This window comes from Gavia stellata, chromosome 1, assembly GCF_030936135.1.
Source record: "Gavia stellata isolate bGavSte3 chromosome 1, bGavSte3.hap2, whole genome shotgun sequence".
In the NCBI taxonomy this organism is placed as follows: domain Eukaryota; kingdom Metazoa; phylum Chordata; class Aves; order Gaviiformes; family Gaviidae; genus Gavia; species Gavia stellata.
The window spans coordinates 97,042,440-97,185,063 of NC_082594.1; the positions used below are offsets into that span (position 1 = coordinate 97,042,440).

Genomic DNA, 142,624 nt, shown 5'->3' on the forward strand with positions numbered 1-142,624 from the left:
ATATGAATAATGACCTCCCATACTCTGCTAAACCTCTATGTATAAAACTGATACTAAAAACATCCACTTATGTACAAGCAAAGCTTATGGAGGAAAGGCTTTATTTGCACTGAATTACATAGTGACAGTATTTTAAATTCTTTCTTACCAACTTGATACTGAAAAATCTCCTTAAAGAATCTGATGCACAAGCAAAAAAGTTTCAGAATATATCCAAAATCCACTTTATGAACCATGCCTGCTACCTTGATGACTTGGTTTCTGTGTATGATTTCTTTGTACCCACACTGGAATTTGTGATCTGCACAAAAGATCTCTGTGAAATCCTCCAAGAAAACAGTGCCATCTTTGAAGTACAAATTCCGATCTTCTAAATCCTAATGTGATTTTTAGTGACAAAAAAATAAATCACATACTACAAGGCTCCAGAAGCACAAACGCTTATTCTGTGAACACTGACTGAGCAAGATGAGCATGCCCACCACTCATATTCAAGGTTCATTCCTCCTCTTTGCTCCCCCCCACAAAAAAAATTAATTCCACATCCCTAGCAAGTCTTCAGCCACAGACAGTATTTAGCATACTCCAACCCAAACAAAAGCTTGTGGATTTCATTTATGAAACACACAATTCTTCATTAAAAATATGGGTCTCCCTTCAGCATGTCTCTCTCGTAAAAGGAACTTTAATACAAGGTAAGAGGTGTCATTTTGTTCGTTTCTTTTAACTCAAGAAATGTTGCCTCCTGCTGAATAGAAAGGTGACAAATAACTTGGAAGAGGGGAAGGAGACTCTGCTGGATTCCTTACGGAAAAAATGTCTCACACGTGAAGAGAACTGAAAAGCAGAAAAACTGGTAGAATATATCAACCATTGTAAGTTATCAGAGGCAGCTGTCAAACAGAAGTGAAGGGACAAGGATGAGATAAAGGCAGAAATTTATTTATTTATACATCATTATTCTAGACATTCAATAATATTTATTTGGAGAAAGCTTTATTACCCTAAAGCAGGGAAAGTAAGGATAATTTGAGATTGTTTTTTCCATCCACTGCTAGGCATGCAACTACTTTAACATGGATATTATCTTTAAAAATTGTGCGTCACATCAGCAGGTATTTTCTCCTTCATTTCAAGACCTTTTTAGCTATTATGGGCCAATGGATGAATTTTTCAAAGTGCTAGTGTTGTGACAGTTAAGATGTATCCTGCTACTGATTGATATTCAGAATGGCTCCTTTGTGAAAACAGGATTCTTTGAAATGGAAAAACAAAACATTAATCTTTTAATTAATACCAAGCTAAAATTAAATGTGGAAGATGTCTATTCCCTTGACAGCTGATCCTGGCTTTTAGTTCACAGATAACAGGCCTGAGCACATAAACCTTGAGCCACGCACTAATTCCTCTCTACTCCCATTCTTTGTCCGCTAGATATACTGCCACTGCATCTGCTATATCCCTGCAACACATCTGCCCTCAGCTTCTGAAAGGGCCTTTATTCTCTTTTTGCCCCCATAGAAATGATTTGACACTGGTGCATCGGGAGGACTGGTTTCAGAATATGTCTGCACAGCTCTCTCCAGCTGAAAAAGCTCAAGAAAATGCTCTGTGTCTCAGGCCAGACTGCTTGTACTCTGTAAGCCCTTCTGCAGGCCCCTCTCTCAGAAGGGGCATGGAAAACCCTGCAGCTGAGAATCAATCAGCTTCGTATCAGCATTCACTAGAGTGTGAACAGGACAAGCAAGTGAAAATGTTTCCATTGGTCGGTATTATATTTGATACTACACCCTAAATTTAAACATTTCTGAAGGGATTTCTTTATTTGCCAATTAGTTTTAGCACATTCTTTACCATGGCCCCAATGCCATCAAAGATATTATGTAATTCTGTTTCACACATAAATGCTGGCGTAGTCACAACCTTGTTTTTTGTGTCCACATGAGCTTCGTAAAAGGGAGTTAAGGAAAACACAACCTATGTCTCACTTGCAGATGCTGTCTGCAAAATAAACCATCTTTGACAAAACTTTACAACTCTACTGCCCTGTAAAAAGCACCCACAAAGATACTATACTGTCCAGCTGTGAAGACAGCTGCAACCTATAATCCAAGATACTAAAAGCTATTTTTGCCAGAAATACAAAGACTGCAAGAGCAATCTGTGAGAATGCTGGCATTCAGAAACGCAAGAAAATCTACAAAACTTATTAACTGTAACACAAATGTTTCTGAGTAGTTTGATCACAGCATTAGCCTTCAGGAAAAGAAAAAAAAAATCTCAAAGAAAACTGACCCATTGCAATTCATGCCAGTTTAATGTGCAAATTCGCTCAGCATTTCCTGCATTACTGGGTGTTCAAGCAAGTTCTACGGCATAAGAACAACTTCTAACTACACAGCTGTGTACAGAAGACCACGTTTTCTAATAGTGCACTGTACTACACGCTATCTGCTATACACTGTATATTCCCACTAAACCGTAAGTGGAAAAGCATAGATCCTGCATGTATTCATTACTGTAACTACACATTACTAAACTGCCTCTCAACACGAGAATTAACAGGAAAGGATATAGTTACTTCTTTCACACAATGCTTTCCTCCCAGTTCTTTAATGGCTCCTGCAGTCCCAGCATAAGGCCACTTGCCACCTTCCTCTTCTTCATGGCCCACAGTTACTTCAGCACCAGAGAGAACCTTTGCTGCCAACACTGGTGAAATGCAGCAAAGACTACAACAGAAGGAATTATAAGAGCGATTCTACGACGGCACTCTTTCAAAACTTGGTCATAATTGAAAAGATTCAAATGGATATGGTCTTACAAATCTGAAAGGCATCACAAGGCAACTTCCACTCAGCATTTTCTTAGTCTCTTCTTTCACAAACACCTACACACACACACATCTTGAAAAACACATTTAAAAACGTAAGCTAGAACTGATGCAAAACTGAAGATGTTTCTTCTAGCTCCAACAGTAGCAGCTGCACATTTTCACAAAACATACTTTGTCTCCATGCTCACACTATCAAACAAATGCCCCTCCAACTAACATACGTACCCAATAGGTTTGCCTGCTTTGTGGAAGTCTTTCAAGACACGTTCAACTTCTCTGTTCACCTTGCAATCTTTCCCATCAACAGCAAAGGTAGATCTGCCACAACAAGAAACTTTATACGTACCTCAGTATAAACCTACATAGAGATGCCTATCTGCCCTGAGACTGGCTCTCAAGGGTCATCACAAACTTAATAGCTTCTAAAAGGTGGTTGAAAACGCCTATAGTTGACCATCAATGCTGTAGCCAAAATGACTCACTTTTAAGGCTTTGGTATGTCAGAAAGTTCCTTACTTGATGTAAAAATATAGAAATAAGAATTATCCAATCAGCTGTCTAGTGTTACTAAGAAGTGGAACAACAATGTTTTCAAAGAAGAAAAATACGTAAGAAGAAAAGGGAAATAACATTCAGGTTTCTCAAAGCCAACAAAATGGCAGGTCAGTAACAAGATAATAAGCATTCTACATGGCTAACACTTTTTTTTTTTTCTTTTTTATCTACGTGTTGTTTTTATCGTTACTAATACAAGAGGGGACTTTTTGGTAGACAGACATGAAGAAACTGAATAATAACACTAGGAACACCTGAAAATATTGAAGTTTTACCTTCACTTCCTTCAGTCCGGCCCAAAAAGAATCACTACAAGGGCGGGGGGGAAAAGGACTTCCTGTGCATTATCTAAACTCCAGAATTCTCACCAACATTGTTCAGAAAATTTAAAATGTGACAATGTCAGTAAGAATTATGACTGGAAACTATGATGAACAGCACAACTTAACTCCAACACTTTGAAAGGAGTTTTCCTTATTAAGTAGTGGTTACATATGTAGTAAATAAGGCCATTTATTGCCTCCTGATTTTATTGTGTGAATCATAGTTGATTATGGATAGTTGATCATGAATATTTAGTTGAGGAGTCTAATGCTTAGTTGGCACTCACAAGTTTTTAGCAGCTCCAAATCCACCAGGGAATATCACAGCATCATGGTCTTCTGTAGTAAGCTTAGCCAGGCTTGCAATTTTACCACGAGCAATCCTTGCAGATTCCACTAAAACGTTCCTTGAAGAACCAGAAATAAAACAATGAGATGAATTAAGCATTTGCACACAGAAAAGCATAAAGAAGGTTTTGGCAGAGGAAGAGGAGGGGCAGGGAGGAAGCAAGAAGAACAGTGGTACTCAATAACTGAAGCTATTGGTGCTTCTGAAATACTACTACTGGGAAACGCAGACATTAAGAGACTGTATATAATCAAGTCCAGAAAACTCATTCAATATTTTCTCTCCAATCAAAATACCAGCTAGCATAAAGCTACTAAAGTCAGTCACCAAAGTGCTACAAGTGCAGTTACAGGCTGCTATGTCTGAAGAATGCCTGAGAGACTGACACTCAGCAGTCATGGAAAACACATTAAACACAGACTTTACCTTGACTCAGCTTCAGCTGGTTGCCCTTTACTGTGGTCAATGACATGCATCTGAGGAACATCTGGAGCATACATCTGAACGTCAGCTCCCCCACGACTAAGGTGTACCAGTATGCTACAAAAACAGAGATAAAATGTGCTGAAAACCTTAGAAGACAGGCCCCTAAGTCTTGCTACAAATATTCCACCACCTGATTTTGAAAGAGGAGGAAAAACACACATCCTACTAAAGCATACTGAGCATGTAGCAGCAAAATCCCTGTATGTAACACCAAAGCGCAAAGCAGAACTGAAAGTCAGTTTGGAGGCAGGGTCAGGTAAGCTAGAGACAAGTTTCTTTGTTCAGTGCTCTTATGCAGGCAACCAGGGACAATAAAAACTTCCTTTCTCATTGCAAGTCCCCAAGTGTTATGGAAGAGTCCCACAATTAACATACCTATGTGTACAGCTAATCTAGGTCTAGGTAAAACATCTCGTACCAATGAATACTAAGAGTTAATAATTCAACTTGAGTATTAACAATTCTAGTGTTAGATTTAGCCCAAGGAACAGAAACTCAAAGTGATTATGAAATGAAGTCTCTACTTAACTCTCTTGAGATTGATTCTGGAACTCTGAATTTCTGTTTCTGAAGCAAAGACAGTCTCTCTCAAACTCAATGGTCTGGCATCGCGTGCATTGTGCTGCATCTTTGGACAATCACTAAGTACTGCAAGAACACAGCCTGAGTTCCCAATTATGCTGTGAGAAAACTGTGAAGCTTCATCATACATCTTTCAAGGCAATTTTGATGGCCAGAGAGAACAAAACTGAATTCAATAGACAGCTGTAATGTAAAGGAGACTTTTTTTGAGCCTACAGTTTCACAAAGCAACTTACGCTGAGGCCTCATGGATTTCTGTGCCGTCATAGACACCACAACCAGACAGGACCTGCAGTAAGAAAATCAAGAGATTATTTCAGGTGATACAAAACTTTCTACAGGATCTTTCACAAGGCTTCTAAGATTTAAAAAAGATCCCAAACAACAACAAATCTCCCTCCACCTCCAAAAAAACCAACTTAGCAACAAGCTCTTTACTAAGCCAGTCAACATCATGCTATTAGCACTGGTGTCGCCATTTGACATACTGCAGAACTGGCATTTCCTATTTATAGCTACCCATCATAGAGAGGTCTCTGAAATAACTAGTATTTATTTATCGGCTTGTGCATTTATTCCTCAGAGTTAATAAACCGACATGATATCCTTAGGTATGTTTTTATCGTGCACAAAATGGTTTATTCTGAGTGTCATACGTCTATTTATGAAGTGTTCATATCTGTGTGAAATACCTTCTCATCCAGATGCACATCAAACAAGTGGGAGAGAAGTGCATTTTGAGGTGGCACTTAGGATAAACTATTTTACCTGCTGCTGTATTTTGTCTGATGATCCGCATCAGAGATCAATAGCTAAATCACTTTTAATCCAATTATGCTATATTAGCCATGATAATGCTACTTTCAGTTTGTTTATGCACACTGGAGAATAAAAAGCACAAAGCAATCAGCTATACTTGTGTAGGTGGAGAGAGTCTTTCACAAAATAGAAGAAAGGAGAAAAAACATTTTAAACACCCCAGGGAAAAAAGCAATTATAAGAACAAAACAAAACAAAACAAAAAATCCAAAGGATTATCTAGTTCCTGAAAGTATATATATGAACTCTTGTGGGTTTTATTCGTTTGGTTGTTTGTTTTTAAAGAAAAAAATCCAGTTAAAGAGAGTCCACTTACTAACGTTACTCTCTTCCCTCCTGGTTTTATCTCAGTTTTTAGAAGCTTGAAAGTTTTTAATCGCTGACACGTGAACAGAAACTCACAACTGAAACTGTCTTAATTAGAAACGCTGGACTCAAAGGGGCTTTCAGATCACCACATCTAGCCCTGTGCTCTCGCAGGTATGACATCCTACCATCGCTTCACCAAACGAGTAAGATCCATGAATGGTTTTCTGTCCGTGTTAATCCTAACTACAATTTCGCTACTCTGATATTTAAAAGCCGCCTTCTACTTTCCAACTTTTTATCTATCATTTAATTTAGACTGAATAAACATACAAGCACATTAAAGTTATCTTCTGTAAACAACACTTTTAAAATGTTTTTGAAACTCACTGAAACCAAAGTACTAAAACACTATCCTCTTCTGTTATTTCAGTACCTACTTGGTGACAAATCTGTCTGCTACCATAGTCAGAAATTTATGTCACTAATGTCAACAGTAACATTTACTTTCCACTCTCTTTTAAAAAAGCTGTGGTTTGCTACAATAACACCATTCCTGGTAAGTTACCTTTTAGACATTTGGACTGGCATTCTGCCCATTCCCAAACCAGCTCTGCCCCAAACAGATTTCTTCATGCACGTAATGCCTTCTTATTTCTTTACATTTTATGCTGTCAAGACTATGCAAAGCTCGAGCTTCAAAGACTGTCCACCGAGCTCCAAAACTGTGTATCCATGTGGGACGCTATCTGCAGCCTAAATTTTGGCAACCTGTAGCTCCTCTATCTCCTCACTTTCTCTTGTATTTTTAATATGCTCCACCTCCTTCCTGCAGAAGAGCATAACCCAGTTTAAATATTTTCCCCTTCGCTGCCAGTACCTCCCCCAATTACAGCATAAATTATTTCAAGTTCAGCCCTTTATAACTCAACTCCAGGCCAGTAACAACTATACACAAGCCAATTTTTAGGTGTTTCCCACTCCTGGTCTGGCTTCCTCCAAGTTACTCGATTCCAAACAGCTTTATGTTCTCAATTTCAGCTTCTCCCAAGGCCGCCGCGGCCACCGGGCGCGTCTTTCCTAGGCCCGACGCCGCGCCAAAGCCTCCCACCGCCACCAGCCCCACGGCCGGAGCGAACCCAGCTGCAGCGGCGCCCTTCCGCGGCACGGGGCTGAGGGTGGAAGGGGAGAGCCAGGCAGTAAAAAACCCCTTCTCCTCAGAGCTGCTGCGCTGCCCCGGCCCGCCCCCAGCCCGCGGCCGCCAGGGCCTCCTCCCCGCGCGGCGCGGCGCGGCGCGGCGGCCCTCACTCACCACAGCGACGCGGGCCGCGCGGCGGCGCCGAGCGGAGCAGTGGAAGGAGGCGAGGCCGCCGGGCGCTGCCCGCCGCAGCGCGGTGCACAGGGCCGGCCCGCAGGAGGCCAGCATGGCCGCGGGCGGTGGGAGCGGGCGGAGGGGCGGCGGTGCGGGGCGCCGGGCGGGCCGCTGGGGGCGGGCTGCGCCGCGCCGGGAGGCCGCTGCGCCCTTGGCGGCGCCGGCGGGGGCGCCCCCTGGAGGCGGGGAGGGGCAGCGCCCGCCCGCGCTCCCTTCCCCAGCCTGTTAGTAATAATAGTAGTAAAGTAAGTAGTAAAGTAAGATGCACATGGAAGTAAATCCTTGGGACTCGTTTTGAACACAACACTAGCAGCACCTCATCTCACATGCAAGAAGGGGTGTGACTCTACCCCTCTCGCCTCCCCTCAAGGATCTTGTGCTTTGTAAAACATACTTCCTGGGAAGTTTTCATCTTCAGAAATGTTTGGAATGTGAAGAGTAAAATAGCAGGAAAACATGTTTTTAAGAGGTTGTTCTGGAAGGCCACATTTTCACCATATTCTGTGTTTTGTAATACTGTAAGCCCAAGAGGCAAATACAAATTTAGGGATCAAGTTAGCCGACTTCATAGAACAGCACAACTCCTATTTTACACAGCACAAAGATATGGCATTGCCGTGACAGTCCCAGAACGATTACAGCCTGTCTGCTACAGGTCATATAGTTCAGGAAAAGAATACAGTCCTTAAAAAAGCATGCAAAGACAACATGTATATGAAAAACAGTAAAATGCATTAAGTAGTAACAACTATGTCACAATCATGTTTTTCACATTAGCTTAAGCACTTCAGTTTTACAAGGATCCCAAGATGGATTTTTCTTTTTCCTGCGCTACTTCTTCCCTACTCACCTACGCCTCCCTTCTAGCTAGGGTAGAAAGCCTACTCTCCGCCGTGGTAGCAGGAGGTGGCAGAGGCGTGGAGAGTGACAAGCAACTCCAAACCCCAACACAATACCACACAGCACCTTCTGCAAGCATCGCTCCAGCCCACCCAGCTACTCCTTCACCATGGCATGACCATGGAAGTGTTAGGAGGCAAGGGGGCACCAGCAACTGAAGATATTTTTAAACATTTTACCATAAGAAAAAAAAAACAAATCACTTTGCTATGTTTTATTTAAGTAGTACGTGCATCTTTACTTCACATACTGAAATTCCACAGACTTGTGTCTGCTGTGTGTGTTGGACTTCGCTTTTTTTTTTCAGCAGTTTTTAATATTCATACCCCTCTTCTCTTCCAAGAGTGGAAGCAGACCACAAAACAAATCCAAGGAACAGAATACACTGAAAAAAATCAGTTCTGGCTCATTATTCATATTTGCAGTATCTTTGTTAACAAAGCCCTTTCAACATGTGGTTTGAAAGCATCACAAGCACAGATACAGTTCTTTTGTGTTCAGTACCTCACTGTTATTAGCCAATTCTCATGCCAATTCACAAAAGAAAAGGAAACCAAAAGTTTTGGATTTTCATATGCTAGTAAAAACATTTAAAAAAAAAGGACAAGAAAGGGCTTTCATGATAAAAAGAAACATTTGTAACACATTCTTTTACAGTTTAAGTTAGGTTATTGAGTTGGCCATTTCCAAACAAGTTTTTACGGCAGTATCTCAGATTAATTAATTAAACCTCTACAGAAACTACACAGCACAGTAAATTTTTTTTGCCATATTCATTGCTATGGCTATATCATTCATCCTCATTGAAATTTCATCAGGTATGGAAGCTATAGAACTAAGAAAAGTAGGTCCACTTATTCCTACCAGTGTTACAGTAATATGTATGTATTAAAACAACATTTAAAACAAGTTGAGAGCAGTATGTAGAACTCCAATTAAGAATGATTTAAAAGAGGATAAAAAAAGTCCATCACAAAGTATGATAAAACTGCATTACAAATAACTCACAATACTTAGCCTAGGTACAATGCATTTTTAATAAAGAATGCACTTCTTCCAGCCATATTTCTAACTTCACTGATATAAGAACACATTTTTGTCTTACTTGAAATCAGGAACAATAAAAAAAGAAATCAGCGAATTGAGAAATCGATGCTGTCAAGCTGTTACAGCCAAAGGGTACAGCAAATAGACCATGGATGGCACTTTGTCTATGCCGTATTTCCCCCACTTCTTTAACTCACATGTAACTCCATCCACACCATTAAAAAGAGTTAAAATATGCCACTATGAGGGCCACTCATTCTCAGTGAATACCACTGCATAAAATTACATTGTCTTAGCTTTTCTCCCTCCCACAAAGAGTAACTAGGAACTAAGATTGTCTTTATGGACTTCTTGCATAAGATAATCACTGTCAGAATCCAAGCCGTCTTCATCCACTGATGTTTCTTCTGCCAGACGTTTCATGCCCCGCTGTTGTGAAATGGCCAATGCGTATTTAATATTGTAGATATTCCATTCACAGCTGTAAAAATAAATAGCAACATGTTAGCAACAAGATTCCATTTTTCTCCTAAAATAAAAACATCTTTATAAGACCGCCTCGGAAGTTCTAATACCACGCTATCATCCCCCAAATTATTCCACACTTTTGTGCAGGGTTTTGATTTAAACTTTTAAATGTAACAATACATACAGTTTGGAAACATCTTCAAAATGACGTTGGATGCTTTTCTGAAGGAACTGAATCACAGGGAGCAGCTTCACTGACCTTGAATGGAGAAAACATGCAACCTGCAGTGCAATTTATATTTACATATGGAAATCTAGAACTTTTCTATAATCTCAAAATTTAACAAGCATACATGTTAACTTTTAAACATGAAGGTTTTAAGATAATACTAAATAAACAACAACTTTTTGCTTTTGATTCTGCCCTCAATGATTATACTCACTGCAAGTAATATTATTACCAGAATTTTTTTTTTTTTCCTAATGTCAAACTGCAGCTTGCAGAACTAATTCTGCGTGCTGTAATGATGACAGTTCCTTCCAGGTACTACAATACTTTCTGAACAAGGAAAAGTTTGTTTTAAATCATCCTCTGCTACTTTATCAGCAAAAAAGGAGAAAATTTGTTCCAGTCATTTCAGTAAATAGAACATTAATACCCATGTTGAAGCAAGGAAAGAATTACACAGTGCACTGTTTCTTTAAACTGCAGGACCCCTTCTCACATTACCTCTCACTTAGCCTATTTAAAAATTGTAAATTTGCCTATTTTTGTTCCCAGAAGCCTAAACTCAATACTATGGGTGGGCTGAATATAATTGATATGGCAGGCATGTGTAGTTGTAAAGAACTACGAAGGAAAGCAGAATATTAACAAGGTAAAAGTACATGCTGCAGTCACAAGCTAAGTCTACAAAATGCAGTCAGTACCTCCATGTTACCTTTCAGTTGTATTTAATATGCATAATTGTTTAAAACACAATTGCCAAAATCCTATCACTCGTGAAATCTTTATGCATTTATAGGGTAAACAAGCTATGCAGTTTTACCTGTAATATTTGAAAAAAATGTTTTTGCAATTTACCCTCACAAATGCTATTATGCATTCAAATTCTATCATATACACCTGTCAGTAAAGAAGTTGTATTAAAATGTAAATTTTATAAACGTAAAGATTTAAATATTATTTATTAAATATACATATAGTAAATGTAAATTAAGTAGTTTAGTTGTTGTATATGCATCTATCTAGAATGTCAGTAACTGTTATTCAAAAACCTCAAACCAACAGGTATTTTAAAATGCTTGTCAGCTTTTTGACTTTCACAAGATCTCACCTTGTTTTCAGTTTCTGTCCATGCAGCATGAGCAACTTATGAGCCCAAATAAGATAGAACTCTAAATGACAAGATATCTCAAATGCAGAGGCGAGGAACTCCAATACTTTCTCCACGTACAGGTCTGGGAGTGATGAGCAGACAACATCAACTGTGCAAAAAGGAAAAAAAAGCCCATAGACATTAGACTTGAACTACTATTTGGAATAACATGAAAGAGACCATAGGAGAGTATATAGGGAAGGAGAAGAAAGCCCTGTCTTGGCAACTATTTAAAATTTAGTATTCTATTTCAGCGTACAGTACCACAGTCTCTCAGGAGGCAAGTCTTTCCTCTTTGAGCCTTCCAATCGCTAATATATTTAAAAGCAAGAACTTAACTCCTCCCCTCCCCAAGTTCTTTCTCCTACCAGAATACTCTCCCCACCATCTCTCCTTCAGAACTTTTACTTCCACCCTTTCCTCCTCTTTCGGTGTAGCTAGACTTTATTGAGGTCTTGTTGCTTCTGACTTCATATGCATTTCCGTATTCAGTGGAACTAGTTAGGCATAATAAGAGGCAGTAAAAAAGATAGCAAAGTTGCCTGCTCACAGAGGAAGTGTCTGAATGCTGTTAGCAATTGCGCAGCACAAAGAAGCATGATTCATAAGCATTCAAAATAAACTCACATGTAACTATGATGACCTTGTTACATATAATCCTCTTTCAAAAATAACCAACTCCTATTCTCTGCAGCCACCCCAACTGGCCTATGCAACATTCAACTGTAAAAAAAGTTTTCCACTTTTAAAGAAACAGACACACATTCATTCTCTTAACAGTGGATTACAACACCTGAAATTTCCATGCCTCACCCTCTGATCCTGAGGTTTTGGCACCTGCCTGCTTACCCAGTCTTGCCTGTGTACATGGAGTTTTCGTTAACTTCAGTAAAAGAGAACTAAGTTTTCCCAGACAGAGGCAAACACCATTATGCCTGTGCAGGTATGCAAAAGATGATTTACCCTGACATGCATAATTATCAGGCTTGTTACCTAGGGAATAAGTTAAGAAAATCCTACAAAGCGGTTGGCTGGCAACGCATCCGATTTCAGACTAGAGCATGTTTTGACTACATAAAAGGAATTTTTATTTGTTACACATGAAACACTGGAAGGAAACAAATACCTTTCACTGGAGTAACAACAGTGAGGTAAAGCTAAGAAAATATACTTTAAAGTTACTATGACAGAACTGTTAGTGGAGTTATGAAGTTAAGTAGAATACACTACTGAAAGTTTATTTTTAAGGTTGTATCTACAATATATAGCTAATGAATGTGCACATTAGTTATCAAAATGATGAAAAGGGTGATAAAGAATGACTTCAGCAAATGTCCTCCGAAGCTAAGTGACATCTTACCGGTTCCTTTTGTTTCTGATGCCACAATTGTGAAAGCATCTGTCACTTGTTAGAAGGAGCTTGGCACTTAACTGATAATCTGGTTTGTGTGAACACAGCCCTCTATAAGGACCATATTTACATTTGTTTAGAGGGATGAATTTAACAAACACTGTAACTAAAGGAACAAAAATAATCAGAACTTCTAATGGCCGACCGTTGCAGAGTTGCTCCAAATTTTGGCAGTCTAAAGCAAGACTAATTCAGAGCAGCTGGTACACAGCTTTATCCAGTTGAGTGCTGATTGCTTCCAAGGATGAAGTCTCTACTATCTCCCCTGTCAACCTGCTGCAGTATTTGACTACTCTCAACATAATATTATTGGTTTTAATATCTAACTGTAATTTCCATGTTGCAACAGGTCTGTTGTCTCTTGTCATATCACTGTGCAACTGCAAGTCTGGTTCTGCCTTCTTTGTAACATCCCGCTAGACTCTTTAATAGAGTAAAAATATTCCCCTTTTCTTCTAAAAACTGAACAAACACAGCTCTCAAGCCTCTCCTCAGCTGTCATGCACTCTGGCCCTCCAATCCTTTTCCAAGCCCTCCACCAGATGCTCCAGAATATCAATGTCTGTCTTGTATCAGCAAGCCCAAAAGTAGGCACAGTACTCCTGATGTGGTCTCACAAGTGCTTGATAGAGAAGATAGAGAAAGAATCACTTTCCTCTAACTGCTGACTACATCCTTGATAGTACAGCCCAGTATCCAGTTGACTGCCTTCATCCCACATGCACACTGCTAACATGGTAAACTTGCTGTGCCCCTCTAACATCAGCTGCTTCTGAGAACTGACACCCAAAAATTTTACCTGCATATCCAGACCTGATCAAATTCCATGTTCAAAAGTCACTAGATGAGCATGCAGTAAAATTAAAAAACAAGTTAACACCAAAAAGTCTACTTTGTTTACAAAAGACCATCCCTTCCTCTTTAGTCTTCAGCTACAGCAGAAAGTCCTTAAATATCAATGTTATAACTCCCCCACCCCCGTCCCAGAGCTAAACTCTGCCCTTTAACACTTCAACTTATTTGGCTTACACATCTCTGCTTACAGCTAGCTCAGTTAGGTTTCATGGAAGATCCACTTACCTTCATTGCTAGGTACAGCCTCTATGACCTCCTGAATTAATTTCTTTTCATTCAGCTTGAAGGCCATAATGATAGCCATAGTGTATTCCTTCTGATGCAGTGTTTTGTGTATATTGCTGGGTGTGACATCAATATCCAGCTCAAAAGGATCAAAAATTAGCCCAGAGTCCAGTGAATAGATAAGAAGACCCTCTGTGGTGGTGGCTGCCCAGCTTCGTCCTAGAAAAGAAGTAACAATATTTAAGAACAAAGCTGGGTTTTCTAGTATGGAAACAGAAGAGTAATGATAAACACATGATTCTTTATTGCTTACAAGAAGTGGATAAGACTGAAAACCATGCATCACTGATGGACCTGTCAGCCCTGACAATGCTTGTGAAAAATACCAGTGAAAGTGATTTACACTTAAGTTTCCTAATTATGCACTGCACAGGAAACTAGACTACAAACATAGCAACGTTGTATGACATCTGGAGAGACCATCTCCAAGGCATCTGTACTTCATTATTACTCCTACAATGCTCTACTCTTTTGCTTGTTTTACATGGAATAAAAAAAATTCTACATTAATTGTCTATACTCACCTGTGGGACAGAATCGCAGGCAAGTCACTCTTATTTCTGGTTTAAAGTGTCGATAACTCATGTCACCTAGAAGAGAAGTTTAGAAGTGATTTAATATATATTCACCGAAAGTTCACGGTCTAGCTATCAACTCTAACTATGCTGTTATTATGCGGAAAAAATAATGCAGAACATGCCAAAACCTGGCAGAGTTAAAGACAGAGTAAGGAAGGGACAGTCCACATCCAAGAGATCTTACAGCTAAAATCAGTGGTGGGACTGAATTTTGCCCTTTGAAAATGAACTCATGACTGCTGGGTTCCACATCCAGGAGAACACAGTACCTCCTGTTTCCTGTTGCTTCCACTATGCAAAAGGAACCACCACGCATCAGCTGAACACCTGGGTAACAGACCCCTGTGGCTACAGAACATTCAGGTAATCCTAAATTTAAAACTGAGCTGAACAATTCAAACCCTTCTTATCTGGTATCAACTCTATGTCAAAGGTTTTGATCCATATAAAACTAGTAACAAGACAGCAAAGCCAAAAGCCGTACCTCTTTTTACTCCAGGAAGAGGAATAGCAACACCATCTTCATCTCCAGCCCCTTCATCAATCAGAGCCATGCTGCCAAATTCAGTCATTTTTCTCCGATCTAAGTACTCCTAGAAAAACATAGAAGTTCCATTCACTGCACTGAATCTCCCCTCAAACACCTGTATTAACTCCTGAATGTTAATGAGAATTTTCAGGTATCTAGTGGTTATTTCTTTGCACTTTCTTCCAAAAGTTCTCCAAAATCAGGGAGAAAACTGGTAATTTCACAACAGCGGGCAACAGTGTCCGACCACAGATGAGAATCAGGCTGCTTCATTCTTAAGGCTTCAGAACAGCACAACTCAGTTTAGATTGTGGTTTCATAGTATTATGATGTTGTTCTACTTAAGAGACGCACCATTTCCTCAGATGCAGCTCTACCTTTTCCTCCCCTTCAGGTTCCATAACTGCACTGTGCTAATAATGTAAGGGCTGTGTAGCCAGAAAGCTATACAAATAATGTTTTAGGGACCTCCCCACCCCCAATTTTTAAACACCCATTCTCTCCGGGATTCTTTTATAGCTGGCTCACTTCTTGTATTCTTTTAAGCCACATGTTGAGCTATGCTAGCACAATAGAGGGCAGCAGAGAAACAAAGGCTGCATCACAAACCACTGTTGTCAAAGACATATATTTGAAACCACAGCCAAACACAGCCTGACATGAACACTGGAACAGTCATCATTCTTCTAGGGACGTTAAGAAGGGTTACTGGCATTTTTTCTTTCTGATGCTTTTCATCGTTCACTTTACTTTTAAAGGAATTTAATTTTGCATGTGGCAATATTCAGAAACTGAGTTTGTAAAGGTCAGTGATGTTGTTCTGTGTGCACAGTAAAATCCTTCATTTCTTTGCTAACACAAGCAACTGACACCCAGAGAAAGTCAGCTTAGTACAAAATATTGATAATTTAAATTTGCATATTTTCTCTTCAGTTTTAAGTTAAGTCTCAACTGACTTAACTATGCTTAAGATATCTGCCCATTCTATGCAAACACACTGCAATCTGGGAAGCCTTTAGTTAGCTGAATATCAGGAATTAATTTTGTTTTCTGAGAAGTATTTCCTTACCTCTCTCCTGCACAAAGCCAAAAAAATGAATCCATGCTTAACAAAACACTAATGAATCCCACTTACATGAGACGTTATACCAAAAACAAAGTCTTGGGAGTGGGGAGGGGAAATGAAAAAACCTGACTCCTGTGGTCACATACCTCCATTGCATCTAAAGAAAAGTTGCAGGAGATTTCAAATTTTTTCATCAGAATCTGTTCCTTCACATTATATATACAGACAAATTTTGACAATCCACCTGCCAGAATAGACTGACCATCTGCAGAGTAACACAGAGTCGTAAAAGATCTAGTAAAGAAAAAGAGAAAGTAGTTAATTTCACTGCCACATCCAAGCTATAAGACATGAGTAGAGTGGGAAGAAAAAAAGTAACCATTCCATGGAAAAAGTGGAGATCTTCATTCACACAGTATGTACTTAACACAGAAAACTGTTTACCACAAACAAGCACTTGGTGCTTTACTATCAATCACAAACAATTTAGAACTTCAACAGCTTTTTGAAGTACTTCCATACTTCTGAGTCACAACTCAATGAATGAGCTCTCAACTACACCCTACACAACACTAAGGATGCTCAAAAGAGCTAGAGAAAAAACAGTGTCATGGCATGTTTTAAAGAGATGGTTGAGAGCTCATCACCAAAAAAAACCCACTTTTTTTTTCTAAAAAGTCATTGTTTCCTTTTTTCATTTTGTTTTGAGGGGGAGCAATATGGAAAAAAAAAAAGAGGGGCTCAAGGGAAAGAGAGAAGAATGAAACACGTGACTTGTATATTACACTTTTTGACAGCACACAAATTCAACTTGCCTTTAATCGTTACTTCACATGCATAGTAACGTGTAATAAAACCCACAGCATATTTACCTTTTTTAAAAAAACATAACAGTTTCTACAGACTAGTAGTTACATACTAGTACCTACATAACAAGATATCCACATTTAGCCAATGAGCAATTTGTCATGAGAAGCTTAATATTATGCTGGCAACCCAAGTTTATAACTAGTGAAAAAGAACAGATACTCAGAATGATGCTGATCAGTGGGCAAACACCGCAAAAGACAAAAAGGATCCATCCAGATGTCAAGTCAGGCAGTATTTTAAAATCCATCATCAGAATCAAAATATTTGAACAGGAGATGCACTCTGAAATCTTCATGTAAAAATCAAATGGAAAGAAACCATTCAAAAGCAAAAGGCAGTGTGGCACCCTCTTTTCACTGCAATCTCCTTTACTTACTTTCCCTTGGCTGCTTGTTTGGCAGTTATTTTATCAAGCTCCTTCCTTCCCATCTGAAGATCATGCCTTCCCTCAATTGAGCCAGTTTGCACTGCATTTTCATGATCCCAAAATGTTATCTGTCCATTCAAAGCAGCAACTGCAAGCTCCTTGCCATCAGGACGGAAAGCAACAACAAGAACTGCAAAGAATTTAATTAACAGTTAAAAATGCAGTCACACTTTTTTCTAAGAAAATTACCTATATTCTTCGAGGATCTTAGCTCAACTACCAGAAAAAGCTTAAGAGTAACAAGTATGACCATACTTTTTCTCTGGACAACATCACTAATTATAAAGCTAGGGTTAATATTAAATAAAAAAGATTTCTTGCACCATTAACTACTATAGAGAACTATCTCAACTTCTGGGTTTCATCACCAAGGATAAGCCTGTCCATATTTGCCATGTTCTATAGTTCATTCTTGAAACATTTTTGGTAATATTTTTATATCTGATGTAAGATGAAATAAAGGTTACCATCTGAGCTCAATATTAATGTCTCCTTAGTTCTCCAGCTGTCTAACATATCCCATAACTTGACAGTTTTATCCCAAGAGGCACTAGCTAGAACACACTTCATTGGGTTGAAGGACAAACTGCTGATGGGGCCCTCATGACCTGATAAGACCTAATAAAAGAAAAGATAAAATGGAATTAGGTGAAAGAAACTAAAATACATGTAGTCTGCATTCAGTAAGCTCTAAACATAACAATGAAACCATGCCTAACTTGTCCACACGTGCTTGAGGTCACTTTGGGACATGTGGCATGATACATACCAGTGATTCTCCTCTTTTTATTTTCAAAAGTTTTAAAAAAATTCACGGAAGTGCTAGCACTGCATAGGCATCCATAGCCACTCTTATGCACACATATAGTCTCTTTAAAGGCCAAAACTTAGGAATACGGTGCGCTTCCCCCCCGCCCCCTTACCAGAATAACCAGACCAACTGTGAAAAAACAAGTCATTGTTCTAAGAATTCAGTATGTCCTGCAGCTGAAAACATTTAAAAAAAACACTAATAAAAAACTGTGAATAAGACTAACACAGATTTTTATAGCATGGAGCTCCTACTCCTCTCAGAAGAAATCAAGGAAAGCAACTAAACTCAAAACTCTGGAGATCCACTCAAGTATATGTGGGGTTACTATAGTGATCTGTATTCAACAGCTACGCCAAATTAAACACATGAATCGCCGAGTTCATCTACTTGTACAAGATGTACAATAATGCTTAAGAATTGAAAATGGCAAATCAGTTTAATTTGCTCGGAAGTACTGTGTCCCTCCTTTATTACATCTACTCTCAAGAGAATGCATTTCAAACTAGCAGCAAGACTGGGGATTTAGCTTAATAGTTTTCTCACCCTACACAATAAAAACCTTCTACAAAAGAAACCGTGCCCCTGCTCTGCTCCAGCAAAACAGTCCACAAAATCTGTATCAATCTTAGGAGAGCACCTACAGTTTCTTCATTACCTGCAGAAAACATGTAGAAAAGAACATCTCTGAACAACTACTGGAGGAAAGACTCTCATGCCCACGCGTTAGCTAGCAATACTGGCGTTACTTCATCAGCTAGAAAGAGCTCATTACTCAAAAGTTCTAAAAACTGTTTCCCACACAAATCCAAGATAGCCTCCAGGAAATAAATCAAAAATTGCTGAGTGTAACATGGTGTAGCTCCAGTTCTAGAGTATAAATATAACAAAACACTTCATGTTGTATTAAAGACCTCTGACTAATCCCAAGTTACTAAGTATCATCGCGATCTATACTATGTGTTAAATTCAAGCCCTCCAACATTGTAGGTCCTTACATCTAGCAGCCTCCCACTCTGCATTGACCAGATGAATATTTCAAAGGAATCCTGGGAACCAGCTGACACAATCTCACCACTGGAGTCCACAGCTAAACAAGAGAACTGACTTGGTCGCGGAGAAGTAAATGTACGGAAATTGCGGTATCTGTTGTAAATGTGAAAATAAATTATGAAAACATTTTAAGTAGATTTAAACATACGTTTTACAAACATATTTAAAAAAGGATTTCATTTTACCTGTGAAGTCTTTTAAGCTATCTACAGAAAAAATATTCTTTGTATAAAATTAGATGCAATACCTCAGCCTGATTCACAGATTCAAAAAAGATATTAACAACTCTGCAGAAATAGCAGCCAAAAACACTCAAGCACAAGAGCTTTCTTACGTTACATAGCGTACGTCCATTCTTTAGAAAACATAGGCTTGTTTATGCACCCAGGTCTGTACACAGTTGTATTATAATGGCTCAACCACAAAAACTATGGCAAACATTCTCTTAGAAGGTGCCTTCTCCCCATTTGAGTAGTGGAGCCAGACAATGATCTTACTGGATTTCCAGATTCTCTGAGAAAAGTTCTTCCAGAATTTTCTTCACAGAAACTGGATGGAGTGACAGGATTCCTAATTACTATTTAAATTTGAATCAAAGGCTGAACTAAAAAATTAATAAAGCAGTACTCACATTTGTGCAACTTCAACTTGAAACAGGCAATCAGCAGTTCGGTCTATTTTGGGGGGTGAAAGCTGAAGACTAAATGACACACAAAAGCTTTATAAAAAGAGTTACCTGTGTAGATCAAAGGCACGCACTGTTCCATCTAGGGAAGCGCTCAAAATGACATAACCATTGGAAGTAAAAGTTACAGCCGTTACACCACTGGTATGTTCTGTAAAAGTGACAAAACAAAAGCTGCTTGAAGTGTTCCACACTTTCACCTGCAAGGGAGACAAGAAAAGCCTTCTTAGAATCTCCATCATCAGTTTAGAGACAAAGTAAGGGTAAGGCAGCCGAAGAGTAAAGAAAAGTTAGTCCTAGAACTCTGCAATAGCGTAAAGGACTTCCGGTACTATCAGTAAGGAATTCTGTGCAAGTAGGGCAAACAGGCCACAGCTTATCATTAAACCCCTAAAGACACATATACAAGATGAAACTCTAAGTGGAGATTAACAAAAAAAATTTTGAAACAAAGTTAATTTTCAAAGAAAGCTATAGCACTTGGTGAGCACCTCAGGCTCCCAAGCTTCGCACTGTCCACAGATAAGACAAGTGTCAAATTCAAAACCAACCGTGAAGCCATTCCAAAAGTTACAACTGAAATGATATTTCAATCTCTCTTTTTTCTGAACAAAAATGTTATGTGTTTAGCTATCTGCAGTTTGAGACTTCTGGGGTTTGGCCAATTTTCAATCTGAATGGCAGAAACCATGAAGTGTCAGGTCTTCTTACCGACATTCAAAAGTTTTGATATGAAATAAGATACTATCTTTGTCCCATTTACATGCCAAGAGATTGTGGGATTACTCTACAAAACATCTTTTAAAAATAAAAAAGTACCTGTACACATAGCCTACCATTTCAGTACATTACAGTACTCATCCATGAGAAGCTCATTTTTCTTTTAAATAACAAGCTTCTGCAATGGTTCATTACAGAAAAATCTGTTTAGGAAGTGCACTTTTATAAATAATGTGAAATTAATTTCACTTCAAAACCAATTATTAAAAGGGCATGAATTTGGGTGCATGAAGTTCATTCATCCCAAAATAACATGGAACCACCACAAGCATACATAAATCAACATTTGAAGAATTAGATCTTTTTGTGTTTATGGTGACTGCATCTATAATAATTAAAAAATCATCTGCTAAAAAGCCTAAGTGATGCAATTTGCAAAGGACACCAGTAATAAATCAAAATATATATGCTCTAGAGAGAAAAATCAAAACATTTAAGAAAAGTGAGGTCAAAAAATTATGACTTAATACTAAGAAAAATACTTATCAGTTACAGTAACAGAGCTTTCTACATGAAATGGAAATTCAAGCTGCTTACTATGTTACTCAGACTTAAGTTCATATTTCACTAATACTGCCTCACTTACTTTCCCATCCTCCCCTCCAGTTACTATGTATTGTCCATCTGGAGAATAGGCTAATGAAACCATGCTGTTGAAATGCCCCTGCTGCTTCAGCACATAGGACTCGCTTTGCCATTCCCACACCAGGAGCTGACCCAAACCTATAAACACATGAAAAGAATTAACCAGAATTATGGATACAATTATGAGACAACATAAGTTGAGTTTAACATCCTCAGTACTACAACAGCAATGCTATAAACCAGCTTTGGTAATAAACACATGCATGCTGATAAACAGAAATATTCTAGAACAAAACTGTATTTTCATGTTTATGTCAATTCATAAAAATTCCCCCTTTTTTTTTAATCTAAAGTAGGTAATGCAAACCAAAATTACGTTTCAAAAATAGTGACAGAAGAGCAATGTAAAGTCTGAACAGTGTGTTTTCATCTTGAGAACAGTCTAACTATGTGACTGGCAACTGGCCTGCCTTACTGTAGGTCACTACACTGAATACTCAAGGTAACCTTAGGCTTTCCAATACAAAGGAGATGGTAACTTCTTACTTTTTTTTTTTTAAATAAGTTAGCTGGAAAGAAAACCATGGCTGCACATAAGGTATAATCTTGGTTACCACGCAAACCATTATGGACTGGGTGGGAATGCTGGAACATCCATGCAGCTTTGTAAAAGGACATGCAATAAGCAGCAAAGGAAGAGAGACTGGGCCCAGAATGAAAGCATATTGTAAACTACATTAAGGATAAGTCATATTCAAGGGATGTGGGCTTTATCATAATTCTGCTAGAGTTTTCATATATGATTTAAATGTAATCACTTCCTTTTCCTTTTTTTCCTTTGTCAGCAAAGTATTTCCCTGAATCGTAAGAATTCTGTGAGGACTTGCTTTACTATATCTAGACGCTACACAGATTAGACTATAAATTAACAAAATTTTTAACATTTGGAGTCAAGAAGAGTAAGAGGAATTTGGGCTTCCACGTCCACAACATTCCTCATTTTTCCAAAAAAATTTACTAACCTGAACATCCAAAGGCAATCCAGTCACCAGTACAGTTGATAGAAATAGAAGCTATCCTTTGGTCTGAAATACTGAAGAGAATTACCCAATAAACAAACTTGCGCTTTCACTTTGTGTGATAAAACTTCAAATCTAGGGTTTATTTCCTTTGTTTAAGCAAGTTCTTTCATTACTTTACTGAATTTCTCTATCATTGTAACATCAAAAGCAGCATTCAAGTTCTTTCCTTTATCATACTCAAAAACATCAAACAGACAAATACTGCCTTATTCGGAATAAAGATGGAGTATCTACATCCTAACAAAGACGTACTTGCCAGCACAGAGTAAAGCTCTCCACATCCAAGAAAAAAAACCTATTTTTTTGTACAGCGAAGTCATACATTCTTTAGCTAGCATCACACAGCAATGGAAAATAATTACATTTTCATTTTTCAACTTAAGAGTCAATTTACAGACAGCTTTACATATGCAGAACTTTTTTTCCCGGATACTACCTTTATTTTCTACAAAGAAACTGACACATAAAGTTCAAAGCATTGAAGAAATCTATAGCCAACAACTAATCAGGAGTTCCTCATTCAGACCTCAGTTTTCCATAATAAGCTATGGAATGGAGTTGTACGGTATTTATTACATAAGCCTGTGATTCTGCCTTTCCAGAAATTACAATACTAAATAGATACTCACGTTTAAGATTTTTGTACTCTGATTATTCATCCTTCACTACTAAACATAGTGTGTTCTCAGTTAAATAAACACCACCATTCCTCCCCCTAAATGTACCCCCCACCACACCACCATACCTCACCTCAAGGAGTGGATCAGATTGAAATCTGGAAGCTCATGGAGGTGAAAGATTCCAGACGCAAAACCAGTGACTAAAAGGTGTGTTTTCTTGTGATAAGCTGCAGATGTTAGGTTATTAAAATCTCCCTCTTTATTGAAAAAATACCTGGCATCAAAGAAGTAAGAAAAAAGCAAACTGAATGTCAAAGAAAAGTATGCTGTTATACTTGCATTTCAATATAGGTCAAATATTTTGATAAATATTTTGATAGCCTACAATAAAACTAAAAGGCAGTAGTTTCAGAAATTGCTAAATATATGTACTTTACCTAGCTAGTGAAAGCTAATTCTTTTCTTTTCCTCAATGTTTACAGCTGCTACCGTAATCTGATTATCAGAAGCGACACCTGATCACATGCAACGAAAGGGTCTAAAAGTTAACCTCAGAGGAACTGCACTGTGCATTTCCTTTTGATCATCTAATGCCAATAGGAGTGACTCTCACGAATTCACTGGTTATCCTTCTAGATGCGAGTCCTCTTACACAGGAAGGAATTGAAGCAATAGTCATAAATATTATATGCCTGGTGAAGAATGTTTTCCCAGTTTCCTTGTAGCTGCATCTTTTACTGGAACTAAACAGATAACACCACACGATGATCAAGTAGAAGAGCATCTGAACATTATCATCAATAGTCATATACTCCAAATTCCTTCAGTCTGGAAGTGATGTTCCCTGAGGCCAATTCCAGCCTGGGTTGGGGTAGGGTACTTTCTTTATACTTCCCTTGCAGTCAGAGAGACTGAGAACAGAAGCCTGATGTCACGTGTTCCAAAGTAGCCCCTACATGCATCCCATCACTCCACTGACAAGAGATTGCCTACAAATATTATCCTTCTTCAAACAAAGCTCAATGCTGTGACTATCTTAAAATTGGATTATTCTTTGTAAGCCGCATTTCCTTTGATGTGGACAGATAGGGAGATCCTTCAGGAAGGCATCTCCAAGTAGTTTGCCAAAGAGGCTGATGAGCTATCTTTACCAAATGTTGCTGTCACCTCTTGAAGTCAACCAGTCTCTTCTTGCAAGAGCTCAAAACCTCTAGACTTAGCTAGAGGATACTGTACTGAAGATCTCATTACACCTTTTGAGCTTCAAATGCTAAAACATACACCATAAGTCAATATTTCTTATATTATTGAAATTATACTGACTTGTTTTTCTGAAGGTGAAAGGTATCGCCCTTCATATAGCCAAGGTACGACAAACAAGTGTTTACTGAAATGATTTAAAATGGGATTTACAGTAAATTACTAAATGCTGGGCAAAGTTTTATAGTGCTTTGAATGACTGGTAAAGGGTGAAAAAAGCCCAATATGGTAAATCCCAACAATAACTCTGTCTTCGGAAAATTGAAAATCACTTACTTTGCAACACGTGAATATTTAACCTTTTCTCTAGTCTCTTGTTCATTCGGATTGGCTTTTCCATGAATTTCTTCACCCTTTGGCTCTTCAAGAAACTCTTCATCATTTTCTGCTGCATTCTTTTCCCTAGCTGCATCTTTAGGGGGCATGGGCTTCAAACCATCAAGCTCTGTATCACACTGCCACACACAGAGAGCTGCATCCTGGCTAATTGTGTACAGCTAGAATACAAACACATACACATACAATTATCATGTAATACTTGTGTTTTGTACTCTGCTGTCTTGTTATGAATATAGAATTGCAGAAGGATTAGCAAGTCTGCACTCTTATCATCAGAATAATACATTACTTAGTCCTCTAGAATTCAAGATACTTCCATCTGGAAAACTCACTTCTCCTGAGAACTGGTGATTTACTTTACCTGCCCTCAGACAATTTTTGAAAAGACCAAAGGCAATTTGATTACCGGATGGCATTACAACTAATTAATTTTTTCATATTTAAAATTAGAACTTTTTTGTGGAACAATTTTAAATAACTTACTCTTCTTCTAAAGTTTAATTCTCAAAACATTCACAGAATTGTAAACTCCTGATCACACCAGAGGAGTTGAGAGACATACTACTTATGTATTTTCTAAATTCTGAGATATTATCAAAATAGTCAGTATCCTTACCTACAGACAAGATTCTGCTTCAACTATTTTAACATTAAGATTCAAGACTGTTATGTTATTATACATACATCCAGACTGTTCTCTTCAAAAAAGCAGGCTACTATTATATCCTTATGCCCTCCAAGCGAGTAGTAGATCAAGTTTGCCCATCGTTCTGCTCCAAACACCCATGTAGACATGTCCTTGCTCCCTACTGCAAAACATCTACAAAAGAAAAGGCAATGTGAATTAGAATACTGGTTAGCAAAACTCTTCACTAGGTGGAGAATGTTCTGAATGGGAAGACACCAGTCACCCCTTTAAAAGTAATTTACAGACAACAGAGTTGTAAACTGAGGTTGGCAACTCTAGCAAAGGTAGATGGGATTGAATATATTCAAAAGGTCAAACATGCTCACATTCCTAAGATATGTTCCTTTTATGGATAACTAGGCATTTTCAAGCAAAAATGCATTGTTGATCACTAATACATTCTTATTTTATATTTTCTAGTCCACCTAATTATGGGGTTTTTTTTTAATTCAAGATAGAATGAGAAACAAAAGAGCCAAAAAAAATTTTTAAAGGTAGTACAATAGTTTAGAGCAAACAAAATGGACTGCAACATGCATGCAAATATTAATAATGTGAGCAGGTAGACAGCGCTTTAGTTTAACAACTCACTTGGAATCATCAGTCCAGTCGATACAAGTTGTTTCATCATACGGACCATAGTAAGTTTTGTCCAGAACAAATGCATTAAATTCTCGTTTCCTCCCAGGAGCATGGTACATAAGAGCAACATTGTCTTTTGTAATCACAAACTTCCTGTCATATAGGGGGAAAAAGCAGAACTGCACACAAAGCTGCTAAAGCAAACAATTGTTCAGTACAGACTGCAATACAATGAAACAAAACATTTTAAAAGGGTTTCTCTATTACTGAAGTGATAAATGTGGATTGCTTTCAATTAAAAACAGAAGATTATTTGCAGATTGATATTATCCCCCAACTTCATGAATGCAGGTATACCTTACATGTAAGACAGAAAACCTTTAGTAAAAATCACTTAAGTTGAATAACAAAGTATTTATTCTCTAATTCTCATGAAGGAAAGAAAAGTTCAAACATTCAAACCAGGATTTTCTATTTCAACCTCTCTTCACCTCTATATATTGCCCATTTTCACAAATACAAAGCACCTGCATCCCTGTTACATGTATCCTCTAATCTGGTCCTGTTGCCAGTATAATTCCCTAACACAGAACTATGACTCCAACTTTCAAGCAAAAACTCATTCATGATCACTTTCAAGTCAATCCAACTGAGGAATGCCACCAAAAGGGGAACTCTGCACTTTTTCCTCTCACCCCTCTGATGCCTCCAACATTTATGTCACCACACTTTGGCTCAGTGACTATGCAGTCAAGGGTCGTGAAAAGAGGCACTTGATGCAGAGAACTGCCTCTTTCAGCAGCACAGTCATCTTAGACTAACCCAATTCAGCAGTGAAACTGCACCGCCACGAGCGCCATCATGCAACTCTGCAGCGCTGACTGTCCCCACCGTGAGGTCTTTCACCTTACCTATGACACATAAGAACAGTTAAGACTCACAGCAAATCATCTATGTTTTTAAGAGTTCCACCATTGACAGACAACATCTGTGGCAAGCAACTTCCCAGGTAGTATCTGTTTCCAAGGCTTTGCTTTTCCTCTTCTCTTCCCCTCTCAACTTTACAGATAAAGTGACTCTGATGAGCTCAAAATCTCCCTGAAGTTACTCAACAGGTGTCATCCCCAAATTGGTCAGAATGTCTTAATAATTACCACTAGTTTATGGGGTAATTTCTGTTGTTTTGTCTAAAGCATACATATTTTACTTACTTGCCATCAGGGGAAAAGCTGACACTGTGAACTGGCTTGTGAAAATAAAAGCGATGTATCACACATTTACCAATCAAACTGACAAGCAAGGCAGCTCCCTCTGTAAAGGCAGAAAAAAAAGGATCATGGAAATATTCCAGTTCCCAAAGAAACCATAACCCTAGGAAGCTTAGTTTCTTTCCTTAAAGAGGGGAAAGAAAAAGGTACCTCCTCAGAAACTTTTCAAGACAGTGTGCTTAATATTATTAAGAAGAAAAATACAATCAAAATTGTAAATCAGTTTCTAAATTCTGTAAGTTCTTTTTAAGTTCTGTAAATAAAGCTTCAGCAGAAATTCTAACAGTTTTTAAAACAGAGCACTTCTAATTTGTGTTAAGGTTGAGTACGTAGCAATACAGACTTTCCTCTTTAGGCTGTATTTTTATTGTGTTCTTTTATAAAACAAATGCCTCCTTTATGAAAGTACCTTCATCAATTAGAATGGCAAGACTTCCATCTGGAGAGAGCCCCACACACACAATATTAAGCCGTGTAGCCAATGGGAATGTCTCACACTTATTACTGCAAAAAGAAGATAAAACAGTAAATCGGGTACAAAGATGTAGAAATAACAGTCCTCTTTGGTATCAGTGAAGTATGGTTTGGTATCTATGTTGAAGCCACTGAATCAACTTAAACCTAAAAGCCCCACGACTTTCTTTAGCTGCCGCAATCCCATAAACACCAACTACGTAAGGGATGGGCTCCTGACCAGAATCCTGGTATAATGGGCATCAATCACAACTGTGGCCTATAGCGAAAGGCAGATGACAGTCTAGGCTTTGCTATGTAAGAGAGACAGTACAAGACAGAAGCACACAAAGAAACCATATGACTAAATCAAATAAAAACCATTTTTTCCCTCTTTGTTTCTAAACCACGTCTTTACATACTACTTATGCTATTCTTCCCACAGACTTACACACAGAAGATCTGCACCATGCAACACCTCAAGAGTTACTCTACTAGGCAGGCTTCCACCTTTTAACGCTAAGCCCGAAACTAAGCCATGGCTAAGCCACGCCAGCTGCACCCCCACACCCCGCTCGTCCTCTCATGTAGGGGTGCGACAGCCGGCGGTGCAGGGAGCACCGTTCTCCCCCCGCCCCCCGGACAACGCGGACTCGGCTGCCGCCCTCGAGTCGGGCTCCACAACCCCCCGTGAGCTCCACTCCCGCCACGAAACACGTGCTGGCAGTAGCAGGCCCTTCCCCCGCCGGCAGGCGGCCCGGGCAGGGGCTGGCGGAGCGCTCGGCCGCCGGGCCTGAGGGGGGACGGAGGAGGCAGACGCGGGGGCTCGCTCACTTCTTCAGGTCGAAGAGGGAGATCCTGTTCCCGACGGGGCTGATGAGGGCGCCGCCATCGCGGGTGAAGCTGAGGTTCCCGCGGCGGTACACGGTACCCAGCAGGCCGGAGAACTGCGAGGGGAGGAGGAGGGGGAAGGAGAACAGAAACGGGGCGGTTAAAGGAGCAGGGGAGAGGAAGGCAGGCGCCGCCGTCCCACGCGGGCGGCTGCCGCCGGGTACTCACCCGGTACGCGAACTTCATGGCGGCGGCGGCCCCACGTGCAGAGCGCACGCAGCCGCTGCCGGCACGCGCAGCCACGGAACAGCAGCAGCGCAGTGGTACACGCGCGGCGATCCCGCGCATGCGCACGGAGAGGACGAGGCGGTGGCGGCTTCCCGCCGGGGCGGGGCCAGGGCAGGGCGGGGCCGTTGACGGTGGGCGAAGCGGCTGCTGGTGCCGTGGGCAGGGGTGGGAGCGCGCTGCGGGGGGCGCCCCTCCCCTCCGGCGTTACTAGGTGGAGGAGGGGAATCGCTGCCGGAGAGGCGGGCCCCGCGGTTACACGGGTCTCCCCGTCTCCTCTCGCTGTCCGGGGCACAGGCCGCGCCGTCACCTGGCCTCTACAGCCAGGGCCGTGTTCGCTAATTCAGCCGTTCGCCTCTCCCCTCAGGGTAGCGCCGCTAGGCCCGCGGCTCCTGGCCCCGACGGGGCCCAGGCAGCCAACCGGGGGCACGCACAAGCGCCGAAGCCCAGGCGGCGGGACGTGCCTGTGCCTGTGCCTGTGCCTGTCCGTGTGCTCCCGCGGTGGCAGCGGGGCTGCTCGAAACCTGAGACGCAGCAGGCCCGAGGCGGCTCCCCGGCGGACGCTGGGCAGCTGTCTTCCAGCCGGGGCAGCCCCCGTCAGACACCCGACGAGCGTGCTTTAGCCCGCTATTCTAAATACGTCCTCTTGCTGAAGTGGAGACAACATTTTTCCGTTAAATTAGCTTTGGCTAAAATAGACGAAACAATCACTCCTTTAAACACCAGGAAAATGGAAGTCACGGCAGCAGAGAAAGTTGGATTTCTTTTTAAAACATGTATATTTAGAAGTGTAACGCTTACCATTTCATTAAACAGTCTTAGTACAATGTGTTTAATCTAACAGTATATTACAGAACAATGTGAAAAATGATTTAATAGCAAACCATGAAAATGGAATTAATTATAATACCTGCAGTGTCAAAGTCACTAACTTGTTACCTTTTCCAGTCAAAGAATCCCAGCAGTCATTCGCACTAAATGATGCTTTGGGTTTTATCCAGAATAAAATGGTATGATTTCCACAGAGAAAGGGCATTCCTTCACAGAAAGAAGATGCATAACAAGAACATTTTCAGCTAGCAGGTCTACTTTATACATCTATTTAGACAAATTGGGGGTTTTTTAAATAAAAAAAAATAATTCAAAAAATGTTTAGACCAGTGCAGGGTGCCTATTCGTTTTTCAACTTAATTGCAATTCTTTTTGGAACAAGGGTTTGGTTTTTTCTTCCCCTTTATAATTTAGCAGAACCTGAGTTTAGAAAAAAACAACAATGAACTTGTCTTAACAAGCAGTTCCTCCCTTTAGCTTTACTGACAAGTATTTGATATGGGACAGTTTTCCTCTGTGGAGTCTGTTGACAATGCACCATTATAGATCTGCAAGTAGAAAAGGTCATTCTCACATTAAATGCACAAGTTTCAATATCAGAAGCAGGACATCAGAAGGAGTTGTAATTTTTCCAGTCACAGGTGGATTTGCAACATTCACAAAAATTACACATTTTTTTTTTTTTTACATTTTTGTATTTACATTTCAGATATAAATAATGGAATTCTTTAAGTTACATGTTTTAACTTTGCTTCACAATTATTCTACATCTGCAAGCTTTCCTATATCAAACCAACCTCTTTCTTCCATCATGAATGTAGACGTCTGGCCTCTAAACCAGTAATAATTACACTAAGCCTTTATGATGAAAGGTTGACTGTTCAAGTATCACATCATACTGTAATTTTTGCCCCAATTTAAAAACTGGGGCAGCAAGCCAAGCCACTTCGAAATGGTAATAAAAGAAATTAATCTGGGAACTCAGTAAGTCAAATAATTTATTATTAAATTCTATCAGTATCTTTCTTTGGTAAGAACTATGTAAGAGGATGACCCAACCCCCACTCCCCAAAAATCATATAATATGTGACATCACAGTGTCTACTCTGTGAAGGAAAAAGCCTCAAAAAATTAAGGAATTTTGTTCAGTTAAGATTGTTTATAGCAGTAGCTCTTCCATGCATCTAAGTATGCAAACAATGGAAGTTTAATACAAAATTGCAATGGCAGGAATTAATGATGATAAAACAACAACAAAAAAAAAAAGCAGAAAAGCAACTATTACACCGGTGAATGTTCTGTTGTATGCTTTGTTGCGTTTCTGGCACACGTGTGGAAAAGCCTGTAAATTATTACACAAAAATCCAAGATTTGGATAATTATATCATCCAACTCTAAATTCTAAAATATGTAGGAAGCATGAAACAAATCTCTCAGCTGCCAGACAAAAATAAGTAAGTGGTCCAAATATTTGGATTTTTTGTTTTTGTTGCCCTGTGTTGTGATGCAGGATGTGACTGAAGGGAGAAAACCCAATAGCTTACACAAAACATACTGAAGTGGCAATATAAACTAGCTGACACAAGCTTCACTGTACATTTAAATTGATACAATTGTCTGGTGCTTCCATGGCCAGTACATGTTGAGTGCCATAGGTCTCCTTAGAGTTAGAATGTTACAACAAAGACTAATCAGGTCATAATCCTTTAAAGTGCTTTCATATCCAGTTTCTAATGGTTTTTGTCTTCCTTGTTTTCATACCGAGTTGTCACGTGATATTGACTTCCAGAACATGGTCGTCCTTGCTGGGAATGACAAGTACTTGCATACCCGTGCTGCAGTTGAAGACCTGACCAGATGAAAAGGATTGCAGACGGGGCATTGGCAAACCTTTGTGTTCCCCACTAGCTGCAGAATGCAAGCTGCCTCTGCTCCTTATGCTGCTGCTGTCAGCTTGATCATCCACATTCTTGTCGACAGATAGGTTATCATTTTCAATCCAGCTATCTGTGTAAAACAAAAGCCCACAGTTTCATTCTATGGAGTGATTAATGAATTATTTCAGAGCTCAGATGCACAGTCAACTTATCACATGTTAACAGCTACTGATCATCTCTGCTGAGGTAACAGTCTGTGCACATTTTTGGCCAGCAGCAGAGTGAATTATATTGGTTTTTAAGGAAAAGTTAAGTAGCATTACCTCACATTTGTCAAAGGCTAGAAGGGTGCACACTGGCAGTTCCTGGAGCTTGGCTGACAAATGGTAAACTGCTTGCATGAGTGAATTCTCACTACAGTGCTGGGACTACTCAACAGTACAGATAAATACTTTAGGTGGCTGTGGCAATTTAAACTCTTCATCTAATCTGGTTTATATGCCACAAATTTTCATCAGTTGTTTTATTTCATACTTAATCCTTTCAAAAACTGGGAAAAAATTTCAAAGCTAATGAAGACAAAGCAGACATGCAGTTTACAGATAATGAAACCGCAGGATTAGAGGGTTATCAAATAGTTTTCACTTGATTATAAATCCAGTGACAACTAATTTGCATAATAGTCTTTAAAGGAAATATAAGAAAACAATGCATTTATTATGCCTCCTCACAGATTAAGGCTGCAACCCAAATTCAAAGTTCTCGTTAGAGCAACATCTTGTAAGTTTCAAATCAGAACTGCGAGTGAAGTAACAAAGACACCTAGGAGTACTTGGCCAATACACTTCCTCGCCTTGCTTTTCTCTGTACACAACAACATCGGAGAAGCAGAATCATTTCTGTAAGTAGCCATGTAGTCAAGATAGCTTTACCAGCATCAAGTTGCATGGAGTGAGCAGAATGGTGAGGGAGGTATTTAAACAATCTGACATCAGGAAAAGGTAGATATCCAGCAAACAGTGGCATCACTTCCATGTGGACTTTGTGAGTTGCTCGAGCTGCTACAGGCATAGATATCACTCCAGAACTTTTTCCACAGACTGCCCAGTTACTACTGTTGTCAACAACTGCAAGAATAAAGAACAAACACTATAAAGATCTTTTCTGAAAAATGAAGAACCCTCAGTATAGTTTTAGAGCACTTTTAAAAGCAGTATTTTAGCAACATCTAAAAGACCACCAGCTTCTATGTGTGAAGAGCTGCACAAAGCAAGAAAACAGCCTTACACAAAAGGGACCACAGCTGGGCCTCATGCAAGCATCCATCCAGTCTGAAGAGCATTTATATTCCACTTGAAGACAGATGAGGAAAAAATAAAATATTCTCAGTCTAGCAAAATGAAAACTGTTTTACTGTGCAGCCGTACTCACAACACAAGAATATACACCATAGGAAGTCTGGCAGATGTCATTATCAAGACGAAACTGGGAAATTTTGTCAATATGCTTAAGAAAAATATTCTTACCTTCATACATAAGTTTTGTTGTGCAATATCCATCTGATTCTGTTAATGCTTCATCTCTGTCAACCTCTGAGAGGTCAACAAGTCGGGTGATTGACACCTCTAAAGAGCAGAGTGAGCCTGTTTTACAATACTCTGCCCCCAGTGGCGGAAAAATTTCCGTTTTCACATGATACAATGTCTGTCAGGAAGAAAACAGTGCTGTTATCAAGAAAAAAAGGGGTGTTTTACTTGTGTTTAAACTGAACTGAACAATCGATACAGTACAAACTTAACTTTATGTTTAACATCCATTAAATCTTTTTAATGCAAGATTCATTTATAAGTAATGGTCACTTCATTATCTTGCTCAGTTTGAGAAAATAAGCAAACCAAATTTGATTCAATCTATTTTTGATACCAGCAGCAATCACACTATTTTTCCCTCCACTTCTGTGCTTTAACTCAGCCTTTCAGTGCTCCTCAATGGATACAAATCTTCATACTATTTAAACAAACTTTTACTAGTTTCTTGGCTTCTCACTTTTCAGGCACATCCCTCAAATTCTGAGTGATACATGAAAACTACTTCATCACTCTTACCATCATAGTCTCCAGAATAATGGTGCTCACATTATCAAAGAGCTAATTTTTTAATTACTACAAAATTAAATTTCTACTAAAAAACCCCACTGTTTAACACAGTTAGTTCTCTTTAAAAACTCCAGAAAGATGCTTATAGAGGTGCCAACAAATGTGTGTTACATGCCCGTAGGTAAACAAAAACCTAAAATATTACTCAATACCAGTTTGTAATAAGCAGGTGGAAAACACAGCAACACTGAAAAAAGAAAAAAGGATTTAATCAAATGAGAGTCTTCTCATGTTGCTACTTTTTACCCAAGCATCAAAAAGGGTAACACAAGATTGAATTTAGAGATGAGATTAAATAATGTTGACAGAATTCCTTTAACAGGAAGTTACATCTAGCCTGTAAGTTTCCTAGCTAATCAAAGGAATAAGAAGTTTGTCCACAAAGGGAAAGAAAAAACATTTAAGATAATGGCCTAGAAAACCCTAAATATTTCATTAGATGAGCTCATCTCAAGCACTACAAAAACCAACTCAAATGGTTTCAATAGCAAAGATTTTTTGGAAATTGCAATTTGCTTTAGAGAGCGCAGTCTTAAACCAGCAGGGAAAAAGCAGCTCAGTAATCTAAGGACAGTCTCCATGGCACAAGCCCAGGAACACAAAAACACAGAAAAAAAAAGAAACAAGATCAAGGACACTTGTGCAATTGTTATGGTGTCCCCATACACACACCCCCCCCCCCCCCCCCCCCCCCGCCCCCATTCCAGTGGCAAGTATGATTCCATCGTATCATACCAGGCTTCAGTTCTATCATTCAACAAACTGGCCTTCCAATGATTCTAAGTAGGTATCAATCTAATTATGTAAACAGAAGTTTTCTAACATATTTCTTGACTTTTCCTTTCCATATATTAGGAAGCCATATTCAGTTAACGTATGCTATACTTAGAAGAGTACTTACAAAAAAATTTTCCACTTGGAATTCATAAGTGAACGGCTTCAGAGTAAAAGACTGTTCTTCAGAGGTAGCTGGACAAAAGCTGACTGAAAACAGGCACTGCAAGGAGAGAGGAAGCTCTTTTGTCCACTTCAATTCCCATACAAAGAATATTGATTGCTTACTGTATATGACCTGAAAGAGAATGTTTACAGCATTAGTTCCTTCCTTCCTCTGAGAAAGAAGTGGAAATGCACATACATACATTTGGCTGTTATGGCATTAATATAGTTTATAAAAAACAAACTACCTGTTTAGTGTTAAATAAATCATTAGGGAAAATACGCAACCGAAATAACTAATAGTGAGGTTTTTTAACAATGCACATCTGATAAAAAGGAGGGATACATTTCACTGTCAGAATCAACGTTTCAGAAGGGAACACTTCACATTCAAGTATGTATGAAAAATATTTTATTCAAAAGTCAAATTTAATGAAGATAATAATGTTTGCATACCCTTTTCCTAGCACCAAGAATGTCCAATTTAATATCATGTTCAGACAAGGCTGAAACAAACTTCAAGGGGACTGTTCTGCAACATAACTAGTTTACAGCTGTATTTAATTGGAAAACACTCTCTACCTGATTATTTTTCCTAAAACCTGAAAGACAAACTGCAGCTAAAAAATTAACAAATTAAATGTTAACAGTGATATTAGTGATATTACATTTATATAGCTGTTGTTCAAGCAGGTATATACTGCTTTGCATGAGGCAAGCGGACAAGTTTGAACACTTACCTAATAATCTTTGCAAGTTTTAGAATTTAATCTGAGATCTACAGGTGTAAATACCTTCTAAAGCATCTTCCAAGAATTCAGGTTACTCAGAGGACTACAAAGGTCTGACCTAGCTTCAGCTATCAGCCTTACTTACTACAAAATCTGTGTGCAGAAGTGCTAATAATTTCACTAACAAGAACTTTCATCTAGCTGTCCTGCCAACGAGCTCATAAACCACCAAGTGAATCTTTACCTGTTGAGATTCAGGGTTCAGAGGTACCAGCTGCAAATCTGTACAGTCAGCAGAATTTTTTAGGCTGTTGTCTGAAAGCTGGAAACAGAGTTCTGACAAATTCTGTACACAGACTTGCACATATTTCCTGAAAAACATGACACCGTTTGTTCAACAAAACTTGGATAGTTACACTGAAAGAGTACATGTCTGTAAGTTTGTTTTCAAAGTGCACAGCTCAAGCAAAAACAGAACGGCAGGTATATTTATTTCTTTCAATCTTTTCCTCAATACTTATGAATCTGTAGAAACAAGGCTGTAAAACATCCTCTTTCATATTAAATGAAAGCAAATAACTACACAGAAATAGGCTAGCTTGGTTTATCTTGTGGTCTTATTTCCAAAATAGCTGAAACCACAAATTTGTTTTATTGTTATGAAAGAACACTAGACGAAATGCACAAGCTTCCAATGGGAAGCTGTGTAAGATAACAAAGCCCAACTTAAAAAAAAAAAAAAGGCTGCTATAAATATTACTTATGAAACTCCAGCTCCATATTTTGTAAGAAGAAAGAAACCATAAATACTTAATGAGTACATTACCGTTTGCCAGCTGACAACAAGGAATGCTTGGCATTAAAAGGTATGCAGAATGTTAATGCAATAATAGTGGAGTAAATTGACCAAGGGCAATCAATGGTTACCTAAAGGAAAAAGGGAACAAAGTTCTTACTCATAATGGTCTTTGGCATAATGATTTTGCTTTTCTTCTCATTTCTAAGCAAAACTTTTCTCAGCAAGTGTCTATAGCTAATGCATCCAGAAGCAGAAGAAAAAAAAAATTTAAAAAAATCGGTATGTCAAAAACTAATCTGACAACATGGTAGCTTTTTGTTTTCCTGTGAGTGGGATATGACATCTCGAAAAAGCTTTTCCTGTGGAAACTGACATACCCAGTTCTGAAGACCAGAAATAAAGGAAGGGGAATAGAAGAAAGAAAAGATAAAAGGACACTAACAATACCAATAGCAGCTTAATACAATAACGTGGTAAAAAGCCAATATAAAATAAATTGCTATAAGATCTATTACTGAAATGTCTTTGTAATACTTTACTATATTAAATACAAGCTCCAAATATTTTTTAAAAATGTATTTAAAATATATTTGTTTTAACTTGAAGCAGCACACTTAACTGAAGAATTTCTCCTGAGGTGAATGCTGCCATTCTTCCAATTGTAAAGCATGTATATTTAACAACGTATTTTTAAATGCAGAGGGAAAAAAAAAAAATCTTTTGTCATATCACATTTTAGCAATGCTAGTCTATAGCTATTCCTTTTTACCCGACTCTTCGCACACAAGTATACACAGCAGCACACTTGGTCAATTTTAACAAGGATTAACTCTGTAAAAGGTGATAGTTGCAAGACCTTTTTGTTGTTGGCTGAAGAGCTTCTTTCCATACGACTTATTTTATTCACCCTTCATAATGAAAATTAAGAGGAAAAGTTACCTCCAACTAAATAATGTGACAGCTTGAAACACTACACTGTTAAGTACCTCAACACAGCATACAGATTCTTTGCAAGTGGAATAAGTATCTTTCCTATGAGTCAGAAGGGAGACTTTAAAGACCACCATGCTACCTTTTACAAAGACAGGAGTATCCTTCATCCTGCATGAACTACAAGTGTTAGAACATTAAAACTCATGATTACTAGCCAGTGGAACAGTTGGCAATAAAGCAGAAATATACACTATGTTTACTAATGTTTTCTTTACATTTATAACACTTGCTATGATTTTTGCACGTACATCTTTTAAGGGAAAATTAGTTCAATGCAAGCAGGTTCCTCCCCTGCCATCACCACCATTTCTATTTTGTGAAGTGTATGCCCCTGTGATCAGATAGATTTCATAATAAAAACGTTAAATTACATCTTACTTTTTGGTCAACAGTAGCCATACAGTTGTCCTGTTTCTGCTTCTCTTTGTTTTTTCTGTGAACTTCTTTATTTGTAGTATTTTCTTTCTCCGCTGCAGATTCTGTGGCTGATGGCAAATACATGACTTCTAGTTCAAATTCAATCACATGATAGGCAGGAGCTACTGGCAAACTGATGCTTGTGATCTTTTCAGAAGACTGAATCCTTAATGATGATTCTGAGATCTTTTCTATAGTTGTGTAGAATGGGGAAAAACGTAGTTTTAAAACACGTTCATCCCTTCCCAATTTTCATTTTAATCTGCAAGTAAGTAATGAAACTAGCCTAAAAAGCTAAGTGTCATAGAAAAATACATGGTGCCGCAACCATTTTGTAGCCAGACCACCATGTCTGCAAAAACAGCAACAAGAAACCATGTTATGTAACGCCATGGTAACCTCTTCAAAATCCGCACATCTTAAGTACCACTGCTATTCACAACTTCCCAATAGTAACGCTCTATCCTTCTTAAACTTCGGACAGGTAACTGTCACATTCCGTGTAGTAGTCCCTTCCAATGTTCAAGAAAGGACTAAGATGACAATTTGATAACAAGCTTCAAACTAGCTAAAGAGCTGCTTTAGTCCATCATATGACACCTATTGAAGTTTTTACAATGTCCTGCACCCCCTTAGTCTCATAATTTCACTTCAAACAAACTTACAACTTACTGAACACACATGCATCAATATTCTTGGTCACCATTCATCATCTATCTTTAAAATACTACACATGGGATGCCTCTGTATAGTCTATTTTAATCTTAACTTCATCAAGTCTCTTAAGACTGTTCTTCCCATTTGTGTAAGAGTTGCTTGGTTTTGAGCAACTGAGATTATACAGCGCTTATGCTCAGAAAAAAAAGGAACTAGGATGTCATCTGTTTAAATGAAACACCAGCCAAAGGAAATGTTCCATTTACATAGAGCACTACATAAAAAACTACTTACAACTACTTCACAATAAAAATGATCTAGTCAAAATAGAGCCTGCATAGTAATAAAAGATCACTATGATTCACTTGGAACTCAAGACAGATGTTCACCTCAGCGGCATTTTCACCATGCCTACTGAATTTCATCAATGAGAGTAGAAGTTGTTCAGCTACGTTTGCTGAAAAGTTCATACTACTACTTTGAGGGTGAAAGTTTAAGAACTTTCTTGCTTTGAAGTACTCAGTTGCAAGTCCCTAGAATTGTTCTTAATAACAACTATAGAAAAAGACAGCGTCAGTGTTCTTAATACTGTAAGTATAGGTTTACTTCAGGATTACTGAATTTTCAGCCATTTAAAGATTATTAATTTTTACTTCATAGCTTACCTCTGGTGTTGGAATAGATCACTGCCTTGCTGGTACCTTGATGGTACAGAATAGGCATGGCATCCGCATTACTGAGCTGCAAAGTATCCCCATTCTTCATGGTGTAGTGACCAGTAGTCACTGTGAATTTCACCTTCTGGGGAATGCCAGCCAGAAGGCTATCTGAAGAAGAAAGCAGAAATTGTTAACAGATTCCAGTACTCATGGTTACAATGCACTGCTAAGCTTTGTTAGCAATATTCCCAGACAATTTGTCACACATGTTAGCGTAACTTAAAAGTGGGGGCGTGGGGGGGGTGGGGGGTGGGGGTGTTATGCAACACATTAAACCTAATTCAGATACATCGGTGTGGAGAAACCATTTGTTTCAACTTGAGTGACCAAAACCACTGTTTCTTGGATGGCTTAGACTAGCAGGCTCACATACTGTGTTGCTCTGGCAGCACAGAATTCAGTGAAATACAATAATCCCAAAGAATTTACTAGCTTTTTGTTAAGTTCTCCAGGTTGTAGACAGCTTTATATTTTTGCACCTATGATGACAGTCATACCCACATGCTGTATTTACATAATCAAGATAACAAGAATGCCAGTATGCACACAGACTCTCAAATATCTGAAGCACAACCATCAATTTCATAGGGGTAGCTAATTTGATTAATGCCCAATATGCCTGTCCTTCCTTCGCCACACATTGCAACCCCTGGAACTGGAATGAGAGTACAAAATGCGCATTAACTCCTCAACTGCCTCAGTTAATAGCCTGAAAACAAAATCACTATTAACTTCCATTTATAAACTTTAATAAACTCTACAACAGGTAATGCTCAGCCGCCCATGAAACCAATGGATGTATTCAGTGTTAAATTTTAATAAGTTTATATTATCACCTCTAGTAGAGAATCCGAGTTCTTATGCATTTCTTATAAATACCAAAAAGACTGCAGCACCACAGAACTAACCAATAAGGAGCTCAGTCAATTACAAATTTAACTATTCACTTCTCCTAATTAGTGTGGCAGCTCAAATCATACCTGATATTTAAATGACACTACATGTTCAAATTCATGTTCAAAACAGATGCTACATGTTTCAGAGCTAAGCACTGGAATTAGTTGTTGAAAACTAGCCATCATTGACAGAACATACTTCATGGATAATTTGAAAAGTGAGAATTTATTTTCGACGCAAAATTAAGAGTAAGGCAAAAAAAAAAATCTGAGTATTATTCAAGCCAGAAAACACTTTATCTAGTCCCATGAAAGTACAATAGAAATCATCAAAAGAACTTCAGCACAGCAACTGTACCTACCAGTCATTGGTTCCACTTTTAGCTGGGGCTCCTGAGAATATACATCATACTGCACAATTGGGTAAATATGAAGAAGGACAAACTGTACTTTCCCCACTGAAGTGCACAGTTGCCTGAGCGTGTATGTCCCAGGTTCTTTGGCCTTTGGAGAAAACATTTGAATGGATTTTTCAATTTAGGAAATACTTCTAGAACAAAACCTCTACTAAAAAACAGCACGTTTTCAGCTCATTTTTATCAGATACTTGGCATCTGTAAATTAAAGTGACAGACTTGTTCTCTGAGTAAGTGACAAGATTGTCACAAAGGAGCACCTTTTGCCCCATTAAGATAGAAAACCTAGAGTGCTGGCTGATTCAAGAAAAAACATCATAGGTACCAATAACCAGAATAACTAATATAGTAGCTATGCTGTCAAATTGTTATTTTGGGACACTTTTTGTCTTGTTTGTTGGTTGTTCCCCCCCCCCAAGTGCCACATACATTAAAAAATAATTACATTTATTAAGTGTTGAAATGATACTAAGCAAGCAGTGAAGTGATTATTTGGCTAACGTTCATAAAATCCTACATTTATAAAAGGCACAGCTTTCAGATCAAGCCATCAATTTCACACACTCCCCAACCCACACCCTGTGTGAATGCTTACAAAAAAGTAATATATACATATTTAATTTTAAACTCTTCCCTTTCCCTGAATAATGGGATTCTGGTTGTTTTTCAATAACATTATAAAAAGCGAATCTGTAACATATGCTAGTATATTTATTCTTGATTCTATTTGCTCTTAGCTACTACTGCTAGGGAATGGGAAATGTTTTCTTTTTCCATGTGCCATTTTACCAAGTGTAATACATAAATACTGATGCTGGGTATAATTAAATCCAAAGAATAAGATTAGAAGTTATGGAGAAAAGCTGTAACAACTTAACATTCAAACCTCACTTACACAGTTATTTACAAAGCAAACCCTGACTGCCTGACTGAAATTCAGCATTATGCATTTTGACATTGAAGTCACTAAATTTTATCCCTTGAATACTTTATAAACAGAAAAGTATGAGTAATGTCTTTCATAATACATACATACTTTAGACCTCAACATACTTTAGACCCTCAACATGGGACCTCAACATGGGAATATCAGTCTGAAGAATTCAGATAATGCTTTCTGATCTCTTTTAAAGCTTGAAAAATACACTGGAAGATTGCTATCAGCATAAATAATGCTAATCATCAGTCTAAGATCTACAGAAAGAATCAAACTCTCTCTGCGTTTTAGAAGGACAGTCATTCCTCTTTCTGCAAAAGTAGCGCAATTAAACATTACTGTAAGAAAATTTAGAAAACAAGTTGTCAGCAGTTTCAATCCTCTGGCCAGCTATGCATTCCAGTAAAAGTGCCACAGTATACTACTACAATGATAACGGATTTTCAGTAAATATTTTGTAAATACTACAGCTCAAATCTAGAGAAGCTTTCATCATGTTACCTAGTAATACACTGCCAAAATTGTAACATATTCAGATTTTTCCCTTGAAGGACAGATAAGTCATGCTTTGAACAACTGTATAAAGTAGGATTCACACTGAGCAGTCTTCCCATGTAATTCTTTCAAGAAAGAAAAGTTGGGAGAATAGGAAAGTTATAAGCGTAAGGCTGTCCATCCTCCAACAGCCACCAGAAGCATGCAGAACAAGGCAAATCTAAAGCAGAGCTATATCTAGCTTTTTATCCATATCTCTTCTGTGGTTTCAGATTGCTTCCTGATCCCACTAAGCCAAAATGCCTGCTCAAAACAGTCTCTAACAGCTTTCTTCTAGTAATGCTCTTTCACTTGATATCCAGTTCTACATACATGTTAATTTATTTTACAGAAAACTACATTTGCAGCCACCAAGACCTCTGACATCTCCAAATCCCATTAACTTGTCCCAATCCCTTCAAAGAATGAGAAAGCTAAAAAATGAGGTCAGTAGGTAGTTCAAATGACATTATTGCTTTGTCATACTTCTTGCAGGTAGGTTTACTATATCCGCCAAGTGAAAAAATATTCTACCACCCTCCACAGTGAAGAACAGGCTATAACCAAATTTAACCACATAGTGACTTACCAAGGGCTAGGAAATGCATTCCCATAAAAATTTTTAAACGTTATTGTCAATGAGCTCAACAGTGAAAGTAGACTTCATGAGCAGTACGTTATTTTGTATATGAATTTATCAGTTTAATTTTTGGCAGCAATAATAAAGATGTTTAAAAAAAGTTTTGGAAAGCTGACTCAAATGATTGCAAATAGGAGAGTCACCCGTACATTTTGGCACAAACACAACAGTCTTCTTTCAAGGGAAATTAAGGTCTAGAACAACAAAAAGAAAGCCACAAGGGGAATGGCATCACCCAAGCTGTAACAGGAAGCAATACGGGGTACCACTTGCCAACACTTATGCTCTTCCTCAGCCAGTGCTTTTAGTTCTTCTTTCATGAGTGCTACATTCACTCAACTATAAAGACATACCTGAGTACTGAATGTTATTTTATTAACCCCTGGTTCCAGTATTAAGTTGTTGCATTTCAACACATGAGCCCCATCTTCTAAAGTCACCCCTGAGGGCATATCCAGCGAACTGCTGCTCTCTTGCCTTCGTAGTAGCATGTGTACATTTTTGCAGATAATTCCTGCTGTGTTCAAAGAGTTATCTGAGGGACTCCGTTCATACATTTCATATAGTTCCAGTGCTGGCAAGTTGTTTCTTGACAAAGGAAAGCCTGCAACTTCATTTGGAAAGCTGATAACACCATTGGAAGTTTTGTGCTTAGTGAGCCACTCAGCGGTTTTTCTGTAACTATTTTTTTCAATGCTGAAGTGAACATGGATGGAAATCTGATCCACTTGGACAGGGATGGGCATTTGGCTCAGCAAAGTCAACTCAATAGATAACTTTCCACCCACATGGACAACAGCATTTGGAGGGTCAAAATGTAGAGTTTTCAACTGCGCAAAGGAGTGCATAGGCAGTATAACCTTTTGACCTGGAAAGATAAAAACAGTGCTACTGGAGATCAGCAAGTCTTTTATCTTAAAAATTTAACCCCTAGAATTAAATGGGTCAACAACTTTTCAGAATTAATCTTTTCACAACAAATCAATACTTACTTTTTTTTTTTTTTTATCTTGCATAGACATGAGACTTAAAGATGCTGAAATTTGTTTTCTAACAGTTACATTTACTACAATTTTAGTACTTAGGCTATTAAAGACAACTAAATTAAGAGAGAGTGTCTAAGCAGAAGTATAACATTTTACTACTACGTAAAGTGTTCTGAATGAACACAGTAGCATGAAGTAACAAAATTCCCAGAGTGCATAAATTAAGAGTAAGTACAAGTTTAAGAAACTAATGATCGGACTGGTGCCTTGAGCCACAAGCTTTACCATACAAGGGTTTTTCATTCTCTTTTCTAGATTCCACAAAACAGCACTGAGACAGTACCAAAAATAAAGAAGCAAGTCTAAAATAACATATTACTTATGGTACATCCATTCATCAAGAAAAACTTCTTCAAAAAAATGAACAGTCTTCAGATCTACAGGAAGTATTCCATATGAATTTGAATTATGATTAATATCTGAGGATGAGGTATTACTGAAGCAACAGGAAGAATGAAGAGAAGAGGTAGGACGGTCAAAATAATAAACTGCAAGTGGATGGGAACAGATCTAACATCAAAACCAAAGAAATCATCATAGAGCTGGCATCTGCATGCCAGCAATGTAGAGACAAAGATAAGTTAGGAATTGAAAAAACCCAACACAAGATAAATTATGAGCTCTCAAAGCAGAGAAACAGATAAGTGAAGGAAAACAAAGACTTTCCAGTATTCAGGATGAAAATGCTAATTACCCGTTCATCTTTGACTTTTCTTAATTATTGCAGAAGTTTTATAAATGTTCTGGAGATGACAAGAAAAGAACCACATTGGTTCAGAAGTTATACACAATGTAATGAAGACAATCAGAAAAAGCCTTCCAACCTACTTTTAGGGAAAGATCAGATTAGAGCAGCTTAAGTTTTAAGTATTTAAGAACCAGACTTACCTTGGTTCTCTGCTTGCTGATTGGCAAAATCTAGTATTTCTTGGCAAAAGCTTTTGCGTTCATCTTCTGTTAAGTGATTATCACCAGCTAAAAGGCTGCTTGTTTGAAGATAACTAACAAAGTTAAGGAAACATGAGGTAGAACCCTACAACATTCAGAAATTTGACTGAAAACGAGACAGTTCAAGTACTGCCTTTCTAATCTTTTAATACAAGACCTGCTTTTATCATCACCACACTCTTCCATTAGAAAAGAAACAATGGAAGATTTACTATCACCTGAGAATATTGCAGAATCTCTACTTTTTGAAGACCTACTAAAATATGATCCATTATTAACCTGTGCAATCTTCCCCCACTTAAAAAGATCAGCGAGCATACAAAATTCATTATGTGACAATAGGTAAATGCAGCACACAAGTTAAAGACCCAGTGTGTTGCATTACACTGCCCACCGTTTAGAAGTAAATAACTTGAGTATTTGATTATATTCCAATTTACTTGGCTGAGAATCTGCCAGCTGTTACAGCATCACTTACCATGACCTTCTGAGTGCTGGAGATACAAATGCTCATGTAAGTATTTAGCTAAGACTTCAATATTACTGGCTCAGATTCTTTAAGAGCATTTGCACTGAAGCAGAAAAATTTAAGAGCATTTAAAAGCAATGTAAGAATTTTCAAAGGAGGCAGACATTTACAATGTCTAAGTTCTTAAAAAAACGAATAATAAATAAAAAGAACAAAACCCAAAACACACTACAAATTTGAATTTTGCTCAACTGATTTTTAGCTACAGTAAGATTCCTAGTACTGTCACTTAGAGATTAAAATAGGAGTGTCTTAGGCAAAGAAAATAACAAAACAATAAAAACCCCAACAACTTTAAAAAAAAAACCTAGAAGGACCATTCAAAAAAAGCTGTCTTTCCTTGCAATTTCTACAAGAGCTGCCCGGGAGAAAGCACTCTGTTCAGCTAACCACCCAGTTTAGAACACCTGGAAGAATTCCATTTATAAGTATGGCACCAAAGAAAGTAGTAGCCTTCCCCCAAAACACCAAAAATAATGAAAATTTGCCATTTTGCTATAGTATATAATATCCTGCATGCAGCACAAAAGTTCAGATTAGAACCAAGTTATTTAATTTAACTACCAAATTTAGGCAACAACATATGAGGCTAAACGAAAAGCAGAATTCAAGTTGTGCTGTTTCTAATGCCAAAAAGAATACAACAAAACACCCAAGGCCAGTCAGTAGACTTTTCCCCCTACACACACCTCTTAACTTGAAAGTAGCAACAGTACTGCAACACAGACAGATTTAATATTTAAAAAAAATACAGTTGTAGCGGATAGAGTTGGTGTATGAAAATAACGCAGAGAGTATCAAAGTGAAGAATGTGAAGCCTGTCAAATATTAGGATTGGGACAAATCATTCTCTCAAAGTATTACTTAGCATTTATGTGGCATTTACAGAGAAGATTTCATTCACACATTGAAGACTGAGCTTTTGCACAACTTAAAAGCAAACAACTCCCACTCCCCTTCTGAAGCAGAGATCAAAGGCAGAAATAAAAAATAAATAATAGCAAAAAATATTAAAACACAACACACCACACCAGAGCTGCAAGATTTTCATCTTCCAAGCCTCTGTTTTAACTTTTGGAAAAAGTCACCATCACAGATACCAGAAGAGTCCTTGCCAGGTCAGGTACAGGAAAAAGGTGGTAGCAGTTATAGAAAGCAAGCCCAGAAATTAAGCTCCTTAATACAGGAAGACATTATAATGCCATATTTACCAAATGAAAAAACAGTACTACATAAAAACTTCCACAATGAAGAAGTACAAACAGAATCATAAAAAAAAACTTATATGGTATCTGTTGAACTACTGACAAACTTCACACTATGTGAAGCCACACCTCGAATACAGTGTTCAGTTTTGGGCCCCCCACTGCAAGAAACATATTGAAGTGCTGGAGCATGTCCAGAAGGGCGACAAAGCGGGTGAGGTGTCTGGAGCACAAGACTTATGAGGAGCAGTTGAGAGAGCGGGGTTGTTTAACCTGGAGAAGAGGAGACTGAGGGGAGACCTTATCGCTCTCTACAGTTACCAGAAAGGTAGAGAGGTGGGTGCTGGTCTCTTCTCCCAAGTGAGAAGTGATAGGACAAGACGAAATGTCCTCAAGTTGTGCCAGGGGTGGTTTAGACTGGATATTAGGGAAAACTTCTTTACCGAGAAAGTGGTCAAGCACTGGAACAGGCTGCCCAGGGAGATGGTGGAATCACCATCCCTGGAGGTGTTCAAAAAAAGTGTAGACGTGTCACTGCAGGACATGGTTTAGTGGGAATGGTGGTGGTGTGTTGATGGTTGGACTTGATGATGTTGCAGGTCTTTTCCAACCTTAATGATTCTGTAATTCTCTAAAGCCTAGACATATTGAAAACAGAGAGCAGCAACCATATGCAAAAGGTTTTAAGTGAACCAGATGTTAAAAAATAAAAATGAAAAAATAAATAACCCAACCCCCCCCAAACAAACAGCAACAACGGAAGCAAGAAACAACTCCGCTGTCTGATGTCTGGCAGTCTCCACTGTAAAATAAAAGTTAGAGATATGTTAGAAAAATAATCAGAAGTATCATTTTCCCTGGCCTTGATTTTTCTGGCTCCGCCTTTTAAAGGATACTTTTCTATTTGCCCAAGGTGTTTCTGGCATTCAGCTAACTGTTTTCTCGTATGTGTGACAAGCAATGCCCAGCCCTCAGCAAGGTAAGTTTTCAGTGCTCCTTGCAGATAGACTTCTGCCTTCTGTGGTCCTTTCTTCCTCCTTTAAAAATAAAGAAATGAGTACAGAGTGATTGATGTAAGAACCTTGGCAGCCTTAAAAACTCTCTACACGTTTTCAAAAAGTGGTAATGAGAGAGGAACATTGCATATGAATGCAGAACAAGATGCAGCGAACCATTATGCTCTTTATTTTGCTGGTAACAGATCAACATATTGGCCTACCTTTATACGATTCACTTAAGCAAGCAGAACTGCAATTAGTGTAAATATGCCATGTCAATGAAAGGCTTCATATACAGATCTATCCCAAGTCAGAGCAAGTGAGGTGAAGCGACCTCCCACAAATGTGACAAAAGCCATCTCAAGCTTCTGACAGTTAACTAAAAATACGCTTAATCAGCAATTTTAAAGCAGGAAAATGCTTCAATTAAATTACCATTTTATCACTACACAGCAGTTCCACGGTAGTCTTTAAACCTAGCATTATTCCCTCAGGTGAAAATTTAAGTTACAGAATCACAGAATCAGTACGGTTGGAAAAGACCTGTAAGATCATCGAGTCCAACCTGGGGGGGGGGGGGGGGGGGGGGGGGAAACACACAACCACAAAACCCACGCCACACAACAACAATAACAAGCCACAACCCACCCAACACCACACAGCACCATGTCCATCAAGCTACATCCCACAATGCCATAATATAGGAAAATCTCTTGCGGCTAGAAGATCAGACTGCTTTAGTGAATATAGGGGAGAAGCATGCCCAAACACGTTCCCCCCCCCCAAAAAAAAACCCTTACAACTCCCAAATTCTTCAAAATAAGAAAAATAAAACAAAACAGAAAACCAATGCAGGAGGTTCCTTTAGTAGAATTTAACAGCAGGGATAAACACAAAAAATATATTTGGAAATTAGGAATAAAATCACTGTAAGTTTCACAGTGGGGGAAACAAACATTTTGCAATCATAACCTCAAATATGAAACTGATTAATCTCCAAAGAACATTTTCTGGCTTTTCTTAGGTATATGTATAAACATATGTAGTTAAGATAACTATAAACTTTGAAACAAGTCAGAAGCCACCTTACAAAGCATGCTATAGTAAATGCAAAGTTATGTTTTTGCTCCCCCTGGCCCGTTGCCCTTTTCTCCCTAGGAGAAGAAAGGATCGAGCTAAAGAACATAGGACAGTTAAAGGTAAGAGTAGTAAATCATGAGATGAGAATTACGGTTTGATATGAAGAGATTGTCAGTGTTATTTTTCTTTTTTTTACTGAAATACAGCCTGAAACTTAGGGTATGTTTACATTTTTAAAAATGTAAAATTCCTTTTTAAATACAGCATATTTTCCTCAAGGATTATATTCATACTTTTCAAAGTTAATGCATTCAAGACATTTTAAATATTCATTTACATATAAAACTCTGCCAAGTCCTTTCCCACAAGCTTAGCTGAGCGAATTCTTCCAATATTTGTGTACATTTCAATGGTGGCATGGGACAGATCCTGTTTAAAAGAAAAGAAACTATTATAAGCTTTATATATTTTTAGTAGCTATATGGTATTTCACACAAACTCATAGCCAGTAACTAAGTTGCTACAACAAAATGACCAGAGTAAGTCACTTTTTAGATTTCCCCTTGCCCCAGCACCCAATACAGAGCAGTTAGTAACAGGTCACCTTCACTCCTCCTACAGTTGTTCATATCTGTGTTACAAATCCCATCCCATATCTGTGTTACAAATAGCAGAAGAAAAAAGCCTATTAAAAAATTAGGTAAGGCAACTCAAAACCACCAAAATAATAGATGAGATGCAATTTCAAGCACTTCTTTACACTTGAATCCTCCTGTCTTTTTTTGAAAGCACCTATTTCTCAGTGACTATACGCCATTAGATTATCATTGCAGGATTGTGTGGTGTATCATTCCAGGATACACCGCAGCATAACATATTTAGAACAATATTAGAGCTTGCCCCAGAGACTCACAAGTAATACTTCAAATCAACTACATACAGAACGTGCTACATAATTCTTTCACTAAAGCTGCACATAATACCATTAAGTATATGAAAGTTTGCAGTATGTAAACACACAATTAAACGCAACATGCTAAGTTACAATCGGAGTAAGTACTTTCGCAAGAGTGCCTTAAAGGAATTTTCCTTGAAGCTACACAGTCCCAAATTGAAGTTTCTCAGTCATATTTAAGCTTAATTTCCAACGCAGCCACACTGTCTACATGTCACCTTCTTCACCTTGCCCTAAGCTTGTAATAACAGTGAAAAAATCTTTCCACAAAATTAGCAGTTACAACACACACTGTATACCACCGCCAAAATTTTTTTCTCAAGTATATGATAATCTCTGGCCAGATACATAAAAACATTTCACACCATATTTACAAACCTGCAGCCTCTTCTGACTGCCAGCAACCTTCCCCAGAAGCTCATTCTCCTTCACTTACTGTATTAAGAACTACTCTACCCTTCAAAATAAATTGCTTAAGAGCTTCCAACTGCCTAAATATTTTGCAGACTATCTGTCAGAAAACATCTATTCCTATGGGGCAGAAAAATGACGTAAAAAGAGCTCCCAAAGTCTTTCTTATGCCATTTTTTGTTGTTTCTTATGGAAAACCTAGAAAAATCACTTCTTTCTTTCTTTATTTAAGAACTCCCAACAATATCCTACAATAAACTAAGTGATCACTCCTTAACAGATCAGTATAACCAAAGAGGTCTTAGACACCAGCTACACATAAAAATGAAAAGCTACATTCCCCCAAAATTAAGGTGCAAGCCAACAAGCTTGTAGAAGATTTGACAGTCTTACAAAATATTCTGAAGTTGTTGCATGAGACTAGCCATTGAATGAGAACAAAGCCTTTTCTGGTAATAAAAACTCATCACTTCTTGCTTTCAACATGTCTGAAAATCTGCATTTTACTTTGCAGACTCATTAAAATATTAAATGCAAATAAATTATTTTAGCTGTGTCTGGAAATTTTAACTAATTCCATGTTCTTCTCCCCTGAATACATTGATAAATATATACAATTTATATATACCCATATTTTATGTGACAACTACATAGAAACCCATCTTTTATAGTGTATCTGATATCTGAACTTCTGTTGCATAAAAGTGCAGTCAGAAATACAAACAGGAATGGCAATTCTTTCATTGGCAAACTCTGCAGATCCCACTTAGTTTATTAAATTTAGGAAGATACTGCTGAATTTAGCAGAGATCTTCAGGTGCAAGTTGGAACTGAGTAGGTAAGAGCAGCTAGTAATTCTGAAGATTTTCATTTTGGTCCAGCTATCCAACTAGTCATATAAAGAAATTAAGTATAAAAATGAAACCTGGTATCTTCAGATGAAATCTTTTGAGACTTTCTTTCAAGAAAACTTTGTAAAAATAAGTACCACCTAGTTTTCAGATTAAAAAAAACAACAGCACAGTTTTCCTCCAACTTTTCCCCAGAAAGTTGTAATGGCAGTACTGCAAATATAAGAGATTTCAGAGGAAAATTATTTAAGGAAAGAAAAAAAAAAACCCAAACCACACCCCAAAACTAAAACACACTCTTGTGACAGTCAGGGTTTTTTTGTTTTATAACAGTCTTTTATAAAAAACGCAGAAGATCATTACAATGGCTCCTCAACAAGGGAGCCGTCAGGAGATAAAGATGCATATTAAAGCACAATGAGAATTCTAATGTTTCAATCTATGCCACCTCCAACCCTATTATCCACAGATGTCCCACAGTTTATATGAAAAAATTCAACAGTATAAGTTAAACCATATAACACCCATTGCAAGGTGCAAGTCTAAACCATTCAAAAGGAAGCTGAATTCACACATCAATATTCTTCCGGGGAAGATTCAATTAATTCTGAATTTGGAATAGCAGAATATGACAGCCATGACATTGGCTTTTTTAATAACTAAGTATACATACTTACAGATAATAACCTCCAACTCATAACTGTAAATATTAAAGGTAATCCAAATATTTGAAAATTGGGGCCCATACAGGGTTCCAGTTGTAAAACTAATCAGTCTTGTAGTGTTCAGTGTGTAAGCAATAACCTTGGATACCAAAATACAGAAATACAGATTTATGTTCTCAATGTTATCTTCTCAAGTTTGAAAATTTTGGCCCTCTTCAATCTATAATGTGAACACACAAAACTAATATAAATAACCAAAACTCATACTTACTAAGTAGTGTTTTTCAAAAGCTTCTACAGACGATAAGGCCTCTTTAAGTTTCTTGTAAGGGCTCTGTGATGCATTGGCTTTAGAAAAAAGCAGAACAAGAGGTGTCACTTACAAATACAGTCCTATTTAGTAACATGCCCCCCCACACACCTTTTTCCTTCAGTAGGAAGTGGACAGAAAACTTAAAATTAGTTTTATGTGGGAAACGTCACTAACACTTAGAGACAGATCATGAGTTTCTTCCCCAGGCTCTAAAATAAGATTAAGAAAAGCTGTTTCACAACTCTTTTGTGTGTGCATGCACATTTGAGTGATGTTCAGGGTAGCAGGGTAAAGGCAAGCAGCAATATAGTAACTGTACCAACTTCTCCACACAGTATTTCATAACATTTTTTCAACCTAGAAACACACACAATTGTACTTAAATACCATATTGCGCAAAGAGTAATATTCTCACCACTCCCCACTGCTGGATTTATAAATCAGCATGACAGAAGTATACTGTAATTTAAAGACATTTTACTACTTTAAACAATGTACTTTGAAGGAAAATAGTTAGCAAGACCAAGTTTTTTTCCTGAAATAGCTTGCTCAATTTAAAAGTCTTTGCCAAACCAAGTATGTGTCAATATTTCTAGAAGAAAAAAGCCCCCATTTTAAATAAATGCAACAGGCACCATAGCACTGAATTAAGAATCATACATCATCATACCTACAAGAGCAAGTGAAGCGTCAGCCTGTCAGCTAATGCCTCAAAGATACTAATTGTTCTAGCGTATTTAACATCTGAAAGCTTCTTCCCTTCAGAAATATCTTTGCGAGTGATAAAATCCACAAAGAGTAAATAAATTTGATTGTTCAGCCACTCAAATAATATCACTTTTTAGCTCCAGTTGCAGGTTCTGTTTGCATCAGATCAAGGATGCCCCATTTCCTTTTCAAATAATTTTATTTTTAATACTTGTCTGAAAGTATTAAAAACTATTCAAAACCAGTACTGTTCAAGACTATTTACCTAAAGGCTGATAAATGGAGCATTAATCGAAAAACTTATACTTGCAACAGTAAGGAGATGCATTGACAATTTAAAGTACTAGACACACATTAAAAGAACTCATAAGAAATAATAGAGTTCTATCAATGTTTATATATATGTAGGCATACTTGGAAATTATTGTTACTGATGTATTTATATGCTATGTATTTAAGACAATGTCAGTTATTAGAAAGAATGCGTACATTCCTGGTAATACCTGTTTCAGGGCGTTCTGCTCCCAACCCTGCTAACAGATCGACAGTTCTATTAAGGTCTTCTGAATTGGGTCCCTTCTCTGACACAAGTCCACACAGATAACCCAGAGATTTTAACTATAAGAGAAACCAGATGCTTGTTTTCAACAGGCTACAAAAATCAATATAAAACTGCTTATAAGATCTGTATTAAAGTTGCCTCATGGGAAGAAAGTAGAAAAACTTTCAAAAGTAACTGTTATTCTCACAGTAGAAATTGATTTTATTAAGAATTAAATGGCATGTAAGTTATTGACTCAAATAACATTTGACACATGCGTATACACACATGTCCTTACATGCATAACATCTAATCAGAATAAATCCTTCTGGTTTTCCATATAAACATGAACAAAGCTTGAGATGTTTGGCAGTTATTGCCAAAGATAATTTCTAATAACTGTCTATATTTCTGAAAAATATATAATCAAGAAATGCAGGCAGTCTCCAGTATACTGATTAGACAAGCTTGCAAATTCACCCAAAGTATTGTATTCAGGTGAAAACCTTCTTGAAAAAGAGATGATTAGCATAGCTAATGGTGTTAAAACAGCGCCACACAACTACCATAAAACCCCTTCTAGACAGCAGCTGGTATGCTTGATACCCAGAAGTCAGCAGAGGTTACTGTCTTAAAGTTCAGTTCTGTTGGTCACTTGGTTAATTCATTTAGAATAACTCAATCAACTACCAAGGTAAGACCCCAAAAGAAAAAAGGTCTCAGTTTGTCATTACTCTACACCGTATAAAATGGGGATGGCCATTAATTTTTGGGGTTTTTTAAATTCCACTTAATTTTGTCACTAGTTGCTAAACTTCTTTCATTCAGTCTGTTCCACCTTACTGCTACTCATTATCCTACAATTGTTCCCTTTACCCTTTGTGTTAGAAGAGCTATGAATGGGAGGAACATTTCCAACTCGGGTACGCACCTTCCATAGGAACATGTAAGGGGCATGGGAAGAATCTGATGCACCCATCACCAACTTTAAACAATTTTTTGTTTCCTTTACTCTGATCTCCTCCCCGCCCGCCTTTTTTTTTTTTTTTTTTGAACAGTAACTCTTCAAGGTGAAATTGTCTTTCTATGCTTTTGTAGTAAGACAAGGACCCCCTAGAGTTAGTTAGATAATTCCTAAGTCTACTGAAATATGAAAAAACTATGATCAAAATAAATAGAAAATATTCTACAGGCTATGCAAACAAGAGGATGAGCTTACACTGGTCTTCAAAAACATCCACAAAGATCACAGTGTGCTATTTCAGTAGTTTCTGGAGTTTGTCATCTTTCTAAACTGTTTTTCAACATTGGAAAGCAGCAGCAACCTTGGACACCAACTCTTTCATAGAAATGGAGTAAGTGGAACTTGAAAAGACATTCATGTAATTAGGGAAGGGGCTTAACCAAACTGAAAATGCCACTTTACAACTTTTACTTTATGGTAAGGGGTGGTAACTGAAAAATTGCAAAAGATTACTTATTTGCCTCTTCCACAAGCTGCCAAGGGTAACACCTTCAGTGAAGTTAGGGGTCTATTACTACCATACTAATATACTGAAGAAATAATGAACTATGTAAACAGATTGCTGTAATCTCTATTTATGATGGTAAACGCATCCAAATCTGGGCAGCTTCTCCTGCTATAACTGAAATTCATGCTCCTTCTCTTAGTTGACATGGACTGAGCTCGTTCTGGAGTTTAATTAGCCAGTCATTATCAAACTAGTGGTGAGGGAAGGGGGGACAGACAAAAAGGTGAACACACCCTAGTTATTCCCAAGCCTTACCTGACAGTGGAAAAAGTGGATATAAACCTGGATGTCTCATCTAGACTAGACTCAAGACAATATACAGAACCCCATATTAAATTCCACAATAAAAAGTGCAAAATCCACTTCCACAGAAAAAAACAGTCTGCTTCAAAATTGTAATACCACAACTGCAACACATCATTTGCTCACCTTCTCAGTGGCATAGCTCCATAAGCCAACTGTGTGGGAAACATTTGCATCTATTTGAACCCTATCACAGCAGCCTTCTATTCTTTGTAAGACTTCCAAACAACTCAAAAATACCCAACAATCCAAAGCTCCAGGAGGAACAGAGACCTGAAGATGAACAGATAAATTTAACTGGGAAACAAATATTAGTCAGATGAGAAAATACTTCAGCAAAATACTTTTCTTGATACAACAAAGCAGAGCCTCTTGGAAGAGCTTACTGTAAGAATACACAAAAAACAGGCCAACTCTCACTACCTCCTGGATAATTTATATATATTAGTTCATGAAACAAGGACAGCTAAGCAACTAACAGTGATTATATTAACTAGATTTGATACATTCGCCAAGATGAAAGAGAAGGGAAAGACAACTAATAGGTACTAGTACTTGGAAAAAATCCCAAAATTTGGAAACTAAGCCTAAGGAAAGCAGAGTTAGGAAAAATTTCTGTAAATACACTACTACTTTCCTAAGGAGATATCAGATCTAACTGAGACTGAAATTAAAAGTACACTAAGTAGTAGAATAAAAAACCTGAAAAAAAGAAATCAGTCTAAGTTTCCTTCACAACAATAAATTTGTTAAATAAAGGATAGGACATCTGTCATGGACAACTAATTAAAGAATGGAGATAAAACCAAACAATTAAACAAAAGAAACCACACAGAAAGGGAAGAAAAAAAAAAAAAAAAAAGGACCAAGAAGAGATTATCAGTCAGGACATGATAGAAAAAGACAGGACAGTTTGATACTAGAATATTTCAAGAATCAAGATAAAGATGAGCATAACTAAGGGTCTGGAATATAATCACAATAATGGTATCTCAAAATCCTGTTCATAAACAATGCAGAAAACATTCATTTTAGAAAGACTATGAAAGTCTTAAAACCCATAATAAACTAGGTAATTGACTAATGTGATAGGAAAGTTCAACATGTAAGCACAATGCATTTGGAAAAAAAAATAAAGATCTGAATTATGAAAGAATTTTCAGGAAGAGAAAGATCATAAGAACAGAGCAGTTTAGATTTCCACTATGTGTTTGGTGGTGTCAAGCCACATTAAGAGGTTTGCCTGTATTAAGACAAAGGATCACAACAGGCATAACTACATGGTACGCACAAATGAGTGTCACGGTCTCACAGCCTGAACACCAGCATTCAGATCACCACATCAAGACAGAAACAGCAGAAATAAGAGACAGTGCAGACAAGAGCCCCAGACATTGGAGGCACAAGACAGATTTGGGGTGGAGCTAAAGGGGAACAGCAGGAAGTACCTTCAGAGATTTAGAAGGCTGCATGTACTTATTTTGGAAAGAAGAAAACAACCACAAAACACACACACAAAACATACTATCTATGGGAATTACATGTTAGTTTCAGAATACAGAAAGGTGTCGGCAATGCGTCTGAAGTAGATTTTCTGGTTCTAAATGCAGATGAACAGATGGAACTTATGAACTTTACTACCACAATGTCAGACAGGCAAAAGTCAGCAGCTACTCTTATAATAGCACAGATAAAACTAACAGAGAACCAGACACCCACAGGATTAAGGATATGGGTGAGTCACAAGGTGAAATCCAGAAATATTCTCATGCACACTACACTGTTCTTAAACATGTATTTCAATTCATCAACATCTGTGGTCATACATGGAGGATGATCAGTGTACAACATCCCTGATAAAGCCTCTTTAGAGGATTAAAAAACACCAGCAGAAACTAAAGTATGGAGGGAGGAGGGGTAAAGCATGGAGGCATGCAACACGACAAAAAGCTTCGTGCTGTCACTTGTTTCTCTCTCTTTCTTCTGTCATTGGATGAGACAGCCAGAGACACATGCATAACACAGAAGAGCATTACTGGGCGCCAAAAGGAATTGCAAAGAACGAACCACAAAAGGCGAACAAAGCAGCATCCAACTTGCATGGCAGTAAGAAGTCCTACTGTAGATACTGCTTCTAGTTTGAAACTTTTTGTTACAGACTACTAGCCAGCATATCAGCATATTAACCACTCTGCCTTATTTTCTTCAATACAACACCATTATAGATTTAAATGATGGGAACTATAGTTCAAGAGACTGGTAATAAATCCAGGAAAGAAGCAGACCAATTACCTACCAGCTTAAGAAGTTAACTTTCCAGGTGAAGACTAGAATACTTTAACTAAATACAGGTTTGGTTTTCAGATGTGATGTCTCCAAATTTCTTTCCAAAGACATCCTCATGATGAAACATTCAACTGTGGCACTGTTATAATCTGTTATTACAGCATCATTTTGATAACACACACCCAGACCTTACTGTATTCTGGTCACCGACATCTAAACTTCAAAAATCTTGTTAGATCATCACTGGATAAAATCATTCACATAATGGAATATATTATACTGACTCACTTCTAATAGCTTGAGTTCTTGCACACAGTTGTGAAGAAGCTCCAGTGCTCTCTGGGAAACCTCCCATGGCCTCTGCAGGAAGATTAATAATGTGCACTGGCGAGAAAACAGGTAACTACGCAAGTCCAGTAGAGTAGCTTCTTGGTTCTGAATTAGCTCTCTCTTCTCCATGTCTATTGGCTTTCGGAGAATTAAACCATTCCAGCTCCTCACTGGCTGGCAAAAAAATGTCAGCCAGTTTGCACCATCTAAGTAAATAAAGTTAATATCCAAGAATCAACCACTGCTTTCTATCAGAGCCTCTTCTTCCTCACTCCAGAGGTTGCAAGCTGGTTTATTCTTTCTAAAGTTTATCATATGGATAAATGACTTAATGTCTTAACTTCAAAAACAAAATAAAAAACCAGCAGAACTTCCACAGTTAAGTAGATAACTGAATTTCAGAACAGTCAAACCCCACAGGCATTTTGTCTTAATTGCATGTTTGTTATTAATATAGCAGCAATCACTTTGTAACATATTTCTTACTAATTAAGCCTACCTGAAGTTCAAAACAAACAAGCTTTATCTACTTCAGTATTTCTTACTCAGCTATCATGGATAGATGTACCCCCACTTTCAGGTATAGCATCAGGTTCAGTCAGGACAAATATATTTCACTGCAATTACTCCTGCACTATATTTTCACCAGATTCATAACACATACCTGATTAAAGCTGTTACATAACAACATATACTTTAGCTCATTAAAACAGTTTAAAGTTATTTGATACTTCTTGCACAGTAATTATTCTTGAAGAGAAAGTTAAATCTTCTGTAGTGCAGATTAAGCACATATTTCTATTCAGTTTTGTAGTGATTACCAAATGTCTCATGTAATTTGAGCCAAATCTGAATGCATTTCTCCAGGAAGCTCTTTATTGTGTAACTTAGCAGTGAGCTGTGAAAACAGCAACTGTATCTCAGCCAGGTCAATACTTAGGTAATTACAGAGTTTCGGGGCTCCATTTGTAACAATCATTGCGTAAAAGCAAAATGCAGGTTTTCATTAAAAATTGCTTCTAAGCCTCAGAGGTGAAAAACAAAACTTTAATAGACTATAACTGATGTACACTTGAGTTTGTATACAGCATAAAACAAGAGCACAAACTGCCTAGTGCATCTTCACTGCAATGTACCATCTTTTTCTCCCATGTACACATATGGTACCCAAAGCACTGCCCTGTTTAGCAGAAGCACAAGTGAAGAAATTAATACACTTAACATTTATATAACATCTTAAGACACTTACCACCAGCCCCAAAGTTGACAACATATTGAGAAAACAAGGCATCCAGTTCATCATACTGCACTAGCGCATCCTCAAATTGCTGCAGCATCTCAAAAACGAAGGCCAATTCTTCCTTTTAACACACAAACAATACAAGGAGTATGTTACTGATACTAGTCACATCTGGTATTACAGCTCGCCCTCATTCATACATAGAGCTCTGGGAACTACTTTTTCCAACATTCTTCCACTTTCAGCATTCACACATATAGGAAAACCTGCCATTGTAGCAGATGCACCATTTCTTCCTAACATAGGGAGGTTCACAAAAGAACATTAAGTCATACAGCTATGCCAGTAAATTCTGTTGTGTATCCAGATCCTGATTCACTACAAGATATTGTTCATACATCTATTAAAAATTTGAGTTTCAAATTGTGAAGGCACCAGTTGCAGTATCAATAAAGGTTCAGTTGTACACAGAGAAGACAGCCAAAGTGGTAAGTAGAAAAAGTCTGAGAATTAGATATATCATATGCAGGAGGTAGCGCATGAAGTCAAAGGAGACATGAAGATGAGGTGGAATTGGTGTGGAGAATGGCACTGTACAGGGACCAGAAAATTCCAAAGGAATCAAGACCTTTAATTCTATCGAACAAGAGTTTCTTGCTTTTCTCTATACCAGCTAAAACAAAGAAATATTTAGAAATGTAAAAAAAAAAAAAAAAAAGGAATTCAAGACATTCTCCATATGGATTACTTCAAAATAGACACTTTTCTAAAAATCATCTCCATACATACTGATAGTAATCTAAACAAAGAAAGCATAGCAACATTCATATTAAATATCAATTACAAGTTTGAGTGTCTTTGCACAGGCATAGTAATGGGACATTCACCCAAAATTCAAGAGCAACTACTAAAACACTTTCTAGATGCAATTTGTTTGCTTCAGTTGAGGTCCATAAAACTTTGAAAAGCCTGAAAAGATTCTGCTTCTGTAACAGCACTGTATTACAAGGTAACACAAACCCACTGCAAACAAGATCTAAGTGCTGCTTTTGTACCAGTCGTCTTATTTCCTGCCCCAGCCCTCAAAGAATGAGCAGAACATTAGAAGAACCAGGAGGCCAACTACAACAAAAATTAGTCATTACTAAAACTAGGACTCAAGTACTTTCTTCAATAAAAAGATACTCTTACCTGGACCATGAAATACTCGCAGAAGCTCCACCCTGGCTCAGTCCTTTTCTCTCTCAAAGTTCTCATGTCATCTTCAAACTTGCCTAAGTTTTTGGTAAAAGACATGAGAAGCAATGTCCGGAGTTTAGTCAGAAAGGCATTCCAAGATTCCTGAGAACGGGAAGAGTCTTTCAAAGGGTCAGAAAGTACCACACATCTGTAAAGAGATTGATAAAAATAATTTTTGAGGAGGTAAACATAAGACTCATGTATAAATGCACAGCTGAATACTGTGCATACCTGACAGATTCAGAGTGAAAAAAATTTAGTTTTTCATTCAACACCAATCAGAGGAAGAAACCAAGGTTGAGGTTTATGTTTGTTTGTTTGGGGGCAGGTATGTTGGGGTTTTGGGGTTTGGTTGGGTTTTGGTGGCTTTTTTAAAACTTTTCCATGTATGTTTAAGTCTGTGATATAGTTTATGAGAAGAGTTAAGTGTTTTGCACAAAATGAGTACTATAAAGCTTTACTTTTTTTGAAGCAAATAATAGATACATTATTCCAATTACTTAACATAAGTAATGCTGTAGCCATCCAACAAAAAAAGTCTGCTTAGCAATACAAATCAACAGAACAGTAATTATAGTTACTCCTGGCAAGGATTATGCAAGATACAAATCAAGACCCATTAGATCTCATACAGTGAGCCTTTCCTAAGTAATTTAAAATAATACTCCATAATATATTCTTACAGTATCTCAAATTTGTTTTTACACATCCTATGTGCTAAAACTTCCACCGCTTTTCTCGGAAAATAAATAAATAAGCAAGCAAACAGATCCCATCAAGTCACAATTAAATCAGCCTTTTTTAGAATGTTGTCTTTCCTTAGTTTTTCTATCACAATGCAGTAACATTCAAAAAACTACCGATACCTCTTAAAGGCAGGAAAATCTCTCATCCAAGTAAAACACCATTTCTGGTTAGAAAAGTTATCTTATCCTATGGCAAAATGATTAAACCAAGCCAATCAATCAGTTAGAAACCAAAAGCAAACTGAATCAGAGTTGTTCAAACTATTTGCCCAAATAATCCTGTAATATACCAAACACTGCCTAGGTACAAGCAAAGTGCTGTCAGTGTACAGCATGTTATAACATGTGACTGCCAGTCACTGTCAGCTCACACCAAGGTACAATGAGCGCGTCCATCTACTCTTTTCAACTTCAAATGTTTATCCTGTCCTCATTCTTAGGGGGAAAAATCTCCTGTTTAAAGTTAACTCTTAAGGTTAATAGAACAGAGTCTATATTAAATCTGTGTGCAATGTTTCAGAATAAGGAAGACAGTATCTATTAAAGTTGGTTTCAAATTAAGATTTGTGTATTTTGTTGACTTTAATGAAAGCAGAAACGGTTTAATATATTCATTATTATTTTCCTTAGAATAAAAACATCTGAAGAAACTAGCTTTAAGTCAATTATCTCATAGCAGAAAGGTGATTAAGTGAAAGGCAGAACGTACAATGGTAAAAAATAAGCCCTACTGGCTTCATACTCCCCTCTCACCTCACTCCCACTACCTGTAATTCTGGTAACGTTTTTGCAAGCACCTAAGCAAACAAAAAAACCCTGAAGTTCTAAAAACTGATTATTACCACACTGTTCCCCTTAAACCTCTCTTAGCCAGAGGAGACACTTGAAAGCTTTTTGAAACACATTTCAAAGCCACAAGGAAGAATCCAGGAAGAACTGAAAACAAACTTCTCCCTTTACTGCTTGTGTCAGTCTTCTTCAGTCTTACAGTACCATCAGTTTGAATGCTGGACATCAAGGAAAGTCCTTAAATGAGCAAGGAACCTGTTACATACAGAGTTGAGTTTTTAAATCAGCACACTAGTCAAAAGGTTAAAATGTTTGCAAGTAAAAGAATGCTTACCTGTCACTTTGTTTGTTACAGAAGTCATTTCTTATTTTATCTACTATAGAGGTTCGGGGAAGGATATTTGTTTTGTTCTTTTTCTTGGCATCACTCTCGACTACCACAATTAGCCAGTCCACTGAGTTGTGAGCTTTGAGAACATTCTGCCACTTGGTGATGTCATCCTTGACTGTAGTTTTGTACACTTCCGTGTCCTGGGATGAGAAGTGGTGAATCATCAAATCAAACAGACATTCTGAACAATTTCAAAAGGCAAATTTTGTTCCAACAGAAGACAAACAGAAAGACATATCAAATAGAATTAGTGACAATAAGTTCACTTACTGAAAGAAATCAAATGAGGTATAGTAAGGTTTTGGTCTTTTAATTTAATTTATTTCTAATATTTGGTTAACAGTAAATATATCTTAGTATTTGGTATATTATGATTCTTTAGATTACTGAAATTAAGATTTTTGGGCATAATTTAAACTTATTTTACACGTTCTTGAACTTTACAACAAAAATATGTTTGAAATTACAAAGCTGAACTGTTTTATTCTCACATAGTAACAGAAGTGTGATATTTGTGCCTTCTAACAGTGCTCAAATCTTAATCTGTTTAAAAGCTTTTTCATAAAAATCAGAAAAACACAGAATCATAGAATAGAATCATAGAATCATTTAGGCTGGAAAAGACCTTTAAGATCATCAAGTCTAACCTAACACTGCTAAGTCCACCACTAAACCATGTCCCTAAGCACCTCATTCACACGTCTTGTCAATAACCTCCAGGGCTGGTGACTCCACTATCTCCCTGGGCAGCCTGTTCCAGTGCTTGACCACTCTTTCAGTAAAGAAGTTTTCCCTAATATCCAGTCTAAACCACCCCTGGCACAACTTGAGGACATTTTGTCTTGTCCTATCACTTCTCACTTGGGAGAAGAGACCAGCACCCACCTCTCTACAACCTCCTTTCTGGTAACTGTAGAGAGCGATAAGGTCTCCCCTCAGTCTCCTCTTCTCCAGGTTAAACAACCCCGCTCTCTCAACTGCTCCTCATAAGTCTTGTGCTCCAGACACCTCACCCGCTTTGTCGCCCTTCTCTGGACACGCTCCAGCAACTCAGTATCTTTCTTGCAGTGAGGGGCCCAAAACTGAACACAGTATTCAAGGTGCAGAAGTGTTGTTTGGCACTTTTTTGGCTTCTAGGTTGGTTTTAAACAGATCAATTCATACAACTCTTAAGGCTGTTCTGGATACTTTTTGATTGGTCACAGATCAGATGTCACCTTTGTCCTTCAACTGAATAATTAATTCATAACAGAAGCCAACCAAAAAGCAGTGAACTGTAGACAAAAAGGATTAAGACATTCCAAATTTTGCCCAGTTTAGATTGCTGACATGTACTAATACCTGACACACATGGAAGATGAACTAAAGAAAAAACACATATCTTGAGATTTAACCTCATGAACAGATCATTACTGAAATACTCTGGTCACATTTCTGTATTAAGAAGCAAGTGTGCTGTGCTACTGCAGTAACACTGTTAGATCCTGAGGTTTTTTGTGACAAAGTACTGAAAATAGGTTACTCAAAAGCCTGTCCTCTTAGTGTCAAGCAACATTACAAAGAAATACTGCTTATGGTAAAAAGTACTCAAGCTGACTAAGTTTTGTTTCCAATAATATTGGGTATGCATGCTTATGCAATGCAGACTTAATTGTTCAAATAAGCATGAAAAGCAAATGAAAAATACCAGAGAGCACAAGTAGAAAGTCAAAACAATTTCATTTTTAAATCTCAGTACTCGGTTTTTCATTATGTTTTCCTAATACTTACACAACATTCTGTCCAATAAATATGAAGAAAAGGAAAAGTCAAAAGGGCTTTATTCCCTTCTTTGGGTAGTAGCTCCTCTTTAAACTGAACAAAGTTAGATTCTAGATGAATCATCTTTGGAGCACGGCCATAAGACCTACAACGTTGAAAAATGGAAATTAGTGGACGAGACATACATAGCAGAACACAAAAATGAACATGTATTTTGGGGAAGTGGAATAAATTTAAATACTCTGGTATTGGAAACTCACAAACTACACTTACTGAAGTTTGTATAAAGTTAACTAAAATTTGGTGTCACTTGAAATGAGATAGATGCTCCTTTTTGCAAGAACAGGAGCTATAAGCTTTTCGGCTTTCATTAAAAGATTTTCTGTATCTCTAGGACCTCTAAAAGTAAAAAATTTCAAATAAGAGAATTCCCAAAATATTTTTTTTTCCCAATCAGAAAACAGTGTGGCATACCAAACTTTTTGCAGGAAAGTACATCTAATTCCACATAAGTTGTACCTACATTCTCATTAAGAAGAAAGCATTTCACTTTCAGAACGTGGCTGCCAAAGCACATCAAAGCACACACCAAGACAAACCCACAAACCACAAAACCAAGAAGAGAAACACAGCATTACTATCATTTTTCTTTAGGTGAAGTTCAACATAGCTGAGTGGAAATTATCATCCTGAACAACATTTACCTTAAGTATCTAAGTTCTCCTTTCCTCAAGTCAGTTGCTATATTCAACTCAATTATGGTAAGAGCTTCTCAGAGCACAACAAATACGCACTTTCCCAAGTCTAAAAACACACACTGAAATAGTATCACAGAATAAAATATAAGTTTACCTCCTCCATTCCATGGGCTCTCTAGGAAGCTGCTGAGAAAGCGTAGGATATAAGGAAGTAAATAAATTCTGATCTCCAGCACCTAAAAGTGAAAGGCATTAATCTATTATCATGTACAAATTATAAAAAAGATCTTAATAAGCTATACTATTAACGGTTTGTTGTTTCTATAAAAAGATGTAATTTTTTCTGCTATGTGGAAACTAGAGTCTAGCACTGAACTAGACTTCTTTTAAATCACATGCTCTCATGAGCTAATACAACACTTTAACAAGGCACATAACACATATACTGTTATAACTTCCTATTACGATTTTCCACACAGCTACATAATCCATACACCAAAGACAGTATCATCCATATAGCTGGTCCAACTCTAAAAACTAAACAAGCAAGTCCTTAGCCGGAGTTATTGGCTGAACAAAGTATATTTAAAAAACGTCAAGAATTTAGCCTTCACAAACCAGGAGACTGGTTAGACAGTGGTTCACATCCCTTCTGTAGCTGGGCCTACCATGAGCAAATTAGCATTAGCACATTTTCTGTGCTTTACTGGGTTTGATTCCTCTCTCCCCATTTTTCTGGGGCTGCTGTTAACACGAAGCAGCTCCCTGCCCTCCGCATTGTTCTTGCTGCCTTCAGAAACATCAGGTCTGTTAACATGGCGCAGGTCCACTGGAGCTGGCCCTACACTGACACACAGATCTGTTGTTAGGCTTTCATCACTTGGGCTTTGAACAACTGCATTCAATGCAACACCACTGGAGTAGCTACCTATATACAGGATGGAACAAGATGTAGGGTCTACCATACGAAAAAAATGTATTATCAGGAGCCTATGAATATAAATTCTTAAATTTCGTTCTTTTCCTTTGGGTACCGGGAAGACATGACAAGGAAAAGACAGGCTTAAAGTAAGTTCTTCTAACTTCTGATGGTTATCAGCATCTTTGAGCAAAGACATGGTAAACTGTAGAACAAGGTACTTTGTCAGATATGTTTGAATCCAAACCGACCAGTCGACCATACTAGCCAATGCATAATGCCCCAATAGTCTTTCATAATACTTAAACAGAAGACATGGCATTTGACGTCAGGCAAACAGATACATCCAAATGAGAAGGGAGTAAGGTCAAAAAGATATTTGCCACTGTATTTGATCATACTTCTAAATTCTGTCATATGCACTCTCTAAATCTGGGAGAATGAGCTGGCCCATACTAGTTTAATGGTATCGCTTATTAAATCTCTCATCTGCATGTTGCCCTGAGTTACCACAGCTATTGCTCCCTTCCCTCTGCTTCCTCCTTACTGCCTCATCTTTGGCTGGCTGCATTCTCCTCTACCAGAGACTGCAATTTAATTCTAAAAAATCCTTTATTTCCTCCTACAGAGATTCTACGCTTGTCCCTCCTCCCCCCTCCCCCAGCCCTTCCCCAGGATCTCTTGAGCTGAAGAGCTACATTTTCCAATTAAGATTTTAACAGGCATATAGGCAATTCTGCTATTTCCTGGTAGTTTTCCACCTGTTCCCATTTTATAATCATCTGCCATTGTACAGCCCAACCTGAACAGAAAGACCTTCTTACCTTCCGGTGGAACAGGGAGCTAAGGCTAGAGAAGAACCTCACATCCTTTCTTCTCCCTCCCACCACGCAATCTCATCTCCTGACACACAGCCAGGCATTACCTCCACAGTAACTTAGCATGCTTTAGTTTATCTTGGGAACCTGTTTCTAGTTCACTCACCTTTTCCCAATTGTCTCATATATACTATTTTGATTACCAGCCACTAGCATAATTCTATCACCACACAATAAAAATAAAAAATTATATTTTAAAAGTCTGATTAAATGCCAGAACAAGCAAAACCAGCTCTTCTGATGTCTGACCACCATTCAGTGATACAATTTCCTAGAACAGTTAAACAAAATACAAACCAAAAAACCCACTCTACTATTACTGCTTTAGCCTTAAGTCTCCAGAAAGCTACTCAACACTTTATTCTTGACTCTTCACCTTCATCCTGTTCTGTCTGAATTAAGTATACCATACCAAATCTTATTTAAGACTATAAACAAATGTCTAAAATGAATACCGAGGCAAGTGTTAGTCATATTGTTAATGCTGTCTTCTACCAAATTACAAAATCTCTATGAGCTAGGCCATGGAGAACAGTCTATTCATTCGCAACTCATTACTGCCCACAGAAAGGGAAATACAGCTTAGTGATTTAGCAACAGCATGACCACCACATCAAAATGATAGCCCATGAAGCTTGGAGCCTGACTGAAAGAAAGAACTATGTATTTTACTGCTGGAGCATGACAAAGTGCTCTTTCTATACTGCACCTAAAAATTCAATGAATGCCACAAAAAAGTTTCAGAATTCAACATCTTGAGTAAAAAGGACTACTCCAGAACACAGAGGAACTACTAAATTATAATGTTTAAGCACCCTGCTATTTCAGACAACCACATCACATTATCGGCTTAAGAAAGGTATATTCATTTTAAAACCAGTCAATTTTTCCTCCTGCATTGGTTTTGAGGGCATATAAAACACACATAAGAATGTGTTTTATGATCAAGGCAAGACTATCCTCTAGAATTAGAAGAAAAGGGAAAATGCAAAATACATCAGCTATCTTTTGAACACAGACCAAGCACTGCTACCACACGTTACAAACACCTAAAGACCTGTAACATTTCAGATTCTGCTCACCTAGACCCTACATCTACTGTAATCAGCATGTTTGAGCTGCGCGAGTCAAGGACACTAAAAAATGAAGTTATCGGCAGGCAACACTAGCACAGCACTGACACAGGACAAACATCAAGACTAGTTAGCAGTAAGGACTTGTACGGACCATAAGCTTGGCAATATGCACACTGAATTGTTAACTGCTTGCTACTGGACTGCGAGGAGGGAAGGGATCACCTCACAGCAAGTAGACAAGTAAGAGCACAACCTTCCCAAAGCACAGAATAAAATATCCTGAAAGATCACTCTAGTTTTGGAGTGGTACCATGCAAGATTCCCATGACTCATTCCTGAGCATGGTAGAAGTCTCATTTTGTTCTCTATAGATGCCTCTGAAGCATTAGTAGTTGCTTCATCCATGATCTACTTTCCAAAATAAAAAAAAAAAACACCACAACACCAAACCACTCCACTACCGGAATTTTGGCTTGTAGCTGGTTGAATTCTATGAATTTTGAATGAAATGTTGCAAAAACACAAGTAACGCTGGAATTCAAACTTACAGCAACCCCCAAGAGTCTGCACAAAAGTCTGAGAATTGCTTCAAAGATTTTATCGTAGTTTTTTGTTTCGGTTGGGGGAGGTGTGGGTGTTTGTTTTTGTTGGGGTTTTTTTGTTGGTTGGTTGTTTCGTGGGTTGTTTTTTTTAAAAAAAACAAACAACAACAATAATCAAAACCACAAAACAGACTAATATGGTTGGATGCCTAAGCACAACTGTATCACAGCAAATTCATTTCAGTGGATGGATCTCAACACTAAGCCCTCACTCAAAGGATCCTCAGTAACAGAGGAAAGAAGCTCCTAGCTAAAGCATAAAGGATGGTCAGATACAGCTGAGAAGGAGAAGGAAGGATGTGTGTAAATGGGAAAGAAAAGTAATTTCAGAATCTGTCATTACTAAAACCACGCAGCCTTCTAGAGAAGGTGTTTTTTTTTTCTTTTAGAATCAGCAGAATTAAATAAGACCTAAACATCCCAATAGATGACAACTAGGAAGTAACATTAAAGAGTTATCCTTTATCACTTAAAACACAATAAGAAGTGCACATCTTGCCTTTTATTATATTTTATTATATTACGTTTGTCTAATACAATATTTTATAAATAATATTGATCTAATTAGATTTAATAAATTTATAATAGTTCAAATTTATACATATTTATGTACAATTTTAAAACATATTCTATGAATTCTCTAATTTATATTATAAATCTAATAAGTCTTTTTGATTGTTTAAATACTTGATTTTTATTTTTTTTAAGACTAGAAAAAATTGCTAATCCATAGCCTCTGGAGCACCCACCTCACCTTTTATACCATGTATGTCTGAATTAATCTATTCCCCACCTGAATGTCACTACACACACCAAATTCAGAAAAAAACCAGTCATTCTTTAAGTGATGCCTCTCCAATTATAGGGTGGTTCTGTACATGAAGTGGTAAAACTTATTTTAACTAACAAAATAATAGAAAGCAGTAACGCTCAAATGATATACACTAAACAGAAACACTTCTGGAGAAAGGCAAGGAAGAAGAAAGCATGTGTTTCCTTTCTTTCCACATTACAAAGTTCACAAGGCATGCCCTTTGCCACTTACTTAAAACACTTCACAAACAAATTAAGACAAACAGGTATCTGCCCAGAAATCAAATGCAAATAAAGCAGCAGAACCTTAAAAGGATTTTATCATAAGCCTAAATCAAACACCAAATCAGACAGCATAAGTTAAAAATATTTCTATGATCTTCAAAGACTTAATGTCCACAAAATTGACATCCAAAATGTTAAGATGGCCAGGTCAGGCAAAAGAGGAACAAAACTTACTCAAATGAATCTTGATTGTGAACCTGGCTGTAAAAACTTGTTACGTAAACCAAGTAAAGAACATCTGTATCTTTTGTTCAAGGACAGGCTGTATCCCTATACAGCAGCTTATAACCATAAACCTAATCCTGGGAAAAATTCTGAAAATTACATTAGCCAAGAACTGAAATGGACACCTAATGCCAAAACACCCTTTGTTTTGGTTATGGCATAAGACAAAGGTGACCGAGTATCCTAATCGATAACAGCTCCAGAAGAAAACATGTATGTTCAAACTACTCATTTTTAAAATTTTATGCTATTGGTCCCATATTTTTCTCTTCTCTATTCCTTCCTCGTTGGTTGTCTCCCTGACATTTTGGCAGATCAAGTCAACGCAGCCATCCTCCCGTTCCTCTACCTCTGTCTAGGACACTTGTTCTGCTGCAAATCTGTACAGGAATGATATGAGAACAGAATGACCACCTTACCAGGACTCCCTGGTGGCAGCTGTCTGATACAAAAGAACCGTAAACTACTGACATTTTTTAGTTTGATGCCTGCTTAAAATCCCCAAGAATCTATTTTTAATACCGCTTTCCAAATTTCTTAGAGGCTTACAGGCTTTGTCACTGCAGTATCTGAGTATCCCACAACTAATTTTTTCCCTCTAGAGGAAATTATCCCAATCCACTAACTACACAGGCAGCGCAAAACGAAAACTCCTGATGACTCCAGATGACTAAAGCTGACAAATATTTTTCTTTGATACCGATGACAAACACAGTCAACTGAGATAAAAGGCTTCAAATACCTTTAAAAGACCTCATTGCCAAGACTACACTTTGGTGTGGTTTTGTTTATTTTTTATGCCCAAATATCAGTCACCGCTAACCTTTGCGATCCCACTTATTTTTCCACTGGTAAAAAGTTCTGCTGTGAATCTTTTTTGATCATTCACTAGCCCATTATAAGTGGATCCACCTGAAGTTTTGGAAGGCTGGTGGGTTTTTTGTATTTGTTTCTTTTAAAGGTCCTCCTCCCCCCCCAACACAGATTCAGGTTCAAGAGAGGTCTAAAAACCAAAACACAAGACAGCTTATTTGCTATATAAAAGTCTTAGCTGATTCACTAGTAGCCTGCAGAAGAAAATTCTTTTAGTGAAACTTTACATTTTTACTTACTGCTGCACTACTTAATCTGTAAAATAGGGGTTAACACTAACAAGAATACGCTGCTTCTTCTCATGACATATGTAATCAGATATTTAAAGACAGAATAATTGATCAACTACACAATAGTGATGACTTACAATGCAGACAGGCGTCCTGTTTGAGAACAGGGAAAATGCATTTATAGGACATAGTTGTTTAAAAGGTCTCACTAGCAGCAATCATTCTAATCACTTGGGCTACATGCCACTTCTTTTTGGCACATTTTTTATTACATCTACCTACTAGTAACAGAAGAACTTTTGAATCAAGCTCTTCCAGTCCCAGAACAGTATTCTTAACTGCAAGCATTTACTTTCACTCCAAAAAGATGTAAAATTCTTCCCACCCCCCCTTTACTTTTATCAACCTTTTCTGTTTGCGCTGCTCTTGTAGATATTTGCAATCGTTTTCCATTCTCGGGCCTACAATGATTTTGCTGACTGTTTTGCTCTTGCTGTATCACAGCATATTCTGAACATGAACCAGATGAAAGCGATGCATCCCATTCTCTCCAAAGACTATATATAAACTTCATTGTACTAAGACAGAGTATTGACAGTGAGAACAAATACGCACACACAATATATATAAACAGATACTACAAGCTGATAAGGAATATTCAACAACTGCATGAAGATAATTACAAAAGAACAGCTAGGTAAGAAAGCTCTGAAAAACCTACTAATTACTTCATTTAGCAGGATTGTCTTTAGTCTTCAACTTCCTCTTCATATGGATAGACAGAGCTAATAATTTAAGTGCAAACCAGCTACAAAAGGACGAGTTCTTTCATCAGAACACTTGGTTGATATACATGTGCAAGAATATTATATTAAAGTTCCAAAGACTTTCTCAAATTAAAATTTCAAATAGGACTTATGAAAAGGAAGCAACACTGTTTAGGTTTCCTAGGAAAGTAATCTGCATTGTTTTAAAGATTATGTCAAGTCAACATTGCAAAGAAACTCCCCAAGTTCAAGATGTCTGATGCAAACGCTCAACTTGCCTCTTCGAATAAGAAAACAGTTAATGATGCTAAAAATAGTATTTCTACAGCAGTGAGAAAGCTAGAAGCTGACTCAAGATGCTTTGTAAACATACAAGCTCTGGTAGCAATGAAGATAAATTGCTACAAACTTGAATTGAGAGTTTGCAAGGTAATGTGCCAGAGCAAGCATAACCACAGCTGAACAGTGAAACTCCCCAGTGGGTTTACAATCTAGTAAGACCAACAGTATAAAAACGTGATTCAAACTAATTTGGAAAGGAGTCAACATGGCACTCAGTCTTTCCGTACATATACTATTTTTTTCACACTTACAAAATATGGTTGTCTGTTTGCCTAGAGAAAATGTCTTTAGAAGTTTTTGGTTATTCAGTTTGCCTAGCTGAATTCTATTAAAACTATGTGTTTTTGCCAGTAACACAAATACCATAAATACAAGGCCAATGCATCTACAGACAAATCCTGAGGACAAAACTATTAAGGTACAGTACCAACATGAAAAGAGTAGTGACAAAAACTGCATTTGCAACTGGCATCAAATATACAAGCCACATGGAAATTGCTATTTTTTGTTCTAGCGGCTGAGGCCTGCACATACATAGAGTGCTGAGTTCAGGATTGTACCAGTATAGCAAATAACTACTGTTACAATACAGACTAACTCACAGATTTGAAAGCATAATTCTCTTTACCAAAGAAGCATTCCTTTCAGAGTACTGTCAAATTTATTTCAAGTAGATAAAAACATTTGTTTACAAAACATCTCTGGTATGCCCAGTGTTGAAAGCAAGTTTCGTTCCAAACAAAACTCTCTCTTCGGTTGTCCCTTATTAAGAATAAACCCTAAGAGTTAACAGGAGTATTTCATGATACAGATATTTACCTGACAGAAATTAACCTAAATCTTGTAGCAAAAGGAAATACTTATGTTCTGACACACCACCTCACTTAACCTTCACTCTTCCTTCATATAATCAAAAACTAGCCATCCCCTTGCAGGTGTGTTTTCTTCTCACGTGAACCTGCTAGGTGGGGCAGTTATCCCAGACAACTCCAACTGCCTGAAATCGGAACCACAAAACAAAATATAAACTGTATTTGTTGAACAACTTCTAATATCGTGGCTTCAAATGCATTTTCCAACAAACCAGTATGAAGCCAACAATTCTTTCCCTGGAAGACCAAGCTTCACCACCTCATAAATCACTGGCTATATAATGCTTAGAAGAGCTTGCCTTCAAGTAAGTCATTTTTGTTGAATGCATGTTTGAAATACTACAGTCTCTAAGTACCCCACTTCTCTGGAGAGAGAAAAAAGGAAACAAAAACAGCCAAAGCAAAATGCATTCTCCATTAAAAGCAAATGTTTTAGTTTAAAAATGGTACCAAGTAACCCTTACTACATTCACCAGACAGGTCATCTCTGAGCACTTTTGCTCAATTCACCTTATTTTCTGAATTAGGTTGTCTCAGACCAAGCCATTCTAGGCCATACCAGTAAAGATACTACTGTCATGCTTGTTCACAGCACCAGAAATAATTCCTTTAATCCAGGAGCAAGGCATACAAATGATACATAACATTCACCTCATATCTCATTTCTAAGTATGTTGCTACCATACTGTATGGTGGTAAGTCCAAAACATTTTGCAACCGTAAAGTATACTCACTCACTATACGAAATTAATATTAATTTGCAATATCAGACAATTGGGCTTGGCTGAAATCTGATGAAATTTAATGTTTGGAATTTTGAAAATTTCCTTGCACAAAGAGGCCAGAGTTCTTTTCTGCATTTACCAACAAAAAAGCAAGCCTGAGGTAAAACTGCATGTACTTCAACAGACTGAAGGATATGTTACTTATTCAAATCATACAGGAACAATAAGGACTGACATGCAGCACCCCCCCACACACCACCCCAGAGACTCTCCAATTCTGAATACAGGATAAAGCAAGCAAATCTAAAAAGCAATCCACCACAGCCTGAACAGCAGCATAACACCAGCAAGGAAGGCAACGATATCCTCCAGATGTTTCTGATATGTACATTTTTCTGACTTTAAATCTGAAGTGAAATTAATTTCAAAAGTCTTGAAGTAGGTGAGTACAGAAGATTCAATACAGACACCACTGACTTCAGTTTATGAACTGCATCAAAAAAAAAGAAAAAGTTTAAGAAAAAAAACACATTTATAAAATAGTCTGAAGAAAATATATATAGAGTTACATAATTATATAGTTATGAGGTTACAGTTGGATATTTTTTTCTAAATACCAGTATCAGTCTAAGACCATAATCATCAATAAATGCTTACTTCATAGTAAGACAACACACACCTCTGAAACAGGTTCTATTTCACAAACACATAAAGCATTCCCAGTGTTTTACTGATAAAGTGCAAATATGTAGTTTGTTATGTCATCAGTAGAGATACTTTTGACTAAGAACGAACAGCCACTGGTTACCTTCTGTTTAAAAAAAAAAAAAAGCAGAATTCTCTACGCTGATCTCATTCACCTTACTTTTTTATTAAGAGCATTATAGATGTAGTTAGAATGGAATAGACTATTTCAGTTGGAAGGGACCTACAAAAATCATCTAGTCCAATTGCCTGACCACTTCAGGGCTGACCAAGTTAAAACATGTTGTTAAGGGCACTGTCCAAATGCCTCTTAAACACTGACAGGCATGGGACATCAACCACCTGTCTAGGAAGCCTGTTGCACTGTTTGACCATCCTCTTGGTAAAGAAATGCTTCCTAACGTCCAGTCTAGTTCACGTGCATGTTTTAAGTGAACTTCGTGTGCAACCCTCTATACCTGTAAGAGCATAGAGGCTCACGTTTTACATCAGGACCAGTGTGTGCACGTCCCCGCTGCCTGCCTCTGACACCTGAAAGAACTAATTCATCGCTGGAAACACGCGATCCGGTTTGCTAAGTAAACTGTCTCAGAGATGAAATCAAAGCACAGTAGTTAAAGATTAAATTATAATGTCAGTGGGAATCCATCATTGGGAATCTCGCCTCACCACAGAGGGTGTCTTACTTCTTGTGACTTCTCTTCCCAGAGCAAAGCTACACAGAGCTCACTGGCAAGAAGTTTGGGGGTTAAGATCTATTGTCATATCCCTTCAGCACCTGTAAGCATGACATTCGCGTTTGTTATTTACTATAGCCCTGAAATATACAGAAACAAAACCAGGCTTGTCCACTGCCATTAAGAGGGGGGGGAACCAGTGAAGAGGCAAAACCCGCCACCAGAGCCCCTTGCAGGCACCGTGCCCCTCAGCCCCGAGCGCCGGCACCCAGAGCTGCGGGCAGCCCGGCACCGCCGCCGGTGCGCCCCTCCAAAACGGCCGCCCTCCGCTTCTCCCCCCTCCCGCCTTCCCCCCCGCGTCAGCGCCCCGCACAGACCCCGGGCTTCAGCGCCGCGGGACCGCCCGCCGCCGGCACGCCGCCGGACCCGCCCCGAGCCGCCCTTCACCCAGGCCCGGAGGGGGGCACCGGCCCGGGCTCCCCGCACCGCTCCGAACGGCCGTTGCTGCCCCGCCCCCCCACCCCGGCAGCGACTGTTAACGCCCGTCTGGAGGCGCGGGGCGCACTCACAGGTGACGATGGGCTTGTTCTCCATGGTGTAGATCACCGGGGGCTTCTCCCTGCCCTCCTCCTCGGCGGCCGCCGCCGCGGCGGGGTCCATGAGCGGGCGGGGTCCTCAGCCCCGGCTCCCCCGCCCGCTCGGCGCCATGGAAACGCCGCCGCTCCCCCCCCGCCGGGGGGCTGGGACGGGCCGCTCCGCCTCGGGGCCTGGTGGCGCCCCCCCCCCCCGCCTCCCCCCACCCCCTTCCCCGCGTCCCCGCAGCGCCGCTCCGGAGGGGAAGGCGGGCGAGCTCATCCGCTTCCTGGATCACCGGCTGAGCATTACCGCTTCCGGGGAGCGCCGCGGCACGCCGGCGAGGGGCGACGCCGCTCGGGCCCAGCGCGGCGGCACAGGGGTTAACCCGGAAAACGGGTGAAAGAAAGGGGAAGCGCGCGGCCGGGAGCGCCAGGGAAGCGGTGGCGGGGCGCGCCTGCGCAGAGCGGACGGGGTGCAGCCCGCTCCCCCCGCACCCGGGGAGGGGAGGGGAGGGGCGGGGCGGTCCGGCCGCTGAGGCGCGGCCGGGCTTCCTTCTGTCCGCTGCTCCGCTCTGCTCCGCTCCGCGTTTGGGGCAGCCTTTCGATAGCGGAGTCGTTAGGGCCGGCCTGCGCTGCCCGAAGGCACAGGTGGCCGGAGGCGGGCTTACCTGGCCGTCCCCGGCCTGCCTCTCCCCCTCGACCCCGCGGCCCGGCGGGAACCCCAGGGTGCTGGGAGGGAGGCTGCCGGGTGCTCTGAGGCGACTGTGGGAAAGAGCCCGCCTGCCTGTCCGGTTCACTGACGCCCGGCGTGAACGACGAGAATTGTATTTATTTTTTTAACTTATTCCAGGACTTCTGTACGGTTCCCGTGGACTTCGTGGGCAGCGGCCCAAGGCCTGTAAGCCTGCTAGACAGGAGGCAGGGAGAGGGGCCTGCCAGGCGGTGCCATGGCTGAGCTGCCCCGTGCCCAAGAGTGAAGAGGTGGTGTCGGTTGCCCTGGGCCTAGAAGAAACGGGTTGGTGTGACAGATGCGTTGCCAATTTTCACAAGTGGATTTAAGCCTCTGTTTACCACCTTTGAATAATCCCCTGTGGCAGCATGGAGAGCTATGGTTTCTCCTTTTCTGCCCAGGTAAGGAAAAGAAAAGGAACATACAGGACTCTGTAGCACATGCTTTGTCATTCCAATGGATGTTAGGGCCTACAGCTCAGCTGGTTCGGTGGAAGTAAGTGCATTAAGGATCATATTTTCCACTGACCTCAAATACTTTAAGCAGTTTTGTTGCAGGCCATCTTGAAGATGTGCTTTACAGATCATAGTGAATCAGACAACAGATGGAGGAAGAAAGGGCAAGGGGGGTGTGTATGGGGTGTGAGTCAGGGGGAGGATTATAGGGAACAGAAAAGAGCACATAGCATGGGCAGGTGAGTAAGTGGAGGTAACTGAGATGCAAGTGCAAAACTGGCTTGTGCAAAGGAGGCACAATCATAAGTATATTTCTGTTCCACAGCAATGCATTGCAGAGTATATCAGTGAATATGGCCCGGAAGGTTTAAGGGTTTATACTGTAGGGGTTTTAAATGCATAGGAATAATACGCTATTACACTTCTGTTGGGTCTAATTAGTTTGTATTAAACTTCAGTACTCATAAAATTGACTCTTGTTTTACTGTAGACTGAGATTCTATGCTTCTGATTTGTTTTTAATAAACCCAGTGTTCACCTTGGTCATGTGCGATTTCTTCAGAATCAAGAATCCTAAACTTAGAGAATTTAGACTTACTATCTCAAATAGAAGTAAATAAGATACAGAAGAGCATACTGGAAGTAGTCTACCATAGGGGGTAAAAAGTGAAAAACACTGCATACATGTGTAAAACCAAAGGTAATCTAAGGAAGGTCTATAAATAATCTGTGTATTAATCATAACTTTATTGCACAGTGATACTGTGCTGAGTAGTTTGGGTGTTCTGTCCAAGTATTTTCAGAAGTCAATTTGTTTAGAATTCTCTTTCAGCAAAACGTTAGCCCTATTTCCTGAGCTTATAATGTTGTTTCAAAAACAGTTACCGCATCCTTGTAGCATGTTTCATCCCATTCTGCAGATGAATATTCCCAGTTTTATCTCTACTGTTTTGCTTTGGGGATTAATGCTTGTTTCCAGTTCTTTGAATCTTTTCAATAGTATTTGCACAGAACTTCTCTTTCACGTTGGTTGTAAGAAGACTTGTTTTCTTGGCATGGTCAAATACAAAATTTCTTACAAGGCCAAAACTTTAAGAATCTTGTATAGCACAATAAAATGTTATATCTGATTTTCATGTTTAGGTGAGCAGCTGGACACTAACATTTTTTTCATTAAATTTTTTTTTACTGCTGTGGGAGTCAAGATGTATCATGGCACAATTTTATTTTTAAAATGACAGCACTTATACATCATTTTATAGTATAAGTAAAAAGTATGTGGCAAATATGTGATTTACTGAAACAGAAAAGCACTGTTAGCATTTTTTGCACATGCATATAAATTCCTTTCAGTAAGCTCCAAAGTAACTCATTTCATGCATCTGTCAAATAGTCGATCCTGTACAGTCGTAAACAACACAGGTAGGAAAACAGGCAAACCCAAGTCAAATAAGGAATGTTTTCCAACAAACTCCACTTACTGGAGTGCTTGTTCCCTTTTCTCAGAGATTAGAGGTAACGCCAATAGTTCATTGGGGTTAAAGTTTTAATCACCACAGAATTTCATATATATTCAATCTCTCTCTAGTTTTTGTAGTTGCAGTATAACTGTTTCTATTAAACCAGAAAAAAACCCCGTCCTAGCCTTACTAGGTGTTTTTGATAGCAAGTGAAGCAAATACATCTCTGCTTGTAGTTTATTCCCACACCACCTTCCCCTCCCAATAAAAGAGAGAGTAAACTGAGACAGACACATTAGAAGACTAAGGAAAACAACTCTTCACTGTGTTCTCAGGAGTTTAATTGCCAAAAATACTTGAAAATGGATTTGACTGGGAAGTGAAATTGACTGGTCTCTGATGGAAAAAGTAGATCTTTTATAGTAAACTATAGAGAGAAAAAAAAAGTTTTTGAAAATTGGGACTTTGACAATATTGTGCTTTTACCTTGCATTTTGAAATGAATGGATGAAATTTTCCTTTTGGGGAAAATGTGGGAAAGGGAAAAAGGGATCACTTGAATTGCAATTAGAATTTTCCTTTTCCTCTTTACACCAACAATGTCTAAAATATTCTCTGTCTCTACTGGAAATCATACATGGATTAAATGAACATTAATTTTGTATCCACAAAACGCTATCATATTGTAGACACGAGGCCATCACGCTGCTACAGTTCTCACCAGTTTTTCAACCTTAAGTGCTTGGCAAGATAAAATTACCTTCACACATACAAAACGTTCTCTTTAGCAAATCAATTAGCAAATTCTCTTCACCATTTCAGTTTACTGGGTATCACGTGCCTGAAACTTTTCCCTAGTCACATTAGCAGAGCAGAATTATACCTGCACTTTAGATGATGAATCAGTGAGAGGAGGTGAACTTGAGGTAGCTTACAGCCAGTCAGAGCCTGTGCAAATGCTTCTCCCAAGCATCAGCAGGGTCGTTGCTATTACCGCAGTAGGCTCAGTGCCCTAGTAGGTCACCACTGGGGTGGATCTTGGCTTTGAGGTGCAGTGTAAAGGAGCAGACTAACCTAGGAGGCATCTGTATGACTGGATGAAAACATTGCATGTATGTTACTAGAGCAAGAAGAGTTTTCTGGTTTCCAAGTCTCTGTGCATCTCAGCTGCCTCAGAATTTCAGGTTTGCGTGGACGGAAGTATGCACCAGCCCTTCCTTTTGTCCCTACTCCACAGTCTGGCTTCTGCGCAAAGGCAGCGGAGGCGGGCTGGCTGAACAGGGCCATAGCGCATGCCATCGACTCCCTTAGGTGGATGTTTACGGGAACAGGGCCCTGGGTGCATGAGAACACACTAGCGGGAAAAACAACCTTGGGAAAAAATGGACTCTCTCTCCCAAAACAAGGCGCACAAACTCACTCCTTACATTTGAAAATGCAGACTCAGCTCTTCACGCTTTGTTTAACTGCACTACATTAACTGTTTCAATAGCAATAGCTGATGTTTATTCTTCCAACTTTTACTTTGTATACGCATTCCAATCTTGCAGCCAGGTCACTTTCCCCTCATTTCACAACTTCTCTCTGCAATAGGATTTATAAGCTATCATAGAGAATTTAAAATTTCTCCATCAAAATTTTGCATGGTTGCAGTTTTTAATGTTCTGCTGTAATGTTTCTTCTTATTGATTACTTAGAGATTTATACACCCAATAGTCACTGCCATCAGGCAATCCCATCAGTATAACGTGAATCATGTTACATGGCTCCTTTTGGGTTAGGCTAGTTTCATGGGCAGTTTCTGTGGCTTTTGGGAATTCTCCCTCCCGGAGAAGGAATGAAGTCTGACTTGAAAAGTGGGGATTGTTTCAGAGAAAGAAACTGGTTTCAGATGTGCCATATGTGTCTATTCTACAGTGGTTAATGTAAACAATTAAAAGGTTAAATTTCTCGTTCTTCCCTTCTGTCATATTTCATACGTTTTGAAGCACAAACCCACATGGCACAGGTGACAAGCAAACAGGGGAAGTCACCATATCCCACACTTTTTTCTGCTCCTGAATTTCCACTTCCTTCTTTTTTCTCTCCAGCTCTTCTTCTGTTACTGGTTTGTTTAAATGATACTCTCTGCAAGGCAGGACAAGGAATTTAATTATCTCTGTAAAATATTTAGCACTTTAACTTGACCAAAATAAATTATAGCTGTAGTCCTAAGTACAGTATCAGAGAGATTAATGAGCTCAATAACTTAAAGAGAAGCAGCAGTGGTTTCGTGAGGAGCTGGATCCTCTGTCTCAGGTCTCCCAAAGAGCTGGAAGGTTAATTAAACTCTGGCTCATTGTTATAACACTAAATCCTAAAATATGATGTCAGTCTTCAGGTCTCTGCTGGGACAACTCCTGTTGAAATTCTTTCAAATATTTAAGAAGCAGGAAGAAGGAAGGAAAGCAGTTAAACTGTATCCCTAATTGCCTTATGTTTTGAGGGAATGTCCATTACAGGGGGAAATCCATGTTTGAAAATCTTCCTGCTGGGTTTGAAGATGATATTAACTGTCCTATTTTGGGGAGGCAGAGAGAGAAAAGACGACAAACAGAAAGAGAATAGTGTTGAGGAAGGGAAATGATCCCCAGCAGGTGAGGGTGTGATAGGAGGAAGATAAAATTCCTATGCCAGTTTTTGATCAGGATGAAGACAAAACCAGCAGTGTTCCCAGTGTAATATGATTCCCTCCCTCCAGTTTTGTCTGACTGCCTGATAGCCTTTGAGATAATGGAGGCCCAGGAGTATCATGGTAGATCCTAGGATCCCAGGATTTGTCGTCAATAAGTCATGAATGTAAAATTCCTTGTTCCCTCTAATCCACATATCCCACTGCTCCCAGTTGGTGACCTCCAAATAAAGATTTTTCCTGAAAAAGCGTATCTTTATTCTCAACATCTGACCACACTGTAACATTTCTTTCTGTTTCAGGTAGTGGGTTGACCCTGGCCAGCAGCTACACAGCCGCTCATTCATCCCCCCATCCCCAGCGGCACAGGGGGAGAAAAGAGGAAGGATAAAAGTGAGAAAACACATGAGTTGAGATAAAGACAGTTTAATACGTGAAGGAAAGAGACAAAAAATGAAGCAAAGGAAATCACTCACCACCTCCCACAAGCAGATCAATGCCCAGCCAGTCTCTGAACAGCAGCCACCTTGGAAGCCTAAAATCTCCCTTCTTCTTCCTCTACCCTAGTTTTCACTGCTGAGCATGACGTTATGGAATGATATGGTATGGAAAAGCCCTTTGGCCAGTCGGGGTCAGCTGTCCCAGCTATGTCCCCTCCCAGTCTCTTGCCCAACCCAGCCTACTTGCTGGAGGAGAAGAGTGGGAAAAAAAGTGTTGAGGCTGTGAAAGCTCTGTTCAGCAGCAGCCAAACCTTTAGTGTGTTAGCAATACCATTTTAGCCACAAATTCAAAACACCGTGCTCTATGAGCCACTACGAAGAAAGTTAACTCCATCCCCGCCAGACCCAGTGCAATATCTAAATTGTTCAGATCATCATTATGCCAGCTTTCAGTTGCATGGAGGGTCTTGAAAATGTCTTCCCAGAGCTTTTCAATGTAGGCAGAAAAATTAATACCAGTTACACTGTGCCCAACTCTTGTTTTTACAACAACCAGTCATTTAACAGATTGGGTTGGTTTCCCTGAGATGGCTTAGTGTAGGATTATGCCAGAGATATTCAGGAAACAATACCTTAACTTTGACATCACCACTACTTAAAATAGAGCCTATAGGCAGATGAGCAGTTCTGGGTGAAATGGTAGGAGATAGCTTACACATCCGGTATTTTACCAAAAGTTCAAATCCTGTCTGACCTGAAAATGGTTACAGAAGAGAAACTTCATAGGCAGAATGAAAATTTCAATGTTCAACTTTATAATTATCTGGACAGTAGCAAGGTTTGGAATGAAAAATTCAGAAAAAAAAAGCCTCAACTATAGATAAGCATCAACTTCTACCTATGGGAAAAGTTTAAAGGAATTTTTCCAATAAAGTTAAAAGATAAATCCTTGCTTGTAGGGATTTCTTACCTTTTCCTTTGATACTTTTGGTAATTAATATTTTGGGAGAAATGGATATTGAAGTTCCACTGAGATGGCCTGCAGTTGCTCTTCTCCTTCAGTCTGTACAGTGTTTGGGATTAAAAAAATCTACTTATTAACTGTAACTAAGTTTTCTAGAAGTACTGAAGGAAACCTTATCCCAAAGGAAGAATTCTTCAAGGAGTCAGATATAGAAGCAAGGGTATAGTTTTATGTTTTCATTTCAATTTGCAGACAGCAGTTAGAAAACTGGCACCAAACCACGTAGTCTAGTGCTGCCGTTTTGTGGCCCATCAGGGAACAGCGCTCCGGCACATAGACACGAACCTGCGGCAACAGACAGTATTTTTAGATGTATTTTCAGATAATTCCTGTTAATCAAACTACTGTAAAAATGAGACACAACGTGTTCACCCCATTAAATAATGAATTGAAGTTGTTCCTCTACACTTTAAGTACTTTCATTTCTTTGGCTAGACTTTGAGATTTTAAGGTGATCCTAACATTGAAACCAGAAGTTACTGATTTATGCATTTGATATCAGCTTAGCAATGGCTTTTCACCTTATTGTACTACAAGAGAAAAATACGGTGGAGTCACTCCACAATTAATGAATTTGTGTATGAAAGAAAGTAAAAATTAATGCCGGAAGCACACTTAACCTTTTGTCATCTCTGGGTCATAATGACTAAAAGACTTCTGCATACAGTCAGTTGATTATTTTTAACTGAATGAGTTTTCCATAGGAAATTCTGTGTTTAATCAACTAACTTCATGAATTCACAGCCACCTGCAGAAACATAGATAAAAATTGTTAAGATTTTTACATTTGGGAAAATTCTTCTATAATATTGTAAAGTGAATTCTTTTTTTCAAAATGAACACTTTAAAAGCCACGTTGTCTTTTTAAATTAGTATGTCAGCCACAAATCATTAGCTGTACATAATAATCAGAATTTGGGCTTTTTATTTCATATCGTTGGGAAAGAATCATTGCTATAAAATAAATTTCAGTCAACAAAACCAGCATGGGGAACCCATTTCCATATCAGCTCTATTCAAGAGCATTTTCATTCCATCCCCAGATGTCTGTCTGTGTTTCTGCAGCAGAAGATGCTATGTTGTGTGAACTGCCCCCCCGTCACCAGAGTTACGAAAATACGGGGAACGCAGAGGAAGTGATAGTAACTTTGCTGAAAAGCTGCATGTGTCCTTGTCCTGAAACCCCGAAATGACCACCAAGACAAACCAGAGGGACAACGTTGAAATGTGGGATCAAAGACCTCCAAGAAGGGTCAGAAAACACTAACAGCCTGAAGAAGTGGAGGGAAAAGAAAAGATAAATCATTTAAGGAAGGATTCTGCAGAAAAACTGGCCAGCAAGCCAGGGCAGAGCAACTGGAGCAAGGAGGGGGAGATGCTTCCTAGCCTGGAAGGGAGAATCAGTAGCATGCTATTTCTCTGACATAATCATCATCTTTTCAACATCAGTCTTCGTCTTCTGGGACTCAAAGAAACCTTCTTTCCTGAAAATGCCTCTCTTTCTAGCACTCCTTAAGACAGACTTTCCTCCTCTCCCAAAAAGCTTGCTTTGAGCAGCTCTCAAAAATCCTGCTCATCCGGGAAAAATTCTACAAAAAGGCAACATGTTTGAGTTATCAGAGGCAGCTTCACCTTGCAGGCATGAGGAGAAAGGCATTTGAATTCACAGATCAAATGCTGAGTATCTTACAAGTACACTTATCTACCTTGGTAAAGAAGAACAAGTTCAAAGTATGAAATTTTGAGTATGAACTTTAAGTATGAAAGTATGAACATCATTATCAGGATGATAATGTTAGGTGTCTAATGGTGCAAACAACTGTGCTTTCTCCCCCTATACAACACAAGCAAAATAAAAGAAAGAAGAGGAAAAAGTAGACGTTGCAGCTCTTACTCCAAGCTAATTCTCAAGACCAGAGGAATTCAACTGGGTCATGTTTACCGCTGAGCCATCACTATACTTGCCTCCTTTTCTTCTCCCCCAGCAGGCCATTTATATCCATTTCCTGAGTCACTCAAACTTATTTAGAAACTAACCAGTAAGACTGCAGTGATCTTAGAGCCTTTTACAGCTCTGCTGAAATCCAAACAACTTTTCAACCAGCACGCTTCCAGCATGGGCAGAAATGAGGTCAGGTGCCAGCAGACAGAGAAGGCCCTCAAACCCCAGGAGTTCCTGTAGCTCTGCAGTCTTTTCAGGATGTCAATCCTGGACTTGAGCTGCAAAGCAGAAACACTTCAACTGCCAGCAGGGAGGCACTAGGACTAATTAGCTGGTCTTGAACATCAAGATCCAAACCGATAGCATCCAGCACTCTCTCCAGCATTTCATAGATGCTACTTCTCTGTATCACCCACCTCTGAACCTGCTCCCTTAGCAGCCCCCTTCTTTGTATTACCCAGCCCTGCCGAGTGTGCAGCCGTAGTAACTGTTAGGAGATAGTCAGCTCTTAGTGCGTAAAAATTGAAAGCAATTATCCCAGCTCAAGAGAGAGAAGGCTTGTATGAGGAGTTTCATTCCCATTTATGTCAAGAGTACAAGTGGAAGAGAGTCCAAGGCAGAGTCCCAGGGCAGTCACAGCCCAAGGTAGTTTTGAACTTCCTCTTGAGACTGAAGACCTTAGAAGAAAAGGGCTTATTTCTTGTTTATCTGGAAAGTTATACTGTCCTGAGAGAAGGAGTTAGAAGCACAGAAAGATAAAAATTTGAACACTGGCCATACTTTGGAAAAGGGGGAAGTAAGACACCACCACGGGATGTTCCCATGCACAACTCAAGTACAGGGGCTTTGGTATCACTGCTAGCAAGGTGACTGCATTGCCAGATACGCGCAACCTGCCATGGCCTGCCACGAGGGCTTAGAGAGACCGTGATTTATTTAACCTGTGTCACAGCTAGAGAGCTCTCTATTCACAGCTCAGGAGGTAAATCACTGTTACTTAAGTTGTTTTAACAGCTATACACTGCGGTCCATGCACCCGTACACCCTCAGCTGGGGACTGTGAAGACTGGACAAAAGACAACTCTTTCCTCCAGCATATATTCATGACTCTCATGTATTTTCACTTAATACACTATTAAAAACATAGATGTGTGGTCATTTCTAGAAGTCACTTTAAAAAACACATTACAGGAAATATTAATAAAATGGACCTTTACCAATTAATTATGGTTTTGCACAAACATATCGTAACAGAGTAGTTCTGGGTTACTTCCCTTCATCTATTCTCCTGCTTAGGACTAGCTTCAGAAGAGTATGGGTGAAGTTGGTAAGAGCTAGACCATAAAATTTCTAATCTGATTTTCTAGGCAATAAGGATCTCTGCTTGTCCATCACACCAGCCTGGGGAAGAGCTCACATGTCCAAGGTATAATTAAAAATTGATGGGAAGAGGGAAGAGGGAATCTTAAAGTGAGTTAGACCATTATTTAAATACTCTTCTCTGAATTCATCAAGGGAAAGCTCATTTCAAAATTAGCATGTCAAAAGGTATTAGTTATTAAATTAAAATGCAATATTAATTAGAAATTATATTCCCTTGCAAGCTTACCTTAGGCAGGTCCTCCCTGGGAGGCAGAATGGAAGTGCTACAAGAATAATGAAGTCTGAAGACGAGGCCCAGAAAGCCATGACAATAAGCCTAGAAGTAAATATTCAGATAAGAATCCTCCACTTTAGAGTCCTTATTTTTCTTCCTGCCCTGGATCAGTAGAACTACATTCTGCAGTGACATGACAGGTGTAACCGAACTCATAATCTTGAGTTTGGATGGAGAGAGAACAGCGTTTGTGTGTGCACTGGAATGTAGTTATGAAGGCATCAGATGCGTTCATGCACGGGAGCGGGGACAGAGTGTGATTTTTGGTATCTGAAGGATTCACAGGAGTGAGTCCCGTTAAGAGACTTTTTTCTTACACCGCCATCAAATGGTAAGATGCTTTGTTAGCACCAGCCTTCACTTTTGAAGAAAAGGCCTGATACCCTAAATGGCATGATAGCAGTACCCCTCACAGAGGGTTAAACTGACATTTGCCACCTCTTAATTTCAGTGTATATGTGATTTCACAGAGAAGAAGGAGGACTAAGCAACCAGAGACACAACAGTACTGTAAGTTTTGAGATCACAAAGACATCCGGGCAGCACAGGCTTTTTCTGCCACAGGCTTCTATTTCAGGGTTTGATCCTATCAGACATTGGTGCTCTTAGTAATAAAGCTACTAAGACAGCTGTAAAACAAAAGATATCATTGACAGGAGAGAAAGGACAATGAGATAGGTCTCTCATCAATTCTTGCTCTGACCACCACTGCCCCCAAATAATAAGGCAATAAATATTTCTAACAGATGATGCTAGTTACATCCAGAGTCCTCTAGCAGCACTGCAAACAAGCCTTCACTACTTTTAACACCCTGTTAGTCTTTTTCAGCTGTGCCTGAAGACGGAAAGGCACTGTGAACCCTGCCCTAAGCACCAAACTGAAGCTGAGTAAGACCAAGCTTGAACGCCTGCCCCTGCCAAATGAGTTGTTGGTAAATGAGAACAGGTTTCCTCTTGTAAGCAGAAGAGCACAATTCTATTATTTCATTTTTGTAAAGGTACTATATGAAGTTATGATATTTTGTTTTGTTTTCCATCTTGAGTGGGAGCGAGTACTGTTTTGTGACAGGTTGCACACCAAGTGCTCTTCTTTGGAAAGGCCATTTACTCTCCTGATGGGTGGATTAGCAAATCTCTCCTTGCCTGGGGGACAGCTAGAGAGGAACATCTGGGTGTATACGGTTTGGGTGCCACTTCTGAATCCGTGCTGGAATCTCAGAGAAGCTCAAGGGAATTAAACGCTTGACTCCCATCAGACTGAAAAGGAACTCATGTGCCTAATCCTATTAGTGCCTGTGAAATTCCCAGACCTAATATTAGCTCCAGAGGTTGCTCTGCTGAGAGATCCCCTTGAGAGTAAGAAAAAAACCCATACTGCTTCAGTGCAATTTGTTCTCCCTAACCACGTTATCGCATTGGAGTTAAGAGCAATAATTTATGTTCCATTACGTGTGGTACTTACTTTAGATAGGCCAACTGCCTTCTTGTATGGTTGCCAGCAAAAGTGCATAGTCTCAGGAAACAACAAGTTTGCAGGTTTCCCATCTTGCTGCAGTTCTGGGCCAGGGGTGGTGGAGGGATGCTGGTTGGTTGTTCCCATCTGACAGGGAACTAACCCTGGTCTGAGCAAGTTTCCCTCCCCAAAAATACAGGGTTCCACTCGGCAGCACATGGCTGTGTCTTGTCCATACCTCACAGCTGCAAAATATTCAAAAGCCCTTTCATGGAAGCATTTCTTAGCAGTTTGAGAAGGTTTTCTCCATCCTTTAGTGAGCCATTAACATTAAACTCATCAGATAAGAAATATGGGATTTGCCAGGCAAACTCTTTTATCATGTTCAATTAGTGAGTCTCGCTCTGAACCTACCTGCTGGCAGAGAGCAAGCAGTGCTTCCCCACCCTTCTGTCAGATCATGCCATTATAACCCCAATAAATGCTCTGTACTGAAAACCTTCAATTTCTTAAAAAAAAGAAAAAAGTTAAAATAGACCTTTAAAATATTGGAGATTTGGAATAAAGCTTTGTAAACAATGGGAATTACATGCTGGGTGTTACACGGGAGGAGCAAAGCAGCAAACAAGGCAGAAGACCTAACAAAAGGAGAGAGCTTAGTCCGCCCATTCGGCATCGATTGCATTTTCCTTATGCCTCATTTTTGTGCAATTGCTTAAAATAGCGCCTTACAGCTGGAAGAAAGCCCACTTGTGCGTAAAACGAGTTGGCCTCGTTTGCTCAAACATGACGCTTGGCAGCGGTTGTGTGAAGAGAGGAGTAACCACAATGGGAGGGATTTTGCCCTGGGAAGCCTCAGGAGATCGGCTCAGCTCTGTGGCACAGCGGACCCCACTTCTGCAAGCTGCAAACCAGCTTTGCTATACAGAGGCAACTACCGTGAAAGGGCTCATACTTCCCCGGGGTGATGGGGGAAACACAAATGCCAGAGGAGAGCCCCAACCACTGCCACAAGAGCCTTCTCTCCACAGACTGGAAGCAGTAGCCTGTAACAGCATATTGAAGCGTATCTGCATGGTAGAGGTCTACAATTAAAAGATGCAGCTTCCAGCCCTAATCTTGACTATGTGACTTTGCTACAGCTAAATTAAAAGATGGCAAAAAAGGAGAGTGTAGCACTTTCCTACTTTTGACAAGGAGCTTGGAGATGATGGGAAGCATACAAGAAATAGCATTTTCCTGAAAATACTTGTAGAGTTTGTACTTCATTGCAGCCAAGGTGGGAGGAGATTTACACATGTTCTCAAACCCTGCCTAGTTTCTTTCTTCTACTGATTTTCCTCATAAATGGAGCAACCACTAGCACGTAGCTGCTTGTAACTTCATCGGACAAGTAAATAGAAGAGATATCACAAGACAACTAGGCCACTGCTGAATTCGGCTTTTGCAAATGTTGCCCTACATCAGCAAAAACAAAGGCAGTTCACATCACAAGTCACAGCAAAGAAAAGAAAAAGAACCTGTCATCAGAGTCAGCTGTGCTCTGTACTGTATTCTTCACAATCAGTCCCCTGGAAGCCTGCTCGTTATATCCCATCGCTTATGTGCCGGTGTCTGTACAGAGGCATTTACCACAGATGGCAAGGTGGCATCCACGTTTGGCAGTCTGCTTTCTAGCAAGTGCCTTGGGAAGCAATGTGCTTTGCCTTTCCAGCAGTGAGCAGGAATGTCTGCTCCAGCCATGCCACCTCAGGTGGCACAGCTCCAGCCCCAGCAGGCTCACCATATAGCCCACCGCAATCCTGCCCCTTTGGCACATACCTTTATCACAACAGGAACATAATGATTTTGGCATTATAGGGGATTTATATAGGCTATATATCTCTCATATAATATATTGATATCATACCATTTATCATATGATATACTGATATCATGTATGTTATTATTGTGGCCGACTAAAACTCCCAGAAGGAAAGAAGGCTCAGTGGAGATGGGTAAGGGTGATGTGCCTGTGAAGCTCAGGTAATAATGCAGGTGTGACTGACTACAGCTGTTGCAAAGCAAGCTGACTTTAGCTCAACACAAAGGGGACCAGAGGTTGACCTTTGTTTTAGAGAAAAGGCTATCAACAGTTGAGTAGATCAACTGGTGGTGTAAACATCTCCCTGAGATAGGCAGACCAGCACAGGGGGAATGAATCCATAGCTCAGCCCCACCTAGAGTATAAAAACTAAATAACCAACAGAAGAATTTTGAGGAGAGCAACAGGCTTGAAATGGCTTCAACCCGTGTATTCCTCACTAGCAACTGGGGATGGCCAGCATTGCGACGGTGAGCATATTACAGAGACCGCTAATGGAGATCACATTGGCATTGTGCTTGAACCATGTATTGCAATTGCTGTATTTTGCCGAGCATAACTTACATTTGTATCATGGCATGTTTTCAGTGTAATTTGTATCACACTGCTAAATCAGAAATCCAATGGAACAACTTCAAGTAAGTAAAGTTGATATTAAACATTACACCCTCCACATGTGGGATATCTAAAAGAACCCAGTCAGAGAGCATGGGACTCTGACATACATATACACAATTATAGGGTCATAGGTGTGAATCTGTAGGGCGGCAAAATCCAGAGTAGTTTTCCATTAACCCACACCACAGTTATTAAGCTTATATGTTCTATAAAAATCTGTTAAAGCTTTTTTCATAGATGCACTCAGTCTGTCAAGACTCTCAGGAACAGATTCCAGTTTTAGGAGTGTGTAGAATGTTCCTTCCCCCAAAAAGCCCTCTGCCCAACATAACTGTGGTCAGAAGTGTAGCACATCTGAAACATGAACTGGCTCCCAGGGCAGCAGCTGATTGTGTCTAGTGTTGAGAACAGAGCATTGCTTTTATGGAATTCCAGGCTGTTTTCCCAAATGTATTAATGCAGTACGGGAAGGAAAAAGGGTGGAGTAAGTACGATTAAGGAATCTAGAAGCACTACACCCAGAAAGTGCCACCACCACCACAGCCAACTTCCTACTGTGTTTGCAATTTAAAGAGAGGGTGTAGAAGAAGCTCCCACAACCTCAAGGTGACTCTGATGCAGACTGCTTAGTACAGAAACAAACCCCCTAACAACATCCCCTGTGCCTTTGTCCAAGTAGCAAATGTTTTCTTCCATTTCCACAGCTACCTTACACAGTGCTAGCTGTCACTGTGGTGACACACTGCCCCATTAACCTACCCTTGTCCATACACCCCACTGCCGACTGCTACTGCTTCTGCTTCTCCAGTACGTGTAGTTGTGATGTCTGACACGGGCTAGTTCAACAAGAGAAGGCAGCTCAGGAAAGAGGACTTGCAGAAGGGCATGTGGATACGCAATGAGGGAAGAGAGGCACCTCTGAGGACAAGAATTAACAACAGAGCTCTGCCATCAGTTGGGGCTTTGCTTTTCATGGCTTGGCTTTTGCATGCATGTACTAAGGATCATACCATCTTAATCAAATGAATTCTTTATTATGCTGTACTGATAAAAACATCAACCCGTATTTTTCACCTTAAAGCTGAAAAAAAAAAGTCCTGGAACAGAGCATTAAAAATTCCAGATCAAAATCATCAGCCTTTAAAAATGAATTATGAAGCTGAGGAGGTTCAATGGAGGCACAGAGATAAGAAAAGCTGTATTTATGAAAACTAGAAAAGTAACAGAAGAGAAGTTTCTGCTTGTGTACTCTTAGAATCGGAGCCCATCCTCTCTGCAAAAAAGGTCTGCACATACAGTGACACATGGTGCAACTGATCCGTCTTTTTAAGGCAGCCCAGCACAACGTGGAACATTCAAAGGAGCGAAGGATCAGGGAAGGGAAAACCTACAGGAAAAAAACAAGAACTCATCGGTGGCAGTCTAACGGAAGGATGACAGAGGAACGTGGTATTATCACACATGTGCCATTTGTTACAGGCACAAATATCCTAAAGAAGAGCTGATATCTTAGGGGACCGAGCAGGCACAGAGGCAGGCCAAGGATATATTAGAGGTAGAAATTGTAGAGATCTACTTCTGTTGGGCAGCCTTCTGATAAAAATATGGGGAGGGGAGCAAAAATGCCAAATGGGTCTTGGTTTGCTTTCAGGTGGGAGTGTATGATGTGGTGTAGAGCTGAGGAAGGGCGAAGGTCTTTGTCTTCCAGTGAAAAATAGAAACTTAAAGATGTCACATTTGAAAAATTGGTTTAATCTACAGCATCTATCCATCCAGCCAGCTTACTCCGCGGGAGTCTCAGCTTCTTAGATCATGCAGCTTTGGGTTTACTTTGGAGGATTCTTCAGGAAACGAACATCCTTCTTCCCATCCCAGTCATTTGGAGGAGCCATGCAAAATTTTATATACTGCTTTTATAAATGCTACAGTAATGCACCATCTGTCTGCAGTTCTCAGTGACTGGCTTAGTGCAGGTAAGGGCCATAGGGTTAAGCTTGTTCTTTACTCCCAGGCTCCCAGCCCCCAACAAAGTGATCCACCCAGATTATTGCTGCAGACACACGGCCCTTGCATGGATCAGTTTGCAGGACCGAGACCAAAAAGCGTAAATGGAAATAAAACCAACCAAAGCAAAAAGAAAGAAAATAGCCCTTAGTGCATGTTTAGTTACAAAAATCAGAGCGGCAAATAGGAAAAAGGATGCAGATCTCCCAGTTATGTTATCGGCTACTTACTCAGTAACACTGCAAAAAAACCAGATGCTGGGCAGTCACCCTTTTTCATCCAAGCACAATTAAAAAAACCTCTATGCCAGCATATTATGTACAAAATCATGTACAGTTAAAACAAGCAACTGAAAGCATGAATGAGATGCTAATATATAGTACTTTCACACAGCCAAAGCTATTTTATTTTACAAGATGAGTCTTTTGCATTAATCTTTTTCTGAAAGCCCAGTAAAAACAGCATGAACTACTTAAGCAAAATTTAAGAGACAACTTACAAAGTAATATTTGCATAGCACTGTAAATCTGCGTAGTTGTTTGGGCACAGTTCTTAGTAGAAACTACAGTAGGTGACAAGCTTGGGTTTTCTTAATAGCTTCTTGTTTTTAACCAGATTCAGACGCATCTCTTCTGAATGTCACAAAATCAAGTGTAGGAAATAACTGTAAAAATGTACAAAAATATATACACATGCACAGTAAATGTGTACCCTGTATACAGTTTTATTACTCGTTAGATTTGGCTAATAATGATCATCTGGTACTTACACTTCCCTCCAAATGACAAGTTTGTAACAAATCAATCAAGTTAAGGAAGGTGAGTTTTCTCAGAGAGAAGGTTTTCATTAAAGCTACAGTACTTGCTGGTGATCTTTAGGAGTGAGCGACATGCCAGCAGACGGTGGCTGCCTGGTGTTCAGGCAAGTAGCATTCCGTTGTCACAAGGTACAGCCCTGACAAAGCGGAGGCAAAACAACACGAAGGGGCACAGCTTGGCTCGCTGCACAGATGTACGTGCATGTAATAAAGGAGGTCCATAGAACCAGTTCATGCCTTGGGGGGGGGGGGGGGGGAATCATTCCCAATTAGCCTCTGCTGCCCACTCTTCCTCCCTTCACAAATTAGATTCTGCTGTGACTAGTAAACCAGTGTATTTTTCTTGAAAATACACCTTGGCCAAAATAAAAAAAGAAATAAAGCTTGTCTAAGACTGCAAATTGGTAGCCCCCACACTACAGAATATTTCCAGTTCATATTTTGGAAGTACTATTATATTCCAGTTTCTGCTACAGTGTCTATCTTTAAAATACATTTCCTCTTAAAAAGATAAAATGCTGCTTCTGCTAATGTAAAGCTTTTTAGAAATAGACAATCAGCTGCACTGAAGTACTCTCAAAAGTGAAAGTGAGCAAATTAACTTACTTCCCAGTTTTGAAAACTGAAGAGTGGCTTGTAACTACAGGTATAACATTTTAAGACATACAGACAGCTTTCCATAAACCTAGAGAGGCCGAGGATAGGAGAAACACGACACGTTTGGCTTACAGATGCCAATCCACTGTCTTCCCAATTCCAAAGCGTGAAGTGTTTTCATGACATTTTCTGGTGGCTACTAAGTGTGGCATAGACCCTGTCACACTGACTTGCAGAAAGTTTTCCCTCAAAACCACAGCAGGTAAAAAACCAAAACCAACCAAAAACCAAAAAACCAACCAACAACCTGCAAGGATCTTGATGCAGAGATTGCTGAGACAACCAGATAAACTATTCTTCAAGGTAAATAGGGGGAAGTGTGGCAGAGTAAGAGTTGCCATCTGTACAAGGACATAAGCCCTTCAAGACAAATTCTGACCCCAGTCACATGAACGTGGCAAGGGTTACCTCGTAAGTTGTCACAGGGAGGTTTCACATTCGTGTTAGAGTCAGAGTTTGCCTGCCCACATACACGCTTATCTCTGGTTTGCAAAGCTCCTGGCCATCGTGCCATTTTCTCTGGGCAAGAATTTGGCCAGATCTGTTGGTGTCCTTTCAGCAATGCACCTTGCAGCTCCCAGCGTGACTGCTATCTGCTTCAAATCCCAGCTTCACTCAGTTCTGGCAGCTCTGGAGCAGCCCATGACAGATCAAAAAGGTCAAAAATACAGAAACAAGTAGCTGTGACAAACTGGGTCAAAGTACAAATTCAGCATTACCATTATGGGGATGGGCTTCTTTCCACAGGCATAAACCAGAACGCCTGCTGTGAACCAGAAATTTCACACCAAGTGACATAAGCCCACGGGCATCCAGGAGACGCTGTGAGCTACACCAGTGTATCCAATTTTCAAAGGAAATCTAGGAATGGATTTTTCGCTTTTATCTGCATTGCCTTCCAGCATCTGAATGAAACACACTTGGGCTAGGTCTGTCCAATCTTGGCCTTAGACTTCTTAACACATACTTCTCCAAGATGCCAAAATAAGTGAATATTATCTGTCTTCAATGTGAAACACTCTGCATAGTGGGAACTCGGCATTATTAAAAGCCTCCAACCCCACATTTCTTTTAATCAAAACGTACATGAAGCAAAACCAGATTTTGGGGTAGTCCCAGACAGAAACTGTACCTTTAGCAATGATCAGATGTACAGTGACCCCCGCTTGCTAGTTACTCCAACTGTTAGTGAAGACCTTGTCCCAAACTCCCTTCTATTGGTTTCACCAATGCCAGAGGGACCTGTTACCAGGTAGTGATTGCCTATGTGAGCAGGCTTTCTTTTCCCTAATAAAACTTCTGCTCTGAAGTGGCAAAGTTGCATTATCTCTTAACACATCTTAAACACAACTGTGTCACTTCAGACCTACCGAGCACATCAACCAGTGCCAAACTGCAGGAAGACAAAACCCCACCTATGTGAGATCATTTCTATAGGGCTGGTTGAACTGGAAAGGTCCAAGTTCCAGCTAAGAGGTCGTAACCAAACAGTCTGCAGAAAATACAGGCAAGCAAATACACAGACATCAGTAAATGGAGACAAGTGCTATCATGTGGAAGTGAGCAGACATACTCACTTTTTCTGTGAATACTAGGCAATTAGGACAAAGGTAGTAGTCATATTCGTTGGTCAGCAATTAAGTGTAGAGCCCTTCAAGATAAGTTAAAGCAGAACAAAGGAACGTTGCCCATACTCTTTGTGCCAGAGACAGATATTTTGCTCAGTGACGCAAAGTCAATTGCAAGAGCACATTCAGCCCACAATGAGCAACAGAGAACTGTAATCCCTACTGAGCCAAGACCTCTGGATACCAGTTATCTGGTCCTTCTTCAGCATCAGCTTTTTGTGCCTTCCTAACTGAGAGATACCACAATGCCAGCAGTCTCCGAGCTCTCCCACCAGGTTCTTAGACGTAAGTCAACATGATGCTACCTTGGAACTGCAAATCCCACTTTGAGAGCAAAATCATTGTTCTTCATGACAACGACAAGCGCTGCCAAGGCCACAAGCACAGCATCTGTCCGTATTAGTCTGAGAACCATTCATCTTCAGAGTCAATGCTGAACTCCATGGCAGTCAGCTTGCAAGTCCATACTGGAGAACACGGTATTTAGTATAAACAATCAAGCAATAAATGAAAGTTCTGAAAGGTGGAGAGAGAAAACACTCCTATAGCTTTAAGTTTATTAAACCTAGCATGGTTGAAAAGCAAAAGACGAAAAACATGATATATTTTTGTTTATTATTGCTCTTAAAGGGCTTGGTAGTCAAATATACAAGCTATGTTCTATTAAACCAGAAGAAAATAAGATATAAAATCTATGCTCACTTTTCCAATCCAAGCCACCTGCTAATCTTCATTAGTGACATTAACTTCAACTATTTCCAGTCATTTAAATTTATACATACTCTGTGTGCACGCGTGTGTATAAAAACCCCTATTTGAAGAGACAAAATTCAAAATGAAGAGATTTGTGTTCATTTTGTACTGTTTTGTGCAGTGCTGTATATTTCAATTTTCCAAATGGTTACTGATATGTCTGTTTAGAAGAGCAAAATCTAAGTAAATGATGATGTATTTATTATATTTTCAAAAAGAAAGCATGACTAATAAGTTATGATAAGAAAATACGAAATGTTGATTATTCTCCCCTTGATGTACATGCACTAATCCCATGACTTCTAATAGGGAGTTACATGCACTAAGAGGAGAAAAGAATCCCATAAAGAGAAAGGCTATTAATTCCCTTCTCCTTTAAGCATCTCCCCTCTTCTCAGCATTAAGGGATTTATTTTGTGAAATTCCTGTCATGTCTATTAATATACTGCTCGAAATATAATTATAAAACATAGTCAATGGTCAGCCTGCTTTGCAAGCCTCACTCTGCTAAGCCAGTACAATTTATATATACTCAGTATCATCTTCAGGAAGCAAGTATACAGCATTTGTAACACCTTTCTAAGAAGCAAGAATTATATCCACGACTGAATTACTTAAGAAAAAAAGAATAAAGAAAGAAAAGCCCACTGCTTTTAGTCCTCCGGTTAAAAAAGAAAAAAACCAAAAAAACGGGAAAAGTCAGAGTTGTATTTATCAGCACTTGTAAGTCTAACCATATTTAAAGACAGAGTACAAAAACATCCAGCAAGGAAAACAGAGTCATGGCTAGGCTCTGTTCTCCTCAATTCCCAAAGCATATTCCAAATTCCACTAACATTTACAACAGTTTTGTATCCCCTATCTTAGGGAAGATTTATTGAGGGGATTAAGATGACATACTAACGCTGGGGCTATGGGTACCATGATTCAGTGAGGATGAGTCTAACAGGACACAGGCAACATAGGTCATCCTTCAAATCATCTTGTTGAAAAGACCACAAATAAAAATGAAGTGCATGACCAAACAGTGATTAATGACCCCAAGTAAAATATTTTTCTAGAGTTACAAAATTGCTCTTCCAGTGTTTGAAAACAGAAAAACCTGTGGGAGAAGAGGTTACATTCCAACCGTTAGAGTAAATACGAAAAGAAGGTAAATTATTACTCTCTTATCTTGGTTTCTAGAGCAAAGATGAAAATAACAACCAGTGCTTTGATAAGATCTACTCTCTAGTGGCAGCTGGGTTAAAAATACAGACCATGAGGGTCAGCTTCTGCCCTCAGCTGTAGATCTGCAACCCATTTCACCAACTTCTGAGCATAGCCAAATACAGATTGTGGCCTTCAGGCTTGAACATACACGTAGTTCCCATCTGTTTGCAAGTAATTCTCCAGCTATGCATACAGCAGCAATCTACAAAAACCTCAGAATGTGCATTTTTAAAAAAGAAAAAAGAAAGAAAAAAAAAGACAGGTACAGCCATGATTCTGATCTCTAATTTTCAGTGAAAAAGACTGAAGGTCAACAAGTAAAACTAAAGATATTTAAAATCCCTGAAGAGATCCCATACTCTTTCTAATGCTTAACAGCACAGCTCACCTTGCAATATACTTCACATTAACATCTAAAGCACGACCAAGTAGAAAGTGCAGCACACCCTATCATTACAGCACACAGGGTAAGTTCCTGGCCCCATTTGAATCAATGTCAAAACTCTCATTAAAAGTTCAAGAGATGCCAGTATTCGAAATCTGATTGCTACAGACCTCTCTTTTTTGAATTCTTGTAAAAGAAGACATTTTGAAAACTATTGTGCTGGTTTCTGCTGCTTCCTCCCAGTTTGAGAGAGGTTGGCTGAACTGGATTTTGGTGATGAGAGACATGAACAGAAATAAAAGGAGAAAACATCAGGACAATTGAATACATTTCCTTCTTTGCAGAACTCCAAATCCCATGGTCACCATTAATTCAGAAAACAAAACAAGCCCAAACAGATTCAAGATTATCATACATGTATGATGTGAAATAGGGCAAACAACACTCAAGACTGAAGTAATATTTTGAAATTAAACAGCCTTGAGCAGTTAGCAGGAGATATGATAAGAATTTTATACTGTTTTAATACTAGTGGATCTGTTCTATGGTATGTGCTGATCAATAATACACTGCTTCCAAACTTCACTACCCATTCTCTTGCATTACAGAAGTTTTAAGATGCCTGAAAATAAAAAGTACCAGTGTAACATACAAATAGGATTTCATCTGTAGCCATGACAACAGAACCTTTTCAAAATGACTAACCCAATGAACATCTGTCAATTAATTTAAGAAGGGTTGTTTTTTCCTGGCTCATTAATAAAAAAAGTTGGAAATCAACAAATATTACGTTGGTTTTAGCAAGAAGAAACATTCAATGGCTCCTGTGGTAAAAGTGAGTGTAGTGCTCTTGACAGAAACCAGTGTATTCAGTCATCTGAAGATGCATGTGGCCATGGCCAATGCCCTCTTTTCTCCCCCCACCCCCCAAGTCCCCCAACAAAGCAAGAAAAATTAGTTTCTTCTTCCACCCCACCCCAGATTTTCTCCCATAGTTTGACTACAGTAATCCTTAAACAGGCAGAAAGTTGATGCGTTCTCTTCAGTTGATGCCTCCAACTTCTTCATTCTTGGCTCAAGTTTTATTCATTAATATTAGTCATCAGTTATTAAGAAAAAGATAGTTTCTAAGTGTTTGTTGTTGTTTTTTTACTGAAGTTAATTGGATACCATAGTCTGGTTATACATGCTGAACTGCAGCTGTCAGTTATTCCTTTTTCTTGAATTCTTGGTTGCCATAGCTGGAGCCTTTTTCTATTTCAGTTACTCCTATCAGTCTACGAACTCCAAAGGAAGCTTTAAAATATAACAGAGAAATGGGAGCCATATTAAAACCACTTCAAGGATTTAGGAAGTTACATGTAAACGCACAAGCAGAACCAACATGAGTTAACCCAGTCCTGAAGACAGGAGTGACTACAGACTGACAGTGCATTGTATGAGGCTGCACAGGTCAGGATCACAGGTCAGATGTCACTCAAGGAGGAGGACTATCCAAATTTAAAAATATAATTAATGTTTCTATGTTGATTAAACAGGACAGGTAGTATGAACACTGAAGCATATCCCTCCCCACATGGTTTGTTTGGGGTTTTTTTGTTAGGGTTTTTTGTTTGGGGGTGGGGGTTTTGTATTTTGTTTGCTTGTTTGGTTTTGTGTTTTGTTTTTAATTCACAGAGAAGGTGTGCAGCATGTATTTTCTCCTTCAGGCATCATAATAATGGGCTACAAGACTCACTTGCTATTGATGGCTATAGATTTTGCTTAAGATATGAAGGCAAACCTGTCTGGATTAAAGCTTTTGAAATAATAAAAATGCTATACAACACAAAGACTATAGAGTGAGCTCCAAGTACTCTTCTGCAAGCCCCATTCATATTAATTGATACAGAGAACTTATTGGAGGTAATGGATCCTGTTACGCGACACTCTGGGCTTAGCATCTTCTCTACTTTTATTACCTGCTCCAACAAGTCCCAGGAATGCAAGGATAAGGAGAGGTGATCCACTTGCAAAAACTCCAAAGCCAAATGTGAAGAGAGGAGAGAGGAGAACTGTGGCCCAAAAAAGAAAGTTTAGGAGAGTCCATGGTCTCCTAGGAGGTTTAAACTGCTGGCCAGGAAATATGCCTTCCTGATTATACATCTCTTGCAAAGCATCCTGGGAGAAAGAGAAGATAGAAGAAAATGTTCATAACGTTTGCACCAAGCAATCCAAGACTAGTCAACTCCAGGGCAACGTCAAGGACAGTATCTGTGGTAAATACCCATCAAGAGTACACAGCATCCATTTCCATCTGCTGTCATTTATTTGGGCATTTCTGTTGACTGCTGAGGCTACCGCATTATCCCTTTGGAAACAATCTTAGCCACCATCAGAAACTGAAACCATATCAGCCTCCAAACTACCAAATACCTTCACTCTTCTTCTAATTGCTCAGGAATTTAGGGCAGTGTCAGGCCAGAGTCCAATTCAGACACTACCTGCCTCTTTGATGGATGCTCTTTCTTCTTGTTTTTACTTCCAAAAAGGTCAGCATGATTTAGCAAAGCACAGCAGAAAAGTGCTGTATATACAGCCGGAAGAGGAAGTCAAAGCACAACCTAACCAGCAGAGACAGTACTGTGCTAGCCATAACCCCAAGACTTCAACTGAGCAGTTGCATCCTGAGTTGAGCCTGCAGAGAGATGAGACACGTCACTCAAAGGAGCAGCATGCCCACAGTCTTCCCGCAGTTTGTAAGAATGTTCTGTAAGGTTTCCAAGCCATTAACAAGGATGGCTCAAGTTTGGCTATTTCTTATTTTTCCCCACTTAAGCTGTTTTTCTTTTAGCTTCCCTTATAAAGGGCTAAGCAGCACAAGGTGTTCCTTGCCAATAACACAGCCTTTTGAGGACATACCCTTTGTGTGGGAAGAGCACTTTAAGGATTCCAGTTACTACATATTGCTACCACCATGAGATCAATATATAAAATACCCACATATATAAGTAACACTTCCCCAGCCACACCTCACACCAAAGTTGAACGGAGGTAAAACCAACACCAGTAAGGAATACCAAGCCCTCCGTCTGCAAGCAAAGCAGAGCATTCTGCCCAAGGAATGGCGTCAAGCAGAGTGAATGCTCTGTGCTGCATTTGCTTAGCTCTGCCATTTACTGCTTAACAAAGCAGAAGCCAAGGAGAGAAAGACCATCCCTGTAACATACACCTTCATGTCTGCTCCTCCAGCCAGGCAATGTCAGAGGGAATTCTTGCATGTAAGAGCCTTTTCACAAGGGAATTACATGATGGCATGTCCCTGATATCAGGAGGTGGGATTCAAGGATCTCTTTTTTTTTTTTTAAAGCTCTCTAATCCCATATTGTACTAACTGATCCACAAGCTAGTTTGATACACCTGCTAATGGGAGGTGGCGGGGAGAAAGTGATGATGGCTACTGCTCTTTGTAAGGTAACTTCTCCCCCCTTAATTGAGTTAGAGCTTAGGTATTCAAATTACCTTAAAATGAACAACATGAAACTCAGAAGAGGACTTCTAGACCCTTACAGACAATATGCTGCCTACCTACAGACTAAGTGTAAGCTTGGAAATGCTGCAGCACAGGTCATCATAGCAGAAGAAAGCCCAAGATAGTTAAAGTTTCTGTGCTCCTCTGTTTTCCCACAAAGATGAGCAACACAAAAAAAAAAAAAAACCACCACAAAAAAATCAAGATACATGTTTTAAGTTCAACAATCCACCAATTAGGGCTGGGCAACATTAATTACAGTTCTCTCCTCCTTCCCACATAACTGTTAAATCTGTGGTCAAGAAATTAACTAAGGTAAAAAAAGAAAAGACACAAGGAAAAGCTTTGAACCGTTTGAAGGCATGCTGGCGATGTGCTACATCAGTCCCTGGCAGCAGATCCCAGGGACTGTCTGTGCCATGTCACACACCACTGCAGAGGTATTACCAGGAGGCAGAAGGAAAGTGACAGTGGAAGAAACATGAAAGCAAAGGACAACTGCAGCTAAGAGCCAGGACCGGCTGTTCCTGACATACAGTTACCACTATTCTTGAGTGCCTAAAAACACCTACAGGGAAAATAGAGCTTTTAGAAATGTATGACAGAGACCCAAGAGCTGAAGATCATAAAAAGATGGTTGCTATTAGTCTTCCGCAACTCAGGCATATCTCTGAATCCCATTGTGCTTCCCAGCAATTTGAGACCTACTCACTAGCAAGCCCTCTGCAGCCAAGGGGCTCTTCTGTATTGCTCCTTCCAGCAGTTTGAGGGATGGCTGCCAAATGATACATAATACTTCCATCTCTTCTCTTCATCCAGTGGAAGAGTGTGCATTACTCAGTGCCTTATACACTAGCCCTGTGAAAGTCCCAAAAGAGGGAAAAGAAAGCAAAGCTGTTTACCTTTTCCTGGTAAAGCTTATGAAGCCAGTTGGCAGCTTCCTTTTCATCTTGAGGGATATCTTCCAGAGGAAATCTCCTAGTTTAGCAGAGAGATTAAAAAAAGGAAAAAAAAAAAAAAGAATTAAGGGAAAATCCAGGTATTTGACTTTAGACCTCTATTAGGGAAGATCTTCCATTCAACGAAGGGCACAAGCTACAGGTAATACTGTCATTGATGGCAGAGATCTTAAATGCAGAGAAGAACTGGGACTTAAATAACACCCGATTCTCCACTTAAAACTCAGATTCCTAAGACGAAAGAAATTGTACAAGCTCCTATCAATTTCAGAGCACATTAGTAAAACAAGCATTTCTCATTCAAACACTATTCTTCCTTCACCAGAACCACCACTGGTTGATTCCCAGTAAGCTCAGACTGAGGGACCCAGAGCTGGGAAAAGACAAGCAAGTGGCAAACCCCAGGATAATTGTTTGTTACATTCTGTTAGTGAAAATCCCATTTTGGAAGGAATGGGAGGGGTGGTTAAAAATTCACTTCATACCAACTCTAAGGAAAACATCATCTTCTACAGTGACTGCACTTCTCTCCCCTTGCCTCTCCAGCCCTACAGATTGAGGCATACAGTTCTGGGTGCATATGAAAATTATGCCCAGCTCCAGGTACTGACCTGACCTCACCGAGAACAGGCACATTTAAGAGCCTCATTCTAGTGGTGAAGAGCCAACCATTCTCCTACATTCTTTTATGTTCCAAGATAGGCCCCTAACATGCTCACAAATGTATAATCTCCTTTCTCAGTGGCACACATCTCAGCCCTGGATCAATTCAGGAGGAAGTTGCTCGGTTTGTAGAGGGCAGGCACACACCTTACCCTCAGCTCAAACATATTTTGGCAAGATTTGGACTGTATCAGGGCCCTCTTACAGCAGGGCAGTAAGAACAGAAGGGTGACCTCTGGGAGGGCTCTACACACAGTGATCTCAGATACAACTTACTTGCTGCTGTTCAACTGGGGAATATATTTCCACAGTACAAACTAAAGCCTTTGAGTCTGCAGCGGCAGAGAGAAGATATTCTAATGCATTTCTAATAATTTCTGCATCCCATAAACGAATTGAACACCAGATTTTACAGATTTACTTTCATTAGCTCTAGCAGGAGGAGCTGCTCTATTAATACAAATAATGCTCAATAAAAGCTCAGTAAAAAGTCATTTGCTGAAAGCTCCTGTAAAGTTGTTGCTGTATTGCTCTCACCACTAGAGGGTACTCACAGCAATAACATTTGGTAGTTCAGCTGATTATTTTCTCTGGAGCCAGCCAAGAGAAAGACTGGATCCTCTGCAGAGAGCTAAGCTTCTTACCTCTGCACAGGTAACTGCATAAGCATATACCAAGAACAAAAGCTTACATGCTTCCTTTCTCTGAGCTAAGCTAAGTCCGCTGGCACATTAAGGACACGTTCAATTTTTAGCAAAAAGACTGTAAAAATAGTTTCCTTATTCCCATAGCTTCCTCTCCAAAACAGAGGAAAAGCTTCAAGTATAGAAAAGCATCTTGAGAACATTGATTCAGTTCACAAACGTATTCTAAAATCAAAATTATCTGAACATAGTCAGTAGTTTCTTTTATAGGGTACAATTAGTAATTTTACATGGCAACATCATCCTCAACAGAATGTTATGAACCCAAACCTCTTCTAATGACTACTGAAAACTACATTTCTCTTCTTTCCTCCCACTACCTCACCAATAAATAAAACCAGCTTGCCTCTCCATTAGCAAGTCATAGGATATTTAACTGAATGCAGCCACTCTTCAGTGTATAATTATACAGATGTACATCCATGCATGTGTACCCCAGATCTAGCTAGACATGCTACATGCATCTGCCATCAGTATGGAATTACAGGTGGCAACCGCCTGACAAACTGTTTTGCTAGCTGGTAAGTTGTCTGCTCACTTTCCTCGTCAGGAGTATGTCTGGCAAGTGTAAATAGTCAAAACGAAACCCCTTGCAAATGAGTGACCATCTCTCTCCCCATCGCCTTCGCAGCCTTCTTTCCAACTGAAGGACTAAAATGTTGTGGAAGTTGCATTATCTAAGAACAGAACTGGAACACGTGTCCTTCCCTTCCCCATTAGGGCTGCAGCACTCTGCCTCCCCTGGGATAGCATTTCTTCCACAAAACTGTTGCCGCTATACCTTGACACAATGGATAATCAGTGTGATTCCCTACAGAGTCTTGCACCGTTGGCAGCCCTGGTAAGACACACCTGCTTTCATTGGAAGGACAATGTACAGAGTCAGTGCCATACATCTGCAACGCACAGACCCAAGGCCAGAGGGGAAAGGTGTGGGGGAAAGTAGCAAGGCTTTTCCCCCTCCCCCCCTTTTAAAAACCAAACATCAACCTCGTCACCAGAATGTAGCAATGTTTTCCAAAGTGTTGGTGAAGACCCCAGAGAAGCAGAAGTGAACTGTCAAAAGAACTGTGGAAAGAACAACCAGGTTGTTTGTCAGGTCCAAACATAAAACAGAAAGGAAGAAATTCAATAAGAAAGGGTTGGTAGTTTTTATATCACAAGAAAACCTTTAAAGCAGAAGGCAAAAAGGAGAAAGCAAGAAAAAGAAAGCATGTGTGTATGTGCATGCACATGTGTACATGCTGCATGGAGTTGGTGTATGTGCATGCACATGTGTACGTGCTGCATGGAGTTGCTGTTAGCAGTTACTCTTTCAGGCAAGAGTAATGAGGAATGTGAGGAACGCACCACCTCATTCATACGATGTCTGAATTTCAGCATTATTTAACTTCTAATCTGCTAATCAAACCATGTGAGAGAAGGAGAGAAACTGGCACAGCAGGGGGCTTTACACCATTTACTACAAGAGACTATTCATATTGGACAGGCTATTTATACTATGCATATGCTCACAGGGGACTGGGAAAGGAGCAGAACAGTTGGTTTTCTCTTCCCAGCAGAGAAAGGAAAAATGTGGACTAGTGCCCTCACTGCACAAAACCTGGGGAAACCCCATAACAACAATGTGGTCATACCCAGGCTTAAAAAGTCTGCCCGGTGCTCTCTGACTTGCTGGGTGATATTACAGGATCTCACATATGAAAGCAAATTAGGGGGGGGTGGGGTTGAAATGGGGAGGTCTTTGTAGCCTGCAGAGAAGCTTGAAGGACAAGGAAGAGGGGACTACGGCAAATGACGTTACCCTGTAAAATCTGAATACACTTCAACATGGCAAAGCACGCATCGTAGGGCTCAACTCCATCATTATATGCTCACCTTACACACATATCTGCTTCATATTTCTTTCCATAGAGAATTCCTAATAAAGACGGGTTCTTGTTTCCTCTGAAATTTAGTGTTACATCATACACTGCTGAAACTGTTACAAAAAAAGAAAATACAGCTGTTACATCAGCAATTCTAGCAACCACGTTGCCAGCATCCTTGCATTAGACAGCAACAGGGCCTTGTGCAAGCCTTGCATTAATGATGTCAGGTAGCAGAGACCTTCATTACCTTGTGTTTACATGTTGTATTTATCTGTATCAGCCACCTGACATTCCCATCTAGATAGCATGTATGTTATCAAAACACAAGACAACTTGATGAACTAAGCAACAATGACATACATGAAAGGTTTATTATTTTTCAAGACTGGTATCTGAGAGTTATGTGGCACAAATTAACGGCTGACATGCTGAATGCTTATTACTGCCAACTCACTAATTGTAATGGATGTAATGAACAACAGAGTATACTACACTGTGCTACACAGAGTATACTAAACAATGCATTACAATTAATGCAAAGAACCAGTAGGAGCTTGCCAGTACCTGTTCCCCTGAGACACTGGACAGCAGTGGTGAAACCTTTGGTTCTGGGCAACAGGTGGTATTTCAGTTTAGGCAACCCCTTGGATTCAGCTACCTCCATACTGATACGATGCTTGGTCTCCGTAAAACGAGTTCCTTCACAGTACAGAAGAAACTAGTACAATGAGACAAAAGGCAAAAACAAGGACATCTTGATCAAAAGAAACCAAGCAGAATACTGAAAATTTGTGTAAGATAAACATACATCCATGTGTGCGCACACACTTCAATTGTTTCATTTGGTCATCAAGTATTAGGCATAAGCACCACCTCACAACTCATTTACCATTATACTTAATTTTAACAACACTGGTACCAAGTTGAAGGTGACAAAAAGTCTAAATGGTTATACCTGAAACATTTACTTAAAAAGAAAAATCCCTGAAGGCTTTGGCTGGCTGGTGATGGACTAACCTACAAATCAGAAAAAGCAATCCAAATATCAGTACACAACCACTTTAGGAAAAAACATATTAATCACTAACTACCTCATTTAAAATTTGTACTGTACAACCAGAATTACTCATCTGAAGACAGACTTGTTTGTCTGAAAGCTTTTCTGATTTCTTTTGGGTTTTTTTTTTTTCATCTGTATCAGTTGTGTTCATAAAAAATGGTGCCTTTCCCTAAAACCTTTACCTTGTAAGGCACCAATCTGACTGTGGTATCTTAAGTGACGGTTAAAGACTTAAATCCTCCCATACTGACTTCAAGCAGCACAAAACATCTATCTGTCCTTCTCCAGCCTCTATATTGCCTCTGCTCTAGTTGAGACCAGAAGCAATGCAAAGCCAAGAGCAGACAAACAAAGCCCTTCTGAGGGCCCTAGGGTGAATTTCTATTTATCCCTGGCCTTTTTGAAAGGTGGACATCATACCCATTGTGCCAGCAATGGAAAACATTGCTGCATTTGAAAGCACAAACCTCTGCAATCCCTGGCAAGCAACAGAGGGGGAGAAGGGCAGGTTGCTACTACTCTCACGGCAATATCATGTAATGCTGATACATTGCAATTCAAATGAAAGAATTGCTGAATGCATCACTACACATCTACTATTTGTCAGTACTGTGGTTGCTTGACTCTTTCCCTGTAAGTGTATCCATGTACTGTGCACCACAAAAGATAAGCTAAATGAATGTTAAAATCGCAAAGCCATAGACACGAGCGTTAGACCTGCCAGAGTGCAGTGAGAGAATGGGAGCTGGTCCTGCAATCTTAATTTGGCCCATTCATTATGAAAATCTGGCCAACCATCACCACCAAGTGGTGAGGACAGCACACAAGGTACAGAGTGTAACACCGCAACCTCAGCCCCAGACTGCAATACAAGCTCTCTCCTCAATATCAAATTCTTACCCTCTTCTACTCAATGGCACAGTAATCCTTCTGGACCAAGTAGACAAGTGAGGTACAGACTGAGCTGCAGTGCACATGTGAGAAAGACCTCACAAAGGAAAGTGGCGCAGGCAGCCCTAATTGTGGCATTTAGAATGCACAAAAATTAGGAAATTGATTTACTCAAGTCAATTTTAATCATGATTTAAATTACCAAGCAGGAAGTCTTGATTTAAATAATCAATGCTAACTGCGTTTTGCATTTATATTTTCTAGCTGTTTTCCCTAGAGACTAGTCCTTGGTTCTCAATCGTGGAATCATTAAAATGTATAGATTTGCAACTAAAGTATAGTCTTGAGATTTTTTAATTAGTAGGGTTTTTTCTTTTTTTTTTCAACAGTAATCAGGAAGATATATTAAATGTAGTTCATATCCATATATTCAAGCAATTAAGTAGTTTAAAATAAATTCTCCACATTCTTATATCTTTGTAATGAAAGAAAATTATGAATGACGCATTCACAATGTACTAGTTAAGGCTTACTATTTCACTATTCATTTTAACAAGCCGTACTGGATAATACTGGAAAAAAAAAAATCACTTAAAATGCACAAAAAGCCTCTTAAAATGTTTTATGAGCCAAATAACTGTATGGTACATGTGCTGCTATAAAAGCAAACCAGTAAATTTATCAAAACGTTTGCATTCAAAGCTAAAAGAAGGTTAATAGGTTTATTATACCACTGTGTTGGTGCAGTAAAATCTAACAACATTGCACATAATGATATCACAAATAATAGATGTTTCACCCTTGACTTCAAATAATGTCATAATAAAAATGAAAAGCATAACTGCAAAAGCAGATGTAAGCTTGCCATATGTTCTCATAGAGATTTTTTGGGAAACCTGTCATTTCACAGATCAATGAACATACTAACAAGAACTTCCTATCAAAATCCATGGTCTGTGCATCCCCCTCACCCAAATTCACTCACTTCTTCAGAAAAAACTTTTTTGTTTAGGTGACGTTTTAGCCTAACTCGGAAAATGTAGCTTAAGGTTCTATAGATTTAGTAGTCAAATATGGGCTGTTTTCTTTTTTTAAAAAAGGTAAAAATAAGTTCAGACAAAATTACCAAGTACTACACAAGCCTGATTTATAAATTATCGTCATGCTTCTAATCATCTATGCAAGCTTCTGAACTGTTTCCCAAATGAATTACCTTACCAACAGGCAAACAGAGCAACACTTTACCAGCATATCCCAAAAGACCTCCTGAAATAGAGCACAGGTTTTCCCTGACAACACTTGAAGAGAGTAGTGAGCAGACCTTCTGCTGACATATAAGGCTACAGTAGCACATCAGTATCTCCGCCACCATTTCACTTCTAGCAGTCGATACTAGAGGAGGAACTTAACACTTACCCACATATATTCAGGATAATCAGCCAAACGTTTTAAACCTTCAATAACCGTATCTCTGTCTTCTTCCCATTTCCTTTTGCAAAAAACAATCTCAAGGAAGTACCACGTCCAGCCAATTAGGGGCACATATAGCAGCTCTCTCTTAGCAAGAACTTTGGAACTCTTGGAGAAAAACAAAAATAACAATCCAAAAATGTTATTTGCTGATTTGTACGATGAGATCAAACAAAGACATTACAGTTAAGATGACGAAGAGTTGATGGAGTTATATCTGGAAACTCAAATGCAAAAGAAACTGTATGTGCATGGGTTTTAAATAGACCTATAGTCCTCCAGATGAAGGGAAAGCTCATGGCCCCACTTACCCCTAGCACGCCGAAGCGCTCTGTCATAGTCCAGCCGCACAAGAAGTCGATTTCAAAGTTGTGATTCAAGATGATGATGACGTGTTCTTTCCCAAAGGTGTTCACCGTGGCCTCGTCTGAGAACAAGGTGCACTCTGTGCCTGACCACCATTCCAGCAGCATTACCAACTCTGACAAACATGAAGAAGATGGAGAGAGGAGTTAGGGGTGCCGCTTACAGAAAGCATTTAGCGTTTCATCTCCAGCCCCATTCAGTGCCTAGTCTCCTCTGACTCCCAACAACATTGTCACCTTTCCAATCCAACCCAGCAGAGGCTAAATGAGAGCTTAGATGGGTATAGACCAAATAATACCCCTATCCTTAAGCAGTATTTAGGGCACTAGATATATGTGTTATGGACAATTTAACAAGTTTTTAACAGTGACAAGTTTGGACATGATATTATGAATGTGAAATTTCATGATCACTGGAAAAAACCTAAAACTTTGTGCCTGAAAACAGAGAGTTGAGCTGTTGATTGCTCCACTAAATGAGTACAGTTTCTCCCAGGTGTAATACAAATTATGCATAGATGCAGCCTAATGCTTTTACTCAACATGAAACAAGCTTTACGGAGGTAAACAGACCAATAAAGGGCTTTTAAAGGGATGCAATGCCATAGATCTTCTGCAATAGATTTTAATATTAGAACACAGGACGCTAATCCTTCTGTATTACGGTCAACAACACAGAGTCAGAAGCACCAGAGAATCGAGCTAATTTATCAAAATAGCCAGGCAAAGCCAGGAATGGTAAATTGTGTCTTTTACTGCAGAAGAAAGAATGAGCCCTTTCTCCTCTGTCTTCTCCAGCTTTTCAGTATCCCAGCATCTCTCTTACTCCACCCTGAACATTTCCTTTGTTACCCACTCTTCTTTCCCACCTCCCCTTTTTTCATCTTAAAAAACCCCTTCCACTTAAATTCAGCACGCACTGAATGTAGTTGCTATGGTTAGCCTATTTCTCTCATTTCAGTACAACCAGGCAGATGGAAGGCATTGCTTGTATCGTGGGACAACTATAAAAAGTAGGAGAATAGTTCATTCTCCCAGCAGGAAGATTTGCTTCCATGCAAACTGTAGTCATTGGTATTTTCTCATCTCAATGAGATATGGATGCAATCAAAATTTGGTTGCACAAATATGGCAGTTAAAAAGTCTAACTCTTCCCACATTACTATGACAAATTTGCAGGGTCAAAACTGGAAGGCGCCCCCTTGGTTCTCTACCATCAGGTTCTGCCACGCTGTATTTCAGCTTTCCATCGAGAGGTGCTCGTTTTGCAAAATGGAGTAGTGCCTTCCTGCACAAGGGCTTCTGATCAGTGGGATCACAACAGGGTAATCTATCCATACTGCTAAATAAGAGTGGGTCCAATTTTGGAACACAGAGAGAAGGCAAGCACAGTATGTGGGTAAATTATAGGGAAAACCAATCCTGATCTGCTGAAGATACATAGCTTCTCTAGCACTATTTTTTCTGACTTACATTCCCCATGTGACCACTTATCTGCCAGGTTATTCCCCTGTATCATTTTCAAGACTCACTCATTTGGAGGCATGACAAAGTTATGCAACTTGCTGACCAAGACAGCGTAACCCTGGTAAACTGGAAATACAGCAGAGGAAAGACAGAATAATAGTTTATACCAACTAGAGGTTTCTATCATTGCTTTCCAGCTTTGCCTCCTTTCCAAATGATGTGATCACTTACCTTTTTTGCTCTGGTTATCCTGGCTCAGTAAAACAGGAAAGGGGACAGCAAGAGTGTCCTCAGTCAAGAGCTATGCTCTTCCAAGCAGGCGGCCAGGAGAATGGAGTAGTAGTACCAAACACAGTGTGGTACTCTGAGCGATTTTCCCTTTCCATTGCTGTCTATGTACTAAGGAGGAACATCTCCAGTACCTGCTATGGTTGCTGCATTTTCTTATCAAAAATAAAATAAAATGGGTGTGTTTTATCTTCAAAATCAGAAAAAAATTCTGTAGAGGCAGGCGTGGATGATTTTCTGCAGAGCATTTCTTGTACCATTCACTCTAAAATAGTGGAGGAAGCTTTGCTGAGAGATTTGCCAGAGTTCATACTGAGAGAGGAGGGTTGATGAGCCGGAGAATTGATACGAGGAAACAGATTGTCCTTTACAACTGTACTGATAAATGATGTAATTATAATGGGGATTGGGCTCATTTCCTTTTTTTGGTGTGGGGGTTACAGCTATTTTGCGTGGCACCAATCCTGCCGATGCTACAGCAAGCCCATCCTTCTGAACGAAGGGACGATAACACTTGCGCTGCTTGGGATACTTCCTGTAGAGGACAAGCAACACCGCGCTACAACAAAGCCCCTCCTGCGGCCAGGGTTCCCACATGCCAAAGCAGGTGGGTTTACAGCCTCACAAGCCACCCGGAAACAAAGCAAACAAGAGGCACAGCGCACCTCTCAGTTTAAAGCACTAACATTTGAGAGATTATTTTTGCAACCGGACTAAGCCAAATGTGCTGTGCTCTCCAAAGGTATGAGTCATCTGAAAGGAGCTGATGTAGGAGAGCTTGAAGTGCAGACTACCCATCACAAATTACATGTGCTGCAAAGGGTTTACGTTGAGGCCAGAGCCCAACAGACTTTTTCCCCCCCAAACGTCTGCCATAAACACTGGATAGAGTCTCTCTCCTTCCCCTTCTGAAGCTGTTCTTTATGTATTTGAGAAGAGATACAGTAAGAATAGAGCCTGATTTTCCGTAGGCTATAGTACATAGCCAGATTCACGATCACCTGTGTATGTACCCCTACACACCGATCTTCTGCCGGATGAGCAGAGCAGCTTTGTTACAGACAGCTCTGACATGAATACCCTCAGCCTAAAACTAAACAGCTTGGAGTAGACGAGCAAAATGTAGTATCCGGAACAGAACACCAACCTACGGGTTCACTGCCAAAAGGCTTCCACATAATGAAATATATTTCATTATGAATAGCCACATTTGACCTGCTGCATTTACACGGCTTACTTAATTTGTTATAAGTCACAATTGAAGTGCATGTTCTGTCAGCTCTTCCATTACAGGCCATCAGCACTCTGCAATCCCATATAAATTCACATTAATTTTCATAGTTTAATTTCTCAATCATTTAATTTGTAATAGGCTATACACAAGAGGTTATCCTAGGTAGAACCCAGTTATCTACTCACATTCTCCAGTAGTGTAGGTTATTTCTGGTGTATACAGGATATAACATAACAGCATTTAAAATGTAGTTTTTCCATGTACAATGCTAACTTATAGAAATCAAGGGTCTGAACCTACAAGCCTTACAGACACAAGCAGCTCATATCCTCAGAAAAGCCAGACTATTAGTGTAACAATAGTTTTCAGGATGAGATCAGGTTCTAGATTATTAAAAGGCCATTAAGAAGTTCTTAGAAGTAAATAAAAAAAAAAATCCCATATACCCCCACTCCCCTCCAACCAAGCTACTTTTGAAGTTTCTACCTGTAAGTTCTTCCATTACAATACCTTTTCTCCTGACAGTTTGCCTGCCACTCTCTATTTAATTTCCTTTCTCCTGTGCTTCTAAGACAACATTCTCAATAGGTAGGACAAAAAGCACAGGAAAGATAAGGACAAGAAGCTTAAAAAGAAACCAAACTAGATACTTTGGAGAGTTTTTGTTGGTAGTACTTCACACTGATGATTTAAGAAATGTGGGTGCCTGTCAGTGGACTGCTCAACTGTAATTTAAGTACTCATTTCGGTGACTCATTTACCCAAAGTGGGAGTTGGATGCTGAGCTGAGCGCTAAGGTAAGTGGCCATGCATACTGGGAGGGGACGGAGAATGGAAACAAATTAGATGATTCACTGCTGAAACAGGAGGTGACATTTGGACTAAGGAGCCTTCTAAACATTCATTTCAGAAATCTAATCCCCTGTTAAGCTGTATGAGGAGAAAAAAAAAAAAGCCATCCACAGGGAAGAAGTTTTGCAAAGGTCTGAAAGAGGAGAGCAATGCAGCTGCACTCACTGTAGAGCCGTCCCATGGGCCAAAGAAGAAAAGAGTGACAAATTGCTCACAAGAGGAAACACTGGCATCACAGATGGACACTGTAGGGTGTAAGAGGACTCTGAAGTTGTCATACAGTTCAGCTAGAGAGTCATCTACACTAGATACTTTACAACAGATATCTCTCTGCAGACCACACAGTTGACTTGGGCTCTTAAGTGGTCAATATTGCACACATGCTCAATAGCTGAAGCAGTGTCTGTGAATTCCCCCTTCCCCATCACTTCGCACAGGCTCTGATGCTGGATGAAGATGGTATTGAAACAGAATCAGCAATTCCTACCAGTCAAGATAGGGTTGGGGGTGGGGAGGAACTTTACTTCCCACTTTTTTGAATAACAGAGTGACAATATGTATCAGTCCCTTGACTTCTGTATGTTTTCCCAATATTTCAGAACAGATGGCTGCTTTGAACTGCTCTGAAAGAGTCTACATCTAACTTACCACTTCTCTCTCTCTCGTGCGTCTGTGTGTATATATATTTTTTTTTCTTTAAGTAACAAAAAGAGAAACAAAAACCACTCCCCTCCCCATCCCCAGCCCTCCCATCTCCTTCAAGTATACTCACGGCTCCAAAGCGAATAGGCAAGGCGACAGTTTACTCGGCGATAAAACTGCTTGTTTATGGGCCAGAGGACTAGCGTGCATAGCTGAATGAAGTTAATGATCAGTCCACTCACAACAAAGACGAACCCAATGAGGAGGTGAACTATGAACTGGGTCTTCAGAAAGGCAATGAAGCCCATGATAACCACTCAGAAGCGCGTGCAAGGGCCGTCACTCAGAATAATTGTCCTGAAAGAGAAAGAGAAGAATCAAATGGTGACTGGATTTACAAGCCCTGAGGAAGGGCAATGCAAGAGCCCTGAAACAGTCCATGCAACTTCAGCAACAGGAACCCAATCCAATAAATACTCTGCTCTCCAAGCCTGCCTCATTCAGGTCTTCACAGAATAAACTGTTGATGGTGCAAATCACTTCCAAAAATAGGAAGGAATCATTATTTGCAATTTACAGCCCACTAAGATGATTATTGTTTGCTGAGGATGAATCTCACACCTCTCTTCAAACAAAGATCATATAATTGGACTTAATGCTGGGAGGAACACGAAGCCCTGCACTCACAGCGAAGCAGTCGAGCCCCATTTGGTAAACAAGCTGCACCATGACTGCTGTACCTTCAGGGGTTGCTGTCCCTGAACTGCAACAGGAGCCTCAGCCCCCCGCACCCAGTAAGTGGCATACCAAGCCTCTGGAGCTGCATAAACAAATGGATGCCTTCCTGGCCTGCCTTCAAAGGCACCGCTCTGTACACATTTCGCCCAAACAAGCACGGAGTGAGGGCTGCCAGGGGCTACAGACTTTGTCACGCGTTTGCTTTGACTGGAAGAGTACAGCAATCCATCTGGGCAGCAGGCTCTTCATCCTGCAGTGAATTTCAGGATTAAAAGAGCAGGGCTGGTCACACAGAGCGTCAGTCTGGCAAACACTAAGGTATGGAAATGGAAATTAGGTATTCCCACATCCAAAAACCATGCTGGAGCAAGTTTAGTAACTTATCACTTTGTCAAGACACAGTTCCATGATCAAATATACTGGGGGTAGGGGGGTGGTGTAAAATAATAGAAAAACCTTAGGTTCCGTAGCAGTACAAACTTGATCTGGAAGGGCTGTGGTGCAGAATCTTTATTCCACTGAATTAGCCAGAGCACTTAACCTGGAGCACGTACTATATTTATACCAGGTGCAGAAAGATGTATGCACCAGCAGAAAGTCATAGTAGCTTAGACAAGTCTGATCCAATACAAATCCTGCCAGTACAAAGTTAACCCAACAAAATGTATTTAACAAGCCACCAGACTGAGTTTATTCCAAATCCTGCGTTATCTGGCACTGGCCTTTTTGACCTGTTAGTTATTAGAAGCTCTACAGCTAGGCCAACCAGGATGTCAAACCACAGCCTCAATGTGTCACCCAAAACATAAAACTATGACCCTAATTTTCTGCCACAGCCAAATATGCTCTGTCTTTGCCAATGCTGCAAATGACCAGAACAACCAGTAGATGGTAACAAATACTTTTGACAAGTCAAGCATCCGAAGGTGATGCAGAAGCTCCCAATGCCTGAAAATAAAGTATCTGCCAGCTGTGAGGAACCAAATGATTTTCATTTGCCACCTGCTTACAGTGTGGTCCTATTTATAAAACTCGACAGCAATTTTACCTGTGACAGATCGTTTCTTACCATCTCTTCTACAAATCAGGTACTGCCTTTCAAGGCACAGAGTGTCTAGCTTTTGCACAATTAAAATCGATTTGCATCATTAGTAATCTACCCACTTCAGAAGCACATTACAGAGGAAAAAAGTCTGTTTCAACAGAGACACTACTGTGCCTACCACAGAAAGCAAAGCAAGTTGAATAAGCCGATATTGAAGCTTATGATTAATAATCTAAATGTTTTCCTGTAACAATGGAAGAAACATTTCTTCCAGTAATAAATTATTTTAAGAACAGCTGTTGGGAAGCAGAAACTTGTGTTTAAAAAGAAACAAATGCAGCCCTCTTTCCTCTCCCCTCCCCAAAGAGTTGCAGGGTACAGTTGTCTCGTACAGCCAAAACATCGCACAAGCGTTCACACGTACGGGAGGTAGCCATGGAGTCAGTGTTTGACTCCCTAACACAGCAATAGGCTCATTTATCTTTTCCAATGGCATGTTCTTCAAGTCATAGTATTAAGTACTGCCAAACACTAAACACCAAGTTCTTCACTTCTAAGATCAGAGTCATTCTCTTCATCTGGTCTCTCTCAAAAAACAGTTCAAACAAACCAGAAAAGAAAAATTTCCCTTTCTCTCTCTCCCCACACAACTACTTCTTGAATCCCTACTTCTCTTCCATACAGCCATGTGCAGGCAGCTTTGCTGATGTCTGTGTCTATCATACTCATTAGCTTAGTACTTACTGCTTTTCAATGCACAGCTTGGCCCCTTCCGGACAAGGGCCCAAAGCACATACAAACGGCATGAGGAAGAATAGAAATGTCAAGTATTATCCTCAAATAAAATGGTTTGGCTCCACTTCCACGGCCTCTTTGCTTTGAGCAAAGTCTGGAGCACTCTGGTATTTGTCCCTTATATTAAGGACATAGCCATATTACAGACCCAGAAGGACACATCCCTTTTTACCAGACAGAAGGCTGGAGACATTGCAGCATGTTGCTTCTCCAGCTTCGTTACATGTGGAAAACAAGATTCATCACTCGTGCGCTGGTGCCGTGCCCCGCACACCGGGCATGGTCTCGCTCTGGCAGGACTCCAGAGCTGCATGGCTCTGGCAGGCAAGACTGCACAGCTGCCTCGTTTGCCTGCACCTGGGCTCACTGCACCCCTGTGCATCTGGGGACTGCAAGTATTGCCAGTATTGCTACAGGATAAAGAGAACAGCAGCCAAAGCAGAGCTGGCTCCTCTCTGGCACCTTTTGAGGACAGCATTTGCCCAATTACTCCACAAAGCACAGCTGGTTTCCTTGCACTTCCTCTTAAAATGGACAACAATTGGATCAACTGAAAAATGGGTTAGTCTTGTCATCTGATCCTTCCAGTTTCAATGCTGGATACAGAACCTGCCAGTGTCCCTTTTGCCAATCCCTTCACTTAATTATCTTAAAAGTCAAATCTTAACGCAGGAATTCTTTACTTTTCTGCATTCCTGCCCATGTAGGACAGCCAGGCAATTCAGGGACAGGCCAACAGGCAAAGGGTGGTCAGCAGCTGTTTTGTTGAATCCGATGGTCAGGCTGGGGAGAGGATGGGGAAATCAGTATTTGCTGGAATGAGGAGAAGCAACACTTCTGCATCTGACACTTATATTAAGATCAGTTAAGCGAAGTGTCTAGGAAGTAAACATCTGCCCTAGCTTAAGACAGCAAGTCTCAGCACTTCATTTTTTCTTTTTTAAAGTATACCCCTATCATGTGCATATTCAAAGACCTGCTGGTAAAGTCTTTTTTTCTCCTTTCTTTTCTTTTTTTCTCCCTTCTTTGCCTAAAGCACCTTGTAACTTCACAATACGGATCTTTCACCACAAAACCCCCATTTCCTCCTGTACAGCTGCACTGAGAATTGCGGGCAACTTTAGTACTCTACCTGCTTTCACATCCTCACCAAGTCCCTCCTTTTCATAGCCATGCTGCAGGACAGCACAAGTGTAAAACCCAGCTCAATCCACATGGCACACTTCCATTGCCTTTTAGTGCCTTACCTCACAAAGTCCGAGACCACTCCCCATAGTGTTGATCTTTACCTTCTCTGATGAGAAAGTTCTTAAATGCTTTGCAACCTTCTGGGCTCCTTCCCTAATTTATATCCCTCTCAAGTAAAGGGCAAGAAGGCAGATGGCCTACAGCTTTCTCAGGTACAGAGTTGTGTCTTGAGGTTCCATGTTCACACGGATTCTCTGGTACCCAAAAGATACTACGTGCTTCTCAGTAGAAGGAGGAATACAACCTTTTTCCTTTACCCAGCTTTCTACACTCATGAAATTCCTAATGATTGAACTGCTTTGAGACTTCTACCGCTCTGTTAAATGCCGCTGAAAAGTGCCACCAAGTTCAAAAGCGATTAGAAGGGAGAATGACAGAGACAGCATGATCAGATCAACCTCATTTCATTAAGAAATCAGGTTAAAAAACCACAGGTGCGCAATGTGCACTAATCACGTTACAGCCATTTCATGAAATGTAGTTATCTATGAACTCAAAATTAAAAATTAAGCCATTAATCATTCTATAATACACTATTTCCAATTCAAACTCAAGGTTTTAATTAATTTATTGCTGTCACGTGCGTACAATTCCTCTGAAGTTCATAAGGTTTGCATGAATATGAGCATGAAATTAGAAACTGGTCCAATGATTCTAATATTCCAACCCAGTGAGAATTAACGCGCTTGACAACAATAAAAACTGCGGCACCCAGTACTTACGTCTCTAGCCTTTTGCCTTCAGTTTTTCTGAGCATGCTGTTGCCATTTTCCAGCTGCTTCCAGTCTACCGTACCATATTTATCTCCACTTATGAAACCAGAGACATCTTTTGGTCTGCATGTGTTGCCCCCACCCTAAATTCTGGTATTTTACCTACCTCATAACATTTTTGCTAGTTGAGGAATTGAGTGAAACCCTTACGATACTGAATTCTACCTTTTACCATGAAGGTACAAAATACTGTATCTTTCAGACTGAGCTTTGTAAGCCTCCTTGATGCCTGTATAAATGTGGCAAATGCTGTCTATAAAGAAAGGCTAAAGCAGTACAAAAAGGCATTTTCTTGAGTTTCCTCACCATTTGGTGAGTCTCCTCACCATTTTTCAGAATTCTACAAACTCTCCTATCAAAAACACACAAGGAAAATTAAAAACTATTTTTTTATTCAAAGTGAGAACTATCTTTTCCATGAGCTGCTTCATGTGTGTGATGAGGACAGGTACAAACAGCAGCAGCCAGGAGCTGAAGAAAACGCCTCTTCTCTCAGTATACTTTCTACCCTCCAGATTTCCCTGATGACCCAACTCAGGCTACCTCTCTTTTAAAAGCAGCTATGAAAATCACTAGCATAAGCATCTTTTCCATCACCTCCCCTTATGAGATCAGAAAACACAAGAATACTAACCAGCTACCCAACAGTCAAGGCAGAGATGTGAAGGAATTTCAATGCCACAGCCTATACCTGTTTGGTGGATAAATAAAAGTACAGGTCCCAGTCTGGTTATTCTAGCATCCCTCAGAACTACTACATTGCCATAGGGGCAGCAGATTATTTTCCTGAATGTTTCTGGGACATACCACACAAAAATATGTTGAGCATCTTATGAGCTGTGTTCAATGCTTAGAAGTAATTACCTCAGTTACCTCTAAGAAATAATTTTTCTTTGCCGAATATGCAATACTTTTCTAGTTAAAAGACCAAAGTGCAGTGGCTACCCAGCTTTTAAAAGTGTAATGATATATTCATAGCAAATACCCCTGATACAGGGAAATATTCAGGAAGAAAGTAGGTAATTGATAGTCTTCCACTTCCTATATTGTAACACATCTCTTTCTGGGATGAGGAATTTGTTTTAGAAGTATAGTTTTAGAAGAACCACTGGCAACCACAGCTGTCTAAGTAGGCTAGAAAACAGCTTAGATCAACAACAGTGAGTCAGTATAGCTAATAAGCAAATGAAAGGAAATAAGGTATAACAACAGTTTTGGTATCCATTTGAACAGTCTGTACTAAGGATTCTCCAGATACGCTGTAAAAATAGACAACTATTCAATCACATCCCACACAGCATTACAAACTGTCTACTACAGACCTAGCCTTTTAAACCTAAGCATGACAGGAAGATTATCTTAGTTTCTCACACAATATAGGTCTAATTTCCCTGCACAGCCCTCAGTGAAATGCAAGGCTGATTCAGAGTTCATTAAAAATCCTGCTTGTCATGAATTTCTAAAATTGAAGTGTATGGAAGAGGACCTTAAGCCAAACTTAGGTCACAAAGATGCAAATTTGTTTCTGAGATGTGAGAACTAGGAATATAAAAAGGAAAAAAATGTTACTGAGTTACCATCATGAAATTAGATGAGAACTTATTCCTTGAAATTTTGTCAATCTTGGCTTTGAAACAGCACCACAGTCAATTTCTAGAAAAAAGTCAAAAGTAACAGATTATCACCACTATCTGTCTGAAATATATTCATTATTTTGGTCTTGATCTAAAGTCCATTAAATCATAGGAACTCCCACTAGTATCAATAGGTTTGGCTCAGTATCCGTAGAGATTTTTGATGAGATTAGTCTATTTCCGTCAAATAGAAATCCTTTTGCTTCACTCATCATCCTAATGAGATGCCAATACTTCAAGGTTAAAAAAAAGCTGTGCACATTGCTCTGACATTCATCGTCATTTAATACGCATGCAGAATGAGAGGTCCTGAATAAGTTATTTCAGTTTCTCCTGCCATAGGTAAAGTGTAGGCGTTAACTCCAGGCATGATGTGATGGCCAGTCAGAACAATGACAACCATGTGAGGAGCACACACCACCTCTATAGAAACACTAGTCCCTGTTCATGCCTCCTCCACTCTATAAATCTTTAATCTTACTATTGCAAGACTGTAACTTTACCAATTAAACTTCAGGAGAGAGCAGGTTACAAAAGAAAATGCATATGTGAATAGTTTCTGTGTACCAGCGAGCCCTATTGAGAAGCAACCACAGAAAGTCATCCCTTCACCCCACAAATGCCACACTAGGGCATGGCCCCACTGTGGGGAAGCCTTTTTGTGCTCAGAGCACCTCCGGCCACAGCAACACACATACCCCCCGGCCCCTCCTGCCCTATGAAGGGCATCCATAAGAGGTGCACACCCTGCCAGGACTTTAGCCCCAGCACTCCCTTCCTGCTTTTAAGATGTGCGACAGCTTCCTATCAAGATACGGGTTGCTCTAAAAAAAAAATAAAATAATCATGATAAACAGTTGTTTAACTCATATTTTGTAGATAGAAGACCACAGAATATGTAAACAAAGCAAAGAAAAACATTCAAACAACTCGATGGAACCAGAAGGGGACAAAACAGCACTACATATCACTGCACTTGAGGGGCAGTTCTCCCTCTTCCCCACCCTAAATGAAGTGTTACTGATGTGATTAAGCCTCCTTGCCAGCTGCAGAGAGCACTGTACTTATGCCTCTGCTAGAGATGAAATTATATTTTTCTAACTTGTTGCTACAATATTACAGCTGAAAACACAAGCAATATTAAAATGGCTATTTTCCAAATTTAATTTCAACCATTTCCTTTTATCATGCCCGGCACATACAAAAAGAGAGCAAGTGCGCACAAATTCAATTTCTCCTCAGCATACACACTCAGTTAACTCGGCCTCTACTTAAAAAATGGATCAGATAACCAAAATGAATCCTGACTTGCTTAGAAATCTTCCGGCTGCAAAGCAACCAACACAAGGAAGAAGAACTGCTGAGAAACCTCCCTCACTGTAAGCATCTCTTTATCAACGAACAAAACAATGGTATTTTCAAAAGGATTTTCTGCTCACAACAGGGAAACTAGAGAAATTCTGTTGTGAGTTCACTGGGTAAAATCAGCCCAGACAATTTCAATGTCAGGGCTGAATATCACTGAACTAGGCTGACATCAGCTTTTTCGTAGAACAGCCTTGCTGGACTTGAAAGACACTGCAGGATTCTCCATTGAGCTTTCCAGTGAAGGAGTCCCACTACTTCAAAACCTGGTTGTGCATGCATGTAACTTGTTTTTACTTCAGGAAGACAAACACTGCCTTATGGTTTAGTAAACTTAGGATAGTTTCTATTATAGTATGTCATTTACAACTGCTTGTAGGTGTTTGCGTGCTCTTTCTCCCCTATATACATGCACGCCATTTATCCTGGTTGGGTGTGCAGTCTGGCACTTTTGCTTCAGTATAAACAACATGTAAAGTTTACTTTTCCTAAAGCTATAATTACAAAACCTTAATCGCATATTAAATTACATTAGAAGCAAACTTGCAGAACTTGCAAATTATTCTCATTTCTCATAGATAGAGATGGGTTTTGTGGGTATACGCACAGATATTGGGGAGAGCCCGTGTAGAACTCAACTTTAATAAACCTTGCCCTAAACTTGAGTATACTAATTCAAAGATTTACAAGACCCCAGGCATTTGAACTCAAGTTCCTTCTTTGACCTGCTTGCTATCAATAGAAAAAAACCCATACACGAAACTTATCTTGATCTACATGGCATACAATTAGCCTCATTTTGAAAACCAAAGGCAGGTAGACACACATTACTCCTGGTTTCACCTTTAATGGAAAGGGGAAAATTCAACTGTTAGGGGCACAAAATAAGAGCTTTTCAATTCTGGTCACCTGAAACAAAAATAAATTACACTTGAATAAGCCTTACTGCAGCAGAGCTAAGCTAAACTGCAAGTTAACATGCACGTTTTAATGCACCAGCTTCCCCCCTAGCACCAAAGGGTGCTAGTAACCCAAGAGCGCAATGGGGGTCCCACACCCCTCCCCAGTGCTGACTGCTCCTTCCTGGGGGCTCTACAGGGCTGCGTGTTTGCCTTTCTTTGCAGCACTACAGAAGTCAACCTCCCTGCTGCAGCCACACAGAGATATGAGCCATCGACCCAGGGCAAGGGGGAGCCACGTTCCCACCAGCCTGTTGGCACAGCAAGGCACAGCAGGAATGGACCTGGCTCTTAGATGGAAGGGGAGAAGATAAGCAAGACTGCAATTTAAAAGAAAAAGGGATAAAACCAGGGCAAAATACCAGCCCACAGCAAGACATTTTATGCCGAAATGCACAAGCTAGAACACTGTCATGTTCCATGTATTTTAAGAAATAAATAGGAACAATTATCCAGTTTTGCAAATTCCTTGTGGCTCCAGACAGATAGTTAAGCGTGACTCACTCAGAAATGGCTGTCAAACACCTTCTGCCAGTCTTGCTCCTTCTCTTGGGAGCTTGTAAACCTCCCCCCTGTCCTTTCTGTTTGGTTGGGGGCAGCTATCCTCCCCCTTTGCCACTTCATCTAAACTCCTTCAAGGGAGAAGCAGGATGCTAATCCCTGCTAGCTCCCCAGTTCCCTATTCCTTCCCTCATGTTATACTCTCCTCTTTTTGTTACACACGCCGGGAACTTCCCAGGCCTGTGCAAGAGTCCCGCTGCGTGCCACAGTGGATTTATGCCATTCAACCATTGTGCACAGCGTTACAGGCATTGCCTGCCCATCTGGTATTCAGTTTGTATGTCAACCCCAAATTCTGAAAAACGCTGTCAAGTTTCCAGCTTGCACAGGCTTTGAGAGCAAAAGCCGGCTGGGAGAAGCTCTTGGAGAACTCGGCACACTCCAGCAGGTCTAACAGGTCCACTCCGGTTCTCTAAAGGACAGCCAAATATTTTCTGTCCTGCTAACTGCTCTCTGCAATTTCACTCTGAGTGCAACAGCAGGGTGTCCTGTCCAATTTCAAGTGTGGCAGATGATGGGCAATACTGGGATGCAATACCTGCCAAGCAGTACTGGGATGCTCTTGGTGCTAAATGCTCCCTTTCTTTTCCCAGCCAGGTTCGCTAAGAAAGGACTTCCATGGCACCATCACTAAACACTGTGCATCTCTTTACACGTACTACACACAAGGGATACTTGCGAGAGCCAACAGCTAGATGGAGGTTACTGCATAGCCCGGCAGCAGCTCACACATCATTTAACCATTGCACTTGCAATGAACAAAATCGCCACCAGCACCACAAGACATTTAAGCAGTTTTGAATGCTCATCATAAAAAATAAGACAACAAACCTCTAATAACCACAGTATCTGCATGCTTCTGACTTACTCCCAAAGTTACAGTGCAGGCATGGGAAATCTTTTCCTTAATGACAACATACAGCTTTAGGATGTTGCAGATGTAAAGCACGTCCCACAGGCACCTGTCGATTGCCTCCTTGCTTGTGTTGCTCATGCTCTCTGCTGCTTTCTAAGCTGTGACTTAGCAGTTTGTCTGCAGCGCCACACTGATGTGGCTTTAAGGTTTCTGGGCCTCAGCTGGCCAAAGTGGGGGGTGGACAGAGTGGGGCAACAGATCACAACTGTCCACAGAGATCTGCTTTAATACCCCCACTGCCACCTCTTCCTTAAGTCTCAGGAGGAGCTGAGAGACCTCCTTCTCTCACAGAAAGGAAAGGATATTAAAAAAACCTTCTCTCTATGCAGCAGCGGGATTAAGTGACTGAAAACACACACGAACACTCCTGAGGCCAGAGCTGGAAAATCTCTATTTTCCCCATGACAGAGGACCCCAGAGCTCTGGGCAGGGGAGCAGGAAGCAACATGCTTCTCCCTGGAAGGAGGGGGATGGAGGGAAGGACCTGGTATAGCCACGTTTACAGCTCATGCTGTGGATGCTCTGGAGGTCTTGTAGATTTGGTGGGATAGCACCGTATTGACACCCCTAAACAACGCTCCTCAGCTACCAGGGGGTCTCAGTACGGTAGGGCAAAATTCCACATAGGCATGGTTTTGAAAATCACTTTGCTTACACACACATAAAATAGATATTATATGTATAAAATATTATATATAAAAATTATATATATAACATGCACAGGACATACCAGCAATTTCCAGGATAGCAGTTGTAGGCCTCACAGAATTTCATTTTAACCCAGTAGTTATGCTAGTATTTGGAAAGAAATGGTCCGTAGAAAATTACTATTATAATCAGAGAAAGGGTAGGAAGTGGAAGCCAGGAGACTCCATGACTTACAAGGAATGTCAAAAGGCTGGGGTGGCCATAATCAACATTCTTCTCAAGTCAGCTCATTATTTATTCTGTCCCACTGCAGTTTACACACCTATGCAATTGCTACAGAGTATCTGTGATCCCACAGATCTGTGATAAAATTTGCATTTTGACAGAAGCATGAATCCTTCTTTTTTCAAGCAATGTGGCAAGAATATCAAGTTTCTTCCCTCTCCACAAAAGTAATTGATGCTAGTTGAATTTTTCCTATTGAGCCAAGACATAGATCATCAAATACAAGTAATAGGAAAGTTAAAATAAACAATTTATAGATACTCTTTCCAAAAAGGACAGACAAAAAAGAATTTTTCCCAGCTCTTAAGTGGCTTGGAATAGATTCTCGCCTTCCATTTAACTTTACAAAGGCTATAGACAATGTATCTGTGATAGATCTTCTCTTTCTCCTACTTTTGTTCTCTCTACAGGTTACTGTTATCGCTTCACAAACACCTTCAGTATTGGGGGGACACTGTTACACCGCCCATCCTGGGTGCTGACACAGTTCTCACAGCTGTGATGGGCCAGGAGGGGCTTGGAGAGCAGGGGCCGAAGCATAGAAGCCCACCTTGCACCCGAGCTGGCCGCAGCCTCAAACTTCCCATCCAGTTTATGTGAAGGTGGGCAAAAGCAGTAAGATATGTACATACCGTGAGACAGAAATACAAGCCAGGTTTTTAGTTTGATTTTAAAATATAATAAACAACAACAAATTGCTTAAAATTACGAAAGAAGACTGAGACCAAAACTTACTATATAATCTATCACAAACATGTAATTAACCACAGAAATAGCTGATGCTGTAAGTTGTCTCAGCAAGTTCTCAATATAGCTGAAAAAAAAGTGGCACTTTTATAATTTTGAAGAGCTCAGGACTTTTGCCCCACCTGACTGGAGGTCAAGTCAAGATTGATCCACCAGGAAATCACATTCTGGATCTAGCAGTTCTATTATTTTCAGCCTTTCCCATGGAGCAAATGCTGATACTGACATTTTTCCCCTCAAATGTAAGCATTTTCAACTCCTCTTGTGAAGAAAGACTTTTTGCCTTAATTACTTCTGGTTTTGATAGAGCTAGCAGGTACAGCAAGACTATTTTCTTTATTTCCACTAATTCATTCAAAGTTGAAAACCTGACTGGGAGTTGAAAAAGGAAAGAGCCTCTTGTAATCTCCAAATAAAAAAACAGGTGGGAGAAAATGAGGTTTCTGAATTTTAAATGAGGCCAGACTTTCCCTGGTACTTACATCTTGTTTCTTCCCTTATAGTAAACTACTGTTCTTAAAGTGAACCTGTTCTGGCTGTGGCTATTCTCTTTAGTTAGAAGAGTACTGTCCAGAGTGGTTTTTCAGAGTAATTCAATATCCCTCCAAAGCCTCTCACTCTTTCTGAAGTTAATAAGCCAGACAGTTTGCCTGCACAAGTGAAAATTAATTTTTATGAATACAAAAATCTGAAGCTACTACAATTACGACTGGTACCATAAAACAGGATTTGGTCAGATTTATGTCTGGATGCTGGTAACAGCACTTTAAGCATTAAATGAACGCTATGGGAAAACACTAACAAACATTTAAAGAGTAACACACTTAGATGGTTTGTCATCACCTTGAATCCTACTTTCTAACTTGAGATTAATGTCTGCTTTGTATCTGGTAATTAAGTCTCTCATTAGGTCCCAAATTCTGAAGTTTAATCAGGTTTAAAAAGTTGTTTGTTTTTTAAAAAAAAACAGGTTAAAATACAGAAACACTGAAGTTTCTCACTGAAATAGTTATATTTTGATGCAGGGATTTACAATTTGACAGAAGATTTGCTGGAGCAGCCTTTCCTGAATCACCTGCTCTGATTTGTACAACTCCTAAGCTGCTAAAAATTTCAGAGTGCCTCTACCCTCACTGAAGAGAGGTTCACTGACAGCAAGTAGCCAGAGCACTAGCCAGCTAGTAGCTAGAAGTGGGAAATAACAATTAGCCACAGTAAGTGACTTCTTTAAAATATTAGATCTTTTTTCTAGATAGCCCAAATAAATTTCATAACACCAGTAACCCAGCACTCTTCAGAGAATAGCAAAGGGTCCTAAAGAAGTACAACTTAAATATTGTATAAAAAGGCATAATTTGGAAAATGTCACCTATTTCCAGATCAGTGTATGGTTTCCTTAATAACAAAAGTGCATGGCTCCCAGCTGTCCCTTGGAGTCACTCCCCTGAATGAAGGTACATTTCTGCAAAACATGACACATGGGACTGCCACTACTGAGGTCAACAGTTAAGTTCAGTCCAAGAACAGCACAGGGAGAGCACAAACCTCCCTCAAAATGGCAACTTCCCCACATCCATGTGGAGCCAAGGGCAGGGAGGATGCCCAAACCTGATTTGCAAGTGCTCAGGTAGCTGAGAGGAAGGGAAAGACAGCAGCCTTGAAATGCAGATAGCTGAAAAGCTGAGAGACTAAGGTGGAGTACAGGAACAAAGCAGCACAGAGGAGCAGAGATCACCACCAGACCATGCTCCCCACCGCAACCCGTACATTTGAATTCATAACGTGAACAAGTCTTCCATCCATCACACTCCACCTCCATGCCAGAATATTTAGCATGTTATTTCCCTCTGCTCACTACCTGCAACTACAGGAGTTAGTTATATGTCCGAAGAAATCCTCATCACTTTAATTTCCCCCCCCACTTGCTGAATCCACAGAGTAAAATGACAATCTGGTGTTCCAACATCAATTTGATAGCTTGCTACTACCATGCCACAGAGACATAGTTAAGGTCACCACTACAACACTTTGATTTAGGCAGGCAGGAGGAGCTTACCAATTGCCGGAAAAAACTCTAAACTGGGCTATTTGTTTCCTAACTCGCCAGGTGCAGGAGGGAAGCCGCATACACACACACACCCCCCCCCCCCCCCCAGCGGGGCAGCTCTCTTCAGCTCTGCCCTGTGCATCAGCTTCCTTCCACCAGATCTGCTCCCAGTGGACGAGCAAAGCAGTCACTGGTCAACCCAAAAACTTCTCAGACACATCAAGAGGATACTAAATCTAAAATAACCCTGACTTATCTTGTCTCCTTCTCCACGTAAATGTCTATTTTCAGAAGTGTAGCTTCTATTATTGATCTCTCGAGAACAAAGGTTTTGTTTTTAATTCTCCCCTCACCATGGCAATATGTGTACCAAGTAGAAAGATGGTCTATTTAGTAAAGCGCATTTGATGCTATTTCGGAACACAAGATACAAAATAGTATCCTAATGGTTTGAGAGTTTTATTTTTACAGTGATTTCCCAAGAACTCAAGTTCCCATCAATTTTCTGCCATTACAAGCCACTTCCTCAGTTGTGTTTTCTGCAAAAAAAAAAATCTGAACAAGGGCTATTATATTTTAAGAACAACATTTTTCTTCTGACATTTCATACTATCATTTCTAGTTAGTTTTCTCCGCAAAGCTTCTCCCTTTCCTCTGTGCTAATGCATTCTTGATATCTACGGTCTGCCGGCATTTTTGTCATCTTACCTACGCCCATATACACAGCCAATTAGTCTCCTCAATCCTTCCCTGGATGACAGTTCCTTTGAGCACTTTATGATCTTTGCTACACATCTCAAAATTTTGATTTCAGCTTCTAGTTTTACAAAATAAATTGGACTGTGCAAAAGCAAACAGAATACATGCATGGCAGTGATGTGGGGGAAATCATCTTTGAACAATTACCGATGAATATAGTACTTCAGATTATAGAACAAGCGGGAGAAGGAGAGCAACCCCAGCTGCTGATAGTGTCTATTTCCCTGGCAGACTCCTAATGCAGGATGAGAGATGAGCTCTTCACATAGACAAGGCCAAACCATGGACACCTGCACATGGTTTGATTGTGTCCTTTCCAAGCAAAAAGGCCACCAACAAAGACAACGCATGGGCTGCTTCCAGGTTTACTTCAGTTTCAAGGCCACCAAACTTCAGACATTTGCCTTCCATTGTGAACTGGCCTCTCCCAAGAAGCAGCCTCCAGAAAAGGTGACCTATCACTCACCTTTGGACACAGACTAATAAGAAGGCATCTCTGTTCCCAAAATTTTGGATATGTGTGAAGTCATCTTGGGACATCACGTCACAAAGCCCAACCTCTGACACAGCTTCTCTCGCCCATTCACCATCTGTCTGGCTGCACTACACAAACACGGCCAGTGCAAAGTGAGACAGTACTGGATCCACCCCACAGTCATCATGTTGGGCACGTACAGGACAGCCATCACAGATGTACTCTCTGTATTAGCAACCCAAGTCCTGCCAGGGCACACACTCCTCCAGTGACAGACAGCTCACAAGGGTCTAACTCAAAAAGCCCAAACACAAATGTTGAGAAGATCAAAAATTTCTCACTAACAACAGCCCTTCACATTCCCAGAAATTCTTCTAGGAGGAATTAACAGCAAAGCCCGCTCCTCACCGAGGCTTCCTTTCTCTCTTTCTAGACATTACAAGATGACACTGATTTGTACTACTGCTAGCTGTATTGACAACATACAAACAGTGGTTCAAGCACTGGAGCAAGTTGTCCAGAGAGGCTGAGGAAACTCCATCCTCGGACATTTTCAAAACCCAACCTATTTGTGAAATAAGCCCTGCTGAAAGCTGCCTCAAACTCAAACAGCACACTCCAGAGGCCCCATCCAACTGTATTTTTTTTATTATTTTTGTAATGAATGCTTGTAAAATTACAAGCCCACAATTACAGTCTCCGTAGAAAAAAGGATGCTGAGACCTCATATTTGGCCATGGGAAACCATCCTGAGACCCCTTTCCTCCTTGAAATGTTATCAAATGAGCTCTACAGGAAGGCAGGCAATGCACTTTGAACAATAATATAGTCCAAGCTGACTGAGTTTTCACTCCACTTCCCAGGTGGTTTTTGAGCCTGCAGTGAGCTTTATGTTGCCATGGCTACTCTTACAAGCATTTCACCCCTCCTTTAAAACTAATCACATCACAGCTGCAGCATAGGCATGCCCTATCAGGTAACTCAGCCACAGATTCATTTTTTCCTTTACCAGCTCTACAGATCTAAGATTTGATTTAAAGCAAGTTCATCCTTCTTAAGACAGATGCAAGTTTAAGTATTACTTAGAACATTTGTTTCGCTACTCTTGATCTCTTCTCTAGCAGCAAAATGATGGGTCTCTCTCACTGCATCTTCCAAATTTCAGAGTGTTAAGTCATATCTCTTTCATAACACAGTCTGACATCATCTGTTTGCAAAGGGCATCCAGATCAGCCACTGGGGACCAAGTGCCTGGGGAACTGCACTGTTGCACATCCCCAGTGAAACGGGAACAGTGCCTGCCTCTCCAGACTAGAGGTCTGTGGCAGAGCAACCATTGCAAGAGGCATGATCAGCAAAGTCCCTGAGGTCAACCTGGTTTGTGTTCAAGAGTAAAAAACCAGTCTGTGCGGTGTTGACAGCTGCTCTTCCAGTCTTTCCTCCAGCCTTTAGTATCTCATGTCCCTCCTAAGCTCCAACTCTGACCAATAGATAGGAAATTATTTTTTTTCTGGAAAAAAAATTAAAATCTCGATCTAGTTCACGCCTAACGATTGCTTTGGTTGCAGAGAAGAGCTTGAGTAGCCACCTACTCATTAAAAAGCAGCCTGCCGAAGCAAGAAATTTAGCAAGGAGTTTCAAATGCCTGGTTCCCTACAAACTTGTATTTTAGTGTTGACAGACACTTTTACAAGCTCACATCCACGTAGAGACACGGCTATCAAAGAACACCCAACTTTATGTCATAACATTTCCCTAAGGTGAGGCTCTTAGCAGCCCCTTTCTCCTCTCCCTGGCTGCCTCCATGAAACTTGTAGGACTTCAGTTATTTTGGAGACATCCTTGCTGCCACCTGCCAGCCAAGTGTGGCTGGAAGCTCCTCAACAGGTTCAAACCATATCGCTGAGGAGAGGGACACAGATAAAGGTATTTGCCCAGCAAAACACTAAATTTTATTTCCATAGTGAAGCAGGCTGAAAATCTGCCAAGCTCAACCTCTTCAGGTCATCAAATTTAAGTACACAGCAATGCTATGTTAGCCTGGATAATCTCATGGTTTATGCACATGGGCATGATCACAAAATTCTTTGGGTAATGAGCTTTTAGATATTCAAGACTTCCATGTTTGCAGATCCACAAGCAGCAGCCCCAGCACAGAAACAACCCTGCAAAATCCACATTGAGAACACCGCTCAAAGCTTCAACTTCTCTGCAAACCCGTGATTTATTTGAATACTCTGCGCTCTTAAAATTGCAAGGCTTGGTGCTATGGGTGTGTTAGGAAGACATTGGCTGTTTTAATCTCTAGGCACATCTCATAGACAGCTACCCAGTCAATGTAGGACACCTGCCTTCTCAGTGCTTCAGTTTAAGCTGCCTAAATAAAGCAGCAGAGCATACAGTGGCTTTTACACAAACATGGTGGTATTTCAAGCAAAGCAGCCCATAGATTATGGGCACATTATCCACAGATAATAGATGTTACATAGAAATACATCGTGTCGTGCTTTGTGTCTCGAGTGATAATCTGTACAGATGCACCTGGAAAACTGAACTGCTCCGCTACCAGGCTCGGGCCCTTTCTTCCTCAGCCTCCATTAACGGCGGCGCAGAGAGCTGCACTCCACAGGCCCGACAGAGAACGTGCCAGCCAAAGCGTAACGCTCCTCTTCCCCACCATTTTGAGAAAAGCATCAGTGAAGTGGACTAGCATTTAGATACGTGAATAATATACTAGGTATAGATGAGACAGATATTCTTTAAATCTCCATCCCAAGAGCCCCGCACCAGTGAGAGGGCCCTCTCTCCCTTCCAGCTAGCATGGACGGCAGGGCCCGCCAGCGGAGCAGTGCTCTTCATCCGCTCTGCTGCTCCCCTCAGGGCTGGCGAACTGGTGCAGGAACGCTGACAGATGACCTGGCTACTCATTTTTGCCCATTTATCTCCCTCGGAAGTCAACTTTTCTTTAAAACAGTATTTTAATAGGCAGTCACCATGCGCTACTCCGAAGAAAAACACAAACCAAGCACTAACTTGACAGAACAGGGCTTAAAGCTCACGTTTGACCAGTTCAGCACTTACACTGCAGTACTTCCCAGAGCGCTTAACCACCCCCAGGGCCCGCAGCACTGGGCTCCCCACCAACATGGAAACGACCTGCCCCCGCTGTGTGCAAATCACCCCTCCACCATGTACAAATTAGGAACCTTCTGGTTATTCGGCCTAAAATGACAGGCAATACATTCATTCCAAAAATACAATGATAGGAAATACTAATAAAATCCAGGTGAAGACGGACATGATTAGATATCATGTGCTAAACTATTGCTTCAAACACCTGAAACAGAGAGCGAAGCACAATTACAGTCAATAAGCAAATAAAATAAATGGGCAGTGAAATTACACAGCTCATTAAAATTGCTTGAATACACATGCAAGTCTAGCATAGGCCTCCCCTCTCTCATTCTGTCTCAAAAAATGCCAAACTATTGCAGCACAAAATACAACAGTAGCCAAAACTTTATGATCGGAATTATTTTGCTCTTAACTCAAAGTGCATTAATGAAATCAAAACATTCATTGCCAGTTCAGATGCTTCAACACATCACTCAAGCTACAAGGCAGGGCTAGGGACGTGGTAAGATCACTGAGTTAAATTACCTTAAATTCTAATAAAAAGTACACCAATTAATCCAACTAAATACATATTAGTATTTCAGGCTCCTTTGGTGGCTGGAAGCTGAAACTTAGAGGGCATATCTGGCAACAGGGGAAAAAGAAAGGAAAAGGCATTTGTTTCAAACATTTTATAGCTTGGAATGCGTCAATTAAAAACCACAGAAAAATTAGAGCAGAGGATTCTTATGAGTTTATCCTATATATTAAGTGATGACAAGCACACACAGAATGATAAATTCATTTATGTACTAAGCAATTTGTTGATTGGTGAAAAAGGACAATTCTTTTAGGGTCTCATGTTGCGGGGAGACTTGAACCAAACAAACTCCCTGTGGCAGTAATGACTGACCAAAGAAGAAAATGTGATGTCTCATGCTCTTATAACTTCTGCGGACTTTAGTTTTGCACTACAGGTAGTAGTTTAAGCTTTGCACTGGATTGCTGCACTGTATCTTGTGAGGTGTTCATACCTGATATCAGAACGAGCCTATGTGTGGAGACGTAGCTGGGGAGATGCATGTGAGCCCTCTGGACTGTTTCCTATAGGGCTGCCTGTAACTTCAGGAGACTGCTACTGTGGTGGTCCCTCGCACATCTTTCATTGCTGCCTCAGCACCAGCCTGCACGTATGTGAGCAATGCATTTTTTTTTTCTTAATTTTTTTTCTTTTTTTGGGGGCGGGGGGTGGTGTAGAAGGGACACGCTGGATTTCCTAGGTTGTTTCTGAGGCTGGTGGTATTCTTGCATCAGACATGCAGCAAGGGAGCCAGCCCCAGGCCTGCAAGGTGCCACATAAATCCCAGAGGAACAAAGACTCTTCAATTCCTTAGACAAATTCCTTAGAGAGTACAAACTAAATTTAGCCCAGAAAGTGACCAAAAGACATCCTGTCCAGCAAGCTAATAAGCAAAAGATCACAGATGGAATTACAGAAAAACCAGGTTAATCTCTCAGTACGCAAAGTTGAGTCCCTGCTGAACTGGTGATCTCTGATCTTAATCACCCCAGCTCTGTCTGAGGGTATTCTAAGGGAATTGCAGCAGTCAAAGTAACACATTTAAGAAGGAGAAAAAAATAAAAAATGAAAAAAAATTAGTCTTTCTAGTTACTTCCTACAGAGCAGACTTATGTTAAAAAATTAATAAACTAAAATATTTATCAAAGTCAGCTTTCTTCAAGCATCAACAAATTAAAGAGTTAAAAACCCCAAATCAACAAAGCCAAAAAAGCTCTCTGAGGGACTCAGGTTAGATCTCATCCATATCTAATCAGAGAGGTTTGAATGAGCTCTCTTTTCACAAACAAATAGATGATTTCATTAATTGTCTCCTGAACCTTGAGGTTATTGAAGAAGAGGATCTGACCTAATACCAGTTAATTCCTGCTGTGTGCAGAATTGTAATCTCTCCTGCAAACCAGATCTGACCTGGATTCAAGTCAAGAATTTTAAGAGTGAACAAAATAGGGGGGAAAAAAAAGAATTACAAAAGAGATGTACATGCTATGACTATGTATTACACAAAAAACCTTATATTTGTATCAATACAAAAGCATGACTGATATCAGATGCATAAATTACACCCCAATATTGAGTCACAACATGCAGAATTAAAAACTACACTGTGTTTATGTATATACCTACCACATGTACTTTCTTTGATAAAAAAAGATTTAGCCGGACAGCTATTAACATCCTTAAGCTCCACATTTCCTGTTTTTTAAACATTAAAACTGTAAAGTCACTTACACACGTCCTGTTTTCTTGGACATTTTGAGGACTAAAAAGGCTAGTAATCAGACACATTTTAATTTGAGCTGCCACACTGTATAGCTGGAAGCTTACATATCTGCAGAGATTCACTGTAAAGCTTAAATGTAAATAAACTCATTAATATTAGAAGTGTGTGTGTGTACACACACACAGAGGATTGTAAGCTTGTAAATAGCACAAGCATAACTGCCTGGAGGACGTACTTGGCAAAAACAAAGCCAACAAGATCACCCCCCAGATTTTCATTTATTTGTCTCTCCATCGCCTTATAAAACAAACAAAAGAATTCCCATGTTATTCTGGAGACTTGTTATCAGCAATATCACACCCCTTGGAAAGTTTTCCAATCATAGCCGTAATAATTACAACTCCAGCAGGCTTTTCCTTTTACAGTTGAAGTGACATGTAATTTTTCCACTAAAACTAGTCAACAGATTGCATTCGAGTTTCTAAAAGTTGCTATTTGCTCCAGGCGCAGCTCCAAGAAGTTCCAAGATTTCTTTTGGCTGAAAGTCTTGGACATATGTAGAGATATGTAGAAACAAAGCCAGCCCAGAAATTGAGGGCAGCCCTGCACTTCTCTTACTTTTCCCAAATCCATGCAGGCCCGTCGCCGCGTGCTTCTCCAGCACGGCTAAAAACCCAGGTACACCTGGGCTCCCAGCCCCGCTGCTCCATGCCACCACCCTCCTGGACCTCAGCTCACCCCCAAGGGGAAGCAACCTACTGAGCTCCTGGTGGGGGGAAAACTATGACGGTCCTTAATTTGTACCTGCCTGAAACATTTCTTTTGAAGTGCTGAAGACACGGGTATCCCACAAACACCCTAATGCATTGTGAGCCTGTTGTAGGCTAATTTCCAAGCTGTGTGCCGAGAGACAGCCATGCGAATGCTAAGCAAGAGCACGAACTATAAGTGAAATAAGTTTAAAAGGTCTCTCACAACAAACTGGAAAGACAAAAGACACAATTGCCATCTTACCCAACGCATGCTATGGCATCCTTAGCCACTAAGCTCTCAGCTGAATAAAAACATACAAAAGCTCAAACAACAGCAAAACTGAGCCCCGTGACAAATAAAGAGGGCACCAGCGCAAATCAGGGAAGGTATCTACCCCAGCTACACATTAGTAAGTACATCAGCCTTCAAGAGCACTTCAAAAGGACCACCACTCTCCAGCTCACCCCAAGAAAGCATTTTAAAGGACAAGCCACCACAGCAGTTGCAGAGCAAAATCCAACTTACCAATACAAGTAATAGGCTAAAGCCAGGGCGATGAGCGTTGCGCAGATTCCAGCTAGCAAGCATATACCTGACTGGCTTACCAACATCTTCTCAATTTGTTATTTATTAATAAAACCAAAAAAAGGAGGAGGAGAAATGGAAGGGCAAAAATGGACGATGCAAGTCTTGCCTGAGAAAACAAATCAGTCTTGACATGGAGGAGGGATTACGATGACAAAAGCACGTTGAGGTAAATCTGGAAGCGCTGCAGCTACTAAAACTGCCTGCTCAGCAGCAAGAAAAAAAAAAAAGCTGGGCGTCCTCTCCATTACGTGGCTGCGTAAAACACCGAACTAAAGAATCCCCTCTTACCTAAAGAATTAAGTTATGATTGGGGCATAAGTTGACTAATACTTAAAATAGGTAATACTTCTCAATAAATATTACTGTCAGGTGGTGTTGCTGACAAACCAAGCTTTTGCTCTAATCCAATAATCTTCTTACTGCAAATTACCAGGCTACAATCAACTGGATTTGCTCACGTGGTGAGGTACGTACGTTCAGCACTGCCGCTTGACACTTTTTTTTTTTTGTTGTTAAGAGCTGACAAAAGCTTTTAACAAAATCTAAATTTTAACGCAAAGGAACTTCCTGCCCCACCAAAGCCTGTCTCTTCTCCACGAAGAGCTAACACAAGGCTTGACAGAACATCACGGCAGAGAAAGGGTTTGGTCTGCATCCAGAGTGCAGTCCTTGCAGGGCAGAAGGACTGCTCACCTTCGCGGCATGATGAACTGCGCAGACTAAAGAAAGGGACTCTGCAGCCAGCCAGGGAGCAGGGTCTCAGGTGCTTTGCTTGGAGGGGCAACTTGGGACTCCACTGCCCTTACCCTTTCTCTGCGGGTCTTGGAGGAGAGCTCTACCCAACTAAAGACACCGGTATTTTCTCTCTCTTCTCCCCGCTCCAAATTTAGGGCTTTCGGGAGGCTTGAGCCACAGCAGGCACGCTCCAGCAGCTTGGTTAACAAAAAGGAGATACCAGAGCCTAGAGAGGAAAGAAACAAGGCGGCAGTGGTTACACCCTACCCAGGCAGCCGGAACACGGTGCCGCTGGTGTCATTAAGGCTCAGGGGCCTGTCCAGCTGTTCTGCACCATAATCTGGACAGTGCAGATAAAGAGAGACTTGAGGCCACATCCGCACAGGGACACAACAGTTGGACCAAAGAGTGTGATTCCCTTTCATCTACCATTACACCAACACAGCCTTTCGTGCAGATACAGTTTTCACTGGCATAACTGGTTCTCACCTGGTAAGAGTTAGGCCTCTAAAAGAAACAAGAAGCAAAATCCAAACAAAATCTAGCTTAAATGCCAAAGAAAAATTAAAGTGGTAGTCACAGCCCCCCCGACATTCCCATTTAGCAGCAGCACTGCAGAAAGCTATGGCATGCTGTTAGCTCCTCTTAAACCCTCTGCTGTCCTGTAAGTGGACTCACAGAGATTTTAGGAGATTTCAATAAAGTGGAAAGAGACAGTACAAAAACACTTAAGATACAATAAATAGAAAGTTTTTTACACTCAAAGAAACAAACGATATTTGGAACTATTTGGCCAAAAAGGAAAAAAAGAGGCTGTGTCAAATAGGAGATTTCATCTGGTATGAAGTTCAGTGGAGCTGGGTGGAAAAAGAATGTAAGAAGCTGTAATGTAAGAAGTTTAAAAGCACACACAAAATAAATACAGCATACTCCAGAAAGCGTGGTGGATAGGGTCCAGTGGAAACCAACTTCTCAACCAGGACAGAAGCATCACAGCATTCGTGAATTAAAGGAAAATTTCAGGTCCTCTCTGTGCACCAAGTCAATAGGTCCTCCTGCCCTCTTACATCCTGTGCAAAGTCCGGGTCTATTGTAAAACCTTTTCCAAACTCACCTATAGCTCAACTGCATTTCTCAAGTGTCTACACAGATAAAAGTCTTACTACAATCTATGTCTTTGTCAGTAAAGGAGATAGCTTGCAACTAAATTCCTTGCTTGGGAATAATCAGTTTCTGTGGGCTCCAAGGGAATTTTTACTGATTGTGTTCCCCAATCTCATTTTGAGACTGCTCACACTGTTTCTGTTCTCAATTATAGAAATAAAATTATATTAAAATAAATCCCAAAACCCTAGAGACAAAAAAACATGCAGTTCAAAGATGACAGCAGCCTTCCAGACATGCAGACTCGGTAAACTGGCACTTGCAATGTTTTCGCAGGTGAAGCTCAATCACCGGTTTCCAGGACTGCTGATCAATACTTTTCCAGTGCACAATATTCATCACATAAAATGCATATAATGGAATATGAATCAGCCCAGGACAGCCTCAGGATTTTGTAAATAAAAACCAAAACCAAAGTAACAATTATCAAGAGGCCTCATTTGAAAACAAATAAATTAGTTAGGATATTGCAATAATTGCTGATATTTGGAGCAAGGCTTACTTAGAATTGCTTTTATAATAGAAATACCAAAATTATAGTGCTGGTATTCAAACAGTGATTCTATAATACCAGACCTTACATAACAAACAGAAAAGGAGTTATCTAACAGAAGCCCTATTAGTACAAAATTATTTGAGCAATAGGCCTCTTGTATTGTATAAAATAGATGAATGTTATGTAATTATATAATGTTGCCCATCTTAGTCTCTGATGATTAAGAAAAACCTCAGTAGTATCTACCCCTCTCTAAGACTACACAAAATGTTCCTCTTCACTCCAGGTGGTTGAATTTTCAAGGCAAGTGGGAATTCATCCTTTGTATTCCGATAAAAATAAGCTACAAAAGAAATTTCAGGAGTGTAAGTGTATCTACATAGTAAGCTGTGAAACCTAGGGACCCATCTCCTTCCAGGTAGATTATGTGAATCCGGAAAATGCTTTGTGGCACAGAGTCCTTACTTGTTAAAACAAGGATGCAAAATAAAGGACAAACAAACAAAGTCTCATCTGCGATCATCTGAGGTAAGCGTGGTAAGAATGATATACTTTGCTTTCTGGATGGAAAATTATGCAAAAAAAAAATCAACCCTCAAACGTAAGAAGCAAAGAGAGCCAACAGGAGATATCTGTCAACGTGCAAATGTGCTGTGGCTGAACAAGGAGAAGGTTCTGACTGCTGCTAAATGAAGTCACAGGAAACACCGTATGCATGCCTACAAGCCCCTACCCAAGTTCAACACTTTTCTCTGAAGTACTGCATACTAATTGGGAAGAAATTGAAAGTCTGCCTTTTGAGAATTGTTGAGCTGCTTTAAGTTTTAGGTATAAAACACTGCCTTCTGCAAAAGAGGAGCAATATGATTTATTTTATGATTGCATCCACAGTAACGCACGATCACCGGTGCAAGTGAACCGGCAGGAGCAGGCAGGCTCTCGTGGCTTTCTGGTAGCAAACCCACCACCTCCCTCCTACCCTCTCCCAAGAGCAGGCTAGGAGATGCAAGACTTGGCACATTGACTTCACTCGCTTATACCTTGTGCTTCTGCTCCAGCATTTGCTACCACAATCTAAACTGCTAGGATGGAAAAGCTTAAATAACTACAATTATTTATTATTATGATGATGATTAATCAATAAATAAGTAAATGAATAACACATAAAGCGAAGGCCCCAGATGACACCAGAGCTATCTACACGCTGCAAGAATCACAGCTGCAAAACCAAAGAGAGACAGCAAGAAAGTTTTCCCCTGCAACTGCTCTGCTATACTAAATCCAGAAATTCCCCAGAAGAGCATTCACATTATTTTACCCTACAAATGTGCCTCCAAACTGCTAACTGCTCACAGCTTACCAGCAATGGAGAAAGGCTGCTCTAAAAGACAGCTGAGAAACAGAATATATGCCACTCATTTGTAAGTTTATGGTCCCCAGCCTTCTTGGAAGATCTGGGACAAGTGAGAAAGACCAACCAGCCTACTGTCACCAGACTGACATTTGTCACATGGACAAGGATATCTCCTCTAGACATTTCTTTATAGGGAGCCTGTGCTTCCATCAGCAAATTTTCCAGGCTTTGACCTGGGAGGGAGGTGGGGGACACGTGGAGGGGAAGGGAAGATGAAAGCCACTGTTCTGAAGTATCTGGGTTTGGAAGATCTCTATCACAGGGGGGAGAGAGAGACGGAGAGAGACACACAGAGAGAGAGAGAGAGAGAGAGAGAGAGAGAGAGAGAGAGAGAGAGAAGTAAAAATACTAAAACCAGAAGTGGTAGGTGTTCTGCTGGGTGACTGACTGTCCCCGAGGCAGCTTAAGATAAAATCCCATTTCCTATTATTCCTTCCTGACTGCAAAATATGGCTTGGAAAACCAACAGGTACACAACCAAACAGTTCCTCAGTCAGTTCACGTGAGCTGAATTGGCAGCCTGAATTGCATTGGTGAGCTTGATCCTGTGGAGGAGGAGGAGGATGTTCAGTGCAATGCTGCTTCGTACAGTGCTGTGCGCAGTCTGCTATTCACAACCCAAAGGGTAAGAAAGCAGGAACAGTAGAGCTGTACAGCAGGGCAGGGGCCCACATCACCCCCCTTCTTCCTTGTATGGGATCCAACTTTTATTCTCTTTCCTGTCACCTTGGCTGCCATCAGCAGCATGTTCCTACCTGAATACAACAGCTGTACTTCTTTCGGATTATTTCACTGACAAATATTTCACAAGGCTGTTATCAGTCTGAACTGATAATTATCCCTGTGGTCAGAGCTCTTTTTGCATATACACAAAAGCAGGTATCTTTCTAAAAAGATAGAGCACACTATCAAGCAGACTGATAGCCAAAACAAATACATGCCGGACAAAGTGTTTTGTTCTGTGTTTTCAGACAAGATCATACCAGCCCCTTTTGGCCTGAATACCAATACTGGCAGCAGCCACACACCACACAATCTTTTCAGGCTAAATGGAAAAAACCCACCGTGAACAACAACAACAAAAAAAAAAACCCCCAAAACCCCAAACAAAAACCACCACAAAAAGAAAAAAACTCTTCTCTCCTACACAAATTTGAAAGTCACATTTTGAACACAAAGACGAACTGCACGCGCATGAACATGTGCTTTTGCACATGGTGAAATCTTTATAAATTACAACCAGAACACTTTATAAATACAGTATCCCACTCATTCAAAAAATTAACTCAGAAGTGGAAAGTTTGTATGCTGTTACAAGTTCAGGCTGTTGTCTGCCATTGAGCTGGGAAGCTGAAGGGCAGCGACTCTGCAAACAGCACATCTATTTTAAAATCCACATGAGAGAAAGACCTGAAAAGAAACATCTACAGCTCTCCCCAGTTCTTAAGATCTTCCATCTCCTGGTAGCTTGGCATCCTATTGCTAAATAAGCCTCTTGTAGCGTATATAGTTAATTCAAACCATTCTGAATTCTGCAGAGCTGGGGACCCTTCTATGATAAAACAGACAGTCTTTGAAAGATGCTGCCAACAAAGATCACAAATCCAGGACTGGTTAGTGTTGTCGCGATTAATTTTCACTTGTTCAGCTTCTTCTGAACAGTAGACTTTTAACACAATGTTTGAGAGCGAGCTGACCTAAATATCCTTTTACTGAAGGCTGCAGAGATCTTGAAATGACTAGCCCACTAGAAGCGCATGCCTGCCTTGCTCCAGCAAAATTCACACAGCTACTTTGCATGAGGGCTACTCCACAACTGACAGCAAAAGCACAGGAGTTTTCACAGATGCTCTCTGCTCTTTTTACCATCATCTCGTGTAAACTAGCTCTGACTGGACCTAGATAAAAGGACATTAAAATAATTCTGACGTTGTGAGTACTTTCTCATTCCTACAAGTGCTACAGTACCGATATTAACCTGACCATGGGAGATTTCTCAGTGACCTAAACCGAGCCAGGTGGGCAGCTGCCTCCGTGGAAGTTTCTACATCTCTGTATGTACCACGGCATTGTTTTCACTTCTGTTGGAGACACACAAGATCAATGGAGCAGAGGTTGTTTTCTGTTACCTGGCACAGTTATAAAGCACTGAAAGAAATATGAAATTATACTATAAAAGTGGGTACCCATTTCTCTTTGAGCACATAGTGTTTCAGAATAGTTGGACTGCCAAGTCAAAAATAGCTTCTAATTTTTCAAATGATGGGGAGCAAATTAGTAAACAGAGGTGTTTATTGTAGCAAAGCCTCATATTCCAAAAAGCCTGTGTGCCATACTCGAATTCTGGATGTCACCACTGCTAGCTTGGCACTGCTCTTCAAAAGCTCCTCGGTCAGGCAGAGTAATGGTTTGAGATGCAGCATTTATACTCTTATGATTAATTTTTATCTGCCGGAATAACCCTTAACTCATTTGCAATTATATGCCAAAAAAATCAGATATTTAAGGATATTAAAGACTGCCTGCAGTTCAACGCAATGTGTTAATATAGAACACATTTATAGACAATGAGTCTAGCAAACCAGGCTAGCTTCATTTAAAATAAACAAACAAGCAGACTGGTCTAATTACCAGAACTAATCTAAAAGAATCAATATTTCTCCAATCAAGACATATAACAAGAACTTTCATGCTATTTACTCAGCAATGTATAATTGCTTCTTGAATCTGCAGTCTGTGGTGTTCACTTTCAAGCCCATTAAACATGAATTACTTTTGATTCATTCTATTTAAATTCCTTTTACCTTTACTATAATAAGCCAGATTTTGGAAATACCTGTAATAATTGAAAATTCATTGCATTAATAAGAAGTATTTTTCTGTATCTAAGTTCATTACTTCCAGGCAACTGGGAGCTTATCCCATGCCTGGTTTGACTGACTGTTCACAAGTCCCTACTCCCAGGCACTGCCAAAGGGTCACTGTTAACTCATGCTTAAGGTCAGCATGTCCTGTGGTTTGCCTGTATAACTGCTTTTACAGTTACTACTCATCCCAGGTCTGTACCAACAAGATATACCTTAAGCTGAACTGGTTTAGTTGTTTTTTTCTTTATTTTTTGTTTAGCATTTTTTAGCAAATAGGTGATTTTGGTAGACTCGTTTAGGGAACAGTTAACGTAGTAAAGCTGAGAAATCAGTAGTGGTAGGCACAGAGGGATGAACAGCCTTAACACAGTAGCACCTGCAATTGGGCTCTAAGTTTATGTTACCAAATACCCAGCACTACAACGGCCCACAGTCATAAACAGTGAAGATGTTTTCCTTCTGGGGCACACATGACAATAACAAGTGGCATTTCTGTACTTTCAGTACAGGAAAAAGAACCACACGAGGAGATGCTTAGGACTTTTACTCCCAGCTTGCAATAAAAGATTCGAAGTACCCAGATGATTTCTGACTGAACAAGACAAAAAGCTCACAAAGCCAGGGCAAGGAGTATCTGCCCTGAGAGCCATCCAGAAGGGACCTGCAAAACAAGCTGCCACAGCCAGGCCCCGCAGTGCGGGTGAGCAGCCCACGCTTATGGCTGGCTGCTGTTCACCTGGCCAGCTCCAACACGTACGCCTGTTCTCCACCACGGTACGGCACCAGCAGTTGCCACAACAGCCCAGCAGCCGCATCACCAGCTCACACCACACTGAGCTGCCCTCTCTCTGTTCTTCTCCTTACATTGCGGCAGGTGCAAGGCTTGCTCCGTTTTTAGAGGGGGGTCCTTTGTTGGCCAGCCGTTTTCATTCACAGATGTATTCGCTTGTGTGGTCTCCAACTCCTCGGTCTCAGGCCAAGCCTTTCTTGCGCATCAGGCTACTTGTCCCACTAAACTTGACCACCACAACCAAGCTGGAAAGGGAGGCTCTCTTAAGAGGGAGACACAGGTGCAGAGACTGGGCAAATGAACCCTCGATACACAACCGGCCTTGCTGGTAAGGCATAATAATATTGTCCCGAAGCACATGCTGCGACACCATTCATATTCCCATCTGTACTTTCTCGTGCTTTGGAAAATACTGTCAAAGGTCCTGAATATGTGGCCTTCACAACTTAAAAAAAAATGTGAAAACAACTGCTCCCATGGCAACATTGACATTTTCAACACAATTATGAAAGAGTAAGAGTAAATGCCATTACAGCTTCTTACAAAGCACTTTTAGTTTGGATTATTTTTTCTTCTCAAAATAAACACCCCTATGAGACCAAGTTTTTAGGTCCTTGATTTCCACCAGCTGATCCCCCCCGCTAGAAGTAGTCCTTGTGCCAGCCCAGAGCAGTGACTACCCTGGCAGGGCTGAACAGCGCTGGGACCCGGCCATAAGTGTAGCCAGCATCATCTGACAAGGCTGCTCCTTCCCTAAGCTTTCTGGGGAGCAGAGCTTAGTGGGGCGCAGGCTGCGTGTTTTCAAAGATCAAGGGGACTGAGTGCTTCACAAAACACAGTTGTCAGGCTCGCTTCTTCCAAATAAAAGTCACAACAAGGACAGCTGATCTCCTGGTGCCTGCCTCTTATACACGGGTTCAGTAGTTACAGGAGACATACTAAAGTGAAGGACATGGAAACAATATTCTCCCTGTCCTGAAGAGTTCAGAGCAACACTTTCCACCTTGCAGAAGAGTGCTCCATGCTATAATGCAGGTAACATGCCCAGACCTTCTTGAGTGTTTCTAGACTACCAAGGAAAACTAGTCCTTTCTCATTTTCATAGTGTCCCGACTCAGTGTGCTATCTATTAAAAACAGATGGGAGATAACATTACTTCTGCATGTTGTGCAAAATGGACTCTTAACTTAAAAACCACACCGCACCAGAATAATGTCAGGGA

At 40.0% G+C, this 142,624-nt stretch overlaps 4 protein-coding genes across 5 annotated transcripts; all 4 read right to left on the reverse strand.

Moving 5' to 3' along the window:
• Positions 1-921: 921 nt before the first annotated feature.
• GATD3 (glutamine amidotransferase class 1 domain containing 3) lies at positions 922-7,682 on the reverse strand. The gene is made up of 7 exons (XM_059816894.1): positions 7,569-7,682; positions 5,368-5,420; positions 4,490-4,603; positions 4,002-4,121; positions 3,062-3,154; positions 2,576-2,732; positions 922-1,950 (listed from the first exon to the last, which is right to left on the reverse strand). Exons 1-7 carry the CDS (start codon positions 7,680-7,682, stop codon positions 1,822-1,824), a joined length of 780 nt encoding a protein of 259 aa, XP_059672877.1. The 3' UTR covers positions 922-1,821.
• Positions 7,683-8,830: 1,148 nt separating this feature from the next.
• On the reverse strand, positions 8,831-28,743 carry PWP2 (PWP2 small subunit processome component). Its single transcript, XM_059815999.1, has 21 exons — positions 28,709-28,743; positions 28,484-28,596; positions 27,606-27,700; positions 27,140-27,239; positions 25,938-26,081; positions 25,343-25,478; positions 24,596-24,816; positions 23,190-23,333; positions 22,380-22,450; positions 21,359-21,495; positions 20,044-20,192; positions 19,253-19,400; positions 17,911-18,061; positions 17,393-17,573; positions 16,293-16,440; positions 15,036-15,144; positions 14,498-14,563; positions 13,914-14,132; positions 11,381-11,531; positions 10,228-10,302; positions 8,831-10,056 (listed from the first exon to the last, which is right to left on the reverse strand). The coding sequence occupies exons 1-21, from the start codon at positions 28,724-28,726 to the stop codon at positions 9,897-9,899; spliced, it is 2,736 nt and encodes a 911-aa protein (XP_059671982.1). The 5' UTR covers positions 28,727-28,743; the 3' UTR covers positions 8,831-9,896.
• An 830-nt stretch (positions 28,744-29,573) lies between these two features.
• On the reverse strand, positions 29,574-74,521 carry TRAPPC10 (trafficking protein particle complex subunit 10). The gene is made up of 23 exons (XM_059820214.1): positions 74,431-74,521; positions 64,027-64,108; positions 63,184-63,319; positions 61,357-61,553; positions 59,440-59,635; positions 58,258-58,369; positions 56,967-57,214; positions 54,519-54,665; positions 52,520-52,634; positions 51,267-51,343; positions 48,451-48,542; positions 46,932-47,072; positions 44,242-44,354; positions 42,661-43,175; positions 40,143-40,284; positions 38,831-38,992; positions 37,470-37,699; positions 36,126-36,226; positions 35,544-35,670; positions 34,531-34,701; positions 33,000-33,177; positions 32,406-32,600; positions 29,574-31,603 (listed from the first exon to the last, which is right to left on the reverse strand). The coding sequence occupies exons 1-23, from the start codon at positions 74,519-74,521 to the stop codon at positions 31,365-31,367; spliced, it is 3,807 nt and encodes a 1,268-aa protein (XP_059676197.1). The 3' UTR covers positions 29,574-31,364.
• A 22,872-nt stretch (positions 74,522-97,393) lies between these two features.
• On the reverse strand, positions 97,394-112,512 carry AGPAT3 (1-acylglycerol-3-phosphate O-acyltransferase 3). Of its 2 annotated transcripts, none has more exons than XM_059820435.1 (8): positions 112,314-112,512; positions 107,647-107,816; positions 107,282-107,443; positions 104,479-104,632; positions 103,922-104,024; positions 100,620-100,695; positions 98,185-98,366; positions 97,394-97,519 (listed from the first exon to the last, which is right to left on the reverse strand). In XM_059820435.1, exons 1-8 carry the CDS (start codon positions 112,489-112,491, stop codon positions 97,414-97,416), a joined length of 1,131 nt encoding a protein of 376 aa, XP_059676418.1. In that variant the 5' UTR covers positions 112,492-112,512; the 3' UTR covers positions 97,394-97,413. The 2 variants fall into 2 exon arrangements, with proteins under 2 accessions (XP_059676418.1, XP_009806660.1); XM_009808358.2 differs by having other exon boundaries at positions 97,394-97,502; positions 98,168-98,366.
• Positions 112,513-142,624: the final 30,112 nt, after the last annotated feature.

What these genes read in the sequence shown, in the direction of transcription:
- GATD3 (XM_059816894.1), bottom strand. Translation starts at nt 7,682, where the DNA reads ATGCTGGCCTCCTGCGGGCCGGCCCTGTGCACCGCGCTGCGGCGGGCA. An exon ending in TTTGGAGCTGCTAAAAACTT is followed by an intron (nt 3,155 to 4,001) that starts GTGAGTGCCAAC and finishes TTGTTGTGGCAG; the next exon opens with ATCTACCTTTGCTGTTGATG. An exon ending in AAAGCAGGCAAACCTATTGG is followed by an intron (nt 2,733 to 3,061) that starts GTACGTATGTTA and finishes CTTCTGTTGTAG; the next exon opens with TCTTTGCTGCATTTCACCAG.
- AGPAT3 (XM_059820435.1), bottom strand. Translation starts at nt 112,491, where the DNA reads ATGGGCTTCATTGCCTTTCTGAAGACCCAGTTCATAGTTCACCTCCTC. An exon ending in TGCCTATTCGCTTTGGAGCC is followed by an intron (nt 107,817 to 112,313) that starts GTGAGTATACTT and finishes CATGTTTGTCAG; the next exon opens with AGTTGGTAATGCTGCTGGAA. An exon ending in ATAAGCTTTACCAGGAAAAG is followed by an intron (nt 98,367 to 100,619) that starts GTAAACAGCTTT and finishes TCTTTCTCCCAG; the next exon opens with GATGCTTTGCAAGAGATGTA.
- TRAPPC10 (XM_059820214.1), bottom strand. Translation starts at nt 74,521, where the DNA reads ATGGACCCCGCCGCGGCGGCGGCCGCCGAGGAGGAGGGCAGGGAGAAG. An exon ending in TGTCAACTTTGGGGCTGGTG is followed by an intron (nt 57,215 to 58,257) that starts GTAAGTGTCTTA and finishes TTATTTACTTAG; the next exon opens with ATGGTGCAAACTGGCTGACA. An exon ending in CTCCATGCAACTTGATGCTG is followed by an intron (nt 31,604 to 32,405) that starts GTAAAGCTATCT and finishes TGTTTTACACAG; the next exon opens with ATAGCTGGATTGAAAATGAT.
- PWP2 (XM_059815999.1), bottom strand. An exon ending in GGACAGAAACTGAAAACAAG is followed by an intron (nt 10,303 to 11,380) that starts GTGAGATCTTGT and finishes TCTCCATTCAAG; the next exon opens with GTCAGTGAAGCTGCTCCCTG. An exon ending in TTTGAAGATGTTTCCAAACT is followed by an intron (nt 10,057 to 10,227) that starts GTATGTATTGTT and finishes TTATTTTTACAG; the next exon opens with CTGTGAATGGAATATCTACA.